General features: G+C 42.8%; 1 protein-coding gene and 2 long non-coding RNA genes across 8 annotated transcripts; all 3 read left to right on the forward strand.

The window, feature by feature from the left end:
* Positions 1 to 9,724: 9,724 nt before the first annotated feature.
* LOC126990052 (transcription factor p65-like) lies at positions 9,725 to 108,561 on the forward strand. Of its 6 annotated transcripts, none has more exons than XM_050848629.1 (13): positions 9,725 to 9,885; positions 19,123 to 19,200; positions 29,392 to 29,561; positions 34,640 to 34,765; positions 35,132 to 35,375; positions 37,696 to 37,839; positions 39,887 to 39,985; positions 40,240 to 40,373; positions 42,883 to 42,979; positions 54,622 to 54,720; positions 87,211 to 87,327; positions 102,247 to 102,564; positions 107,435 to 108,561. In XM_050848629.1, the coding sequence occupies exons 2-13, from the start codon at positions 19,134 to 19,136 to the stop codon at positions 107,839 to 107,841; spliced, it is 2,022 nt and encodes a 673-aa protein (XP_050704586.1). In that variant the 5' UTR covers positions 9,725 to 9,885; positions 19,123 to 19,133; the 3' UTR covers positions 107,842 to 108,561. The 6 variants fall into 6 exon arrangements, with proteins under 6 accessions (XP_050704586.1, XP_050704597.1, XP_050704590.1 ...); XM_050848640.1 differs by having other exon boundaries at positions 9,761 to 9,800; XM_050848633.1 differs by having other exon boundaries at positions 9,800 to 9,850.
* LOC126990146 (uncharacterized) lies at positions 52,640 to 54,285 on the forward strand. Its single transcript, XR_007744056.1, has 2 exons — positions 52,640 to 52,779; positions 52,822 to 54,285. It is a non-coding gene; the product is annotated as an uncharacterized LOC126990146 (long non-coding RNA).
* Positions 108,562 to 117,903: 9,342 nt separating the features above from the next.
* Positions 117,904 to 123,873, forward strand: LOC126990136 (uncharacterized). The gene is made up of 2 exons (XR_007744043.1): positions 117,904 to 122,392; positions 122,452 to 123,873. It is a non-coding gene; the product is annotated as an uncharacterized LOC126990136 (long non-coding RNA).
* The last annotated feature ends 20,306 nt before the right edge of the window (positions 123,874 to 144,179 follow it).

Raw genomic sequence — 144,179 nt, forward strand, 5'->3', positions numbered from 1 at the left:
TGCAGACCAAAGCATGCCTAGATACCTGGTTACAGCTGGTCCAGAGAAGCTGAGGGTGCCGGCAGTACTAATTTACCACCTAGAAACAATAGTGTTCCTGTACAGGGGGTTGATTCAGGTTCACCAGAGGGTTCTGGAGATAGTTATGACCGTGGATCAGGGGAAGTAATCGAGTTCCAGGACCACAATGTAACAGGGCAGACCGTGACAATTCCAGAAACCCATGACAAGGTACAGTACCCCAGACTCCTGTACCGAGACGATCCGGAAGTACTGAAACCTCCGGATCGACTCAATCTCTAAAGGTGTCTTACTGTAGTTCCTGTAATCTTAAGTTTATATCTGGATGTCATAGTTATGTTTTTTTATTATTTTCTCTGCTTTATGTAGAAAAAATAGGGGAAGGAATGTTGGGTATTCCCGTTGAAAGGATACAATACGCTTGCTGCGTCTCTTTTGTCTGATCTTGGTGCCTGTTGTCGTGTTTCGAGCCAGAATAAACAAGGACGCCGGCCTGCCTCCTGAGTATCTCTGACCTCCTTCCTGTTCGTATGCAACAGACCTCCTTTTGGAATAGGCAGCATTTCTTCGGGCTGAGTTTAAGGTGTGCAGCTCTAAACCGGGCGAAAACATCTGATAGCCTTTCCATCTCCTGCTCGAAGGTTTGGTCAAAGACAATCACGTCGTCGAGGTAGATGAGTGCCGTCTTCCAGTGAAGTCCCTCCAGCATCCTCTCCATCAGCCGCTCGAACGTGGCCGACGCGTTGCAGAGGCCAAATGGCATGACCTTAAACTGCCACAGGCCTTGACCGTAGGAGAAGGCTGTTTTCTCTTTGTCCTGCTCCGACATTTTGACTTGGTGATACCCAGACTTCATATCTAGTGTTGAAAACCACTTGGAACCCATCAAAGCGTCGAGCGTGTCGTCGATCCGTGGGAGTGGGTATGAATCCTTGATGGTGAGATCGTTTAGGGCTCGGTAGTCCACGCAGCACCTGAGGGAACCGTCCTTTTTCCTGACGAGTACTACAATACACGCCCACGGGGTGCTGGACCGCTCGATTAACCCTTGTTGCCGGAGATCATCCATCACCTCATCCATCTCCTTGCGACGGGCTGGTGCTTCACTGGGCGGTGGCTACCTGTGTCGATGTGGTGCTCTACCAGGTCCGTACACCCCAAGTCAAGGTCTCCTGTGGAAAACACATCTGCATTCCTCACGAGAAGCTCCCTGAGCTGTTCCACTTGGGGCTCCTCTAGACACTTGCAGCTCCTGTCAAACAGGTCGCGCAGGTAGTCGGGCAGCTCCTCCTGGGGCTTCGTCAGGGTTCTCCTGCAGATACAGGTTCTCGGTTTCTGGTCGATCTCTTGGCACAACCCCACCATGGTCCCTTGTTTTATTTTCTTTGGGCTGAAGGAGACATTGGCCACGACGACAGGCACTTCCGCTGCAGCAGGGTCTGCCAAAGTACTGCCTACAATCACCCCGTTTTCTACCGGGCATCGACTTCCACTCTCTACCACACACAGGCTAGCCGGGGGGACACCCGTAATTTGACAGGGTAACAGCATATCTGACCTCGGAGGAGTAATGGTGGTGCGCTTGACCGTCACTGGCAGGCCCTCCTTGTTCGCAGTCGTCAGTGGCACCCTCCTTCCTCCTACAGTCAGCTGCTTAGCGCGGAAGTCCAGCTCGCACCTGTGGGAGACAAGATAATCCATACCTAGGATGCAGGGGTCGTCCATGTCAGCCACGTAGACAGAGAGGAACTCTTCCTTTCCTCCGAGCTCAAACTTCACGTCCACTGGGCCTCTGAGCTCTGCGTAGTGTCCTGTGACTCCGCACAGTCGATGCGGCGTCTTAGGAAGCCGACAATGACTCACCACGTCAGGCCGCACCAGTGTGCGTTCCGAACCTGTGTCGACGACCACAGGCCACAACACTCCGTCAACCTTGCCCTCCACTTGGCAGCTCGTCATGGTGGTTCTCCTGCACATTGATATCTTCGGGCCAAGTACAGGACAGACTGGTCGTTGCCCCCGTGAACCAGTTCGCCTTCTTCCCTCGCCCGAGTGGTGTTCCCTCGCCGGGGGCACATTTTTCCGACACTCATTCTTCCAGTGCCCCTTTTCTCCACAGGTCCAGCACTTGGGTCCTTCCCTGGGCATCTTCTTAGCGCCTCCTTCATATTCCTTCTTCCTCTTATAGCATTCGTTCTCCTTGTGCCCAACCTTCTCGCAGTACCAGCACATTCCTTGGAACCTGTCTGTGTCGCTGACAGCGCCCTTTCGTGCCCTAAAGCCAGAAGTCGAGTCGTCCCTGAAGCTTGACAAGCTAGACCTAACAAGGGACTCAAACTCCATGGCACGTGCCAGAGCTTCCTGCATTGATGTTGGCTTAGCTTGGTTCACTTGTATCTTCAGCTGAGGGCTGTCCAGGGCATCGATGACTTGATCACGCAGCAAAACCGTCAGCAGGTCAGGGCTGGCACCTGGGTATGCCTTGTGCGCCATGCTCTCAAGGTCCTGAGCGAGTTCCTGAAGAGACTCGCCGCGCCTCCTGTTGCGGGTTCTGAACCTAACCCTGAAGAGCTCGTTCTAGTGCTTGGTCCTATACCGTTGCTCCAGCGCCTGTGCCAGCCCGCTGTAGCTGCCTTTTGTTGCAGTGTCGAGCTGAGCAAGGACCTCCAGCGCCGCCCCTTTCAGGCTAGTGGCCAGCTGAACCGCGCACTCTTGGTCATCCCATCCGTTCCGAGCTGCCAACAGCTCAAACTGAGCGCGGTAAGCCTCCCAGGAGACCTTGCCATCAAACTCCTGAGGCTTCTTTCTAACAGGCGACCCCAGCAGACTCATGGGGCTGGCGGAACTTCTTGTGGGGATAAACTCAGGCGAAACAGAGCTCAAACTACCCCGGACTTGCGTAGGAGAAGAATCTTGGGTACAAGTAGCCCTGCAGGCACTGGCTGTCCGTTTCCAGCCAAACAGTCTTCAAGGCCCTTCACTCTGTCACTTACGTCACAAACTGCCTGTTCAGTACGGTTCACCTTTCCATGCACTTCTAATATTTCTTTGTGTGTCGTCTCCCGTACCACCTCCATCTCTTGTTGAAGATTTGTATATTTTTTCTCCACTTCTATCAGGCGTTGTCCCAACTTCGTGGTCACATCAGTCATTTCTCTTCGCACTGACTCACTTCCATCTTGTACTGCTTGTAGCTGTTGCTGTAATCCCGTAAAGCGATCTTCTAGCTGTTCTTTGAGTTCTTGGAGTGTTCCTCCTTGTTGTTGCTGTGCTCTTTCTTGTTGTTGCTGTGCTCTTTCTTGTTGTTCTTTGAGTTCTTGGAGTGTTCCTTCTTGTTGTTGCTGTGCTCTTTCTTGTTGTTGCTGTGCTCTTTCTTGTTGTTCTTTGAGTTCTTGGAGTGTTCCTTCTTGTTGTTGCTGTGCTCTTTCTTGTTGTTGCTGTGCTCTTTCTTGTTGTTCTTTGAGTTCTTGGAGTGTTCCTTCTTGTTGTTGCTGTGCTCTTTCTTGTTGTTGCTGTGCTCTTTCTTGTTGTTCTTTGAGTTCTTGGAGTGTTCCTTCTTGTTGTTGCTGTGCTCTTTCTTGTTGTTCTTTGAGTTCTTGGAGTGTTCCTTCTTGTTGTTGCTGTGCTCTTTCTTGTTGTTGCTGTGCTCTTTCTTGTTGTTCTTTGAGTTCTTGGAGTGTTCCTTCTTGTTGTTGCTGTGCTCTTTCTTGTTGTTCTTTGAGTTCTTGGAGTGTTCCTTCTTGTTGTTGCTGTGCTCTTTCTTGTTGTTGCTGTGCTCTTTCTTGTTGTTGCTGTGCTCTTTCTTGTTGTTGCTGTGCTCTTTCTTGTTGTTCTTTGAGTTCTTGGAGTGTTCCTTCTTGTTGTTGCTGTGCTCTTTCTTGTTGTTGCTGTGCTCTTTCTTGTTGTTCTTTGAGTTCTTGGAGTGTTCCTTCTTGTTGTTGCTGTGCTTTTTCTTGTTGTTCTTTGAGTTCTTGGAGTCTTCCTTCTTGTTGTTGCTGTGCTCTTTCTTGTTGTTCTTTGAGTTCTTGGAGTGTTCCTTCTTGTTGTTGCTGTGGTCTTTCTTGTTGTTCTTTGAGTTCTTGGAGTGTTCCTTCTTGTTGTTGCTGTGCTCTTTCTTGTTGTTCTTTGAGTTCTTGGAGTGTTCCTTCTTGTTGTTGCTGTGCTTTTTCTTGTTGTTCTTTGAGTTCTTGGAGTCTTCCTTCTTGTTGTTGCTGTGCTCTTTCTTGTTGTTGCTGTGCTCTTTCTTGTTGTTGCTGTGCTCTTTCTTGTTGTTCTTTGAGTTCTTGGAGTGTTCCTTCTTGTTGTTGCTGTGCTCTTTCTTGTTGTTCTTTAAGTTCTTGGAGTGTTCCTTCTTGTTGTTGCTGTGCTTTTTCTTGTTGTTCTTTGAGTTCTTGATGTGCTGTTTCTTGTTGTTGCTGTGCTCTTTCTTGTTGTTCTTTGAGTTCTTGGAGTGTTCTTTCTTGTTGTTGCTGTGCTCTTTCTTGTTTCTCCCCCTGTAGTCTCAAAGCTTCCAAGAGTTCAGTCAACATGTCGTCCCTCTGGGCAGCTTGGGAACGAGTCTCCATGGCGAAAAAACAAATGCCTACACTCCTGACGCCAATGTTATGCCGGACGTGTTACTTGGATTCCGTGTCGCCGTCAGGTGGCTCCGTGGGAGGGAGATATGTAAACACCTTGCACAGCTTCTGTAGCTTAATATTCTTCCTTAAGTATAAGAACATAAGAACGCAGGAGTCTGCAAGAGTCCGGTAGGCCTGTACGAGGCAGCTCCTTTGACCCTAAGCTCCCGTGTATCTAACCCCACCTAATATCGTTGTCCATGAATTTATCTAGTCTATTTTTGAATTGTATTGGCACTCACCACGTGACTGCTAAGCCTATTCCACTCATCCACCACCCTGTTGGTAAACCAATTTTTGCCTGTGTCCCTGTTGAATCTGAATTTATCCAGTTTAAACCCATTACTTCGTGTCCTACCCGGTTCTCTTACCAACAAAACCTTATGAATATCTCCCTTATTAAGGCCCTTCATCCATTTATAAACCTCGATCATGTCTCCACGCACCCTTCGCCTTTCTAGAGAATGCAAGTTTAACTGTTTGAGTCTTTCCTCGTTTGGCAAGTTCTCAACCCCTGAATCATCTTAGTCGTCCTCCTCTGCACCGATTCTAACATTTTGATATCCATTCTATAGTAAGGTGACCAGGACTGAACCGCATAGTCAAGATGAGGTCTAACTAATGCTAAATATAGTTTGAGGAAGACTTCGGGGTTCTGTTGCTTACGCTCCTTGAAATAAATCCCAGTACTCTATTTGCTCGATTTCTAGCTTGAATGCATTGTGCCCTTGGAGGGAGATCAGAGTTCACTAAGACCCCTAAATCCCTCTCTCACCCAGACCTGCTTATGAGAGTGTCATTTAAGCAATAGTTATGTGAGGGGTTGTTCCTACCTACACTCAGAATACTGCACTTCCCTACATTGAACTCCATCTGCCATTTATCCGCCCAGTCATACAATCTGTTGAGTTCACCCTGGAGAATACTAGCGTCCTGATCCGACTCAATTATTCTACCGATCTTGGTATCATCTGCAAATTTACTAGCATCACTACTAATTCCTGTATCTAAATCATTGATATAAATAATAAACAAAGATATATATATATATATATATATATATATATATATATATATATATATATATATATATATATATATATATATATATATATATATATATATATATATATATATATATATATATATATATATATATATATATATATATATATATATATATATATATATATATATTCTTTCCCTTTTCTATTGTCTTTTCCCTCTGAATCCTGAAACATCTTTTCTTATTTGTAACCATTATCCCCAAATATTTCATATTTTCCTTCACCTTTATATTGCATCTACCTTATTTTTCTCATTAAAAATTAGAACACTACTCTTTTCTTTCTTTATTTTTAGACCTGTTATGTTACTTAAATTTATCAACATACCAATCATCCTTTCCATTTGCTCTTTTTGATCTCGAAAGTAGTATATCCCTTGTCTGCAAAGAAAAGTTAACTCAGAAGGAAGCTTTCATCTTGGAAACCACCTTCTTCTTCTAATTTGTATATTATTGTGTATGCAGTTAATTTGAATAGAGTGGTTGAAGCTGTAGCTACAAGCTTGCTCTATCCCACTATTCACATTCATCTTCACTACTCTTCTTCTGTCTTTTTCAATATCCGTCGAATCACCTGGATAAATGTCAGCTATTAAATCAATTAAGTTGGGGTGAACCTTAATCCATCAACATATTGCTAACATATTTTCTCTTCTTACAGAATCGTATGCCTTAGAAAAGTCCACAGTTGTTATATACAATGGTCTTTTCTCTCTGAATGTTTTATCTATACAATATTTAAGTGTCATAAGGATATTTTCAATTCTGCCACCTTTTTTAAAGCCACTAATCTGGTTTTCTTTTGTTACTTGGTTTTCTATAATGTATAGCCTATACGTATTTTCACATTATTGTTCTGCTCTTTATTCAATGTTGTCTTCAAGAAAAAGAATATTCATAATTTTAGTTAGTTATTGGTCATAAGGATTATTTGCTAAATGCAATTATAACATTACCTTCTTTTACTTAGGAAACGTCCTGATCGGCTTGGAGATATGTTATAGGTGTGCCTATCTTGGCGAAGTCAGCAGGCCGCGCGCGTCACGAATTTTTAAGTGCATGCGGTAAAAATTCGGGGCACCTCCCAACACGGCCAACCGCGTCAAGACTATAGTCCGGCAAATCTTAAGTGGCGGCTCTGACGTAGACAGCCCGCTAGACCCTGTTGCCACGTCTCCAACTGACCTCGCACACCGTGCCTCTCTACGCCCTTCTCTCTCTCTCTCTCTCTCTCTCTCTCTCTCTCTGTGTGTGTGTGTGTGTGTGTGTGTGTGTGTGTGTGTGTGTGTGTGTGTGTGCGAGAAAAGTGGGGGTGTACTCGATTCGGGGAGTATGGTGCACGACAATGCATAATAATAATAATAATAATATGAATAATAATAATAATAATAATAATAATAATAATAATGATAAACCTCTTTAAAAACAACGCACCAAGACTCTTTACCCCTTAGGTGGTGTGGAAATAAGGTCAAAGTGTAATATTTTACTGATCTTAGCGACCACTCCTTCCCCACTCCCTGGCCATCCCCAGCGGAACCTCACCATTCACCTGCATATGACTCACATCAGAATTTGCTTGACGGTCCTGGCATTCCATATATAGGTACAATCTCCATATTTTATCATAATTATGCCATATAACTGACATTGTATGGCAGATGGCAGACACACACCAAAAAATGGCAGAGATGCGATAATTAAAGCAGGCAGAGCAACTGGCAACTGCGGTGTGATGGGTTGAGTTGAACTGACACCGCCGCAGTGGCAACGCTGCCAAGTGTTGTACAAATTTCTTTGTATTCACTCACAGATAGAGAATCAATCATAAAAAACATATTTGTTTTCATACTAGAGTGAGAGAGAAAGAGAGAGACACGGGGAGAGAGAGAGAGAAGGATGTGAGAGGCACGGTGTGCGAGGTCAGTTGGAGACATAGCACCAGTGTCTAGCGGGCTGTCTACGTCAGAGCCGCCACTTAAGATTTGCCGGACTTATAGGCGGGGTGTCGGCGAATTTGTTCGCCGAGCGAGTTGAATGGCCGCCACGAATCAGGTCGTGGCGCGTTCGCCGACTTTATTCGGATAGGTGTGACATTAGTAACCTGGAGGAGGAAGATTTGGCAAGAGATGAGATTTGAAGTTTCCAGTTGAGATATTGAGGTAAATTAAGTAAGGGATATTTGACTGGGATCCCAGTCCAATATCCCTTACTTAATTTGAATATTTAGTGCAGAAGAAATTAAGGTGCAGCTGAGATATATGGTGCTTGGAAGTATTGTGTCGAGTTGACAGGTGGAGATACTGAGAAAAGATCAGAAATGACAGCAATAATTATTAAGGTCAGAAGTTTAGCGTTCTGTAGTCTCATGAGTCCTAAAATTCCTGTTGGGACGGTCTTTTGATGAGATGTTGAGTACTGCTGCAGAGTGTAGTCATCGGCGCAGGAGTGGATAGGATAAGGTGACCCAGATTTCTGAGACAAAATCCGGGAACATTTTCGGTTCAGAGGCGTAAAAACCTCCAAAACATGAAGTGTTTTTGTCATTGAAAAATTAAAACGGAGATACTGCCCTTACCATTCATAAAGCAGCATTCAAAAGTTTATCTCACCCTATTTATCCTAAATTGCAAAGGAATTTAATAAAAATTCAATTGATTAACAATTTGTATGTTCTTGGAAGGCAGTCTCGCAAATTATGCCGTACAAAGCTGTTTATCATTTCTTAAGTTATATACACTGTACACTGTACAGTGCGAGTAGTACGGTGCGCAACTATACGTATAGTTTGGTCAACATTTTCGTTTTTTTTATTTTTTATTTTTTTTTATTCGAATTTCGGATCTTTCAGTCACAGTGAAAACCGGGGACATTTCCGGGGACAGCAGTAGCCGGGGACAGGTCACTGAAAACGGGGACTGTCACCGGAAACCGGGGACGTCTGATCACCCTAGGATAGCACGGGTTGATCTGGAGAGATCATTACAAGTATTATATATACAAAAGGATTGTTGCATTTATTAGCCAAGGCAATGGAATGAATTTTGTTACCGCCAGACTGACAACAGTATGTTTGACTATACCTCCAAGCGGAATATTGGGAAAATATTTATCCTCCCGAATCTAATATGGCGTTAGGGTAAGTATATGTATGAGGTGAGGTGTATCTGGAACGAAAGGTAAGAACAAATATATATAGTGGCCTTATGATTACTGGTGCGTTTATTTTCATTGGTGTACCTTATAATATATATGCTTCAGGGACGTATTTCCTTCTTTTAAATAATACTGCCATGCTATACAAGGCTGTGATTTTTGCAGTATTCTACTTTAAGGACTATTTACTCTATAGCTCTGTATTCATTCCCATCTAGTGCTGGGGCAATGTATTTCTCCGTCCCTGCATTTTATTTTCTTCTTGTCTAGGTATATGGGGAGGCCGGCCGGTACCCCCCCCCTCCCTTGTTGTTCATTCATTCCTACCATTGTATCTTTTTAGTTTCATGGTGCGCCTACACATGTATTACTAGTTATAGAATCATATTCTGCCCTGCCTGGGGATTGGGATGGTATGTTCCTCCCTTCTCCCTAATTGTTGTTTACCTGCAACAATAAACTATCAATCAATCAATCAATCGTTCTTTTTAATTAACTACATAAAACGGATTGGAAATATAGTATTTTTGAGTCATGAAGTGATTCTCCTCAATCACCAGTCTATCTCTCTGTTATGCCTGTCAATAGCAGTTCCGTGATTAATATAATTGTAGCCTAGCTATTTCAAAGCTAGTCAAGTCTAGACCTTTGGTAGACATTGAGATTGATTGACTGATTGATAGTTTATTGTTGCAAGTAAACAGCAAAGGGAGCATGCCATCCCAACCCCCAGGAAGTACAGTGTGATTATACAACTAATTAAAATTAAGGATACATGTGGAAGTACATTAATGAGATAGAGTGGGATTTTATGTGGGGAATCCCCACGTACACGATCACCGTGTAGTGTGAGCTCCTACAGGATATACAAGGCCGCGAGGAGGAGGAGCAGCCCCGGTGACGGATGTAGTAGCTACCTGTCGGGCGTGCTTGAGCAGGTGTGCGCGACTTAGTGCTCCTTATGCCAACAGATCTCCTTCTACAGAGGGTATTGGCTGTTATTATATGTCCACAATGGTGTTCGTAAGTGTACTCATGTTCTTCATAAGTATGCTGTGATCACGAGTAGGATACACAAGACATAAGAAATATCTATATAATTGTGTACCGAGTTACCCTGTGACCTTGAAAAAGTTGTAACAGGTGCGTCTTAGAGCTCTATATATTCAAGGACTTCTCTTGGAAAGAATAATATGACACTATTAAAATAAGCCACGATAATGAAGTTTTTGTTGAAAATTATATATGTTGTTCGATTACTTTGGTGTTGAGAGCACTTCTTCTTCTTCTTCTCTTGACCTGTGACGCTTTGTATCGCTTCTTAGGTCCTCCTCCTTTCGTTCCTCTTTTCTTCTTTTTCACTTACTCACACTTTTCTTTTCAGTATCATTATTACTTTCCTAAGCACTTGATCCTGCCCGCAAACCCTGGGCTAGAACGCACCAGGCCACGTGACCCGCGGCAGCCACTCAGCGGCCTTGTTGTGATCTTGTTCCGGGAATAGCGTTTAGTCATCTGGACCAAAATACAGTGGAGTACACTTTTATTTCTCTATAATATCGCGTGGTATGGGACTTGACCGTTCAACATGAATTAACAAGTGTATATATCAAGGAAGCGGCCTCGCCCCAAGGAGGTAAGAAGGGACCGACGAGCGGGAGGATGGAAAATGTATGCCATTCAAATAAGCGAGGAGGAAGCAGGCGTGTTAGCCCTGTCTGCTAGGTGTGTAGCCACCACCAACATTACCACCTGACACTTTAAGCAGAACACATGCATAGTTTCCCCATAAACATCATTGGTTTCATGTCACTTCACACCCCATGACGCCCATCACAACCCAAGGAAATCAACGTTGCTCGATCAATGACACGACCAGTAAGTATCTTTTATTCGCCTGGTTGGCCACCTCTGGCTTCATCAGACACTCCCTTACTAATTTGGGATATATAAGTAACAACCCGTCTCCTAATGCCGTATCAGGCTGTTTGTTTCTGGCTGTTTTGGTGTCTTTTTAATGAATCTGATAACATCACTTTGGGAATCACTAGTTTCCTGAATTTTCCTACCTCTCTCCCCTGCCCCAAAACTAGTGGCAATTATTAATACTCTGTTTGGTACATATGGAGAATCACTACGCGCCTCCAATATTGCTCCCACGGCATTACTAGCCTTTCCAAGCTATCACATACTGTTGTGTTACTCTAGTTTTACTGGCGCATCAAACATATACTGTGTCTATAAGTGATGATAAGGAATAACAGATAATATTCCTCTCCCCTTCAACAAAATCAAAACACCTGGTAGTGGGGAGGGCTATGAAGACCAGGGAAACTGTGGGGTAAAAACAGCTATTGCAATGATGCTGTCTACCTGAAATGAAGCGTTTCTGTGCTGTACGTACGACAAAAATATATATTTTGTAATTAAAGCCACCAATGGCTGCGCCCTGTGGGCCATCGCTATTTTGAGGCGACACTGCGCATGATCAATAAATGCACGAAACTTCTCTCTTGCTGAGGGATCGAGTATTAAATGTAAGAGATTCCGGAGTTCAGTTCAAGTAGTTGGCTTGAGAGGCTTTTATGTTGGTTTCATATGTGCAACGAGTATAATAGGCGTCGTGGTCAGCTGTTTCTTGGCTTACCCCTGCACGGGTCGCCATTCGTCAGTATTTGAAGAGAAGAAATGGCGGATGGACGAGGTAGACATTCCGTCCAGTAAAGCTAACCAAGGGGGCACAGCCCCCCTTGGTTAGCAGGGGGGTTGAGGGGGGGTAAAGCCCCCGTTAGCAGGTTGTACAGTTCGGTTGGAATAGTTTAAATATACTCCCTCACTCAACCCCCCCGACTTCCCACGGGTCCCCCAAGATCGTTGGGGGAAGGGGATTAATTCATCCTTTTTCTTTACTTTTTAGAACTTCCGCCTTCATATTATGGTTAAGGGACATGTATTTAGCCCCTTAACCATAATATGGAGGCGTAATATTGTATTTAGGAGGCGCGGAGTGATTCTCCACAATTACCCTTTGTTTTTTGGATGACACTATTCTTTTTATAGATTTGTTCTGTTTAAATGAATCTCATTTCTTTCCCCCCAAAATCTTGGGTTTCAGCTAACACCACCTCCAACCCTGAGATGTTAATGACATCTAAAAAGAGCACACATCAAATTAATGTAGAATGCATCAAAAACTATTTGATAAAAATAGTTTTGTCCACTGTAATGGTAAGAATATTGATATTTACTTACCCATTTACCACCAGTGACAGCAACAGCGTAGTGCAATGCATCCGTGCGGGAAGCGTATTGTGCATATTTATTGTGAACATTTATATATGTCAAATCTAACTTACCTGATCTAACCTAATTTAACGCATCAACTGCCCAGTCAGGCAGATGCTTATTTAACCCTCTAAAGGACGAGTGACCAGCAGTCGGAAATACTGGTGGGCTGCATAAAAGGACGAGTGTCCTGTGTGCGGACGCCTCTGTTTTCTTTTCTATCCTTTGTCTCCTCGTGACCTTCACTATTGTTCTTAATCTGAAATACATGGACAACCTTAGGCCTAAAAACACGCATTCATAGGCATAGAGGCTTATTCACACGTATATTTGTGATGTATTAAAGACACTGTCATGGATAATCTAGTGAGTTTTTCGTGTCCAGTGACAGTGAATGGGATGCGGACGATCCACAGGTTTCATTGTCAGATTCTTTCTGACGATGGTATTTTGCCTCTAGGATTCACTTCATTCCCCATCAAGCCACCAGGCCCTTGTCCAGCTGCCCCGCCCACTCATAAATTCTCTGATTCAGATGATGACGACACCCCAGTACATAGGACTCATCGCACCACCTCAAAATCAGGTGCTAAAAGCTGTGGAAAGTTCCAAAGCCGCTGAAGTATGCTCTATGAAATTTTTTGTCCGATGAATATGAAAATTTGGCTTATTTTCAGTATCGTAATTTCTAGAGTAATTACAAAAATAATTTATAAAAGGTTCGTACCATTCTGGAAAAACTTTTTCAAATGAGTTTTTATGAGAAATGTACGTGAAAAACAGCTGTTTGTGTTCTCCGGAGGCACCCCTTAGATTTTTTTTTTGCGTCCTTTAGGGGTTAAAGCTCTGTGCACTGAGGCAAGTACACCGGGTATTCGATATATGCGAGTTCGAAATATGCGAATTCGCTCATATGCGACTAACCTAAATGTGCCAAGAATTCGTTAAATATGAGAAAAATTCGCTATTATGCGAGAAGTGGTGCTGGTGTGACTGGTTGGTAAGGTATGGTGGCCGACTCGCACTAGAGGGCGGCGGGTGCAAATGTTCTCCCACACTTTCTTCGCCTATAATTAACCTTTTCCTCCCTCTGATCCTAAAGTTAACCCTAAGGTAGCTAATTATCAGCTTAAATCATAGACTTTGTGTGTGTCTCCCCGGAAGCAATCAGCAGCTCTGGGCTTTATTATTGTGAAACAGTGCCGGAATAAATAGTTAGAGGGTTCGAAAACAGGTCGTGGAACATAACCCCCTATAATTAATGGGATGGTAGGTTCGATATATGCGAATTCACGTTATGCGAGCTTTTTGCAGAACATAACCCTCGCATATAACGAATACCTGGTGTAAATTAGGGGGTCTCGTTCTGACTCCATATCTCTGTAACTATGCCTTTCCTTGGAAAGAAAGCATATACCATATGACTAGCTTCTTATTCTTCTTTGTCTGGACATCTTTTGCCACTTCTGTGTGGGGTTTGTGTTTCTGACAGCTCTCCTCCACCAGGCCCAGTCATACACATTGTTCTCTGTTGTTTTCTCACAAGTCCTTTTTGAAGTCCATCCACCTTCACTTCGGTCTGCCACTCCTCTTGCCCTGTGCCTCTTATCTCCATCATTGTTCGGGCGGAGAGGAAAAATTTGGGCGGCTTTTCTGATACCCTACGCCCCTGTCCACCCAGCAGTGAGTGGGTACCAGGTATTAATTGGAGGTTGTGTCCCGCCTCCTGGGATCTGTTCCCTTCTCCAATAATTCCTTCCCCTTCTGTCTCTCTCTGGCATATAACCACAGAATTTGTGCCGACTAAACCAAACTGTCCAAACTATCCATTACTGTTCTCCCCACATATGTCTTTTCTCAACTCTTCACATGGTCACATCCCTGCAGTCTTTTTTCAGTAAATATTTCCTTTATTAATGCTTCCTATTTATGGTATTTTCTCCTCCACTTGACGGTATAATAAATTTGATAAGTTCATGATTTGAGGCATCATTTGTTTTGCGAGTGAATGGTAATCACAATATGACCATGACAAGTGGATAAAGGTTAGTATATTATTCATGTGCCAATTTCTCATTTCTTGCTTAACTCTGGAATAGTAGCGTTGTCAACCTCACATGCTTAGTAGCGATGTCCAAAATCCTGGACAAACTTTGGGGGTAGAAATATACATATAGGAATGGTACAAAGTTATTTTAAAAAATTTCACTTAAATTAGATGTAATTCTTAACCCAGTAGCAGCGAGGATCATGTTTCTTAATGGTCCCTCCAAGCGAGAAAAATGAGAAAAAAATCACCCCTCACACAAACCATTTCATAATATATATCAGAGCATTTGTGATCAGTTTACATATCATCTATTTTTTGGGGTTTATATCATGGCACAAATTTGGCCCGTCGCTGCTACACGGTAAAGCCACAGATTTGGCCCATCGCTGCTACACGGTAATGCCACAGATTTGTCCCGTCGCTGCTACACGGTAATGCCACAGATTTGTCCCGTCGCTGCTACACGGTAATGCCACAGATTTGTCCCGTCGCTGCTACACGGTAAAGCCACAGATTTGTCCCGTCGCTGCTACACGATAAAGCCACAGATTTGTCCCGTCGCTGCTACACGATAAAGCCACAGATTTGTCCCGTCGCTGCTACACGATAAAGCCACAGATTTGTCCCGTCGCTGCTACACGATAAAGCCACAAATTTGGCCCGTCGCTGCTACACGGTAAAGCCACAGATTTGGCCCGTCGCTGCTACGCGGTAAAGCCACAAATTTGGCCCGTCGCTGCTACACGGTAAAGCCACAGATTTGTCCCGTCACTGCTACACGGTAAAGCCACAAATTTGGCCCGTCACTCCTTCCGGGTTAACTCTATGAACTAGATGTATTTAACTAAAACAACATAACATTATAAAAAAATAAAACAAAAAATATGTAAAGATGACAAAAAATCCTACATCCTTGTAATCTTTTCACCACTGCCAGCCACAGTGTTGTCTGATGGTAATGACTTCTGCCACACATGAAGTCCAGATGTGCCCCGATATGCTCCAGCCTCCCTAAGCCTTATGCTGCACAGGTTCCTTTGTGCCATGCTGATGAAAAAAGGCTCTGTTTTAGAAGAAAAAAAAAATAATAATGTTCCCTTCCTTTTTTTTTTTTTTTTTTTTAAATTTTTTTTTACATCTTCGCCTGTGGTGCCGGTAGTCTTGTTTTTGGAGGGGCCTGATGGTATGGCCCAGCCCGTTGTGGCGCAGGTTAGTGTTTATAATGGCTCATGCTGCCCTTCTGGAGATCATCTTTAATCCTAGAATCTAGAGTCCGGGTTGATGGGTGGTCTTCTGGACAGCATGTGGGTAGTTTTAAGCCACTCAGCGGCGGCTGAAAAATCCCAACTTGGTGGCACCGGGCGGGGATTGAACTTGCGTTGTCCTGAACGCGGCGCCGTCACACTATCCACTCAGCCACCGCCTCCCCGTTCCCATTCCCATTCTCGTTGGTGATGCCTGTAGGACCTGTAATGTTGAGATAATTGATATCTAGGGCATCTTGGCAGCAGTGCAGTGGCAAGACAACCAACCAGGGCATCTGAGCAGCAATACCACACTTTTATCTGCCTTTTCTTTTACGTTCTCCGTTTTCCTTTGTGTGCTCTCTCTCTCTCTCTCTCTCTCTCTCTCTCTCTCTCTCTCTCTCTCAGCGATATCTTGGTGTGTTGGGGGGTGACAGGCGAGGGTAGCTGGCCGTCTGCGTAGGCAACACGAACGACGTGGGTCACTTGAACTACCCCCTCGCTGCTTCCTTTCTTTTCCCGTCTGATGCGTAGTAGAGGGTGCTGAGGTGGGCTGATGTTGGTGTGAGGGCCCAGATTGGGGTTCACTGGGGTCAGTAGTGTGGATGGGTGATACTGGGGCAGGTGGGTATATGCTGGGAGGTAGATATTTGTTAGGTGTGGCGGTGGCTGAATGGATAGTGTAACGGCCCCGCATTCAGGAGGACGCGAGTTCAATCCCCGCCCGGTGCCACCAAGCTGGGATTTTTCAGCCGCCGCCGAGTGGCTTAGAACTACCCACATGCTGTCCAGAAGACCACCTATCAACCCGGACTCTAGATTCTAGGATTAAAGATGAGCTCTGGGAGGGCAGCATTGGCCAATGCAAGATGGCGCCACTATAAACATTCGCCTGCGTCAGAACGGGCTGGGCCAACCATCAGGCCCCACCGGGAAGAAGCCTTTGACCGACCATCAGGAATTTAGGATCCACCGGGAAGAAGCCTACCTGTGCAATAGGCCACGACGTAAAAAAAAAAAAGTAGTTGGGGCCTGATGACCAGAACGGCAGTGACAAATTTACGACATTTGAAGGTCACTTTGATCTTCACCACCTCTCTCTTTTACACTGTCATCATTCACACTATTGTACGTTTCCTTTTCACTTTCCTGTTGCAGCTCATCCATATCACTGTCAAGCAGAAGCATCACTTCCTGTAAATCACAACTTTTGTCCGGATCGTATTTCCCCTTAACCCGTGGGCTTCGGCAATGGGAAAGCCGAGAAGTGGCCGAGAAATGTCAACATTACACTGCATTTTGAGACTAAGAAAAGAGCATGGAACATATATCAGAGTACTCCTCTCGTAACCATAAAGCTGTTAAAAATATTTACTTATACTCAAACTCCATTCTTTTTGTGTGGTGTTTGTTACAAAATAACAGTCTAGTGATGCATGGCATCTAGCCGAGTTGCTTGTTGTCTACTTTAGAGAATTTGACAAGTGATTACTGTATGGATAGCTAAATCAGTCTGCCATGACCTTACAGCACCACCTACGACAAATAAGCCCACCTCAAGATCAATCACCCACCACAATGACCCTGGGCATGCATGGTGGGTTGCTCTATGCCGCCACCGCCTGCAATTAGCTTGAATTAGGCGTTTTGAGCCGAGCCCCATACGGGGTCTGCCGTTTCAGCGGACCGACTTGTGGGAGGCCTAATATGGGTCCGCCGACGCTGCCGGGTTAACCGATGCCATTTTAAAGAAGGTTTTTTTTTTTAATCCTGAATTTTTTTTTTTCCTGGAAAAAAATTGACACATTACAGGATATGTTTCGTAGGTACACTCACAAGGCACAAATTTAGTAGCGTTGTACAGAATACCGGACAATTGACTACAGCAGATGAAAAAAAAATGGGAGCAACACGAACACACAAAGGACAGAGTACAAACTGAGATGTCATGTCAGCCGAGGGCCGTAGGCCTTGGAGCGTCTAATCCACAATGCAAAGTAGGCCCAAATTTGGAATCCCGGACAATACTACTATTCTAGGGTTGACCAGCTGTTCCTCTGTTATCAAATATATTTTTTACTTACCATATTTGACGGCTTATAAGACGCATGGGCTTATAAGACCCCCCCCGAATTTCAGCTGTCATTTGAAAAAAAAAATAAATGGGTTTGAAACACGAGTGTCAGGTGAAGATTTTTCGCCCAACATTGGTAGCCCTGCCCTCTGTCAGGTCATTATTAACCCGGTAGCAGCAGGGATCATGTTTCTTAATGGTCCCTCTGAGCAAGAAAAATGAGAAAAAATCATCACTCACACAAACCATTTCAAAATATATATCAAAGCATTTGTGATCAGTTTATGCATCATCTATTTTGGGGGGTTTATATCATGGCACAAATTTGGCCCGTCGCTGCTACATGGTAAAGCCACAAATTTGACCCATCGCTGCTACCGGGTTAAAGTTTCACATGTATTCAGATCCTTATCAAATCCCAACACTTTACATTTAAAACCCTTAACATTTGCTGGGACCTGCCAGAATTGGTCCTTTTTATTGACTCAAGGGTACTGCTTTGAGATGTAAACAAACATGGCGGAGGCAGCGACATTCAGAGGGGTAACGGGTATGAAGTTTGTGCATCATATTTCTTTACTATTATTATTATTCATAAGTCTAGCTGTTGTAATATTCTAGTACATTTTTAAAACATAAGGAAGTGTGACATTTCAAACTTGAATGTGCTTCAGTGTTTGTCAAACACGTATGTAAAGTAAGAATGTTAAAAGTAAAGCACTTGTAAATATCGAATGATAACCTATCTTATCAATATCTCATCAGTATTATCCATATATTGTTTGTGTTTATCAATCAAACAAAGTTAAGCAGTTTTATGGAGAAGGTCTTTCTTACCTCAATGATCCCTGTCTTTTTTTTTTTTTTTTTTTTTTTTTTTTTACGTCGCTACCTGTTGCGCCGGTAGGCATCTTCCTGGTGGGGCCTGATGGTCGGCCCAAGGCTTCTTCCAGGTGGGGCCTGATGGTCGGCCCAGCCCGTTCTGGCGCAGGCGAGTGTTTATAGTGGCGCCATCTTGCATTGGCTCATGCTGCCCCCCGGAACTCGTTCTTGATTCGCTTGGACGTCTTCCTCTAGAGTTCGGGTTGATGGGTGGTCTTCAGGACAGCATGTGGGTAGTTTTAAGCCACTCGGCGGTGACTGAAAAATCTGAGTGGTAGCGTGGGGATTCGAACCCGCGTCGTCCATCACGCGGTGAATGTGGGCCCAGTACTCTACCAATTCGGCCACCGCCTACCCAAGAACTACTAAGGAAACTTAGCGTGTCTTGCGTGTGTTGTCAGGTTTGGTGCACAACCATCCACTAGTTTGTTTAGGTACAAGCATTAAGTCACTTAATTTTCTTCCTGACTGGTGTCATTTTATATGAAATAGTGGTAAGTACTTCTTCTGTTATACACTGTTACTTTAGAAAAGAGTTGTATTATGAAATGGTTTGTGTGAGGGATGATTTTTTCTCATTTTTCTCGCTTAGAGGGACCATTAAGAAACATGATCCCCGCTGCTACTGGGTTAATTGATTGTGACCATTTATAAGTTAATGAGCCTGCAGCCAGTCATTGTCTCGAGTAACAGTTGCTATTACTGACATCCAGGTTCCTTTCCAGGTGTTGGAGTCATGGCCGACCCAATGTTTGTAGCACGGCGCAGCAACAATCAGGTGACTCTCAACATCAGTGACGTTAGTAAGTGTCTTCTACCCTCTCCATAGCAAGTATCATTGTAGACCACCACAAGTCCCTATAAGGGTTGATCACAACAGTTTCCTTGCATTGTTATCCATTACTATCTTTACTCAGGCTTCATTGTCCTTACACTTTCACCCATCATGTCTCAGGTATTATGACAGCTTCTCTCCCATATCATTGTGTAGGTAATTGCCACTTTGCAAATGTTTACGCAGCAAGAATCACATTGATGATGGTTGCATTGTACTATCCTTTGCTCACCTAACAAATTATGAAGTTCACTGGACCAAATTAATTTCTCAAGGCAATTTTAAATCGAATGTGTTCTTGGTCCTATTTTCACCTATTTCCACGCTGACTGCTCTTCTGAACTTGCTAACTGCATGCCTCCCCCCCTCCCGCGGCCCCGCTGCACATGACTTTCTACTCATTCTCATCCCTATACTGTCCAAACCCCTTATGCAAGAGTTAACCAGCATCTTCACTCTTTCATCCCTCACGCTGGTAAACTGGAATGATCTTCCTTCATCTATATTTCCTCCTGCCTACGACTTGAACTCTTTCAAGAGGAGGGTATCAGGACACCTCTCCTCCCGAAATTAACCTCTCTTTCGGCCACCTCTTTTGATTCTTTTTTGTAGGAGCAGCGAGTAGCGGGCTTTTTTTTATTATTGTTTCCTTTTTTTGTGCCCTTGAGCTGTCTCCTTTGTTGTAAAAAAAAAAAAAATCAGCTGACTCCTGCCAACCACCCTCCTCCCTTTCCTGCTGCCTTACTTATCATCTCCTTTACTACAGTGCCACTAATGGTATAGAAATTAGATATTATTAACCCCTTCCCTACGGCTGGGCCGAGAGCATGGCTGAAGGCATGTCCAGGAATGCCGCCCGTGCCAGTTTTGAAACGGCACCATTGAATATACCTAGATTTAAGCCATAAAACTAAACATATTCATCATGTATTATGTATTAGCATAAGGGGAAACATAAATTCACTAATAATTTTGAGATGGACACATAAACTTATAAGAAACATGTAGTACCATATTGATCATTTATTTATTCACATTTTAGTATAGGCTTGTGGGGAGAAATACAGGAGAGGAAAGGAATTAGAGTGTGGAGCATAAAATAATCACTTCACACAAGCTTGGACATACGGCTGAGTGATGGGACGGGAATGTATTATCTTTTCGCACCGGCTTCTCATGGAGAGCCTATGTATTTCTCCTACCAAAATTTTTGTCAGTTGTTTATTTGTTTGTGTGTGTGTGTGTGTGTGTGTGTGTATTTACCTAGTTGTGACATACGAGAAAAGAGCTACACTCGCGCTGTCCCGTCTCCATATCCGCTCTTATCCAACTTTTCCTTAAAATCATGAATGTTTCTTGCACAAACCACCTCCTCCTCCAGTCTATTCCACAGCTCAATGCTTCTGTTTGGGAAGCTAAACTTTTTCACATCTCGCCTACACGTGGTCGCCCTCATCTTCTTCCCATGTCCTCTTGTTTCTCTCTCGTTCCACACACACAGGTCCTCTCTGTCTAAAGGCTCCACCCTGCTCGCCACCCTGTACACCGCTATCAGGTCTCCTCTTTCTCTTCTCTCCAGGGTTGTGAGCCCCATGCTATTGAGTCTCTCCTCATAAGTCCGATCTCTAAGTTCCAGTACCATCTTAGTTGCCACTCTCTGCACTCTTTCCAGCTTCCTTATGTTCTTCTTTTTGTGAGGAGACCAGACCACTGCTGCATACTCCAACCTTGGCCTTATCATTGTAACTATTATTTTCTTCATCTCCTTGTCCAAATACACAAATGCCATCCTTTTGTTCCTCAGCAAATTCATAGTTTGTCCCGTTATCCTGTTGATGTGTTTGTCCGGTGACATGTTCTCTGAGACAGTCACTCCCAAATCTTTTTCCTCCATTCCTCTGCATATTATCTCACTTCCCATCTTATAATCATATTCACATCTACCACTCCTACCAAACTCCATTTTTTTACATTTCCCAAGGTTGAACTCCATCTGCCATGTACCACTCTACTCCCATATTCTATCCAGGTTCCTCTGCAATGCCTCACAGTCCTTCACATCATTGACTCGTCTCAATAGCTTTGCATCATCTGCAAACAAACTCACATAGCTGGTCACTCCGTCCACCATATCATTTATATAAACAGCAAACATTATTGACGCCAGCACTGAACCTTGTGGGACCCCACTCATCACAGGGCACCAGTTGGAAACCCTGTCCCTGATTATCATCCTCATTTCCCTGTTAGTTAAGAAGTCCTCGAGCCACTTAATCAGTCCATCATCCACTCCACCCGTTTTTAATTTTCCAAATTAGTCTTCTGTGCGGTACTTTGTTGAATGCCTTTTTCAAATCCAGGTACACTCCATCCCCCCAGCCTTCTCTCTCTTGTAATAAATCTGTCACCCTTGAGTGATAACACAACAAGTTGGTGACACAAGATCTCCCTCTCCTGAATCCAAACTGACAATCCGAGATAATTTTCTCACTTTCTAAGAAATCCGACCACCTGTTTTTAACCAGCCTCTCACATATCTTCGCAACCACACTGGTGAGTGATACCAGTCTGTAATTTCATGGGTCCTCTCTTAAAAATTGGTACTATGTTTGCCCTCTTCCAATCCTGTAGTACCCTTCCTTCACTCAGGGAGGCGCTCATCATGGAGTGCAGTTTCTCTGCAAGTTGCTCACTACATTCTTTCAGGATCCACCCTGATACTCCATCCGGCCCCGTCGCCTTTCTCACATCCAGCTTGTTCAAGCTTTCCTTGACCTCCTGCACCGTTGACTGTATCTCCTGCATAACCCTTCCTCTTTCCTGGCCCGGTGGTTGTACCAATTCGTCTTCCTGTGTGAAAACTCTATGAAAACTGTTGTTCATCACTTCTGCCATCTCTGCTGGGTCCTCATATGTAGTTCCATCCATTTTCAGTTTATCGATTGTTTCTCTATTCTTTAATTTGCCGTTCACATGTCTATAGAATAGTTTGGGTTGGTCTTTGCACTTGTCGATTATATCTTTTTCATATTTCCATTTTTCTTCTCTTTTAATCTTTGTATATTCATTCCTTGCTTGTTTGAAATGATTCCATACTTTCACACGACCATAGCGTGTAACGAAACACATGAGAAATTAATCCAGACAAGGAAAGGTTTTGCCGGCGCCGGGTATCAAACCTGCAACCAGTTAGATGGGAAAGCCTCTCCTTAACCCTTAGATTACAGCGATCGTATATATAAGTGTGTTACCACACGCCCCACCTGTTTGGGGATCATATATATAATCATCACACTCTACGCTCCCTACGTTTCAAATATACCGCCAGTTCTTGACTCAGAAGAATGGTGGAGGCATCTGGCACCCGTACACACTCTCATTTGTCTCAGTGCCACAGATCATTTTCCACTTTTGTTTGGAATACATCTGTCATGTCTCGTGACACGTCAGCAGTTCCTCTGCTCCGGGCAGAAGTAGAGCGCGGGCGAATCAAAGTGACAGTGACTCTGATGACTGCTATGGTAGTGACATTGACAGAGGAGGGAGGGGCAACTAGGTAGAGAGAGAGAGAGAGAGAGAGAGAGAGAGAGAGAGAGAGAGAGAGAGAGAGAGAGAGAGAGAGAAAGTGAGAGCGAGTGGGGTGCTTCCACGCGACACGTCACGGCCACGAGAAAATGCTCATTATTTTCGGTTGTCATAACTTTTATTATTATTAGGAGAGAAGTTTTATTACTCCATCATATATACTAGATAAATATACAATTATTGCAAAGAAGAAGGACACCATTTTCACCTCTTTTAAATGTCTAAATTTTCCCCGTGCACACCATCCAGAGAAATACATTGCCACCCGTACTCTAAGGGTTAAACAGTCGGCCAAAGAGGTACCCACCTCACTGAGCGAGTTACTGGAGGCTCGCCCACAGGCGGGTCAGCTGCACCACATAGTCTTTCAAACAAGTCTCCTTTCTCAATTTCTTGCTCTGGCTTCTTAGTTGCCTCCCCGCTTCGGTCTTGATCAATTATTTCTATCCAACACATCCATTCCACTTGTATTCCTGTACAGTGCTATCAGGTCTCCTCTTTCTCTTCTTTCTTTTTTTTTATTTATTTTTTATTTTTCCCAAGGCTTGGGGCCTGATGGTCGCCCAGCCCAGCCTCTGGGGCGAGGCGAGGTGTTTTATAGTGGCGCCATCTTGCATTGGTGGTGAATGTGAGTAGACGCTACCACCAGTTCCTCCAATCTAGTCTCGCATAGCAGGCTTGATAGTTCTGGTCAAGGGTGTGGAGTCAGAGTGAGCTACTTTTGGCTGGAGTCGGAGTTGGAGTTGGTAAAAATACCTCCACCTCTGACTCCTTTATGTTATCATTTACCGTGTAATGTAATTGTGAGGGTTTTTTTTTTTTTTCTTTTTTTTGTGTGTGTGTGTGTGTGTGTGTGTGTGTGTGTGTGTTGCCTATAGTGCCTGTAGGCTTTCTTCAGTGGTCTCTTTGGCAATCCTAGTCCCATTATTGCCATGGTATATGACTGCTAGGCCAGTTTTACTACTTCGTGGGGAATCCTCACAAATTTGTGGGAGAAATCAGCTTTTGTGGGGCTCTTGTGGGCCGACATTTTAGACAAGCATTATGGGTTAACTTATTATGTGCAAAAATGTTATATTTCATGATATTTTGCCTGAGTAAATAATTCTGTAGATCGTTGAGATATATTACTAGACGACGTTGGAGAAAACATACCCAACGGCACATGAAACATCCTGTACCGAACGTGTCTGATTCCTGTGGTACTCATACGCGTCTCCACTCTATAGTCTCAGCCTGATTGAAGCTGCAAGAAACGCTTTACTGAGATAGACCGTGTCACTGACTGCCACTATTTTATTAAATTACATAAGGAAGATCATTGAATATTCCGCGATTATAGCAGTTAGCTGATGACAATGACGCACACATTAAGTGAAGAAATAGTATCGGCGAAGAGTGTGCAAAGTTTCAAGGAAAAGTTGGATAATTATAGATACGGAGACGGGACCACACGAGCGTAAGCCCAGGCCCTGTAAAATTACAACTAGGTAAATACAACTTGGTAAATACACACACACACACACACACACACACAAATGGAAGAAGTAGACAACGAGGAGTTACTACTAAAAGAAGAAATTACCGCTAGGAACACAAGAGGACATCTTTGTTGTGTCAGCGACTCGCAAGTGCAGTGCAGCAGTTCTTTCTTTAGAAAACTCCAACTCAAAGGAGTCATACTTGTCACCAACAGCATGGGCAGTCAAAGGAAGAGGAGGGAGGCAGGCGAGGCGAGGTGGTGGAGGTGAGGGGAGCGGCTGGTGGCGGGAGCGCAGGGCGGGGAGGGATGGTGGCCGACGCGGCTGAAGAACAAATTTAAACAAAATGAGAGCGTGTGCCTTTGCTGTTTCCGTGACCCACTAATGTATTGATAATTTTTTTTTTAAGGTTAGAGTAACAAAATCCCCAAAAGAGGCAGACTTTACCATTATCCAGGAAGATACCCCCCCTATTACCATAGTTTCCTATGGGGAAATTATGTTTAAGTAACGCAATTTTAAATAACGCGACATCTCCAGGAACGTAACCCTTGCGTTAATCGAGAGGTGACTGTATAGAATGATAAGAAATATAGAAATAGCATTCCACTACATGGATAAGGATATGATGAAAAAGATGATTACCACTATGATTACACCAAAGTTGGAATATGCAGAAACTGTGTGGTCTCCCCATAAGAAGAAACACTTGAAAAAACTAGAAAGAATACAAAGGATGGCAACGAAGATGGTTCCAGAACTGGAGGGGTTGTCATATGAAGAACAAAGGAACAAAGAAGAGAAAGGGGAGACCTAATACAAATTTACAAATTGTGGAATAAAATGGAAGAAGTAGATATTGAGGAGTTACTACTAAGAGAAGGAAGAAACACCAGCAACACACGAGGACACAGTAAAAAATTGAGAAAAGGAAGATGCTTGAGAGACATAAAAATATATAGCTTCCCACAAAGAAACACAGAGGTTTGGAATAGACTAAGTGAGGATGTAGTATCGGCTAAGAGTGTGCACAACTTTAAGGAAAAAATAGACAAGTACAGATATGGAGATGGGACCACACGAGTGTAAGCCCAGGCCCTGTAAAATTACAACTAGGTAAATACATCATGGTAATAAACGTGGGTGTTAGGGAGGTTAAAAGCAGTTGTAAATGAGATGGGCGGGAATTAGTTGACTGAGAGTGTGCTCGGCTTGCCTGTTCAAGAAATGAGAGGGGGCTTCGTGGTGCAGTGGTTAGCACACTCGGCTCACAACCGAGAGAGCCCGGGTTCGATTCCCAGGAGGAGTGGAAAAATTTTGGCGGCTTTTCCGATACCCTATGCCCCTGTCCACCCAGCAGTGAATGGGTACCAGGTATTAATCAGGGGTTGTGTCTCGTCTCCTGGGATCTGTTCCCTTCTATAATTCCTTCCCCTTCTGTCTTTCTCCGGTATATGACCACAGATGTTGCGCTGACTAAACCAAACTTTCCAACTTTCGAGAAATGAGATTCTTCTGGGAAACTGGTCCATTTTTTTATTCGGAAAGTACGTTCAAGAACTGATTTGCTCAAGATGAGAACCGTTTGACAACCAAGGCTCCATTGTATAGTATGACATATAGATACTTCACTGGATTGAAGGAGGTTAATCAGTTACTGTTTATTTGTTTGTGAATCAGGTGGCCAGTATTTTGAATGAGGTTCATATTTCTTTGGACTGAAACACTTGTATAAAAATAAAAAATCTCATGTCATGTGTGTTTCTAACCACACAGAACTTTGCATAGTTTTGCGTTTCAAAGTTTCCAAAGAAGAAACTGGTGCCTTAAATTATTGTTTGGTCAAAGTTTATGTGATTGTTTAATTGCTTTCATGCTATAAACTTTGAAGCATTTGAATTATTGACATTAATTATAAAATATTTATATTAGCTTCTGCTCTTCTAAAGTAATTTTTCTGGTTTGTCATTATGCACTACTAAGTATAAATTGTATTATCCCAATATATATTTTTGCTATATATTATATATATATATATATATATATATATATATATATATATATATATATATATATACAGGGTGTTTCATAATGTTCACCAAATTTGAGGGGTCTTCTATAGTAAAACTAAACATTTTTATTCTGTAGAGTATTCTCAGATAATGTTTCCTTCTTATTATGGAATGTAGCGGCTGTATTAGCAACACTGTAAGAGGGAGGCCTCCCGGTGATGGCATCCTGGTATTTGGCTGTTGGGCTTTCATTATACACCTAGATGACTACATCGTGTTGTGAAACAACAAAAACTTTGACATGGAATAGGGTTTTCATACATAAGTCAAGATTAGTGACATGTAGGAATTACTGATGTATTTCATACATAGCAGTGACATATGGCCTTCGCTGTGCGGTGCCTTACATAAATCACTCACCATACGTAGCTCAGTGATACTACCAACCTCGTGTTATTAAACATAGATCATTAGATCGCCTCATGTAAGGAATAATAGGTATATTTGTGTTTAAGTTTATTTTCTCCGTTATGATTTATAAGGGACCCAGGAAATGTTTCCGGAAGTTCAAAATTTAATATTTATTTAGCGTCCAGTATCCACGTAAGTAACATGTGTGTGCTTTATGTAGATAATGTTTATCTAACTAATACATGGTAACCCACAACATACATTATACATATTATAAATAATAAATGAGAATAAAACTGTAGCTATGGCAGGAACTAAACCGATCATAACTCTCACAACAAATGCTTCTCCATACAGAGGTTACATGACCATGGATATACACCTGGCATATTGCGAATGTCATTACATGCATCCTGGATACGAGTAAATCCTCCTCTCTATCAATTGGTGTTGCATACACTTGGGATTTCAGGTGACCCCACGAAGAAATCTATTTAAATCTGGTGACCGCTGGCCACGCTTATGGTACCGCCATGTGCAATAACTTTACCATGAAATGCGAGCTAAAAACATTATGTGTATTATGTGGGGCTCCATCGCATAAACCACGCTCTTCTGGCTAATGATATATCTTCCAGGTAGCCAGGTAAAGTGTTTTGTAAAAACTCAAGATTTGGCGTTTGGCCATTCATGGGAAGTACATGAGGGCCCAACAGACTATCACCAAGTATGCCACACCATACATTGATTGAAAACCTCTGCTGATGTCGTCTGTTCCACGTGGTATGTGGATTCTCGTCATCCCAGTAGTGCATATTATGAGTATTGAACATGCCTGTTCTGGTAAATGAGGCTTCATCTGTGAACAATACAGAATTGCAAAAGTTGTAATTATGTGCTATTTTATTTAAGAACCACTGGCTAAATTCTAATCGCCTTGGATAGTCACCAGGACACAATGCCTGTACCCTCTGAATATGGTACAATAACTGCTCATGCAGCGTTCTCCACACCGATGATGAACTAACCCCGCTAGTTCTGTGATTGTCAGCAACAGCGTTCAACACTTCCTCTTCAGTGTCTGGTGTGCGAACCCTCCGAGGTCTACCTGCATCGGGTCTGGTTGTGCGTAGATTGCCAGTCTCTCTCAGTCGTCTGTCTGATGATACGGTTGACGTCGTAATGGATATTTTGCTCCATACAACCGCTCTGTTTCTCTGCCGCACCCACGTGCTTCACCATAACACATCAGCATATCAACTTGTTCTGCGAAGGTGTACGATGCCATCATTTAAACCTGTGTAGGAAAAGTATGTGAACATCATTAATAATGCATGAAGCACATACCATACTGTGGTCGTAACACTACCCCATAACAATGCCTATCGCTGGTACTTATCACATGATAAAAGGAAACTTCTTAAGCATATGTAATCTCTTTCAAAATCTGACTTGTATGGTATTACATGTTCCAGTAAACAACTATTATAGTTGGCATCGATGAACCAGCAGAATTTATCAAGTGCTATTCTTACAATATTTATGCCAGTAATAATGTGGAGAATAGTAACGATTTTCAATGGAGAAACAAACCCACAGTATGCGATGGATTCATTTGTCCGATGCAGTGTCGGTGCTGTCTTGGTACAATAAGAAAGGACTGCTAACGAAACGTTCTATCATAAAATAATTATCACTCGTCATTTACTGTGGAATTTTTTCTACACTGACACTGTAATGTTAATGTACATACCTGCTAGAGAGTGAGGACCTGTGAATGAGCACTCTGACCACCACAACAGCAACTACAGCTCGGATTCGAGTTGCGTTCTAAGTGTCGAACAACGAACAAACCTTGATACCTGAAACGAGCTGATGGGTTAAAATTCTGTCGCAGGCTACGTCTCGCAGTGTTACCAACTACATAAATATGATATCTGCTATTTAAGCTTAGCCGCTAGAGGCTGCTCATTTGAAGAAAAAATGAATACATTACCACTGACAAAGTATCTGTGTTATGTATCACATCAGTAATAAGTCTGGGTGTCCATGGAATCTGTCCACACGCAGCTAAACGTCTGATATCCTTAATAATGTCGATAAAGACAATGTGTAGCAACTTATTATCTCCTAAATAACGCAATTTTAGACAATATAGTATATGATAAAATAGCTTAGTTTTCACCATAGAAGTGACCCTGAAAGTTTGGTGAACAATTATGAAACACCTATATATATATATATATATATATATATATATATATATATATATATATATATATATATATATATATATATATATATATATATATATATATATATATATATATATATATATATATATATCTGCTTATTTTCTTTTCTTTAATTTAACACAGTTTATTACCCTGATAAATTTTATCAAAAACTTTACTGGTGCCTCCCCGAACACCACAATTTCTTGGTGAACTTTAAGTTAGCAGAACTAATTTTAGTGGATGCTAATTGTTCTTTTGACAGTTTCCAAAAGTAGTGAAAGCACTAATCTGGTAGTGAAAAAGTTAGCTTCACTAATTAGTGTAACCATACCCACCAGTGTATACATCCAAAGGGTGTTGAAGGGATCCTTTGGTATAAACATTTCCATGCTTAGTGCTGGAGAAATTTGTAATTGTAATTTTCTTTCCACAGTTGACATTATTGGTCAGGATGCCCCCGAGTGTGCTGCTTCAGACATGTCAGTGTATGGCGGCTTGCAGATCGGTGGTGATGGCGCAGGAGCCGCCAGTGAAGCCAATTTTTCTACCCTCACTAGCCTCTCCAGAACTGATCCAGACATGGAAAGTAAAAGGAAAGCATATGTAAGTTGTGGAACTTGAATCCTTGGAGGTGTTTTGAGTGGGAGACTTTTAGAAAGCCCTCCTTTTGTCAGGTTCCAAATTAGACCATGTATAAGGGTGCGGCCACACTGCATGCGGTTTGCTGGGAGGGTAGAGGGTAGCGGGACGCCTAGCGGGTCAGAGGCAAGAACAAACACATGTTATCTAATACGAGTGGCCATACAGGACGCGGGTAATGGGTTCCCTCCAAGCTTACCCGCTACCCGCGTCCTGTATGGCCACTCCTATTAGATAACGTGTTTGTTCTTGCCTCTGACCCGCTAGGCGTCCCGCTACCCTCTACCCTCCCAGCAAACCACGTGCAGTGTGGCCACACCATCAGGAAAACCATGTATAGCATTTCAAGTACAGTATATACAGGGTAATGGCAGAAAATTGAAGTTTACCCTCCTTTACTCAAACTACCTATTTATTTATTTATTTATTTATTTATTTATTTATTTATTTATTTATTTATTTATTTTTTTTTGCCATAAAATGTGCCTGTTTAATTCTGAATGAAAGTGAGAGTTATCCAAAGCACTCACTAAACCAGTGTTTAATAAATGCATTACATACCTTATTCAGACGAAACAAGTTTGGGCATACATCAGATTCCGTCCCCTGATCAATGTCCACAACACCTGCTAGCTGGCCACACCTGCCATATTTCCCGTCATATAAAAGACACACTTTTTTTCAAACAAGAAGATTTGAAAAATAACCCTGTGTCTTATACCCTGATGGTTAGGTTTTGGTAGGCCTAGGGGTTATTGTTACTGGCACGAAACCAACACCCAAAACACGTCCGTTTGACACAACAGTTCCCAGATGTCCCCAGAATGAAATATGGTAAATCCTCTCTATATAATGGACTAATTTTGGGGGAACTTAGTCCATTAATGCCAAAAGTCCGTTATAAGCGGCGAAAATAAAAAAAAACGTAAAATAAACTGACGAACCTAATAAAGGGGAGGCGGTGGCTGAATAGGGGAGGCAGTGGTTGAGTGGATAGTGTGACGGCGCCGCCTTAAGGGAGGCGATGCAAGTAATTTTGATGAAAAATATCACTTCTGTGATAGTTATTATTTTAGAGTTTTGACGTTTCTAAAGACAGTGTCACACCGGACACCGGACATTTGTCTGTTTAGATTTTGTGGTCCGTTAAATCTGAAATCCGTCAAATCAGGGTCCGTTAAATCGAGAGCAGAGTGTATGTGATTTTTCAGGTTTGTAACGTAAGCCTTAGGTTTGTGAATATATGGGGCTGCTCACCGATATATTATCATGGTGATTTTATTTTATTATTATTTTTTTTTTACAACAAAGGAGGCAGCTCAAGGGCACAAAAAAAACAATAATAAAAAAAAGCCCGCTAATCGCTGCTCCCATAAAAGAATCAGAAGAGGTGGCCAAAAGCAAGGTCAGATTCGTGAGGAGAGGTGTCCTGATATCCTCCTCTTGAAAGAGTTCAAGTCGTAGGCAGGAGGAAATACAGATGAAGGAAGATTGTTCCAGAGCTTACCAGCGTGAGGGACGAAAGAGTGAAGATGCTGGTTAACTCTTGCATAAGGGGTTTGGACAGTATAGGGATGAGCATGAGTAGAAAGTCGTGTGCAGTGGGGCTGCAGGAGGGGGGGAGGCATGCAGTTAGCAAATTCAGAAGAGCAATCAGCGTGGAAATATCGATAGAAGATAGAAAGAGAGGCAACATCGCAGCCGAATTTAAGAGGTAGAAGACTATCAGTATGAGGAGGAGAGCTGATGAGACGAAGAGCCTTAGCCTCCACTCTGTCCAGAAGAGCTGTGTGGGTGGAGCCCCCCCACACGTGAGATGCATACTCCATACAAGGGTGGACAAGGCCCCTGTATATGGATAGCAACTGCGCGGGGGAGAAGAACTGGCGGAGACGATACAGAACGCCCAACCTCGAGGAAGCTGATTTAGCGAGAGAGGAGATATGAAGTTTCCAGTTGAGATTTTGAGTCAAGGATAAACCGAGGATGTTTAGTGTTGAAGACGGTGACAGCTGAGTGTTGTCGAAGAATAGGGGATAGGTGTTTGGAAGATTGTGTCGAGTTGATAGGTGGAGAAATTGAGTTTTTGAGGCATTGAAGGACACAAGGTTCCTTCTGCCCCAATCGGAAATGATAGCAAGGTCTGAGGTTAAGCGTTCTGCAGCCTCCAGTCTGGAGTCGTGTACTTCCTGTTGTGATGGTCTTCTATTGAAAGAAGTTGAATAATGCAGAGTGGAGTCGTCGGCGTACGAGTGGACAGGACAGTTTGTTATGGAAAGAAGATCATTGATGAATAACAGGAAGAGAGTGGGTGATAGGACAGAGCCCTGTGGAACGCAACTGTTGATAGGTTTAGGGGAAGAGCAGTGACCGTCTACCACCGCAGAGATAGAACGGCCGGAAAGGAAACTGGAGATAAAGGAACAGAGAGAGGGATAGAATCCGAAAGAGGGCAGTTTAGAAAGCAAAGACTGGTGCCAGACTCTATCGAAGGCTTTCGATATGTCTAACGCAACAGAGAAAGTTTCACCGAAACTGCTAAGAGAGGATGACCAGGAGTCAGTTAAGAGAGCAAGAAGATCGCCAGTAGAACGCCCCTTGCGGAACCCATACTGGCGATCAGATAGAAGGTTAGAAGTGGAAAGGTGCTTTTGAATCTTCTGGTTAAGGATTGATTCAAAAGCTTTAGATAGACATGAAAGTAAAGCTATTGGGCGGTAGTTTGAGGGATTGGAGTGGTCACCCTTCTTAGGCACAGGCTGTACAAAGGCATACTTCCAGCAGGAAGGAAAGATAGATGTTGATAGGCAGAGACGAAATAGTTTGACCAGGCAGGGTGTCAGCACAGAAGCACAGTTAGTGGTAGTATTGACATCCCTAAGTTATGTGAGATGCTTGCACGTATCATCTGAGTGGCCATAACAAAACTAAAAACATTAGGGATGGTTCAGTCAACATCGAGGTGGGAGGTTTGTCAGTGGTCGAACTATGTGAGTAATCAGAAATCACAATTTCCTTTTTATCTTGAAATACAAATGAATCATGTTATGTTCTTTAAACACCAGTGAATTAAGGAGACAATTTACTTTACATTTTTAATGGTTGAAATCACGATTTATTAAGCGGTGTCTTTTTTTTAGAAAGGATGATAGGTATGGATGGTTTTCAATACAATAAAGTGTTTATTTTCTACACGCAGATGTTTCTTATGCCTATAGATAAATTCTGTTTAATATTAGCAGCCTTACTTTGGTGGTTGAATGATCCATCACCATGGCCGAACCAGCACCACAGTGTGGGATGGTTCGGCCACTTTAGAAACCCCTACTTAATCACTTATTTCATATCTCCACACAAATGAGCCAAAGGATGACGCTACATTTATGCATCAAGCAATTAAAGCTAACTTTAATGGTTGATTTTTCCACAAATTTTTTGTAAAAAGTGGCCGAACTATCACCGCTCTCCCCTATAAGTTGGTAAATAAGTTTGATGAGGTGGATAGAGATGATCTCTACTGCGAGAACACAGGGGCTGAGAAGACATGGAAAGAAACTTAATAAAGGAGCCTGTTTGAGTGACTTGAAAAAGTATAGTTTTCCACATAGAAGTGTTGACGCACGGAACAGCCTGCGGGAAGAGGTGGTGGAGGCGAGCAGTGTCCATCAAATGAAGGAAAGGCTGGATCAATGTAGACATGGAGACGGGACTATTAGAACTTAGCTCGGGCCCTATAGACTACAAATAGGTTAATAGGTAAATACACACACACACACACACATATGATAAAAAGCGATGAAGAAAGGCCAAGGGGTAGCAAGGAAGGAAAATGAAGACCTGAAAGAAATAGTGAGCAAAGAGGAGCAGAGGGTCAGAGAGGAAGTGCTGGGTGAAGTGAAGACCTGGAAAGTTGAACATGAAAAAGCTAATGTAAACCTCAAGGAAGTAATTGAAAAGCAACTGAAAGAAGAAAAGGAAAACATAGAGAAAGAGGCGGTCAAGGCTTTAAAGAAAAACAAAGAGTTAGTAAGAGATGTGGCAGATAAGAAAAAGAGTGTAATAATATTTGGAATGAAGGAGAAGAATATAACATACAAACCTAAAAGGAAGAACTAAAATCAGTGAAGGGCTTACTTAAGAACTTGAATGATGAAGAACGACAAAATCTTGAGGAGGCAGTAGAAGAGATTGTTAGGCTGGGTCCTTATATAGAAGGGAGAACAAGGCCGATGAAATTAAAACTAAAATCCCAGCAGGTAACAGAAGAAATACTGTATAGAACAAATAAACTGAGGGAAGTAGATGAATGTAAGGAAATAGAGAGAGAGAGAGAGAGAGAGAGAGAGAGAGAGAATTGCAAGCAGAGGTAAAGGAGAAGAATAGTGCAAGAACAGAAGAGAAAGATTTTAATTTTTTTATTTATTTATTTATTTTTATTTTTTTGGAGAGTTTTGGGAGACAGGGTAAAGAAATGGTACGTAAGGGAAAAGCCGAAAGTGAACAGAAACTAGACAAAATTGGAACAACTAAGGTTTTAAGTGTGATGTATACCAATGTAGATGGGATAATACCTAGAAAACTGGAACTACAAGACTACTTAACCCAGTAGCAGTGACGGGCCAAATTTGTGGCTTTACCGTGTAGCAGCGACGGGCCAAATTTGTGGCTTTACTGTGTAGCAGCGACAGGCCAAATTTGTGGCTTTACCGTGTAGCAGCGACGGGCCAAATTTGTGCCATGATTTAAACCCCCCAAAATAGATGATACATAATCTGATCGCAAATGCTTTGATATATATTATGAAATGGTTTGTGTGAGGGGTGATTTTTTCTCATTTTTCACGCTTGGAGGGACCATTAAGAAACATGATCCCCGCTGCTACCGGGTTAAGTAATACTCATCTTTGACCAACTTCAACATGTAAAATTCCAACACTGGCCTTGATCATTTTCATGTTTAGAATATTCAAAATAGGTATATAATTTAAGAGATTATAAGTTTTTTTCATAATATATGCAGCGTGGAAACTTTTCCCATTATAGGTGCGTATCCTAGAACAGCCTCAACCCAAGGCACTGCGGTTTAGATACATTTGTGAGGGCCGCTCTGCGGGATCCATTCCTGGCGTCAGCAGCACAGCAGAGAATAAAACCTACCCAGCAATTCAGGTATGACTTTAATACTATATTTTGGAACCATTATAGTATACTTTTTTTTTAACCCTTTCAGTACCATATGGAAAGGGTTAATCCTCTTCTAAACCTCTTAATCCTCTTCCATTTCCTCTTAATCCTCTTCTAAACTTCTGTAAAGGAAATGGAAGAGGATTAAGAGGTTTAGAAGAGGTTTGATCCTCTTCCATTTCCTCTTAACCCTTTCCATACTGTGACGCCGACGTCTGCATCACCGTATTGAAAGGGTTAACATTGGTCACCCTCTGAATTTAGTAAGCTTGACTTGAAAGTGTGTCTCACATGTTTAATTTTCCTTATCACAGTTTTATGACATGTTGGTATGGTACTACTGCTCCACAGGTGATGGGATACAAGGGGCCGGCAGTGGTGGTCGTGTCATGTGTTACAGTTGACCCCCCTTACCGCCCTCATCCACACAACCTGGTGGGAAAGGAGGGTTGCAAGAAGGGAGTTTGCACCATGACCATCAACAATGACTCGATGCAGTGTGTGTTCAGCAACCTGGGTATTCAGTGCGTTAAGAAAAGAGATGTGGATGATGCGCTGAAGTTGAGGGAGGAAATACGGGTTGATCCTTTCCAGAGTAAGTATGTGTTTACACAAATTAGCTTTTATGTGTGCTAAGAGATTCACATCTCTCATGGGGTGAGTTACGTATCCTCCTTAAGGGGAGTGGATGCTTGAGAAAAATTGTGTTTTGGGGTCCACTGGCTAAACTGAGAAAAAAATACTTGCAGATTTTCTTACTTAACCCGGTAGCAGCAACGGGCCAAATTTGTGGCTTTACCGTGTAGCAGCGACGGGCCAAATTTGTGCCATGATATAAACCCCCAAAAATAGATGATACATAATCTGATCACAAATGCTTTGATATATATAATGAAATGGTTTGTGTGAGGGGTGATTTTTTCTCATTTTTCTCGCTTAGAGGGACCATTAAGAAACATGATCCCCGCTGCTACCGGGTTAAGGGGAGTGGATGCTTGAGGAAAATTGTGTTTTGGGGTCCACTGGCTAAACTGAGAAAAAAATACTTGCAGATTTTCTTACTTGAATCAGTTGAATTCTAATGTAAATTTACCATCCAGCAACGGTGAAAAATATATTTCTGGCGTCCATTGTCCTTGATTACCTCATCACACAGTTTGCACATTACACTTATTAGGGAGACCAGGCTTTAGTTCAGGGGCTCTTGTTTGGTTCTGCTCTTATATTGTGAAACCACATGTGCCCTCTTCCATTGTACTGGGACTTCCTCAGTCTTAATCAAGCAACTTATAATGTCATGAATTGGTTCTATTAACTGTTCACTGCACTCTCTCACTACTTGGCCTGATATTTCATCTTATTCTAATAACAGAACCACTATACACAATTGTACTAGATGCGCTTTCCTTTACGGTATCCCACTTCACTGTCTACGTACGGTAGCGTAGATGATCACATAACATATATTGTGTCTAAAAATTGGACACATGAATGTCGGTCAGAATTATGTCTAGTTCTGCCTCGGGTGTTCTAAGGGAACCCCTTATATGGGCGGAGGGCCCGTACATTATCATGGTTGTCTACGTCACTATACATCACTACTGCATCATGAATGTTGTTACTACATGTAAGGTCTCTGCACTGAGGGTGCATTCCTAACCCTATGATTTGGTTACATCCTTTATGGTGATGGTACACAAGAGTGAATATGCATGAGTAGTCTTATTCTACAAGGCTTCAGTTTACATGATTCTCGTCCTTATAGCCTATGGCGTGGTGCTGTCGTTGGGTGAAGTGGGTGGTTTCGGAGAGCCAGCAGAGCACCGGCTGTATGGTGTCCTGAGACGCCCCTTTTTACTTCCTGTGTATTTCGATAATGATTTGTTTTTCACACTGTCGCCTCGCTGTTCTGTGTTCTTCAAATTGTTCTTATTTATAAATGAATTCTAACGTTCTACATCGCTTTCTTCTTCTTTATTTATTTGTGATGCTCGTACTGGGTCAGGTGATGTTACTGCGTCTGTGTTGGTAGATGCAGCGCCCTGCGGGGCACCACAAACAGACAATGAAAATGTGGAGTAAGCATAATAACATGTGTAAGGCCACAGTGGAAAGCACATAGCGCATCTTACACTTTCCTTAGTTTAGCAGATCTGCCGCTCAACGCCTCCGCAACCATCTCACCCTCAGCACCTCGTTGCCATAGTAATTTTAAAATTATTTACAGCATCATGTCCGGTTCATGTCAATATGTATAGGTGTATATATAAGTATGTCCGCCTTCATGATGTCCTGCGGCATGGCCGTGTGGCGCTTGGTGAGGGAGGCAACCATACAAAAAAGGTCAGTTAGTCAGTCCAGTGCCGCCCAATTACTATTTTTTCCATAAGTTGTGTGAGACATCTGGTGTCCACTCCATAAAATATCGCGTATAAGTGAAAAAAAATGTGTAAATTAAACATTTATTTGGATTTTGGACCCCTTGTTATTTTAAAAACGCGTAAACCAAACTTGCGTAAATTGAGAGTTACCTGTACCAACACACTTGTGAGTTGGTGCCTCTGAGGTCCATATTCTCAGACCTTTTCAACTCTCACAACATATATTTCCAAAGACTACAAAGGAGATTAGTCGGGTTCTCACGAGTGTTTTTCACGTGTGTGGTGCAGAAGCCTTGTCATACTATCACCAGGTTCATAAAACTACCCATGGAAATACTCACCACTTCTACGAAAGCATTGTCAAATGTGGATGTGTAAGCTCCAAAATGAAAGTATGGACCTCACGTTCACATTTATTACACATCATAAATGTTGTATCAGTGATCAATGCATTTAATATCTTAGAATGACATTGTATACCTTCTAGACCAATTTTTTCTTAATCATATATGGTTATTTTGCATCTAATTTCAGCTGGTTTCAGTCACAGAAGTCAAACACAGAGTATTGACCTCAATGCCCTGCGGCTGTGTTTCCAAGTTTTCCTGGAAGGTCCGGAGAAAGGAAAGTTTACTTTCCCCCTGAAAGCCGTCGTCTCCCATCCTATATATGATAAAAGTGAGTGGTAGTAGCAGTTATCTTTCTTCTACCTATATAGACAAGTGATGTAGTACATGGAATAGTTTGTTTTTAGTTTTGTTTTTTGATCTAGAATTGGTTCCATCATTTATTTTTTAGATCTACTTTCTTCTTACTTCATGCTTGAAGTAGGTTATTACACTGGAACCCTGGTTCTCAAACTTTATTCATTCATAAAGACTAGAAACTTATTTGTTCAAACACTGGAATAATTTTCCCATCAGAATAAATATGAAAATGATTAATCTCTCCCCACTATGCAGAGGTTAAGCAATTTTACAGTTGTCAGCACTGTTCAAATGCACAGACATCACCATGATGTAAATAATGTTGGTGTTAAAGATTTTGTCCCTCTATGGAGGGGCCATGGGCATCACCCGACCTGACCAAGTTGGTCTGTCAATGAGGGCTGGTGTGTTTGCCGATGTCAGTAAGATCAAAAACATTGTTTACATTTTCCGCAAACAAAAAGAACTAATACAAAAAAGGTGCACACACACACACACACACACACACACACACACACACCGTTGAGAAGGCGAAGAGAGAAGGTGTGGGTCAAGGAGCTGCGCTGCTGTCGTCTGCAAAGCGAGTTGCTGTGTTTACAGGGTCAAGGGTGTGCTCAGGCCCGTCTCCTGTCCATGCAAGAGTTTAAAAAGCTTGTGTAGAATGAGTGATGAGGATGAGGGGTGGCAGGCACAGAAAAGAAGAGAAAGAGGAACTGGAACAAGGCAGAAAATGCGGGAAGAAGTTATGGAAGGCCTAGACAGTGACGAATGTTCTGGAATCAGTGAGCCGAGTTTCAGTGGTTTTGGGGTTACATAATCATCTGCTGTATACAGAAAAGTGTTATTAGTGGAGGAAAAACTGAACATGTGGATTGAGAGAGTGAAGTCCATGGAAGAGGAGGAAGAACAAAGTAAGAAATCACATAGTGAATTAAGATCAAGAGTACGGAGTCTGGAAGACAGGGAGAAAAAGTTGGTGCAGGAAAATGAGAAGTTGAAAGAACAGTTGTCGAAATCTGAAATGATGGTAAAGGAAGGACTCAGAGTTGTAAGAAAAGAAAATGAAGACTTGAAAGTGATAATGGACAAGGAGGAAAAGAGAGTTGGGGAGGAAGTGCTGGGCGAAATAAAGACCTGGAAAGTAGAGCACGAAAAAGCTAATGTAGACTTCATGAAAATAATTGAGAAGCAACTAAAGGAGGAGAAGGAAAATGTGGAAAAAAAGAGATGGTCAAGGTCAATAAGAAGAAAAGATATTGTTATTTTTAGTAAAAGATTTGGCGGATAAGAAAAAAAGTGTTATAATATTCGAAATGAAAGAGAAGAACAACTTATAGGCCAAGAAGGGAGAAGGAAGAGCTAAAGTCAGTGTAAGATTTACTGAAGAACTTAAATGACGATGAAATACAAGACCTTGAGGCGGAGGTGGAAGAGACTGTAATGGTGGGCCTTACATAGTGGGTAAAACAAGACCAGTCAAACTAAGACAGAAATCACAGAAAGTAACGGAGGAAATATTATATAGAACAACTTAACTAAGGGAAATAGAAGAATGAAAGGAAATATAAAAATGAAGAAGAAAGGAAGATATGGAGTGACTTCTAGCAGAGGCAAAGGAAAGGAATAATGCAAGATCTGAAGAGGAAAAAAGAGGTATTTTTTTGGAAAATTCTGGGAGATCGCCTTGCCACTCTCGCTTGCTTTCTCGCTCCCTGTGTGGCTGCGGCCTTACACTTGTACATGTGTATTCCTGGACTTTGGTGGTTATGGTGGTGATTTACTTGTTAGCACATGTGATAATGATTATTGGCTCATGTCTAGTTAGGGTAATTTTTCTCTGCTGTCTGTTTCCTTGGTGTAATTGTGTGTAGCATCTGCATTTCCCCACTCTAGATATCCCATCAGGCTGTGGCTCTACTTCACACAGAGCTTGTTTTCCTCAGGAATGACTATATGCCATATTTCACATACTTCTAATGCAAAGTTCATTTCTTTAACTTCTTTTTGTACCCTTACAGAAGCCACCTCTGACCTAATCATCTGCAAACTGAGTGACTGCACCAGTAGTGTGGCTGGGGGAAAGGAGATTATTCTACTATGTGACAAGGTCACAAAAGGTACAACACTGGTGACATTCAAGAAGTTGTAAATGTTGAAAGTGGAGTTTGATTTCTCTGAAATCTTGATGATTCTCTTTGATTTTAAAAGACATTCTGCTTCAATTATCAGTTATGGTATGAGTTTCATTTGTTTGTAACACATCAAATTTATATTCAGTAGCAAATGTATGTAGAACCAAAGCATGTGAATAAACAGTTTTTAGAGACAGTTTGTGGTGTTAGGGCAGCAAATGATAGTGCTTCATCAACAGAGGACATCCAAGTGCGCTTCTATGAGGAGAAGGATGGGCTGTTGGAGTGGGAAGGCTATGGCGACTTCCAGGCCTCGGATGTTCACAAGCAAGTGGCCATTTCCTTCAAGACACCACGGTACAAATCTCTTGAGGTTCGTGAGTACCATCTACTCAGTGCTTCAGGTAATGATATATTACATAGATTTTTCATGGTTTAGAAACACGAGGAACTTCAATAGAACATCCCTTTCTGCTGCGGGACTTCTATAACTGATATGGATATAGAAATGCCAAGATGCACTTAGAGCAAAGAAAGCTTTTAATGCAAGTTTTAAGGTAAGTGATTGGGCACAAATTCAAATGATACATATCCCTTGTTATAAATACAGGTGGTCGTCGACTTACGACCTCGATTTATGACCTCGATTGGTTTCGACCGACTGGTGGTAAAATGATCTGGTCGTAAGTTGGCCTATGGTATAATTCATAATTTTCAGTCATTAAAATGAAGGTTTAATGAATGGCAGATAATCAAACAGCTCCCCAAAACAGATTAAAACACTTCACAAACATAACTTAAACCCATAAAATCACTAATAACATTTTTATCAATTGATTATTGGAGAAAGGTCACAAGAGGAATGCTGTAGGGATCAGTGTTAGTGCCAATAATGTTTTCTAATATACATAAATGATATGCCGCAAAAAGTAAAGAGATGTGTGAGTATATTTGCAGATGATGCCAAATTGCTTAGAAAATAAGAGATGATGATGATTGTAATAAGCTGCAGGAAGATTTAAATGAGATTCATGAATGGATTAAAGAATGGGAAATGGAGTTTAATGAAAAGAAGTGTCACAATGAAAATGGGAAAAAGTAAAAATAGACCATGTGGAGCGTATAGGATGGGAGGGACAATCATCAACACAGTGAATGAAGAAAAAGACTTAGGAATCATAATACAAGATACACTGATGCCTGAGAAACACATAAACAAGATATTCAGAGAAACATATAGTCTGCTGCAAAATATTAGAGTGGCATTTCAGTAATTGGCTGGGAACATGATGAAGAAGATAATAACAACACTGATTAGACCAAGGTTAGAATATGCAGCAGCTGTTTGGTCACCTCACTGGAAAAAGGATATAAGGAAACTCGAAAGGGTTCAAAGGATTGCAACTAAGATGGTACCAGAACTGTCAAGTCTGTCGTACTAGACTAGACTAGATTAGAGGAACTCAGCCTACCAGGACTCGAATAAAGAAGAGCACACAATACTTGTTTAAATTGAGAGGCACCTGTATCACCAAAATCAAGATCTACTGTATCTTGGAAAATTTGATATAGTCGGCTAGCACAATCCAAACAACAATTGATCTTGCCGAGAAGTCATACAGCAGATAAGCTTGGCTTGCAGTGTCATGGATTCACTCACCACAAGTGTATGGTGTTGTCTATACCTGCACAGAATGACAAAGATTCCTATTTTAAAGTCACTCGTGCTTCTTGTCTACTCTATGGCTTTGAGACGTGGACATAGTGACGAAGTGGGGAATGGGGCTATGGAGAATCATGGAATATCACTGAAATCATTCTGTCAAATTGAATTGTTCTGAGACAGATTTATTTATTTATTTATTTTTATTTTTTATTACAGCAGAGGAGTCAGTTCAAGGGCATAAAAAAAGGAAACAAATGTGAAAAAAAAGCATGCTAGTCACTGCTCCTAAAAAGAGTTAGAGGAGTGGCTGAAAGAGAGGTCAATTTCGGGAGGAGAGGTGTCCTGATACCCTCCTCTTGAAAGAGTTCAAGTCATAGGCAGGAGGAAATACAGAAGAAGGAAGATTGTTCCAGAGTTTACCAGCGTGAGGGATGAAAGAGTGAAGATGCTGGTTAACTCTTGGGTAAGGGATTTGGACAGGAAAGGGATGAGCTTGAGTAAAAAGTCTTGTGTGGCGAGGCCGTGGGAGGGGGGGAGGCATGCAGTTAGCAAGTTCAGAAGAGCAGTCAGCATGAAAATATCGATAGAAGATAGAAAGAGAGGCAACATGGTGGCAAAATTTAAGAGGTAGAAGACTATTAGTAAGAGGAGAAGAGCTGATGAGACGAAGAGCCTTAGCCTCCACTCTGTCCAGGAGAGCTGTGTGAGTGGAGCCCCCCCACACGTGAGATGCATACTCCATACGAGGGCGGGCACGGCCCCTGTAAATGGATAGCAACTGTGCGGGGGAGAAGAACTGGCAGAGGCGGTACAGAACGCCCAACCTTGAAGAAGCCGATTTAGTAAGAGAAGAGATACGAAGTTTCCAGTTGAGATTTTGAGTTAAGGATAGACCGAGGATGTTTAGTGTTGAAGAAGGTGATGGCTGACTGTTGTCAAAGAATAGGGGATAGTTGTTTGGAAGATTGTGTTGAGTGCATGGGTGGAGAAACTGTGTTTTTGAGGGGTTGAAGGACACCAGGTTCTTCTTGCCCCAATCGGAAATAATAGCAAGGTCTGAGGCTTAGCGTTCTGCTGCCTCCAGCCTGGAATCATGTAGTTCCTGTTGGGTTGGTCTTCTATTAAGATTGTGTATGCAGAACTTGTGTTTATTTAGGGTGTTTTGTTTTACATATTAGATGATTGTCCTGTGCTCTGACATCCCTCTACTCTTCAGGTGGAGAACCCTGTGAAGGTGTATGTGCAGCTGTTGCGACCCTCAGACAAGAGTATGAGTGAGCCTCGTCCCTTCCAGTACCTGCCCCTTGACTCAGGTAGGCCTTTTACATCCTTCAAGAGACTTAAGAACAATTATGGTTTGTTTCAACGAATTTTGGGGCTAGACTCCCCACTAGCAGCTACTGGAAGTGGAGAAGAAACCTTGCGGCACAAGACTCCAACCCCAGCTCCTCGCTCACCAAGTTCCCTGGAAGTGGCCAGTGTAGATATCAAGCCCAGACCATCAGCTAACATGAAGTTGGTTGACCCTGTTTCAGGGAAGCCTCAGTCCCACCCTCCTCCTAGTGGTTCACCTCCCTTAGCCTCCATCAATAATCCCATATCTGTGCCCCCTACCATGCCAGATGTATTGTCCAGCTCTTCATCCTTACTAACTTCCCCTGACCAGAGTGTGGATGATATTCGGCAGAGGCTGACAGCCACCTTAGAGCGCCGCAAGGTTGTGGGTACAGGTTCGCCTCGGGTGGCTGCCCCATCTCGTCCCTCACCTCAGTTTTGGTCTGATGATGCCAGTGTATATTCTGATACAGACATGCTGGATGAGGTACTTAGTCAGGGCAGTGTAAATGACCTTTTATCAGCAGTGGGGGAGGGTTTAGCAGTGTATGAGGACCTAACTAACCTTGGAGAATCCACTCCAAGTCAGCTGATAGATCCTGATGCTGTCTATGGTGATGCCTCCTATGCATCCTGCTACTCAAACCTGGAGTTTGTAATGGGTCAGGCTAGGGCCAAAGACTCCCCACCATTACTGCCACCAAAGAAGAATCCACGAGCACCCATCCCTGTCCTGGAAGATGACTACGGGGACTATGGCACTCCTTCAGGGCAACCGATACACCCCAACAAAGCATCCTTGCTGTTGGAGCGTGGCTTCAGGGTAGGGACAGAGGTTTCCAGCACCAACCATAGTATGGACACTGCCTTATATAATGATCGTAATGGGCGAGAGAGTGGCCACAGACTTGATCAGCTGGAGGACTTGTGGGATGATGTATCTGGACAGCCCCAGGAAGTAAGCTGTGATCAGTTACCTCGTACTGTCCTGGATCTTTTTGTTTGAGGCTCAGCTGGCTGAGGCAGCATGACAAGATAGGAATGGTTAGAATTGTTGTGTAATGTTAGAAGGAACCTATTTTGATCATGTGTTTTAGCATTAAGTATTATGGTGACTGGTGAAGAGTTTCTTTATTATCCCTGGAAACAAATATCCTTGTATTGTTTAAACATTGTAGTCCTCAGGCTTTTATGATAATGAAGTACTAATAATGTTGTATAATAAATCATTGGAAGGAGAAGCAATGGTGAGGAATAACTTGTATGTGAAGGGGACTTACAATAGAAATAACATGAGTAGGAAATGTAAATATAAACAAGTGTCCTATGTAGCTTTTCAGTGAAAGCTGCAGAGCAGGAAGCTTAATTCTCTTCAATGTACAGATAATTATTTGGCAGTTGAAAGTTTGTCATGCGTATCTTCAAATGTGGAATTCTCTTCAGTGCAGCATTTCTTAACATGGGGTCAAGCACCCTCAGGAGGGCTGAAACAGAACCTGAGGGCTGTGAGGAATGGTCTCAAGTTAAAATGCAATAGAAAGTACATATTTGGCTTTTTTCTGAAGGAAAAGTAACTTCCAGTAGCATGCAGTCAACACATTACCAGATTTTCAGATTGGTTTTGCATCCTAATGACATCTTTGACCCCTTACTTTTTTTAAGTGAACAAAAAGATATGAAAACATTTTGTTTTTCTTGTCTGGTGCTATAACAAATCTAGTGTTTTATGTGTTATCAATCAAGTTTTAGGGGGTGCTGAGGAACCTAAACCTGGTGGTTCTGGGTTATCTATACTTATGTACAGGGGTGCTAATGTCAGAAATGGTTAAGAAATGCTGGTCTGGTGAATATCTATCTATATCTCTGATGCCTTCTCCCATTACTGTAACTCTCCCCAAGGGGGTGGCCATGGCAGAAGCATCTCCAATATTCCTTGTTCTGGCACTCTCTCTTAGCACATTCACTTGCCAGCTCTCACTCCAAAACTGGTCCACTTTATTAATCCATTTCACTGGTGCTCTCCCACTAATACCCTCTCCCAAGATCCCACTGTCATAAACCATCTTTACAATGTCATCCTCATTCATTCTCATCACATAACTAAACCATCTCGGAGTAATCACATTTTACCCATTGAGCCATTCCCCGATCCACTCCCTTTTGTGTTATGTCCATGCCAAAACTCCTATACACATTTTATGTAGCTCATTTCCATTGTGCATGTTCACGATTGCTGTGCTGCGTCCCACGTCCATGTCATTAATGCAGATGAGGGAGGGAGAGGGTAATGATATTTCTGATACCTTTCTTTACCCCTATCCTCACACTTTCTCTCTCTCTCTCTCTCTCTCTCTCTCTCTCTCTCTCTCTCTCTCTCTCTCTCTCTCTCTCTCTCTCTCTCTCTCTCTCTCTCTCTCTCTCTCTCTCTCTCTCTCTCTCTCTCTCTCTCTCTCTCTCTCTCTCTCTCTCTCTCTCTCTCATAAAACAGTTGTTGACAAAAAAATCACTTGAGAGCTAGCAATTGACAATCGACCTTTTAGCCCTGGAATTAGAGTTGAGAATTAGGCTTTGTCCCTAATTTTAAGTATTTTTTTGGAATCTTGCTTCTCCAAGACTGAATTCTAAAATATTGGTTCAGTTGTCATTGCAAAAAAGTGTGGAACATTGATTATATTTATAGAATATATGTTATATCTTTTCAGGTTTTAAAGTTATGACCCTCTATATGCCAGTGACCCTGGTAAGCTTGGTCTCATCAACATAGTTTTGTGCTTGGAGACCTATAGCTTTGAAACTAAGACTGGTAGCAGAATTATTTTCTATTACAACACCTATATTTCACTCTTCTGAACACAGCCGAAACTAATGTTGTAAATCTAATAGTGTTTGAGGTGTTGTAGCTCTAAATTTGAAAAGTTACATTGAGAGAAAACATATTCTGAGTTTTAATAGTGATCTACAAAATGAATATGTGCAAAATAAGCTGATTTTTACCAACAGTGATTTGGGATGGGGAAATATTCTGTAATACTTTTGTCGCCCTGCTAAAACAATTACGGAAAATGCTAGGATGGTCAGATTTTCTACCATATGAACCAGTCACTTCCCTTAATATTGAACCACTTCCATCTTCTCTTCCCTAACCAGATACTATACTTGTGCTCTCTGCCATAACTCTGAGTGGCTTAGCAAAATCAGTAGTCTGTTCTCTTGCCCTATCAAATCCATTACCCTACTCCTGCCAACAGTTATTTTCAACTTTTTTCTCTCACACACCCTGTCAGATTCATGCACAACCCTCTGCTGCAACTTCTCAGCTTTATGACAACAATAGTTTATAATTGATTTACAAATAGGCCTGCCACCAAGTATATCATTTTCAAGCTTGTAAATCATTCTCTTCTCCGGCATGCATTTCTCTCATATAACCATCCATCATGTAAATATTGAACAGTGACATCACATGCCTTATCTCACACCCCACACCAACACCAAAACTCTCACTCAACTCCACGTTCACATGTACAGAGACACTCGCACAGCTGAATAAATGCCCTCCCACACCGTAATCCTCAGGTAAGCACATGCACCCTTCCTATTAACCCTGTGATAGACCTTCTCTGGGTTGATGAAAGCAGCAGTCAGCTTCCTCTGATTTCTAGGTACTTTTCAGTCATCAATTTCAGTGCTAAAATTTGATCCATGCATCCCCACCCTTTCCTACAACCTTTTTCTTCATCACCTACAGTTTTATCTTTCTTTTTTTTTTTTTCTTTTTTTTTTGTGCTGCGTATAGTGGCGGAACTTAATAATAATAATTTTATTTTTATTTTTTTTATTTTTTTTTTTAACGTTGTTGCCTATTGCGCCGGTAGGCATCTTCCCGGTTGGGCCTGATGGTATTATTAACTATTATTATTATTATTATTATTATTATTATTATTATTATTATTATTATTATTATTATTATTATTATTATTATTATTACACTAAATTGTTTATATAATTATAGCAACCATTAGGCAGGAACCTTACAAATACAGGGTAAGCAGATCAAGCAAATTAGGTAGATTGAGAGCTATTTTCCTTTAGCTGTCAATATTATCTCTACCTCTTTCAAAGTTACATTTCTTCAATATTTCAACATTTTTACCGTTATCCATCAGTACCAGGCTATTACCAGGGGCTTTCCTTAACTTTAATTTATTTATTGCCTCCTCTGTGTCACCCCTCTCCACCTCCCCTTTGGATATGTCCCCCTCCATCAGTCTTAACTCTTGTTCTGGTCCTACATTTTTCCTCCCACACTCATTCATCACAAATTCAAAATGTTCTTTCATACCTCTTTTCACAAACTTGATTTTTACTTTCCAGATATTTTGCTGCCATGCTCTTGCTAAACTCTACATCTACTGTATCTTTACTTTCCTTGGCCAATCTTTTCACTTATCCATTACTCTTCTTTTGCTTTCTCTCCTGTCTTCCCACCTTTTCTAGCATATTTCTCAGTATTTTCTTGTAAATTCATGTTTTGGCAACTGCCTCTTTAGCCTCATCAGTCCACCATGCCTTTCCTTTATTTTACTTTTTCACACACCTTTTATTACCGTTTACCGTTGATGAGGTTACAGGCCCTGCTCCGCCGCTTCTTCCTCAGTTGCCCTAACTCTTAAATCATGAACACCACTGCAGCATTGTTTTCTATTCCTACCAGTGCTTTTTCCTGTGGCTTCTTTTCCTTTCCTTTATAGATCTGCATATAACCACCTCCATGCAGTCTCACTTGCTAGTGGGGGCTTCGTGGTGCAGTGGTTAGCACACTCGGCTCACAACCGAGAGAGCCCGGGTTCAATTCCCAGGCGGAGTGGAAAAATTGGGGCGGCTTTTCCGATACCCTACGCCCCTGTCCACCCAGCAGTGAATGGGTACCAGGTATTCATTGGGGGTTGTGTCCCGTCTCCTGGGATCTGTTCCCTTCTAAAATTCCTTCCCCTCCTGTCTCTCTCTGGCATATGACAACAGATGTTGTGCCAACTAAACCAAAATTTCCAACTTTCTCACTTGCTAGTTTCTTCCCTTAATTTTCCTTCTTGGCAATCCCATTTTTCTTTTATCCTAAATTTGCTTTACTGCATAGTGGTCAGAATCATAAATCATTTCTCTCACAATCTTTGTCTCCAGAACTTTCTTTTTCACCCTATCATTGAGGGCTATATAATCTATTCAGCTCCTCTCAGACCCCTTTGCCCTTCTTATACCTGTAGATCAACTTGTGCTGGATGCAGGTGTTTACCAAAAACAAACTCCTGTCAGCACAGACATCCACAAGACATTGTCCATTCTCAATCACTCCATCAACACCCTGTCTCCCAACCACACTCCTTATCTTCAGCTTTCTAATTTTTAACCCCTACGACAAATATTCTTCTTTCATTCCCAAAACTTTTCAAACACTGCCTTAAATTCTCCTCAGATCCCTTCATCTCAGTCATGCCTTTCTTTCCTTTATTGTTCACTGGGCACACACCCATTTATACTTCACAAGGGCTTTCCAACCCATCATTTATATTCTTGATCCACACCATCTATGTTCATCCCCTCCTGCCCATATTTCTGGGAACCAATGCTGCACACCCCTCCTTCCCTACTCCATCCATGCTCTTACCACTCCTCTTTTCATATTGGATATACCACAGCAAAATAGATATTCAAAGTTATTTTCACCTTAGAAAATGTTTCTCATTTATTTGAAATACATATAGGCATATAGAGCTGTTCTGTTACACCTCTAGTCAAGAAAGCACTTATAAAGTGTATATGGTTGTGTTTACAGTTATATAGATATTCATATGTTGAGTTTATAAAAAAGATACATATAAAAGTACTATTTATAGAGGGCTCTTGTTACTACTAAGGGTTTGGTCTGTAAATCTAATGAAATATAATCTACTGCAATGTAGGGTCCATATAGACCTTAATGCAAGTTCTCTTTAATGAGATGAAATTTTAGTGGGAACCATGTCAGATTCTTTTTGTATGTTATGGTTACATTTCTCTTGATGCACTTTTCTTATTATCAGCAAATTTTGTCAATCAGTAACAAAACATTACAGTATACATGCAGTGTGATAATTTTGCATTGCTATGCTCACCAACATACATAGCATAGAGTTGTACATTCAGTACTGCCTCAGCATTGATGTCTAACTGGTGCCTGAAAAGGTTGCTGGTAGGTTGTAGCGGCAGTATTGTGATGTCACTATGGTGAATAAGACTTAACAGTTAATCACAGTCACTTACATTTAATGTGCCAGCCAATTACGAGGCAGCCGCTGCCCAGCTGGGCTGAATGATGGATAAGATGCAAGGGGGAGGCAAGTGAACACTGTTTCATGAGTCCCAAGGTTTTCTAAGGAGTTGAGATGCAGATTCAAACATGTTTGAATTTGTCAAAAGATAAGCAAAATTATTCTTTGTATAAATGTTCTCAAATTAATTAACCTTGACGTCACAATTCCCTTAAACATGATGATATAGCATAGTTGATTTAGTCTTGTTAGGTTATTTACTTTCGATTGTTCTTCAATGTCCTATTTATGGTGCTTGTGCTTATATATTATCATCTTTTAGTTTACGAAAGAAACAGTAGGAATAATTACACATTATAATAATTAAAACAATTAATTTCAATAGAAATGGAAAAGGTATGTATTACAGGTGTGAAGCAGCTGCAGCGATCTCTCAAAATGAGCTCTGTAACAACACTTTTCTGTTGTTGTCATCTAGCTCAGTGGATGGATTTGCTTTATTGAACATCCTTCCATATTCATGTCGAAACATTAATTATATCACATTTCATGCGAGTCTCAGACATTGTGTCGAACAACACTTCTTGTCACCAAGGTGGCAGCAAGCTTTGCAAAATGCACGCTGATGCTTCTTTCCAGCAAAATTTTTGTTATTTAAAAGAATCCAGGCAGTGCTGTAGAAACTTGGTATCTGTTGTAACTTGCTGTCATTGTGAAAAAAATATTTTGCAAGTCGTTATTGGCGAGATTTTACTGTAATTGCTTTTCAAGAGAAATGCTCTCTCTCTCCATGGCATTATTTTTTAAGCAATATGACTGTGTTTGTGATCAAATAGTGTTGACAGAAGAAGTTTTCTTGCTTGTTTTGTAATGAATTAAGACCAGAATAATATGAGTTGGTCATTTCTTATTAAATCTAAACCTAGGTATAAGGGAAGAACAATAGGATCTCAGTTTAGGTGATGAAAATGTTGCCAAAATCAAAATCATCAAAATGGTTACATTAATTTACATGTTAAATGTCTAATTGGTTCTGTGCCAAAATAAATTCTTGATAAGAGTGTTGATGGAGGCGGTTATGCCAGGCAAGAGAGGCTAGCGAAAAGGAAGATGATGTGAAGAGGAAGCGACAGGATCTTCCATGCACGTAACTCTTGGCTGGGGCAAGGTGATTGATCCTGTTGGAAAGGGCTTGGAATTGAAAGAGAAAATCCATGCAGGCTTGATTAGGGAGTCCATCGGGGTGGAGGCAGTGTGTGAATGAAGTGACATGCCTCCTGGTATATGCTCCCCATTGGTTATTAACCCGGTAGCAGCGACGGGCCAAATTTGTGGCTTTACCATGTACCAGCGACGGGCCAAATTTGTGCCATGATATAAACCCCCCAAAATAGATGATACATAATCTGATCACAAATGCTTTGATATATATTATGAAATGGTTTGTGCGAGTGATGATTTTTTCTCATTTTTCTTGCTTGGAGGGACCATTAAGAAACATGATCCCTGCTGCTACCAGGTTAAGGAAAGGGGTGACACTGTATTAAAAAAAATGGTATATCAAAGGGATCTGAGCTTTTTGTTATCGGCGACGCAGACGCCAATCAACAGATTGTCCATCTTGTTGTTCTCTTCAAGTTGTTTTCCTGGCTTACCCATGCATTGTAGACATGACATTGTATAATAACATTTGTTAGAACTGATGAACCCTACAACATGGCATTATAGTGTTTTTTTTTTTTTTTTTTTTTTTTCCCCCCCCCCCGTCTCTGCCTGTGGCGCCGGTAGGCCTTCATAGTAGGGCTTGATGGATGGCCCCAGCCCGTTGTGGCACAGGCAAGTGTTTATAGTGGCGCCATCTTTACTTTTCAGCATTTTCCATTTTAGACCCCTAGCTGCACAATATAAATTGTTGGGGGTGTGTTGGAGGGTCATGTGACGCCGATCTAGCACAGTGTTTGTGCTATTAACATTTGATGCATATAGAGAACTTTGTTTGTTATATGAGCTGAAAGTTCACATTTCCAACCATGCAATGAAGTTTGTTCATTATATTAGTTGGAAGGATGAGAGTGGAGGTGTTTACAGTCAGGTGGACCAAGCTAGGCTGACTAGACACACATTGCCCAGTTGGCTTTGTTTCCACTGCCACTGACCGATATGCATGTACATATTTGTCCAGCCCTCACCGAACTGAACTCCACACTTACCAAACTTGTTCGGTAAAGGCCTGCATATATCAGACTGACCCAAAAAGTATGTTAGAGCTGAATTTCATTATGTAGAGGTCTGTAAAACGAGGATTTACTGCATTTGCTGGCAACAAGCCATACTTTTTTTCTTTTTTCAAAAAAAGACTAAAAAGATTACCATGCATCTTGGCTGCCGAATGTTGCATCACCTGTAGGCAAAATGTAAGCCTTTAGGAAGTGTACAGAGCAAATACAATGTTATTGTTGTTGCTGAAGGGCTGTGATGGTCTAATAGACCCTACTCACCCCAATAGTCTTGTATGGAGTATGCATCTCATGTGTGGGGGGGCTCCACTCACACAGCTCTTCTGGACAGAGTGGAGTCTAAGGCTCTTCGTATCATCAGCTCTCCTCCTCTTACTGATAGTCTTCTACCTCTTAAATTCTGTCGCCATGTTGCCTCTCTTTCTATCTTCTATTTATATTTTCACGCTGACTGCTCTTCTGAAGTTGCTAACTGCATGCCTCCCCCCCTCCTGCAGCCTCACTTCACACGACTTTCTGATCAAGCTCATCCCTATACTGTCCAAACCCCTTATGCAAGAGTTAACCAGCATCTTCACTCTTTCATCCCTCACGCTGGTAAACTCTGGAACAATCTTCCTTCATCTGTATTTCCTCCTGCCTACGACTTGAACTCTTTCCAGAGGAGGGTATCAGGACACCTCTCCTCCCGAAACTGATTTCTCTTTTTGGCCACTCTACTTTATTTAGGACCAGTAAGTAGCGGGCTTTTTTTTCATTATTTTTTTCTTTTTTTACGCCCTTGCACTGTCTCCTTTGCTGTAAAAAAAAAAATTAAAAAAAAATGTCAAGGAAATTGATGGCAGGCATTGTTATTGCTTTGCTGTTTTCCTTGGTCTTGGCCCTGGTGTGGGAGTCCAGGGTATCATTTGTATGGTTTGCCATGTTTGTGTAATGTTGAAAAAATGTTGTAGTTAAACCAGTAATACATACAGTATATGCTAATGCTCATCTAATAAAATGAACAAACTTTGCTATATGCAGAAATGGTCAGAAATAGTGAACTTCCGGCTCACAGAACGAACAGTTTGTTATATACGAAAAGTTTGGACCCCTCAGATATAATGAACTTTTGAATATGACGTCACCCCTTCCCCCCAATTAGTTTGTTAAAGAGAGTGTTTACTGTATTGTATCGTATATATATTACAATATGGTGCTGGTCCAGTAGTATATGATAGACATGTACTACAGGTCATAAAACAACCAACAAAACATCTTAGACATGTACTACAGGTCATAAAACCACCAACAAAACATCTTATTAACCCGGTAGCAGCGACGGGCCAAATTTGTGGCTTTACCGTGTAGCTGCGACGGGCCAAATTTGTGGCTTTACCGTGTAGCTGCGACGGGCCAAATTTGTGGCTTTACCGTGTAGCTGCGACGGGCCAAATTTGTGGCTTTACCGTGTAGCAGCGACGGGCCAAATTTGTGCCATGATATAAACTCCCCAAAATAGATGATACATGATCTGATCACAAATGCTTTGATATATATTATGAAATGGTTTGTGTGAGGGGTGATTTTTTCTCATTTTTCTCGCTTGGAGGGACCATTAAGAAACATGATCCGCACTGCTACCGGGTTAAAATTGGTCAAAGTCAGGATAGTATTTATTTATTTATTTATTTATTTATCTATTTATTTGTTTTAAAATATAGCACTTGAAAATGGGGTGGGTCTTCAACACCGGCAAATATGGTACTCACGTAGGTTCAGTTTGGATTCATATTATTTCAGAAAAAAATATGATGGGAGGGTTTGAAATGGGGAAAATGGCTGAAAGTCCTCAGGTGACAGCACAAATTAACTTTTAGTATCTATATTTCAGTGTCACACAAATACGTTTCCACTAATAATGATGCTTTCAGGCACCAATTAGATGTTTCTGGTGAGATTCTACTATACATATATATCTGGTAAACTTGTCTTGGGGTGGTTATCAGGTATATCAATGGAAACGATGGAGGAAGGGAGGGAAGAGGGAATAATTAAAACTTAGGAAAAAAGGGGTAAAGCTTGTTGCTAGAAATTTAAAAGTTCCACACTGCAACATTCTTCATTCTACTCCAGGCTGGGTTATTCATCACTAAAACCTCTCATTAGTCCCATGCAGGAAACACACTTCCTTTCATGATGAACTCCATCAGACACTAGTGGTTAGCACACTCGGCTCACAACCGAGAGAGCCCGGGTTCGATTCCCGGGCGGAGTGGAAAAATTTGGGCGGCTTTTCCGATACCCTACGCCCCTGTCCACTTACCAGTGAATGGGTACCAGGTATTAATCGGGGGTTGTGTCCCGTCTCCTGGGATCTGTTCCTTCCCCTTCTGTCTCTCTCCGGCATATGACCACAGATGTTGCGCCGACTAAACCAAACTTTCCAACTTTTCCATCAGACACAAAACACCTGGCAACCACTTGACCGTGCAATAATATGAATCTTTTAATGTTTAATATTGTACATTATGGTGTAAAAAATTGAGTAATGTTATGAATTCATCATGTTTTTTTTTTGTAATTTGTAATTATTTAGATTATAAGAAGACCTAAAAGAAAAAAATGATATATGTTGATATTTGTAGTAGAAATGGTTTTGTCACCTTGTTCACCCCTTCAGAAAGAAAGAGTATCATAATGATGACTCCAGGAGATGATTATCTGTACAGTATAGTGAGAAATAAATTGTGATCCCTTTCTGGAAAATTTAATATCTTCTGAAAGATGAACTTGCATGCTTGTTTTGATATAATGAAACTTGTGTTTGAAAGGTTCCCTAATGTTGAATTTAATCTTTGTTTTCAGTGATTACATTTTACTAATTTTATTCTTTTTACCCATTGTGTTTATTTTAGCATGAGTTTTAAGTTTTGCACAAAATATATCAAAGCTAACACATTATATATTTAGTTGTGGTTTGACTTTAGTTCATTAATGTTGCTGAGTTACAGTTTTTATTAATATTACTGAGTTACAGTTTTTATTTCTTTTGCATGTTTTGTTGAAGCATGGATTTGTTTTACTTTTTTCTAGATCCTCAGTACCTCAAACGAAAAATGGCAAAGCTTGGAAATTCAACCAACACAGACAAGATCGGCAGGTTCATTGCAGAGAACATGGGAGGAGCAGGAGGTAAGTGTAACTAAGTGGATACCTTGTTGGTGCTTGTATTGTGCTGCCTTAGAGGTTCTGTGTCTATTAACCCCTTCACTTCGGCGACGCCGACGTCAGCGTCCAACAGGCGTCCGACGGCGTCACCGTTAGTCCTTTTCTAAACCTCTTAATCCTCTTCCATTTCCTCTTAATCCTCTTCTTAACCTCTTAAGAGGAAATGGAAGAGGATTAAGAGGAATTCAGAGGAGGATTGAGAGGTTTAGCTGAGGATTAATCCTCTTCCATTTCCTCTTGACCCTTTCCATACTGTGACGCCGACGTCTGTGTCATGGATGGAAAGGGTTAAACACAAGATAGGTACTAAAAAGATTCGCTAAATCAGTTTTGTGCTAAACTTGTGTTATTTCTAGAATTACATAACCATATACTGGTGATAAATGGCATGTTAAGTTACATGCATGTAATGATACACAAAAGTGTGGAGAGAGTTAATCAAGGGCCATCCAAGGACAATAAAAATGTGGCATTGATAAAGCAGGACTTCTTTTAGGTAAAGTTGTTGCTGTTAAATACTACATGATTGGTTGCCAAGTTATTGTTGGAGGAATTAATTACCAAAAATAGCCCCAAAATACCAGCATGAAAATTTTTTGTAATATAATATGACACATAATCTGTAAAACTAAGGACACCTGGGGGCCAGACCTCCTAGGGATCCAGTATCTCTGCCCATGAGTAGCAGTCAGTCCAATCGCTGATCTGGGTTGGTTGGAGCACAGCCTGTAACCCCTCTCCACAAAAAAGCAACCCACAAAAGTAGAGGTATGAGTCAAGGTTCACATCACAACGACCTTAGACTTGGCTTCCTAGCTTTGAAAAAGCTCCATTCCAGATCCACATCTCATGATGAGTACTATTTGAATGGCTGATGGGCAGATATTATCAGGTGTGGATGGGTACCAGGCTCCTTAGGCTGAGTACTTTGGGCAGCTGTACACGGCAGAGCTCTCAAGTGGACAAGGGGGCTTCGTGGTGCAGTGGTTAGCACACTCGGCTCACAACTAAGAGAGCCCAGGTTCGATTCCCGGGCAGAGTGGAAAAATTTGGGCGGCTTTTCCGATACCCTACGCCCCTGTCCACCTAGCAGTGAATGGGTACCAGGTATTAATCGGGGGTTGTATCCCGTCTCCTGGGATCTGTTCCCTTCTCCTATAATTCCTTCCCCTTCTGTCTCTCTCTGGCATATGACCACAGATGTTGCGCCGACTAAACAAAACTTTCCAACTTTCTCAAGTGGACATCTCCCTTTTGCTGGGTTGCAGATGGCAGTTGCTGATCCACCAGTAGATGAAACTCCACTCTGTCTTGAGGATGAAAGAGAGTCTGTGAGGAAGTTGAAGAGTGGAAAGGCAGCTGGGATCTGTAATGTCAGTGTGGAGATGTGAAAGCCAGGGGTGATCCATGGGTTGCATTCAGTGCTGCCTGCCATGTGCTCTCCAGTGTTGTTCCTCATGACTAGAAAATGGGGTTGGTTGTCTCCCTATCTGGTACTGACAGGAATGCAATAATTAATGTGGTATTACACCGCTCAGAGTGGTGGGCAAAATGCTTGCTCATCTGTTGCTGTTGCAAATTCAATCTCATCTGCTGAAGTTTCAGAGACCTGAGCAATCTGGGTTCATGCCCGGTGAGTCAACAATTCACCTGATCCCAGCGCTTCGTGTCCTTGTGAAACACCAACTTGAGCTTCGACAATCTCAAGAAGGCATCTGACTCAGTTCATCGTGAGGCATATTACCAGCTTGGTCTGTGCATGCCAACTCCCTCTATATGGGCACATGGCACTTACAAGTGAGGCAGAAGCACACCCTGGACTTCGTGTGTCTTGTTGCAGTGTACACTCCAATGAAGATGTGTGAAACTGAAGAGGAGGTGTTGTACTCCAAAGTCAAATCAATATTTGATCAGTGCCCCTCTCGAGACATGCCCATTGTTTCAGGCAACTTCATTAACATTAACACATCCTAGCAAATGGTTACTTAGCTGTAGGGGGAGAAGAGGGAAGCCACACCCTGATTTGCCACGTGTTTGGAGCCTTGGAGTCCTTCATCAATCCTCTCTCGTTCCTCACTGCAGCCGCCGTGCCCTCACTCCTTCCACGGGCTTCCCTGACCTCAGTACACAGTTACTCTGGACATGCGGATACTTCAAGGCTGAAAAAACCCGGGGGGCTGGAGAGGGACGTGTGCTCGCGGCGAAGTGTGGGCAAGAGATGACTGGGAAGATGGCGGCGGTCCCACAATGCTCAGGCCGGGCAAGATGCCAGCTCTCGCCATACGGCATCTTGTTTTCTGTGCAACACTTACACTAAAACGCCCTAATGGCTATGGATTGTTATTTATCAATAACTTAACACATGCAATTGGTCATAGTGGGTCATGCATCCCACACATAGCTCAGCGTTGGCAGTAATAACGAAATGATTTGAAAAGCTTCTGTTTCCCGCCTGATCTGTGACTCTTCCCGCTCTCTCAATCAAAATGGCGGGGACTCCCGCGGTATTTTTCCACAGGCCACTCCCTGAATAATGAAATCATGACAATGAGATAATGACAGTTCTTTTCTCATTTCCTGTAAAGTAGAAAATAATGACTTAGACGGCTTGTTTATGAAGGTGATGATATGGATGAGTTTTCCTGTCAGTTGACCTCAATCACTTGCCAGTTAACCTCAGTCACTTGTGTTCTGGCTTCTTTGGGGTTAACATACTTAGCTAGTTGATGGCTATAGCTAAGGGAGACTTGTACCTGGTGCTTCACAGCTTATGGGAGCAAGTTCGGGCCTCTCAGGGGATCACCTTGTCGAGGAAGGAGAGAGGGCTCCATAGCGCCTGTCCACCTTCATAGGTCTGGAAAGTGCCTCGGAAAGTCAAGAGCATGTGTAGTGCCGCGACTAGGCCTGATGAGGGAGCCTCCCATAACCCACTTGGCGAGTGGGGTACCTCTTTGGCCGACTCGGTAAGGAGTGGCTCTCCCGTCACGCTGGTCGCGGGTTCAATCCCAGGCAGCCAGTGAATACCCTGATCTTGATTAATTTCTCGTGTGTTTCGATACACGCAGAGGACGTGTTGGGAAATAGAGGAAAAAAGCAGCTCCTAGATTCCCTGTTGCAGCTTTGCTTCCTACGAGCAACACCTCAGCTCTGGAGGACAAGTGTGGTGAGGACTGCAGACCAGCACAAGGGTCTGCTTCTCTGGGGCAGGGGCGAAGGAGGTAGAAAAAGGCTAGTTTGAGTTATGTCAGGACAGAAAGCAATGGCAGTTGTGTGTCTTAGCATAGGAGGGAACAAGATAGGCAAGGTTAAGAGTGAAATTATGTAAGAGGTGCAGAGAGCTTAAGGAAACATACCTGATTTGAAGGAGTGCTGGTGGTTTGTGGTGTTCTGCCATGTAGAAATATGTCCAGCATGTCCTAGTGTTTATAGTGGCGCCATCTTGCATTGGCTCATGCTGCCCTCCTGGAGCTCATCTTTAATCCTAGAATCTAGAGTCTGGGTTGATAGGTGGTCTTCTGGACAGCATGTGGGTAGTTTTTAAGCCACTCGGCGGCGGCTGAAAAATCCCAGCTTGGTGGCACCGGGCGGGGATTGAACTCACGGCGCCGTCACGCTGTCCATTCAGCCACCACCTACGCTAGAATAATTGGGACAGTTTCTACAACAGAATTTCTATTATCACTAGGGATGGTGTTCACCTCTCATGTAGAGGCATAGTGACTTTTGGCACCAGCTTTGAGTGAAAGATTGGAACACTAGTTTCATTTCTCATAAAGTTATGACCCTTGGAGCAATGGGCTCCATAAGAGAAATAGCACAAAATTAAATAATCTTTGGTCAGACTGTGGAAGCAGAAACATAGTTAACGATTTTCAGTAAAAGTCGTGGGCTGATTTTCCTGAAGTTTATTACGTAAATCATACGAGTCTTAGACACAAGATGGATTTATTGCATGGTTTCTACATCTCTGCAGTGCAGTGGTTAGTGTCAGTGACTACGAATCTGCGGGCCTTTGTTAGAGTCCTGGCCTGGGCAGTCGCATGCCACCCACCCAGCTTTTCATCCTTCCTTTTGGGATGGTCAATAAAGGGTACCTAGGGAAACCAAGGGAAGGTAAACTGTGGTAACCCAAATATTACACTGGCCCTGTGTTGGGTTAAGGGTTCTCTCCCACCACAGGCTCTAAGGGCCAGCAGGACAGAGATGAGCACTGCCGCTAGGGATTGTCGTTTTGGACCTTTTTCGTTGTCCCGGGATTCTGGGATAAAATTACCCCTAATCCCAGGATCCCGGAAATGCCCGTGATTTTCAGTTGTCTAAAATTGCACATCATACTTAGTTTCCCTTTCAGGTTTTTGATGTGCTTAACATTAATAGATATGCAGAAATATTACTGTGTATTGACTGTCTTATTAATTCCAGCCTACTCTTTGTTTCTCAAGTTTTGAACTGGCTCTGTGGCTGACTCAGTGGACGGTCCGAGGCAGGGAGGGGAGGGGACAGAGGGGTGCCGTCCTGGCCGTAGCTATCTTAAAATATGTTATTTTTCATACTCTTTTCGGTATGTGATTACCCAAAGATGATAGTTAGACATTAGTCACATTACATGTCCAACATAAAAAAAAACGTTATGTATCATCGTAGCAATCAGTAGCTAAAACGTTGGGAACTATGGCAACAACAATCAGCTGTGCGGGCAGGCAGGCAGACAGACAGACAGCAACAACAATCAGCTGTGCGGGCAGGCAGGCAGACAGACAGACAGCAACAACAATCAGCTGTGCGGGCAGGCAGGCAGACAGACAGACAGCAACAACAATCAGCTGTGCGGGCAGGCAGGCAGACAGACAGACAGCAACAACAATCAGCTGTGCGGGCAGGCAGGCAGACAGACAGACAGCAACAACAATCAGCTGTGCGGGCAGGCAGGCAGACAGACAGACAGCAACAACAATCAGCTGTGCGGGCAGGCAGGCAGACAGACAGACAGCAACAACAATCAGCTGTGCGGGCAGGCAGACAGACAGACAGACAGCAACAACAATCAGCTGTGCGGTCAGGCAGACAGACAGACAGCAACAACAATCAGCTGCGGGCAGGCAGGCAGACAGACAGACAGAACCAACAGGATGGAGTGCGGGCAGGCAGCCAGACAGACAGACAGCAACAACAATCAGCTGTGCGGGCAGGCAGTCAGACAGACAGACAGCAACAATCAGCTGCGGGCAGGCAGACAGACAGACAGACAGCAACAATCAGCTGTGCGGGCAGGCAGGCAGACAGACAGACAGCAACAACAATCAGCTGTGCGGGCAGGCAGGCAGACAGACAGACAGCAACAACAATCAGCTGTGCGGGCAGGCAGGCAGACAGACAGACAGCAACAACAATCAGCTGTGCGGGCAGGCAGGCAGACAGACAGACAGCAACAACAATCAGCTGTGCGGGCAGGCAGACAGACAGACAGCAACAACAATCAGCTGTGCGGGCAGACAGACAGACAGACAGTTTACTATCAACCATCAGTGGTCGGTCACTCACGTGAGGAGGGAAAGTGTGCTGCTTTTTTAAAAATTTTGTTAAGTTGTCACGCTCGTCTCAAAGCCGTATACATCAGCAACGTGGAACATGCAGACATGGTGTTCATTATATGAGCTCTGTTACGGGTAACGGGAGTGCCATGGCTGCTTTATAATACTCAAGAGAATACCTAAACAGTAAGTCCTTCCTTCACACACACACAAAACATTCCTCACGGGACACCCTGTATATAAATATAAATAGAACCACAAGTCCACAACCATCCTGCAGTCAAATTTGCCCCAAATTTTTGTACTTAATTTCATCCTGGGATTTCCTGGGATGTGAAAAAATGTCCCGGGATTATTAAACCTTGAAAATTGTCCGGGATCCCGGGAAACAAACCCTAACCGCCGCCACGCATAGCTGTAGTGTATGCTCCTAACTTTACCTTGCCTTTAGCTTGTGCAGAAAAATCAGACACTATTGCAGTCACTGAGCCATGGTGTGCCTGAGGGTATGTGTTCAACTGAATATCATTTTAAAGGGAACAACTTATCAATGTAGACAGGCATGGAAGGTGAGGAGGTGGAGTAGCTTTTTATATAAAAGAGACTATTAACTGGTATATTAGTAAGTTAGACGGGAATATTGAATCAGTTTAGGTAGAAATTGTGAAATCAAAGGATAAACTTATTTCAGATCTCAGTTATCGTCCCCATAATGCTGGAGAAAATGTCACCTCCATATTATTTCAGGAGGTAAACAAGGCCTCTAGATATGGTAATGTATGTATTACTGGTGATTTCAAGTACAGGAATATTGACTTGGCTTGGCGTTGTAGGATGGGTGAGGCGACACCCCCCAGTGTATGCCCCCTTGGATCGACTGATTGAACATTGACTGGGATAACCTTGTGGGTGACTTACAATCAAAACATGTCATTGAAATAGTGCAAGATAACTTTCAACAACATCTGGTTGGGGAGCCAACAAGAGGCAATAATATTTTAGACTTAGTGTTATGTAATTATGATAACAATGTGTGGTCAAAACTGAACAGAAATTGGGTAACAGGGACCATAAGGAAATAAGGTTCAATTTAAAATGGAAAGCAAGCATTGATATGATAAAGTGCATGTGCTCCACTTTCTTTTAGGCAACTATGAGGGATTAAGAGAACGTATGTCAAGAATTAACTAGGTGGAGTTGGGTAGGTAAGATCAATTGGAGCTCTGAGGGGCTGGTGGCCCTAGCAGAAGGATTAGCATTGTGAAGGAAAAAACTGGGCTGGGAGGGCCAGATCACCAGCCAGGGCAGATCAGAGGACATAGTAGTGAGATATGCAAATGCAAATCCAATATGGATGACAAACTCAGTTGAATACAATATTGGATTATAACTGGGAACATATAAAAGAATGAAAAAATGAGAAACTAACCTTAGTAAGTGATGTATGCAACTAGCGCGGGAAATGAAAAGTGATATCGGAAATGCAAAAATAAATTGAGATTGGAATAGCAGGGCCAGGGATAATATTGGACCACGTAGATCTGAGACACTTACATACTCATAGATATGTTTTCATTACCTGAAGCCACTCAGATGTTCATTGGATGGGGAAAAGAAATGTTATATGATGTCAATATAACCAGGGAGAAACTCATAAAAGGGGTAGAGATGAACAAAAGAAAACCAAGTCACTTCAGGGGATATTTTTCTGCATATTCTAAAAAAATCTAGAGACAATATCAGAACCACTGGCCAGCATTTTTAGAAGTTTCTTGACACTGGAGTAATACCATCAACAAGGAGAAAGGCCGGTGTTGTACCAATATTTAAGAAAGGGATTTTTTTATTTTTTATTTTATTTTATTTATTTTTTAATGTCGTGACCTATTGTGCCGATAGGCTTCTTCCCAGTGGATCCTGATGGTCGGTCAAAGGCTTCTTCCCGGTAGGGCCTGATGGTTGGCCCAGCCCGTTCTGGTGCAGGCGAGTGTTTATAGTGGCGCCATCTTGCATTGGCTCATGCTGCCCTCCCGGAGCTCATCTTTAAACCTTGAATCCAGAGTCCAGGTTGATAGGTGGTCTTCTGGACAGCATGTGGGGAGTTTTAAGCCACTCGGCAGTGGCTGAAAAATCCCAGCTTGGTGGCACCAGGCGGGGATTGAACTTGCGTCGTCCTGAACGCGGCGCCGTCACGCTAACCATTCAGCCACCGCCTCCCCATTACTGCCTACAGGTAACTCTCGATTTACGTGAGTTTGGTTTACGCGTTTTTGAAATAACGCAGGGTCCAAAATCCAAATAAATGTTTAATTTACACGTTTTTTCACTTATACGCGATATTTTATGGAGTGGCCACCAGATGTCTCACGCAACTGGACTCACATGGCGCCGCGGCCACACAGCTGAGCTCAGTTCTTCCCGCGCACCACTTGAACAACAATACAGTACCCACGCTGCCACGCTACTCAACAATAGGGGTGGGCAGGTACCGGTACCAGTACCGGTACTAACGGTACCAGCTATATGGTACGGTACCAGTACCAGACTGCTCGGTACTGGTACCAATACTAGCCAGTCGCTCATGGTGTCCCTCATTTCTTCCTCACACGAGTGAGGCTGAGACTGAGTGCCTGAGTGGATATCTCGGTGATATGGATATTCTCTCTCTCTCTCTCTCTCCTGAATTAAGTGAATATTTATTTTTCGATAGAAACCTACCTCTTGTTTGATTTACATTGTTTTTGATTTACACGACCTCTTCAAGGACACAATACTCGCGTAAATCAAGAGTTACCTGTATTTAGTTTGACATTGGTTACTGGTAGTTGGAAAACTTTAAGTCCATTGTTGCAGAACATCTAGATAAAATAGCCTGATCAATAACCTCAGCATGGGTCATTAAGTGTAAGTCTTCTCTCAATAATTTTGTTGTTTTACAAAAAAGTAGGGGGCTTCGTGATGCAGTGGTTAGCACACTCGGCTCACAACTGAGAGAGCCCGAGTTCGATTTCCGGGCAGAGTAGAAAAATTTGGGCGGCTTTTCCGATACCCCACGCCCCTGTCCACCCAGCAGTGAATGGGTACCAGGTATTAATCGGGGGTTGTGTCCCGTCTCCTGGGATCTGTTCCCTTTTATAATTCCTTCCCCTTCTGTCTCTTTCCGGCATATGACCACAGATGTTGCGCCAACTAAACAAAACTCCAACTTTCTACAAAAAAGTATACAGTGTCAGAAAGGGATGAAAATTGTTATATATCTTTATCTTAGTAAAACATTGGACAAAGTGCCTCACCAATGACTTTCACCTAACCTAAAAGCCCATGGGGTAGAGGGTAAAGTATTAAGGTGGATCAATGTGTGGCTTAGTGACAAGATGCAGAAAGTTCAGTAAACAGGAATAAATCAGATTGGGCTTAAGTAAGTTACCAGTGGTACATAACTGGTATCAGTTCTGGGTCTATTACTGTTTATCATGTACATCAACAATCTTGACTGCATCATAGCCAGTGACATAAACAAGTTTACTTATGATTCAAATGGCGCCATGGTGCTTCAGGAGGGACTAAGTGGCCTGCATGAGTGGGCCAACAAAGGATGATACAGTTCATCATTGACAAATAAAATGTCATAAGTGTGGGAAAAAGTAACCTCCTAAGTAATTATACATCAGATAATACAGATCTTGATCACCTCAGCTGTGAAAGGGATTGTGTGAGCTTTAAATTTTGACCTTGAAATCATTTTATTACTGCCAGAAACTTCACAAGAGAGTCTTTAGTCTTGGGTTTAATTTCTAAAAATGTTAACATGCAAAGCAAAAGTTATCCTTTAATTATATTTGGCGGTGATTAACCCTTTCCTTGCTAAACACTCGCAGCAAGCACTAGCGGAACTTGCCGGTGGTGCTAAACGCTCGCTGCGAGCTCCAGTCACACTCAAATTTCCTGCGAATGAGAGTGTTCCAACACTATTTCTCACCCTACAGCATTGCCGATTCAGTGGGTTTTCCACAAAATTTGGTGGAAAATCATATCGGCCTAGCACGGAAAAGCGCAGAAAATCTATGGAGAAGCAACTGGTGGATGTTGTTGACTAATATAGCTACATTTCTGCATAGCTTCACTTATCACATGACTGATATTTTGACCAAATAGTTGTAAATTTTGCAGTTGGTAATACTGCCCTGCCAGCACCCCATCATCAAGAGAACTAGTCAGTAGTTGCCTTACGGCTGACCGTCGCACACGTATAAATGTACGTCTTCACAGGCAACACCCCCTGAATGTGCCTGTATGTTTGCAGGAGAGGCTTACCTGACCGAATCTTATAGATCTTGGCCTCCTCTTTCCAATGGTGTTTTTATTTTTTAGCTGTGATGAATAGTTTTTGAGATACAGAGGTTGAAAGAGATCCCCTTCCCCCGCTGGGGTGCCCGAGCACGCCTGGAGGGATAGTCTCGTTGCGAGCATTTAGCAAGGAAAGGGTTAAGCCCTACGTGGATTATGGTGTTCAATTTTTGGTGACCCTTTTACAGAAACGATGTAGATTCCTCCAAGACAATGCAGAGAATAATGACTAAATTGATCCAAGGATTAAGGAACGAGTAAGGCTGAAAAAAATTACATTCTTTGGAAAGATGCGGACTACAGTGAGATTTAATTGAGGTTTTTAAACGAGTCAAGGGGAATAATAAGGACCACTTAGGTGAACTTCTCATATTAAAAAAATAGTTAAGAATTCACAGCAACAGGTATATTAGATAAATTTAAGTTTATGAAAGAAACAAGCAAGAACTGGTTCATGCATAAACAGGGTGGTAGATAAACAGAACAAAATAAGCAGGTATCTGGGTCAGGCAAACAAAACTGAAAGCTTTAACCCGGTAGCAGCGGCGGGACAAATTTGTGGGTTTACCGTGAAGCAGCGACGGGACAAATTTGTGCCATGATTTAAAGCCCCCAAAATAGATGATGCATAAACTGATCACAAATGCTTAGATATATATTATGAAATGGTTTGTGTGAGGGGTGATTTTTTCTCATTTTTCTCGCTTAGAGGGACCATTAAGAAACATGATCCCCGCTGCTACCGGGTTAAATGAAGGTTATGTGTATGTATGTTTTGGAGGGAAATTTGTGAATACAGTCTCCCATACTTACGGAGAGGTTTGATTCCAAGCAGTTGTTTGTAAGTCCAACATATGTACATATACAGGATTGTACAGTAGAGTTTATATGTACAAGTGACCATCAAGTAACTTACAAATAATCCTCAAGTTACAACGCATGCAAATTACTCACTGCCGGGGGAACGGGATGACATGGGCCCTGGGGCCAGAGCAAGAACACCCCTTGACCAGGTGTGGAAATACGCTTGGACCATGATAGGAGCGAGAATTTCCCTTGCTTTGAGTGTGACTGTCTCCTTAGTGTGAAGAGGGCCTGAGGAAGCAATTCCCCTACTCTCAGCACGCTCCACCCACAATCACGTGATTCACTTACACACTGCCTCTCTCTCTCTCACACGAGAAAATAACCAACATGTTGGTGACTGAGTTTCTGACTAGAATTTCGATGAGTTTCCCTCTCTCTCTCTCTCTCTCTCACACAGAAAATAACCAACATGCTGGTGACTGAGTTTCTGAGTAGAATTTCATGAGATCTCTCTCTCTCTCTCTCTCACACGAGAAAATAACCAACATGCTGGTGACTGAGTTTCTGAGTAGAATTCGATGAGTTCTCTCTCTCTCTCTCACACGAAAATAACCAACATGCTGGTGACTGAGTTTGAGTAGAATTTGATGAGTTCCTCTCTCTCTCTCTCTCTCTCTCTCTCTCTCTCTCTCTCTCTCTCTCACACACGAGAAAATAACCAACATGCTGGTGACTGAGTTTCTGAGTAGAATTTCGATGAGTTTCCCTCTCTCTCTCTCTCTCTCTCTCTCTCTCTCTCTCACACGAGAAAATAACCAACATGCTGGTGACTGAGTTTCTGATTATAATATCTATGATTTTCACTCTCTCTCTCTCTCTCTCTCACACGAGAAAATAACCAACATGCTGGTGACTGAGTTTCTGAGTAGAATTTCGATGAGTTTCTCTCTCTCTCTCTCTCTCACACGAGAAAATAACCAACATGCTGGTGACTGAGTTTGAGTAGAATTTCGATGAGTTTCTCTCTCTCACACGAGAAAATAACCAACATGCTGGTGACTGAGTTTCTGAGTAGAATTTCGATGAGTTTCCCTCTCTCTCTCTCTCTCTCTCTCTCTCTCTCTCTCTCTCTCTCTCACACACGAGAAAATAACCAACATGCTGGTGACTGAGTTTCTGAGTAGAATTTCGATGAGTTTCCCTCTCTCTCTCTCTCTCTCTCTCACACGAGAAAATAACCAACATGCTGGTGACTGAGTTTCTGAGTAGAATTTCGATGAGTTTCCTCTCTCTCTCTCTCTCTCTCTCTCTCTCTCTCTCACACACGAAAATAACCAACATGCTGGTGACTGAGTTTCTGAGTAGAATTTCGATGAGTTTCTCTCTCTCTCTCTCTCTCTCACACGAGAAAATAACCAACATGCTGGTGACTGAGTTTGAGTAGAATTCGATGAGTTCTCTCTCTCTCTCTCTCTCTCTCTCGCTCTCTCTCACACGAGAAAATAACCAACATGTTGGTGACTGAGTTTCTGACTAGAATTTCGATGAGTTTCCCGTGAAATGCAGCCGACTTTGAATCTCTCTACAAAATTCTCAAGAAACTAGCGGTTGGGTGATCGTGTTCACACTTGCTGGGGCGAGATTCACAGAGATGCTGCCTCGTACAGGCTTGCTGGCCTCTTGCAGACTCCTATGTTCTTATGTTCTAATATCCAGCGCTAAAAGCTACTAACTAATGATTCAACAGTCAATGTTGACTTCAGATTCACAAAGTTTGGTCATTGTTAGAGGCCGCTGATTGGATGAGAGCCGTCGATGACATCATCAGACTCGGCCAATCACAAGTGTGTATTCAGAACTGTCAGCCAATCGTAAGGCAGCCAGCTGCCTTCAGCTGCGGCTTCAAAACGACCCGTTTTCTCTTCACATTTTCTTCCATTTACACGGTACATATTTTGAGATAACAAGGGAGTAAAGTGGTAAAAACAGTCAGCTTCTCCATGGGCCAGAACAAATAAGCTCTTTTTCAATGTTTTCAATACCTCGAGTTTTGCGATCTGCGAATTTAGCGCAATACCTGCAGAACGAAGCAAGCGCAAAACTCGGGAGGGTACTGTATGTATATATATATATATATATATATATATATATATATATATATATATATATATATATATATATATATATATATACAGTCGTCCCTCAAATAGTAGTAGTAGTAATAGTAGTATGGGGGTTAGGGACCCAGGACCCCCGTACTACTCGAAAATCCGTATAAAATTAGTGCTCCCCTAGAAACACTCCTGGGCTGCGTTTGAGAGAGGGAATCGGGACTCTCGGAACGTCACAATTTTTTTTTTTTTTTTTTTACAGCAAAGGAGACAGCTCAAGGGCACAAAAAAGTAAACATTAATAAAAAAAAAAGCCCGCTACTCGCTGCGCCGAAAAAGAATCCAAAGAGGTGGCGGACAGTTAGGTCAGTGTCGGGAGGAGATGGGTCCTGCTACGCTCCTCGTTAAAAAGTTTAAGTCGTAGGCAGGAGGAAAAACAGACGAAGGAAGAGTGTTTCAGAGTTTACCAGTGTAAAGGATGAAAGAATGAAGATTCTGGTTAACTCTTGCATAAGGGATTTAGACAGTATCGGAAAGAGCTAGAGCAGATAGCCGAGTGCAGTGAGGCTGGAGGGGGGAGGCATGCAGTTAGCAAGCTCAGAAGAGCTGTCAGCATGTAAATATCGATAGAAGATAGGGAGGCAAAATGGCGGAGGAATTTATGAGGTAGAAGACTGTCATCTTGAAGAGGGCAGTTGATGAGACGAAGAGCCTTAGCCTCCACTCTGTCCAGAAGAGCTGTGTGAGGGAGCCCCCACACATGAGATGCATACTCCATACGAAGGCGGACAAGGCCCCTGTATATGGACAGCAACTGTGCAGGGGAGAAGAACTGGCGGAGACGGTACAGAACGCCCAGCCTCGAGGAAGCTGATTTAGTAAGAGATGAGATATGAAGTTTCCAGTTGAGATTTTGAGTTAAGGATAGACCGAGGATGTTTAGTTTTGAGGAAGGTGATAGCTGGGTGTTGTTTAAAGAATAAGGGAAATTTGTTTGGAAGATTGTGTCGAGTGGATAGGTGGAGAAACTGTGTTTTTGAGGCGTTGAAGGACACCAGGTTCTTCTTGACCCAAACGGAAATAATAGTAAGGTCTGAGGCTGTTGCCTGCAGCCTCCAGCCTTGAGTCGTTAAGTTCCTGAAGGTGGGTCTTCTATTAAAAGAAGTTGAATAATGCAGAGTGGAATCATCGGCGAGGAATGGATAGGACAGTTCGTTTTGGAAAGAAGATCATCAATGAACAACAGAAAAGAGTGGAGATAGGACAGAACCCTGTGGGACACCACTGTTAATAGATTTAGGGGAAGAACAGTGACCGTCTACCATGGCAGAAATAGAACGGTCAGAAAGGAAACTGGAGATAAAGGTACAGAGAGAAGGATAGAAACCGTAGGAGGGTAGTTTAGAAAGCAAAGATTTGTGCCAGACCCTATCAAAAGCTTTTGATATGTCCAGCGCAATAGCAAAAGTTTCAACGAAACGGCTAAGAGAGGATGACCAAGAGTCAGTTAAGAAGGATAGGAGATCACCAGTAGAACGCCCATATCGGAACCCATACTGGCGATCAGATAGAAGGTCAGAAGTGGAAAGGTGCTTTTGAATCTTACGGTTAAGGATTGATTCAAAAGCTTTAGATAGACAAGAAAGTAAAGCAATAGGACGGTAGTTTGAGGGATTGGAGCGGTCACCCTTCTTAGGTACAGGCTGTGTGAAGGCATACTTCCAGCAAGAAGGAAAGGTAGATGTTGACAGGCAGAGGCGAAAGAGTTTGACCAGGCAGGGTGACAGCACGGAGGCACAGTTTTTAAGGACAATAGGAGGCACTCCATCAGGTCCATAAGCCTTCTGAGGATTGAGGCCAGAGAGGGCATAGAAAACATCATTTTGAAGAATCTTTATAACAGGCATAAAGGAGTCAGAGGGGGGATGAGTAGGAGGAATATGCCCAGAATCGTCCAGAGTGGAGTTTTTAGAAAAAGTTTGAGAGAAGAGTTCAGCCTTAGAGATAGATGAGACGGCAGTGTTGCCGTCAGGACCGAGGAGTGGAGGGAAAGATGAAGAAGTGAAGTTGGAGGAGATGTTTTTGGCTAGATGCCAGAAGTCACGGGAAGAGTTAGAGAAAGCAAGGTTTTGACATTTTCTATTAATGAAAGAATTTTTGGTTAGTCGGAGAATAGATTTGGCTCTCAGACGCGTGACGCGGCAGCACGAGTTGCCAATTCGGTACGTCTGCTGACTTCCGGCTTTGAGAGGTGGAGCGCCTTCATGCTGTGATGACGTCATCAGCAAACATGGCGGCCCAAACAAACACATATAAGTGTTTCCATTGCATTTCACCTCTCTGTGCCGCCATAACCACTGCAGCTTCCTTTTCATCTTCTGTTGTAAGGAGTTCGTCAGCCAGGACAGCTAGTAATGCATGTTAAACATCGCCAGGAAGATCAGCATACACCATTATGCTGCGAGGGAGATGCCGTTACCATAGCAACGACGAGGCTTAGTAAAAGGACGGCCTTTATCTCCACTCATATAGCACTCTTGGAGCACTGACAGTTACTGCGGGAAGAATTTCTTTTACACTATGATAGATACAGCGAACACTGCTCTCATTCTTGGTATGCTCTCCCTACCGCAACGTAACTCATCCCAAAACGTAACTTTTCCTGAATCTGAATTCTTCTGCAGGGTGAACACCTTTCCTGAACGGTTTGGTAGAACAGTGTTGCCACTCACGCCATGGCTACTTGGTGCGACGAGCAGGATATTTAAAAATCCTGAAAAAATTCTTCCATGACAACCCGTATAAAACCAAAACCGTACCATTGGAAACCGTACTATTTGAGGGACGACTGTGTATATATATATATATATATATATATATATATATATATATATATATATATATATATATATATATATATATATATATATATATATATATATATATATATACACAGTAGAATCTCGAATATCGATCATAATTGGGACTGAAAATACTGGTCGAGATTCGAAATATTGAGATGCGAAGTTAACTTGTTATGAGGAAAAGTATGTAAACAACCTTGACCACACACTGGGTTTGAACAGCTGACTGGTGGCTGCTGATGATGATGAGTGACGGTGGTATAGAATTTGTATTGGCGCCACCTAAACGGTATTGTTTTTTAGGGCTTGTATTTACCTATTTGTAAATACAAGCCCTAATAAATATAGCATTTAGGTGGTGCCGATACAAAGGCTGTGCCACTGACACTCATCATCATCATCAGCAGCAGCCACCCGTCAGCTGTGGATGTGTTTATTATGGGTTTAGGCTTTTCAATTTGCTATAATTTTTATTTTCCACATGTTGTATAAGACTTCTTTCTTTTCTTCCATCTCTTCTTTTTCAAAAGGTGGGAGAGCAATCGAAAAAATCAGCAATCAAGATTTGTGTAATTCAATCGAGATATGTGAATCGTGGGTTCTTGATGGTGCAATAGAGATGCAAAATATCAAGATGAGATTCATCGAGATTCGTGACTTTACTTTAAATATATATATATATATATATATATATATATATATATATATATATATATATATATATATATATATATATATATATATATATCTATATATATATACAGTAAAACCCGATTATCCTAAATGGAAGGGGAAGCCTCTTCGATAAGCGATTTTTCGGATAATCCGGATTTATGGCGCCATTTTGTGAGGTCGAAGCACAGGTAGAACGCGATCGAGTGCCCAGTGTGAAGTGTGTGACGCGACTGCCGCCGACTGACGATGTAAACAATGAAACCAAACAAACACACGCTACGCTAAACAAAGTAGTACGCTTAAAACATGTGATGTAAATGTTTTATTGTATGTTTGTCTGTGTGTCTCCTTGTCTGGACCAGTGTATGTTGATACTTGTGAGCGTTGCAGATCTGAATTGTGAATGTTGCAGAGTGCGATTGTGAATGGTTGTGCAAGCTTGCAAGTGTGACCTTGATGCATCGTGCAGGTGGAGACACAGTATGATGACTCATATTATCGCACAACTCGTATGTTGGAAGGGGAATGTGGCATGGAGTGGAGAGGGGAGTCGTGTTTGTGTCCTTGTCTTGAGAGTACGGTGTGAGAGTAGTCGTGCAGTAGTTTGTTCGTTCGCCGCACCTACGTCCTTGCTGGGGCGAAGGTGCAGACGTGGTGTTGTTGGGAGTTTGTTTAATGTTTTTTGTCTAATACATTGATCTATTCGTTACAAGCTATTTCGGCAATACGTATTAGAAAGCATATTCATTTTAACTGTTCTTATCAATTTTAAATGTGTTAATATAGTACATATGTAGTTACTTTTATTTATTTTTGATGTTTTATAACGTTTTAGTATAGAAAAAAAAAATTTTTTAATTGCATTATCCAGATCAGTTTCGGATAATCGGGGTTTTACTGTATATATATATATATATATATATATATATATATATATATATATATATATATATATATATATATATATATATATATATATATATATATATATATATATATATAGTACCCTCTCGAGTTTCGCACTTGCTTCGTTCTGAAGGTATAGCGGTAAACTCGAGGATCATGAAACTCGAGGTATTGAAAACACCGAAAAAGGGCGTATCTGTTCTGACCCGTGGAGTTTTTTTTTTATTTTTTATTTTTTTTTTTTATTTATTTATTTATTTATTTATTTATTTTTTTTTTTTATTTATTTATTTATTTATTTATTTATTTATTTTTTTTTATTTATTTATTTATTTATTTATTTATTTTTTTTTTATTATTACATGTGGGCTATGGCGCCGGTTGACTATCCATCTGGGCCTGATGGTCGGCCCCGAGCCCGTCATGGCGCAGGCAACTGTTTATAGTGGCGCCATTATAATTGGCTCATGCTGCCCCCCGGAGATCACTTTTTTTCCTCCTTTACTCCCTTGTTATCTCAAATATGTACCTTGGAAAAAAGAAGAAAACAGGAAGAGAGAACGGGTCATTTTAAAGCCACAGATGAAGCCTTACGATTGGCTGAGCTCTGAAAACACGCTTGTAATTCGCTGGGAGTCCAATGACATCATCGCTGGCGCTCACCCGGTCAGCGGCCTCGCTGCCTTGGGGCAGTGTCACACTGGACGTTTTCATCTAACCGTTGTGGCTACTGGCAACGCCCATGCGCCCATCCGGGAGAGAGTTATCGTTTGTCTATAACCTGGTGTCACACTGGGCCTTTTTCTTCCCACCGTGTTGGCGGCAGCTTGGGCAACCGGCAAATCCAACTTTTCCGGGTGTGCGTCACACACGGCCAAGGTCGGTTGCCCATATCCACATCCACAACGTAAACAAAGCACTTGCCCTGTATCAACATGGCGCCGTCTGCTAAAGTAAGGGCTGTCGCTGCTTGTGCTGCTATTACTCAAGTTATGGACTTGTTGCTGCAGTTAAATGGAAGGAAGAAACTGTTGTGGGTGTGGCATGTCTGTGTTTACTCCGTGCCAGTTCTCATTGTCACCATTGTGCATGAGTGGCCAACCCACCCATCTAGACTCCGACCACATAAACACGTGGATCGAGTAACAACAAAGACACACACACACACACACACACACACACACACACACACGCACACACCAGACTCATCATGAACCATGGCAGATGTTTCTCACAAACAAAAATGGCTTCCCCATTCCCTAGAGTGTGTTAGAACTTATTTGGCGAGTGGTTCATACAAACCAAACATACCCAATGGCAAGAAGAGAGCAGTGTTAAAGGTGACTGCTTTCTTCTTGCCAAGAGCTAGGTTTGGTTCATGTGAGCCACTCACCAAATATGTTCAACACACTCAAGAAATGGTGAAGTCATTTCTGTTTGTCAGAAACATCTGCAATGGTTCCTAATGAGTCCGGTGTGTGTGTGTGTGTGTGTGTGTGTGTTGTTACAGGTAACTCTCGATTTACGCGAGTATTGCGTTCTTGGAGAGGTCGCGTAAATCAAAAACAATGTAAATCAAACAAGAGGTAGGTTTCTGTCGAAAAATAAAAACCGTATTTTTCAGCGTATAGCGCACACCTTTTTCACATAAAAAAATGCCTGAAAGTTTAGCCCTGCGCCTTGTACGCCGAATGTACAAATTTTAAATGATTTTTTTCTTCTTTGGGGTGTTTTTAAGGGTCTTTTTTGTCTTATCCAATAACGGCAAACTTTCCTTTATCATTGTATATAATCCTTCATAGTCCGTAGCTGTCTCATAATACGTTACCATAGAATACAGTGCGATCTAATAACTACTTTACAAAATTGAAATCGATGGAGGATTGCCCATGCCTTGCTGTTATCCCGTTTTTCCGTCAGGCGCCATTTATATGATCTTGATCTTGATGTCACAGGTGGCTTGATTGTATGACTAAGGAGCAGTACAAGCTACATAAAAAATCATATTGGAAAAAAATATCCATGTGTTCATTATTAATTATTAATATTAGTGAGAATAATGGGGTAAATATGATATCAGAAACTGTACATCATGAGTCTTGTACGAGGAGTTATTTCGCGCAATACCAGCCTGGCCGCCATTTGCATTGTTTACAAACCACACAACCACACCCACACAACAAACAGCTGCATGGCGCGTGTCACCAGAAATGTGTGAATTGTGTCTTGCCTAGTTGTCTGTCATAACCTACGAGTGATGGTGGGAATAATATGCTTATTCACTTCATTCAGTGGAGAGAGAGAGAGAGAGAGAGAGAGAGAGAGAGAGAGAGAGAGTATCCATATCACCGAGATATCCACTCAGGCACTCAGTCTCAGCCTCACTTGTGTGAGGAAGAAATGAGGGACACCATGAGTCCGGTACCAGTACCGAGCAGTCTGGTACTGGTACTGTACCATATAGCTAGTACCGTTAGTACCGGTACCTGCCCACCCCTATTGTTGAGTAGCGTGGCAGCGTGGGTACTGTATTGTTGTTCAAGTGGCGTACGGGAAGAACTGAGCTCTGCTGTGTGGCCGCGGTGCTATGTGAGTCCAGTTGCGTGAGACATCTGGTGGCCACTCCATAAAATATTGCGTATAAGTGGAAAAAACGTGTAAATACAATTTTTTTTTGGATTTTGGACCCCGCGTTATTTCAAAAACGCGTAAACCAAACTTGCGTAAATCGAGAGTTACCTGTATTCGATCCATATGTTTATGTGGTTGAGTCAAGATGGGTGGGTTGGCCGTGCATGCGCAGTGGTGACAGAGAGAACTGCCATGGAGGAACCACAGGCATGCCACACCCACAACTGTTTCTTCCTTCCATTTAACTGCAACAACAAGTCCATAACTTGGGTAATGGCAGCACAAGCCGCGACAGCCCTTACTTTAGCAGACGGCGCCATGTTGATACGGGGCAAGTTCTTTGTTTACGTTGTGGATATGGATACGGGCAACCGACCTTGGCCGTGTGTGACGCACACCAGGAAAAGTTGGAGATGGTGGTTGCCCTAGGTGGCGCCAACATGGTGGGAAGAAAAAACCACTGTGTGACACCAGCTAATGGATAACCGTGAACTCGCTCCCGGTTGGGTGTACGGGCGTTGCCCCTAGCCCCAACGGTTGGACGAAAATGGCCATTGTGACGCTGCCTTAAGGCAGTGAAGCCGCTGATAGGGTGAGCGTCAGCGATGACATCATCGGACTCTTAGTGAATCACAAGCGTGTTTTCAGAACTGGCTACCAATCGTAAGGCAGCCGCCTTCAACTGTGGCTTCAAAACGACCCGTTCTCTCTTCCCGTTCTCTCTCTCTCTCTCTCTCTCTCTCTCTCTCTCTCTTTTGCCATAGCCTCAATGTTTGGAGGAAAACGTCCAGTGTGATACTACCTTTAAAGGTAGCGTGCGTGACGCCGATGGTAAGTAGATGTGACCCGTACGTGTCAAAGCAGCGCGAAACTTGGAGTGATAATGCGCAAAAGTTGGGATGGTAAGAATTTAGGACTAACCACGAAACTCGAGAGGGTACTGTGTGTGTGTGTGTGTGTGTGTGTGTATATATATATATATATATATATATATATATATATATATATATATATATATATATATATATATATATATATATACAGTGGTACCTTGAATACGAGTTTAATTGCTCTAAGACCGAGCTCGTAAACCAATTTACTCGTATTCTAAAACGACTTTTCCTATTGAAATTAATGGAGTTCCACTTAATTCGTTCCAGGCCAAAAAAATTATAGGTATATTTTTTTAGAATTACACAAACAATACAACTTCGTATACATTGGATGTAGAACGACCGTACTGCATAGCAAGCTGAGACACACGAACACCCCTTTCAGACTTTTCAATGATCTCTTTCTTATCTTCTATTGTTATTGATCCTTTTTTCCTTCTCTCACTGCCTTCAGTGGCACCTGTCTTCCTCTTGGGCGCCATTGTGTGTTATGTGGGTGAAAATACTCAAAGAAGTGATCAGAAAGCACGTCAGTTCACCCGCCCAACCTCAGACAAACACTGACTGTGTACATGTGCTCCGATTAATAACTTGGGCGGCTGCCACGAGATTGCAGTCGCCAGGATTTTCAAAACAGTCACAGGCGGATGCTTGCCATTTCCTCACATTTGCTCGTATTCTAGTTTATCGCTCGTACTCTAAATCGATTTTTTACGAGTTGAAATGCTCGTATTCTAATTTACTCGTACACTAAGTTATTCGTATTCTGAGGTTCCACCGTATATATATATATATATATACAGTACCCTCGCGAGTTTCGCGCTTACTTTGTTCCCGAGACATAGCGCGAAACTCGCGGATCGCGAAACTCGAACATTAAAAACAATGTAAAACAGCTTATACGTTCCGACCCGCGAGTGAAATCGACTTTTTTTTTCCATATTACTCCTTTATCTCGAAATACATACGTTAAAATTGATGTTTTTGTTGCAGTTAATGGGCAAAGTGTTCTTGCAAAGACAAAGAATAATGGGGAGAGATACACTTTATTGAAAAAATGAAAACGAGAAAAGAAATGACAATAAACATTCCCTGCCCTCTTGTCGCCAGTCACTCGATCACTCCTGGTCGGCTAGTACGAAGCCTTCAAAGTCGTCACCCAAATTCTCTGGGGCTACTTCATTGTCCACAAGCAGATCATTATCCTCTCCATCATCATGTTCAGCAACAACAGCAGGTGGCATATCTTCTCGCTTGTCACGGTTACGTAAGTAGCGTGTGATCAAGGCTTGTTGAAGGTTGTTGACTCGGGTTTCGTACATCAGTTTGTATTCATTTAATCCCTTTTGAATTGTGTGGATGCATGTCTCACGTCGGTCCGAATTTGAATCAAATTTGTAAATGGCCTCCTTCAATTTTTCTGTTATTGCAAATATTTCTGTTAACTGCTGAACTGTTGGCTCATCTTTCTTCTCTTTTTCTTCCTCCACCTCATCATCAGCCTACTCATCATCAATCATTTCTTCTGCACAAAGTTCAGCGACTCCTCCATCAATTAGAACTTCCATATCAGCACCACTGACATTCTCATACCCCGTGATGGGTAACGTTTAGCCACCTGAAGCAACGTGTCCATAGCGGCCGCCACGCTGCCTGTCACCGCCGCCATTTCTGTCTTCACCCACGGGAGAACCTTCCTCCATCCATGCTTCACCGCTGCAATATTGACAAAGTGCCAGCATTCTACCATTAAGTCCACTGCTTTCTTGATATTAAAATTACAAAGAAAGTCTGTGCAGTCATAATCTGCTTGGGTCTGGCGGCGCTGCTTGGAATGTTGTATCAGGTGTGTGCTGCACTGTCTGTGAGTGGTGTGGGGCCTCAACCTCTGCAGTGGTCAGTGGCATGGCTGACTGAAATACATGAAAAATAAACTCTGATGGGTCAACCTAAACAACAAGAAGTGTTAAAAAAAAAAAACGTACGATGTCATAGGTTGTAATGAAGGGGCATGAGTAGCTACAGACGACGCACAAACATACATACCTCTTCTTGTTGATTAACACCTGTCTGGTCAGATGGCTCATCACCACGTGCACATCATCCACCTGCAGCTGTCTCTGTAAAATTGTGATATCAATAATGTCAATGATAATGTTTATAATGATAATTATGATCATTGTGTTAGCCATCACAAGGAAACGCTTTCAAGGACGCTGCATGTGTAGCCTGCGTCTCTCTCTCTCTCTGTGTGTGTGTGTGTGTGTGTGTGTGTGTGTGTGTGTTCAGAGCAACGTTAAGTTGTAGGCTACATGTGCAATTCTCTCTCTCTCTCTCTCTCTCTCTCTCTCTGAGCAATTAAAGCACCCAAGAGTCCAAATCATATCATTCATTGTACAAACCTCTGCTGAAGGGTCGCCTGTCTGCTTGTCTGGCTCGTCAATCTCCTCCTCCACTTGCAGCTGTAGAGTAAAAACAATAATGATGTTGATAATATAATTTGTCAGGTTTGTAATAAACACGAATCCTCTCTCTCTCTCTCTCTCTCTCTCTCTCTCTCTCTCTCTCTCTCTCTCTCTCTCTCTCTCTCTGAGCAAATTAAAGCACCCAGGAGTCCAAATCATCATTCATCGTACAAACCTCTGCTGAAGGGTCGCCTGTCTGCTGGTCTGGCTCACAATCTCCTCCACTTGCAGAAGGATCTGTAGAGTAAAACAATAATGATGTTGATAATAATATTTGTCAGGTTTGTAATAAACACTTGAATCCTCTCTCTCTCTCTCTCTCTCTCTCTCTCTCTCTCTCTCTCTCTCTCTCTCTCTCTCTCTCTCTCTCTCTCTGTGTGTGTGTGTGTGTGTGTGTGTGTTCAGAGCAACGCTGTTGTAGCCCATGTGCAATTCTCTCTCTCTCTCTCTCTCTCTCTCTCTCTCTCTCTCTCTCTCTCTCTCTCTCTCTCTCTCTCTCTCTCTCTCTCTCTCTCTGTGTGTGGGTGTGTGTGTGTGTGTGTGTGTTCAGAGCACCGTCACGTTGTAGGCTCCAGGTGCCATTCTCTCTCTCTCTCTCTCTCTCTCTGTGTGTGTGTGTGTGTGTGTGTGTGTGTGTTCAGAGCAACGTCAAGTTGTAGGCTACATGTGCAATTCTCTCTCTCTCTCTCTCTCTCTCTCTCTCTCTCTCTCTCTCTCTCAAATGTGTGCAGGTTCTACTTACATCATCAGTGTCCAGTGCTTCTTCAAGCTTCTTCCAAGTTCTCCTGTAGAATTCTAGCTTGACATTGGCGATTATTTCTTGATCCAAGGGCTGTATTATGGAGGTTGTGTTAGGGGGAAGGAACACGACCTCGCAGTTAGGATGACGGCCTCTCAGAAACGTTGGATGCCCGGGTGCGTTGTCCAGCAGAAGCATGAGCTTGAAGGCTAGATTGTTCCTCTCGCAGTATTCCTTTCCTTCGGGTATGAAGTGGTTATCGAACCAATCTAAGAAGGTAACAGTTGTCATGTACCCTTTCTTGTTGGAGACCCAGTGCACATTTAGATTTTTCATGTCCTTGTGACGATAAGGTCGAGGGCGAGCAGCGGTGTAGAGAACAAGTGGCTTCAGTTTACAGTCACCAGTTGCATTGACCGTTTAGAGAACACTGAAACGATTTTTACTTTCCTTGTGCACTCTAGGCTTCTTTTGTTTGGCGATTATGGTTGATGTTGGCTTCTGATTACAGTGAAAACCAGATTCATCTGCATTGAATATTTGACGAAGATCGTAACCCGCCCTCGATCAGCTGTTTCAAGACATCAGTGAAGCTTTCCACCTCATGTGTAGGTGCGTCTGCTGCTTCACCCAGACATCGTGCCCTTTTGAGCGAGTGTCTTTTCTTAAACCTTGAGAACCAACCACTGCTAGCAGAGAAAGGTGGAGGATTATCAATGGTTAACTTACGTGCTACTGCCGCATATATTTCTCTTGCCTTCTCTCTTGCCTTAGCAGAAGATATGCAGACATTTCGATCATTTTTGTCTTCAATATATTTCTTCAGATAGTGTTCTGTTGTCACCATCAACTTGCTTGTAGGATGCGTGATGTGAGCAACTTCAATCACAGAGCTCCCCCGGGCATCTTTCAGGAAACGTTGTATTTCAATACGTTTTGCTCTTATTCCTCTTACAGTAGATTCACTAATGTTGAAAAAGTTCCCAACGGCAACAGGTCCCATTCCAGTATCAAGCTTTTTCAACACTTCCCCCTTTTCTTTCATGCTTAACAGTCTCTTCTTTTTACCTTGCCTCTCTGGCCTGCTTCCTTTTACCGAAATTGGTTTCTTTGAGCCACATGCTGCAGTGCCTCCTCTGTCCTCAGACATCACAGCAAACTCGCGGAGAAATATCAAGAGGCTAGTGGAAGAGGGCAAGGACACGTATGCACGTAGTCAACACCGCCAGCCAACTGAGGGAGTCGAGGCATCATGCGTGACGCCACACGAAACGCTGCTTGATACTTGTCAAACAGCGAAACTCGGGAAAATAATGCGCTAAACTCGAGATGGTAAGAATTTAGGACTGAGCGCGAAACTCATGGATCGCTAAATCGAACACCGCGAAACTCGCGAGGGTACTGTATATATATATATAATATATATATATATATATATATATATATATATATATATATATATATATATATATATATATATATATATATATATATATATATTGCTATCATTTCCGATTGGGGCAGAAGGAACCTTGTGTCCTTCAATGCCTCAAAAACTCAATTCCTCCACCTATCAACCCGACACAATCTTCCAAACACCTATCCCCTATTCTTCGACAACACTCAGCTGCCACCTTCCTCAACACTAAACATCCTCGGTCTATCCTTAACTCAAAATCTCAACTGGAAACTTCATATCTCCTCTCTCACTAAATCAGCTTCCTCGAGGTTGGGCGTTCTGTATCGTCTCCGCCAGTTCTTCTCCCCCGCACAGTTGCTATCCATATACGGGGGCCTTGTCTGCCCTCGTATGGAGTATGCATCTCACGTTTGGGGGGGCTCCACTCACACAGCTCTTCTGGACAGAGTGGAGGCTAAGGCTCTTCATCTCATCAGCTCTCCTCCTCCTACTGATAGTCTTCTACCTCTTAAATTCCGCTGCGATGTTGCCTCTCTTTCTATCTTCTATCGATATTTCCAAGCTACTACTCTTCTGAACTTGCTAACTGCATGCCTCCCCCCCTCCCGCGGCCCCACTGCACACGACTTTCTACTCATGCTCATCCTTATACTGTCCAAACCCCTTATGCAAGAGTTAACCAGCATCTTCTCTCTTTCATCCCTCACACTGGTAAACTCTGGAACAATCTTCCTTCATCTGTATTTCCTCCTGCCTACGACTTGAACTCTTTCAAGAGGAGGGTATCAGGACACCTCTCCTCCCGAATCTGACCTTGCTTTTGGCCACCTCTTCTGATTCTTTTATGGGAGCAGCGATTAGCGGGCTTTTTTTATTTTTATTTTTTTGTGCCCTTGAGCTGCCTCCTTTGTTGTAAAAAAAAAATATATATATATATATATATATATATATATATATATATATATATATGTACACAGTAAACCCTCGATATAACGGACCCGCTTATAACGGATTTTGAATATAACGGACAAGGTCAGACGGTCAGAAATCCACGGGTACCAACCGAGAATAATTTTTGAACCACCCGCTTCTGGTGACTACAATAGCGTCTGCTGGCCACCTCGCCCTCCTCTCTTTATCTGCTGCCCCACCTTTTGATTACCGTAGTCTTATTCTGCCCACCTGATGAAATATTTTCCTTCTCGTGGTTTCCATTCAGATGAAAAATGTATTTATACCACAAAAAAGTCGTATGCATCAATCCAGAAATGTATACAGAAAATACACTCGGCCCTCGATTTAACGGACCCCGATTTAAGGTGGAAATTCGGCCGCTTGTCACTGATATCGGTTTTTGGGTCCTCCTACCTTTATTTTCTCACCTAGGTGAATAATATTTTACACAATGTGTATTAATATGCAGTGCTTCTATACCAGTAATATGGTAAAGAAAACTGCCGTATTTTTTGTGCAGTGCGTTATGTTTGGCGATGACGAAAGACATTCAAAATTACGTAATAACTTCAAAACTATGAATATTATGGCAATTTCCTTTTGATCACAGATAATATACACAATAAAGTACCTATGGTACTATTTTCGTACACCTCGCTGAAGTTACAACAAATTTATTACACAGCAAAATGTTACCTTTTTATTTCGTCAAAAATTCAACTTATAAATTTGTCATAAATTTATTTGAGGAAATTAATGCGTGATAATAGTACGTTTACTAAACACGAGGGTGGTGATCATTTTGATACTTGAATTTCTAAAATTGGTCAATTACTGACAGAGTTATTAAACATTGTGTGCCAAAAACAAGTTTTGAGAAAAACGCTTTTTTGTGTGAACATCTTCAATACCCCATAACAATCACTCCAACATGCACCAAATCCAAATATTTACTTATATAGCTCTTCGGCCATTCCTGGTAGGTTGGTAGTGGTTGTTTAGGTAGTTCAGGCCATGTCTACATCACGTTTATGTCACCTGTATAGCCCCTACGGAAGGTGAGTTCTCCCTTGCCTGGTAGACCTCTAAAGAAACCAAGGCTCCTGGTCCCGTGTTATAATCATATTAGGTTATATAACATATTTTTGATATATTATATATATCTAAAATGAAAATAACATATTCACTGGGTCTCAGTGGAGCCCACCCCACCTCATTGTTGCCAGGACAGTTTGTTTAGAAATTACCAGGCTGGTAATCAGGGCCAGGTGTTGTCTTGCTTTTCTTCTTTGACTTCTTTACTGCTTTCCGTGGCGTATATGCTGTGAACTCTTTGACACCCTCCTGGGAGGGTGGCTGATGCGTATCATCACATTTCTTCCACCTTTTCAATATATTCTGGCGGCCTGCTTCACTTTTCGACTTTCTTTTTGCACTCGTACGTGGCATTGTCACTTACTATAGTCGGTACGACAAAACAAACGCACAAAAGTCATCACCATGGAAGATAGAGAATGACGTGAAGAGAGTACGTACACCCACTCCCGTCTTATTTCACGCACTGAGCCCAAGGCCATGCGGTATGCCACCCGCTCCCACTTCTCACCAGACAGACCCAAAGTATTGTACACCGCTATCAGTCAGAAAAATTCCGAAAAAAGCAGAAAAAACGAAAGAAATACAAGGAAAACAAAGCTTAGTGGATAAGAGGGTGTGTCCGCAGCAAAGGCATTTAAATGTCCAGCCATTTAAATCCGCTTTACGCGGCGTTATGTGCCTGGCAATCAGTCACCCTGGGTGGGTGAAGAGTGACGACGCCATACACGAAGTTTGAAAATTTCGACAATTTTCACCCAAATTGCCGAATTTCCCCCTTAACAGATTTTGGATTTAACGGACCACAAAATCTCAACGGTCTGGTGTGACATTGGCTTTAGAAATGTCAAAACCATAAAATGACAATAAACACACAAAATCCTATCAAAATAAATTTTAAAATAATATATTATGTATACTACTACGTATGTCATAAAATCATAAAAAAAGAAAAATTGTTCTGAGCTTGAAGGGAGGCAGGCATAGAGGCTGACGTAATATGTGTTAACATGGTGAGGAGCGGTAGATTGCACCATGTTAACACTGGTCCCGCCAGCCAGGGTTGCCAACCGCCATTTATCACTGCCACCTTTAGCCATTTTTGGCAGTAAAACGTGTGTTTGGCAGTGAAATATGATAATTTGGCATTTTGGCAGAAAAATTTAAAAATTTGGCAGTCAAGAAACCAAGTGATGCAATTTTGGTTAGTATTGTGTAATGAAATATTATTCTCGGCAAACAACCAAACCCATGCCTCAATACGTATACAATACGTGTACGGCTCTGGGGTGGATGTTCAAAGAATCGTAACTATCCGCCACTAAGATCTTAGTAGCCCTCGTAGCCGCCATTTTTTATCGTGGGCTATGATCACCACTAAGATGTATTTTCAAAAGACCGTCCGGATGCTCGTAGCTCACGATGATGTGATCGTAAAATCTCAGTCTGTTCCGTCCCACTGTCCAGGAATGGAACGCAGCTGACTGCCGTTTGGCCAATCAGAAGAAGTGTATCATCAGCCTTTGAGAGTGTTAGCCAGTAATATTGCACCGTGTAAATGTAAACAAATACATGACGTGCCTTCCCTTGTCGCCTGGTTCATTAATCATGGCATTGTAGCTGCCATTAATTAACCAGAGAACGTCGGCAGACACTTTTTAGCGCTTTCACTTGTCGTGGCTGTGGTACGGTGGACCCTAAAAAGGGCTCGCCATAAAACACCTAATTTGAGCTAATTGTAGGCGGTGGTGGCATAGCGCAACCCACCATGAATGCCCTGGGTCATTGTGGTGGGTGAGTGATCTTGAGGTGGGCTTTTTTTGTCATAGGTGGTGCTGTAAGGTCATGGCAGACTGAATTAGCTATCCATACAATAATCACTTGTCAAATTCTCTATAGCAGACAACAAGCGACTCGGCTAGATGCCACGCGTCACGAGACTGTTTATTTTGTAACAAACACCACCCAAAAAGAATGGAGTTTGAGTATGAGTAAATATTTTTAACGGCTTTATGGTTATGAGAGGAGTACTCTGATGTACGTTCCATGCTCTTTTCTTAGTCTCAAAATGCAGTGTAATTTTGTCGTTTCTCGGCCACTTCTCGGCTTTCCCACAGCCGAAGCCCACGGGTTAAAGAGTACCCAAAGTTTACTGCAAGGTGGTGATCTAGGTAACTGTGTGTGTACTCAGGAATGTTGTCAATATTTACATTCTACTTCCTTTCTGTTAACTTTACAAATGACTTTACAAACATGAGGATTGAGGACAACTTTTGGTGCTAATAGGTATTACTGTACATTATAATGTTGGCGGCCCTGTGGAGCGCTGCTACGGCGGCGGACCGGGGCCTGAAACCTCATCAGCGGTTTACGGTCAACTGAACTCAACTTGTGTTTGTATTTTTGTACGATGGAGATTTTTATTTTTTCGTAGCGAGCCTTTAGTCGGGTTTGTCTGCAAAGACCAGCCATCCCCCTTTTTTGTACTTTACAACAATAAATATTTCAATTCAATTCAACTCAAGGTCATACCTCCACTTATATCTATAATTAACACTGAACACTGGGTGGGATGCTTTGTCACACAATGTTCTTTGGTAGAATTCCTTATTAGAATTTTCGGGGTAGTGCATGAGTGCATCATAACTGCATTGGTATTTATTTCTCATCACATCGGCCGATAGTGAATTTTCAGCCCTGTAATTACTTTATAGCTAATTTGCAGTTAACTATATTACAGGGAAACCGTGAAATCAGTCATTTCATGAAATCCCTACTGAATTTGCAAAATGGATTTTTCATTTTCCTATGTTATGAAACCTAGCCTAACCTACCCTAACCTACCCTAAACTAACCTAACCTACCCTACAAGACATCATACAGGTTATCTACGGTTTATATAGTGAAGAAACGTCCACTACACAACCCTATGATCAATGTAAGGGTGCTCCTCGAAACCCTCAGCCCTACGAGCAAATATGGCAGTCCGAAAATCATAAAGACAGCTCCAAGATCTTTCGAACATACACCTTAGGCGAGTTACGAGAGGGTTACGATAATCTTAGCGCTACAATGGTCGTAGTGGCCGCTGTGAGTGTTTGAACATCTGCCCCTTGGTGTTCTCAGGCTCTCACAAGTCGCAAGCCCGTCAGTAGGCACTACTCAGTACACTCTGTTGGTCGCGTGCTTCTGAACTCGCCACGATGTCTAAGTGGGAAGGACAATACGATTCTAGGAGAAAGTACCAGGATACATGGGAGAAGGATAATGGCAATACATGGCAACGATAATGTCTTTGATGATTATACTTAATTAAGGTAAGTTTAACTATTGAAATTAGTTCAGTTTTTTCCACCCCACCCGGGAATCGAACCCGGGCTCTCTCGGTAAGAAAAGTTTGAATAAGCAGAAGAGAGGAGGAGGAAACGTGCAGCGATAAAACCATACAGGTCACAAGAAGAAGACGCGGCCACGTGGCACGGCGTGAACACCAAACACAACACACAAGACACACCGCCGCGGCGCACCAGTCACCAGTGTGCCGGGCACCTCGGCGGTGATGGTTAAAGCGGCTATTACTTGGGAACAATATTGGTGGAGCAGGGTGCTGCCTGACAGGGCTGTTTGGCGATCGTGGGCGGATTAGTCTGTTGTGCAGCGCCCCAGTCAGCCAATGCTTTCTGTGGTACATGTTGGAAAGAACAGATATCCGTGGATGACTAATTATATACCGGTATTTATCGTATGTAAGTATTTTCAAGACAGACTTTTTCAAGCAACGGACTTTTTCCAGCAACGGACCACCCTTCCCCCCTTTTAATCCGTTAAATCGAGGGCCGAGTGTAGCCAAGTGTTTGTGAGTATCGGTACTGATACAGCTTTAGGGGGTAGAGGGGAGCTAAGCCTCCAGTAAAGTAGGTTAGGGTAAGTTATGTTTGGTTAGTAAAATGGAAATACACAGTGCAGGACGGGACATTTGCTGCGGCATGCGTGGTGGGCCGGTGTCACGAGAAATATCTCCTAGCAGAAATAAGTCGCTCTGCTCTCCACCACACATGTGCATTGGGAAAGTACACGTCAGGAAAAACATTAATTTGCCTGGTTTTGTTCTAGTTTGTTCACTTGTGATCTTTGTGAACAGTGAATGAACCATAGGATCAGTAAGCAAGTTGAACATTTTACTCTGCGAGTTGTTTTGTGGCTGCAGCGACAGGTATACAACAAGCATTGAAAAGTCAATCATTTGTCATGATTTGTGCCAGAAACAGTTATCCGATAGTTCATAACACACCGAAAACTGCACAAAAAAGTTTCGTCTGCCAGTAAGAGATTGGCACACTTGTTAATTTTTGCCCATTTTTGTAACAATACAGCCCCCTTGCAGGGCCCCACCTACACCCTGGCAGCCTCAGTCCCTCGCAGTCTATCGCCAAGTTTGCTATGCAGCTATACAGACAACGTGCACACAACATACACAATAAAAAATATATATACCTACGTTTAATAGGTACGTTGGTATTATTTTTTTTTTGCCGCTTATAACGGACTTCTGGCATTAACGGACTACGTTCCCCTCCAATCAGTCCGTTATATCGAGGGTTTACTGTATGTGTATATATATATATACATATAAATGCCTTGGTGTACGAGCATCCTGTTTGTACAAGTCAAAGATGCGAGCGTGGTTTCCCTTTGTTCGGCACAAGATGAGAACGCTCAGAGTGGAAAACACTGGGAATGGGGTCTCAGTCTGTGTTGTACACTCGCAGAGGTAGCATCTGCTTACGTTTGTGCTCTAGTGTGCTGTCTTTGTGTTTTCAGCACTACAGTTTTGGTTTGCGAGCAAAATTCCGGAACGAATTAAGTTTGTAAACTGAGGTATGACTGCATATGTATTGATTTTGTATGTGTACTCATAAGGATTGCCCTTTTTTTTTTTTCTTTTAATTATGCAGAGAAAAGCATAAAAAAGGGAAATTTTTTAATAGGAATTGACTTGACATACTTGTCCTTCAGTGTATGTGGACAGGACTATGGCAACTGTCAACCAAGCAACAGGAGCCATTTCTCGACCCATAAGAGTGGCCTCCCGCGCATCAAGACTGTCAGACAAAATAAAAATGGAGCCTCCAGGTAAGATCTGTTGGGCAACACTCATTCTGCTTATGTCTGGCTCTGATTTTATGCATTATTAAGTGTTATCAATCTTGCTATTTTTTTCTTATGAATGATCCAGATTTCCAATTTCTGTTCAAAGAGAACATTTAGAAGTCATGGTTTATTTATGTATGTCCTTGTAGAAAGAAATCATGCTGTCAGTAAGAAGTTGAGGTTCCTTTTTGCCTCAGAATCCAGCATAAAAGAATTTATCTGGTTCAGTGGTGGTGTAGATACATTGTGTTGGAAAAGTTTACAAATGTGTGATCTTAATATAATCTCCTTAAAATTGGCCAAGACCATAGAGTGGCACATTATCATTTTTTGACCATCTTGCCAAAGTTGAACACATTGTTAAATCGGTGTTTTCGGTTAAAGTGCTGCCTTGTAAGTGTAGTCACTTGTGACATGACTTCTCTGGCTTTGCTACCCTGCCCTGTTTGCTTTTTTGTTTGTCTTGCTGCATTTGTTTTGCTTTGTATTGTGTGTCCACTTCTACCACTGACACCCAGTTCTGCCAGGGGCTTCGTGGTGCAGTGGTTAGTACACTCGGCTCACAACTGAGAGAGCCCGGGTTCGATTCCCGGACGGAGTGGAAAAATTTGGGTGGCTTTTCCGATACCTTACGCCCCTGTCCACCCAGCAGTGAATGGGTACCAGGTATTAATCGGGGGTTGTGTCCCGTCTCCTGGGGTCTGTTCCCTTCTCCTATAATTCCTTCCCCTCCTGTCTCTTTCCGGCATATGACCACAGATTGCCGACTGAACGAAACTTTAATACTTTCCCAGTTCTGCCAACTCCCTGTAGGGCTCTATAATGTTAACTTTACATAGCTGCTGCCTATTAACCCTTTCAGTCTGGGGTTATGTTTAGAGGTGAAGTACTACAGTCAGCGCCATTGAAATTGTTGCGAGCAGTTTTTTGCCACACGCTGCGGCATACACGTGAACAAAACAAGAAAAAAATTATATTTATGGGGTACTTACCCTACCTCTAGTACTTTGTCGCTTACTCCTTCTTCAGGCAGATCTGGAGACGTCGGGGAACGGAGAGGGCAAGGTTCTGGAGTAGGTTGGGTGACAGGTTTGCTCGGCGATAAGATTTGGTATGCTTGAAGTGTTGCGACCCCGTAAGCGGACTTTCATCAAAGCCCACAGGTTCTCGATGGGGTTAAGATCAGGGCTGTTACCTGGCCAGTCCTTCACATAGTCCACACCAACAAAGTCCAGCCAACCAAGCACTAACTTGGACCTGTGAGCCGGTGCACCATCGTGCTGGAATACCTCACTCTGACACTAGTCGAAATAGTCCTCAAGGTGGTCAGCAAGGAGTTCCAGGTATCTCTCCTGATTCACTGTGACATTTTTGGGTAACACCACTAACTTGCCTATGCCATGGTACCCAAAAGCACCCCAAACCATGACATAGTCGGGGTGCTTGACCGTCCCCTCTGTGTACTTGGGCAGGCAGGGGTCCGTGCTGCGGCGATACCTCACCTTACCTCTGCGGTTGCTAATGACAGTAAAAATAGCCTCATCCAACCACAACACTTTCTTCCACTTTTCAAGGTCCCAGGCCAGGTATTTCTTGCAAAAAATCTTCCGATTTTTCCTCTGGTGCTCAGTTATGACGGGCTTCCTTCATGGCGTGCAGTAGAGGAAAGAGAGGTCGTCGTGCAGCCGCCGCTGGATGGTTCTGACAGACACGTTCTGCAGCAGTGTCGGGTTCTTCTCCTTTAATTCCTTGGCAGTAATGCGAGGTTCAAAGTCCACTTGACGCTGTAGGAGCTTCAGGGTCCTACGTGAAGTCTTACAGACAACCCCCCAGGCCTCTTCTTAGGAGGCTGTGGATCGGTGTCTCCTGCCTCACGGCATCTCTTTGTCCACTGCTGGACGCTTCGTAGTGGAAGTCCGGTGATAGCTGAGATTTCCTTATTCTTCTTTCCTCCCTTCACCAGGGCACTGATGACTGCCAGTTGGTCCTTTGTCAGGTCCTTTCCTTTAGCCCATTGTCCCACAGAAACCACAATTCCCATGCGTGGTCAAGGGCAAAAACAGTGTGGCGAGAGAGCAGGAAAAAAAAACAGATCTGCTCACACTGAAAGCGTGCGGGTGACTAACACTCTCAAACCTCGTGACGTCATCAAGCACCTCTCCACCACCACCTCCCACCAGTATTTGCACCAATTCTCCTGACGAATTTGAAGCAAGGTATAGAGGGTTGGTTTGTTCCGCGCCATTGAAATTGGCGCGACCACTTTTGTGCCAATTTCAATGGCGCCGACTGTACATCCTCACTATGTCTGGATTTCTAGTAAAAATAGTGAATTTCTCTCTTTATTATCTTTATTGTCTTTATTAGGACTTTCCCAGGTTCATATCCTGCCTCTAAAATGTAATCCTACAAAAAGGCATGTAGCCCAAATGTGTGACCTCTAGAATTGCTGACTGTTGGCACACAGGTTAAAAAAAGGTAATTGCCCTTTCTTGCGTCCAAAGTAGTGTTGCCACCTTGAGCTCAGAAAAATACTCAACATCTCACTCCTTTTTTTTTTTTTTTTTTTTTTTTTTATAGCTAAGGAGACAGTTCAGAGGTGCAAAGAAAAATATATAAAAAAAAAGCCTGCTACTTACTGCTCCTGAAGAGGTCAAAGGAGTGTCCAAAAAGAGAGGTCAATTTCGGGAGGAGAGGTGTCCTGATACCCTCCTCTTGAAAGAGTTCAAGTCGTAGGCAGGAGGAAATACAGATGAGGGAAGATTGTTCCAGAGTTTACCAGCGTCAGGGATGAAAGAGTGAAGATGCTGGTTATCTCTTGCATAAGGGGTTTGGACAGCATAGGGATGAGCATGAGTAGAAAGTCGTGTGCAGCAGGGCTGCAGGAGGGGGGGAGGCATGCAGTTAGCAAGTTCAGAAGAGCAGTCAGCATGAAAATATCGATAGAAGATAGAAAGGGAGGCAACATGGTGGCAGAATTTGAGAGGTACAGGTAACTCGATTTATGCGAGTATTGTGTCCTTGAAGAGGTCGCGTAAACCAAAAACAATGTAAATCAAACATGAGGTAGGTTTGTACCTTTATTGCCTACTGTATCACTCTGACTCCTCTCCCTCTCGTGGTTACTCCTCTGGCTGCCCTTCCCCTTGTGGTAGCACAGCAGCGAGGGTGTTGTTGTTGTTGAGTAGCGTGGCAGCGTGGATACTGTATTATTGTTCAAGTGGCGCGCAGAAAGAACTGAGCTCAGCTGTGTGGCCGCGGCTCCGTGTGAGTCCAGTTGCGTGAGACATCTGGTGGCCACTTCATAAAATATCGCGTATAAGTGAAAAAAAACGTGTAAATTAAACATTTATTTGGATTTTGGACCCCGCTTTATTTAAAAAACGCGTAAAAACTCGCGTAAATTGAGAGTTACCTGTAGAAGACTATCAGTATGAGGAGGAGAGCTGATGAGATGAAGAGCCTTTGACTCCACTCTGTCAAGGAGAGCTGTGTGAGTGAGATGCATACTCCATACGAGGGCAGACAAGGCTCCTGCAAATGGATAGCAACTGTGCGGGGGAGAAGAACTGGCAGAGACGGTACAGAACACCCAGCCTAGAGGAAGCTGATTTAGTAAGAGAAGAGAGATGAAGTTTCCAGTTGTGATTTTGAGTTAAGGATAGTCCGAGGTTGTTTAGTGTTGAAGAAGGTGATAGCTGGGTGTTGTCAAAGAATAGGGGATAGTTGTTTGGAAGATTGTGTCGAGTGGATAGGTGGAGAAACTGTGTTTTTGAGGCGTTGAAGGACACCAGGTTCCTCTTGCCCCATTCGGAAATAATAGTAAAGTCTGAGGCTAAGAACATAAGAACATAAGAACGCAGGAGTCTGCAAGAGGCCGGTAGGCCTGTATGAGGCAGCTCCTTTGACCCTAAGCTCCCGTGTATCTAACCCCACCTAATATCGCTGTCCATGAATTTATCTAGTCTATTTTTGAATGTGACAATTGTATTGGCACTCACCACATGACTGCTAAGCCTATTCCACTCATCCACCACCCTGTTAGTAAACCAATTTTTGCCTATGTCCCTGTTGAATCTGAATTTATCCAGTTTAAACCCATTACTTCGTGTCCTACCCGGTTCTCTTACCAACGAAACCTTATGAATGTCTCCCTTATTAAAGCCCTTCATCCATTTATAAACCTCGATCATGTCTCCACGCACCCTTCGCCTTTCTAGAGAATGCAAGTTTAACTGTTTGAGTCTTTCCTCGTATGGCAAGTTTCTCAACCCCTGAATCATCTTAGTCATCCTCCTCTGCACCGATTCTAACATTTTGATATCCATTCTATAGTAGGGTGACCAGAACTGAACATAGTCAAGATGAGGTCTAACTAATGCTAAATATAGTTTGAGGAAGACTGGGCTTCTGTTGCTTACGCTCCTTGAAATAAATCCCAGTACCCTATTAGCTCGATTTCTAGCTTGAATGCATTGTGCCCTTGGACGGAGATCAGAGCTCACTAAGACCCTAAATCCTCTCGCACCCAGACCTACTTATGAGAGTGTCATTTAAGCAATAGTTATGTGAGGGTTGTTCCTACCTACACTCAGAATACTGCACTTCCCTACATTGAACTCCATCTGCCATTTATCCGCCCAGTCATATAATCTGTTGAGTTCACCTTGGAGAATACTAGCGTCCTGATCCGACTCAATTACTCTACCGATCTTGGTATCATCTGCAAATTTACTAACATCACTACTAATTCCTGTGTCTAAGTCATTGATATAAATAATAAACAAAAGTGGACCTAATACCGAACCTTGTGGGACCCCACCGTAACACATCCCCAGTCAGATCTTTTACCATTGATTTGCACTCTTTGCTTCCTATTGCTAAGCCACGCCTTGACCCAGTTCAAAACTTTACCCTCTACTCCGTGAGCCTGTAATTTAAGCAACAGTCGTTGGTGAGGAACTTTGTCAAACGCTTTACTAAAATCAAGATAGATTACATCATAATTTTCATCTCTGTCAACCGCCTCAAATACTTTATTGTAGAAGGACAAGAGATTGGTGAGGCATGACCTACCTTTTGTGAACCCATGCTGCGAGTCGTGAATTAAGCTATGTTTCTCTAAATGCTCCCGAATGTTCCTGGCTATTATGGACTCCAGCATCTTCCCTATAACCGATGTTAAGCTAATTGGGCGATAGTTTGAAGCAACTGACCTGTCCCCTTTTTAAAAATCGCCACATTAGCTACTTTCCATAGGCTCGGCACATAGCCAGTATTTACCGACATCTTAAAGATGTCGGTTAGTGGGTCACTGGTTATATCACCTAGCTCCTTTAATACCCTCGGAAATATCCCGTCAGGACCTGGCGACTTGTTTTTCTTAAGCTTATCTATCTCATCCTGAACTATTTGCCTGGTAATGATTATATCCCTCAATTTATCGCCATCCCCGTCCTCGTACACCTGAACTCTTTCCGGTATAGTCGCTCGATCCTCCTGTGTGAATACTGAAAGGAAGTAGTCGTTCAACAATGTGCTCATATTTTGTAATTTTCTACTAGCTCCCTGTGTTTGTTTTCAGCGGTCCAATTTTCTCCCGTGTTTTTGTTCTATACATCTGAAAGAAGCCCTTCGGATTACTTTTCGCCTCATTTGCTACTTTGATCTCATAGTTCCTTTTTGCTATCCTGGTGTTTTTCTTAACTAATCTAGATAGTTCGACGCACCGGCCCCTGAGATGTGTTTCCCATTCTTTATTTTCTGATAAATTCCTTCTTTAACCCAATCTCGTGTTTTAGTCCACGAGTCAACCACTTAGGAGCATTGTTAGCTGTTCTAAGTGTTCTCTGTGGTATATTCTGTTCTTCCCCCTCTACTATTACTCTAACTAATTGATTGTAAGACATTTCTACCTGGTTCTCCTGGCTCTCCAATCCGCAGTTCTGGCCCTCATGAATCCCTAAATTATCCCAGTTTACCCCTTCAAGATGTCTTCGAAGCCCCTCGTAGTTTGCTCTTCTAAAATTTGGCACTAACACTGGGTTTGGTTCCGGGTTACCGCCTCAGTCTAAGCTAAAACGAACTGTTCTGTGATCACTATTTCCTAACTCTCCGCCCGCCTCCAACTCACGTAGCAAGTTCCCATTATTGGTTAGGACTAAGTCTAATATGTTATCTCCTCTGGTAGGCTCAGTAACTACCTGCTTAAGGAAATTATCTTGTATAACTTCAAGAAAGTCCTCGGCTTCCAGGTCACCCACTAGATCTTCCCAGTCTATATTCCTATAATTAAAGTCCCCCATTACGCAGACATTTCTACTCATACTCGCCCTGCCAATCTCCTGTAGTAATAATACTCGTGTCCTGCCTGTTAAGGTTGAGTGGCCTGTATATAACTCCTAGAGTTAGTTTTCCTTTCCCTTTGTAAACGTCCACCCAAACTGATTCTGAATCCATGTTAGTTTTGACTGAGTTGTTAACTAAACATTTAAGTGAGTCTTTAACATATAGCGCAACTCCACCTCCCTTTCTGCCCCTTCTGTCTTTGTGAAACATCTGATAACCCGTTATTTCAAATTCTGATCTAAAATTTCTATTAGCAGTGTCTATCCATGTCTCAGTGATCGCTATTATGTCAAAATTTTCTGAACAAGCTTCACCCCTTAGTAAGTCTATCTTGTTTCTGAGGCTCCTGCTGTTAGTATAGAAGATTCTTAGCCCGTCCTCTGTTACTCCTCTAGAATTACTTCTAAGCTGCCTGGTTATATTATGAGCTAGATGTCCCTCCCATTACTCCTCCCATTGCTCCCATTACCCTCCCCTCGCCTATACTAAAAATCCCTCAGGGTACCAAGTGCTCGCTCAAGGAGTCTGAGAGAGCCTCAACACCCTTGAACGTCAAGTGTATCCTGTCACGGGCGTAGAGGGCGTCGTTGCCAAAGAAGAGGTCCCAATTGTCGACGAACAGCCACCCATTCGCCGCAGTGCTCAGCAAGTCTGCTGTTCACTGCTATTGCCCTGACAGCCATCCATCGCTAACGCCCTCCTTGGCAGGACGCCACACACTACTGGCGACCCACCAGCGTCACGTATCCTGCCTAACAATTCTCTAAAACGCCTGAGAAGGTCCTCGCAGGCACACGAAACGTCGTTTCCGCCACAGCTGAGAAAGACAATGGGGTTCGATCCTCGCCATACACGCCTCAATCCTGTCTGATATATGGCCCACCCTGCCCCTGGGAAACACACCTCGTCCTGTTCATATCCTTGGAGCAAAAATACCTGTCAACATAACGAACCTGACTATCACCAACAACAAGAACCCGACGGTCGGAAGGGGGGCCAGGAGGGGTGGGTGAAGGGGGGAGGGGAGAGCGGGAAGGGAGGGGAGGGACCTGCTGTGAAGAACGAGGAGAAATTGTGGAAGAGGTGGAAGGTGGCAAGGGGGAGGAGGCGGAGGACGCGGACGCCGGAGACAGGGCGGGGGAGGTGGTGGAGGGCGGAACGGACGAGGAGCGGGAGGAGGAAGAGGGGAAACGGGAAGGTACGGGACAGGTGTTGGAGGGAGGGACGAGCGAGGAGGCGGAGGACAAGGAGGAGAAAGAGGAGAGGAGGAGGCGGAGGAGGAGAGGGCGGGAAGAGGGGAGAGGGGGGACGGAAGAGGAAGGCGAGGAATTGGAGGCGGAGGAGGAGGAGGAGGAGGAGGAGGAGGAGGAGGAGGAGGAAGGAGGAGTAGGAGAAAGGGAGAGTGAGATGGGTGAGGGAGGAACGGACGAGGAGAGGGCGGAGGAAGAGGGGGAAAGGGAAGGTAAGGGACAGGTGTGGGAGGAAGGGACGAGCAAGGAGGCGGAGGACGAAGAGGAGAAAGAGGGAGAGGAGGAGGAGGAGGAGGGTGGGCGGGGAGAGGGGAGAGGGGGGACGGAAGAGGAAGGCGAGGAGGAGGAGGAGGAGGAGGAGGAGGAAGAGGAGGAAGAAGAGGAGAAGGAGGGGTGGGAAGCGGGGAGATCGGAGATGGTCGAGGAGGAGGAGGAGGAGGATGGGAGGGGCTGCTGTGTGGGTGAAGACAATACTAGAGGGGAGGAGGACGAGGAAGAAGAGGAAGAGGAAGGGGAGGAGGAGGAGGCGGGGCTTGTTGCTGCTGCACTAACCAGTAAGTGTACCTGGGCGGCGAGAGTCGTAACCCTATTCTCTAACTCTATGATCCTCTGATCATCCTTCTGAGTCTTAACGCAGAACCTACAAACGTCCTTGGAAAGAAAGTACTGCTTGGCCATGCGAAGGCCACACCCAGAACAACTAAGCGTTCTGTTGCCTCCAGCCTTGAGTCGTTAAGTTCCTGAAGGGTGGGTCTTCTGTTAAAAGAAGTTGAGTAATGCAGAGTGGAATCATCGGTGTAAGAATGGATAGGACAGTTCATTTTGGAAAGAAGATCATCAATGAACAACAGAAAGAGAGTGGGAGACAGGACAGAACCCTGTGGGACACCACTGTTAATAAGGTTAGGGGAAGAACAGTAACCGTCTACCACAGCAGAAATAGAACAGTCAGAAAGGAAACTGGAGATAAAGGTAAAGAGAGAAGGATAGAAACCGTAGGAGGGTAGTTTGGAAAGCAAAGATTTGTGCCAGACCCTATCAAAAGCTTTTGATATGTCCAGCACAATAGTAAAGGTTTCACCGAAACAGCTAAGAGAGGATGACCAAGAGTCAGTTAGGAAGGCAAGGAGATCACCAGTAGAACGCCCCTTGCGGAACCCATACTGGCGATCAGATAGAAGGTTAGAAGTGGAAAGGTGCTTTTGAATCTTCCGGTTAAGGATTGATTCAAAAGCTTTAGATAGACAAGAAAGTAAAGCTATAGGACGGTAGTTTGAGGGATTGGAACGGTCACCCTTCTTAGGCACAGGCTGTACAAAGGCATACTTCCAGCAGGAAGGAAGGATAGATGTTGATAGGCAGAGGCGAAAGAGTTTGACCTGGCAGGGTGTCAGCACGAATACAGAACGAATCTTTATTTTAAGGGACAGGTGGCAACCCTAAAATTTCTGTAGCCTGCCCAGACTTGACAGCCGCTGCCCACTGCTGGTGGAGTCAGGAGGAAGGGGGAAGGGACGTTACATCATGTAATGTACAGTCGCGAGCAGGAGTGATGTCGCACCTTACGTTGATTTTCGTTCACGAACTAGAATATGGCAAGCTTTCAAATTCGTTTCAAATCTTATGTTGAGGCACTTCCTATCACTGTTAATGCTCATTATTTTTCCAAATCAATTTATATACACTTTAAAAAGAGAAAGAACCATGAAATCACTTCGTTTTACAAGTAACAGACAAAACTTTTTGACAAGCAGAATATCGTTCACTTGGAAATTAGACAACAGAAGTTCTTAGTTATATAGAGATTAAAAGTAAATAATAAATATTTTCCATGGTTATACTCAAATCATGAGAACATTGTAATTGAAATGAAATCACTTATTTATGTGTCATTTTCTTAATCCTAAATAATGATATAATAACATGCCTTCACAAATGCTCGCTTGACCGTGACTGGCGGCTGAATGCACACGACGCCATTTTGCACACGGCACCGCGGCGCTTCCTCGCAGGAAGGAGACACCTGTCGATGAGTGACAAACCATTGTTGATTTGGACAATGCTGACATGTCAACAACGAAAATAGCCGGGATGATGAAGATCAGTAAAAGAACAGTCCAATGATGGAAAAGGAGACATGACGAGACTGAAAGTTTAGAAAATACAAAAAGATGTGGAGGCCCTCGTCACACCACCCGGCAAGAAGGCGACTCCATCGTTCGCTTTGCCAGCCAGAACCCTCTCACGGCGGCAGTCAAGATAAAAAGAAACACCCAAGTCAACGTTGGAGTGCACACGGTGAGGAGGCGGCTTCATGAAGCTGGCCTGCATCACCAGACGCCCGCCACCAAGCCTTTCCTCACCCAGAGAAACAGGGAGGATCAATAAATTACATGGTGCCGTAGTTATCCCTATTCTTATTACTTCTTTATCATAGTACTACAAAAAAAAGTCAGAACATTTATTTCTGATGGCGTGAAGTAAATACAGTAAGTCCCCCTCGCCCAACAACCAAGAGTAGGCTAGATTCCGTAATTATTGTCTTATAAATCGCCCGCGTTCATATCCTCTCTCTCTCTATTACACACACACACACACACATTGACACACAGGAAAGGAGGAAGGATGGAAAGTGTCATATACGAATGTCAATGGAATAGTGTCATCGTGGATAGAGTTTAATGACTATTTGAGAGACAGAGAACCTGATATTGTGGGGCTGACAGAAACCAAGTTGTGTGACCCAACTGAGGTGGTGGGGATTGGAGAAGGTGCAGACAATATATGGAGGAGAGACAGAAAGAGAAAAGAGGGAGGAGGTGTGATGTTGATGGTAAGGAAAGGCATTAAGGTGGAGGAGGTGATTGGCATTGGCAGAGGTACTGAAAGTGAAAACTGTGGGTGCTGAAGGAAGAAGGAGGCAGTATGTAGTAGGGTATGTGCCACCAAGAACCAATGCATGGAAGGCCCGAGAATATGAAGTAATGATACAAGACACAGTGAGTTGCCTGGATGGAATATTAAGAGAGGGTGAGAGAATAATTATAATGGATGATTTTAATTGCAAGGAGGTAGAATGGGAGGATTGGCAGACGCAGGGAACAGAAGAGTCGTGGGGAGGAAGACTCCTGCAACTGGCAATGGAACATGTGCTGACGCAATGGATTAAGGAACACCAGATTCGGGAAAGAAGGCGAGGCATCAAGACTAGACCTGGTTTTTAGCAAGGAACTGGAAATAATAGAAAATATTAAAATAGATTGCCCAATAGCAAAGAGTGACCATGCGGTTGTGGAATTTGAAGTAAAAGAAAAGAGAACGATTGACCGAAAATAGGATCACAAAATAGGGAGAAGTAACAACTCTAAGGCAGACTTTGTTAATATGAGAACTTTTTTTGAGAATGCAAATTGGAGTGGGCTGTACAAAGCCAAAAGTACACAAGACAAGTGGGAGGAGTTTTTAAAACTGTACAAAGAAGCCGAGAATAGCTATGTCCCTAAGGTAACCAAAAAGGATGTTGGTAAAAAGGAATGGTTTAAAAAAAGATGCGAGGCAGCTAGAAAAAGAAAGGATTAAACTTGGAAGGGATAGAGGAGACGAGGAAGAATCAACGCGTGGAACAATTTCAAACAAGCAAGGAGTGAATATACAAAGATTAGAAGAGAAGAAAAACGAAAATATGAAAAAGATATAATCGACAAATGCAAAGACCAACCTAAATTATTTTATAGACATGTGAACGGCAAATTAAAGAATAGAGAAACAATCGATAAACTGAAAATGGATGGAACTACATATGAGGACCCAGCAGAGATGGCAGAAGTGATGAACAACAGCTTTCATAGAGTTTTCACAAAGGAAGACGAATTGGTACAACCACCGGGCCAGGAAAGAGGAAGGGTTATGCAGGAGATACAGTTAACGGTGCAGGAGGTCAAGGAAAGTTTGAACAAGCTGGATGTAAGAAAGGCGACAGGGCCGGATGGAGTATCAGGGTGGATCCTGAAAGAATGTAGTGAGCAACTTGCAGAGAAACTGTACTCCATGATGAGTGCCTCCCTGAGTGAAGGAAGGGTACCACAGGATTGGAAGAGAGCAAACATAGTACCAATATATAAAGGAGGAAAGAGAGAGGACCCATTAAATTACAGACCGGTATCACTCACTAGTGTGGTTGCGAAGATATGTGAGAGGCTGGTTAAAAACAGGTGGTTGGATTTTTTTAGAAAGGGAGAGAATTATCTCGGATTGTCAGTTTGGATTCAGGAGAGGGAGATCTTGTGTCACCAACTTGTTGTGTTACTACTCAAGGGTGACAGATTTATTACAAGAGAGAGAAGGCTGGGGGGATGGAGTGTACCTGGATTTGAAAAAGGCATTCAACAAAGTACCGCACAGAAGATTAATTTGGAAAATTAAAAACGGGTGGAGTGGGTGATGGACTGATTAAGTGGCTGGAGGACTTCCTAACTAACAGGGAAATGAGGACGATAATCAGGGACAGGGTTTCCAACTGGTGCCCTGTGATGAGTGGGGTCCCACAAGGTTCAGTGCTGGCGTCAATAATGTTTGCTGTTTATATAAATGATATGGTGGACGGAGTGACCAGCTATGTGAGTTTGTTTGCAGATGATGCAAAGCTATTGAGACGAGTCAATGATGTGAAGGACTGTGAGGCATTGCAGAGGGACCTGGACAAAATATGGGAGTGGAGTGGTACATGGCAGATGGAATTCAACCTTGGGAAATGTAAAAAAATGGAGTTTGGTAGGAGTGGTAGAAGATGTGAATATAATTATAAGATGGGAAGTGAGATAATATGCAGAGGAATGGAAGAAAAAGATTTGGGAGTGACTGTCTCAGAGAACATGTCACCGGACAAACACATCAACAGGATAACGGGACAAACTATGAATTTGCTGAGGAACATAAGGACGGCATTTGTGTACTTGGACGAGGAGATGATGAAGAAAATAATAGTTACAATGATAAGGCCAAGGTTGGAGTATGCAGCAGTGGTCTGGTCTCCTCACGAAAAGAACATAAGAAAGCTGGAAAGAGTGCAGAGAGTGGCAGCTAAGATGGTGGTGGTGGTGGTGGTGGTGGTGGTGGTAGTGGTGGTGGTGGTGGTAGTGGTGGTGGTGGTGGTGATAGTGGTGGTGGTAGTGGTGGTGGTGATGGTGGTGGTGGTGGTGGTGGGTGGTGTGGTGGTGGTGGTGGGGGGGGGGGGGGGGGTGGTGGTGGTGGTGGGGGGGGTGGTGGTGGTGGTGGGGGTGGTGGTGGTGGTGGTGGTGGTGGTGGTGGTGGTGGCTGTGAGGGTGGGGGTGGTGGTGGTGGTGGTGGTGGTGGTGGTGAGGGTGGTGGTGGTGGTGGTGGTGGTGGTGGTGGTGGTGAGGGTGGTGGTGGTGGTGGTGGTGGTGGTGGTGGTGGTGGTGGTGGTGGTGGTGATGAGGGTGGTGGCTGTGAGGGTGGTGGTGGTGGTGGTGGTGATGAGGGTGGTGGTGGTGGTAGTGGTGGTGGTAGTGGTGGTGGTGGTGGTAGTGGTGGTGGTGGTGATGAGGGTGGTGGCTGTGAGGGTGGGGGTGGTGGTGGTGGTGTTGAAAAGGTTTGTGGAGTGAGTTGTGAGATTCAAGGTGGTGGCGTGGCAGCTTCAGTGGCGTCACCTCGGGATGAGGATAGGGCATCAGTGTGTATAGAGGCCAGTGGACGAAACATTTTGAGAGGTGCGACATCACTCCTGCTCGCGACTGTACATGTATTTCAGGATGACCCTTGACAAACATAATTTTACGGACTGGGTTTGAGATTGACCATAAAATGCCATCACAACAGTTTTAAAATGTTGAATTTTATCTGCTTGCCCATTCAGGCAACCAAATATGGAATAAATGGCATTCCGTGTTGGTTCAAAATGGAACACAACATCTCACTCTAAAATACGGAACGGTTCTGTATTTTAAGGAACAGGTGGTAACCCTATCTTTCACTACTCTACCTCTATCCCTGCCTGACTGACAGCCGCTGCCCGCTGCTGGTGGAGGAAGGGGAGCGATGTTACGTCGCTTACCCTTGACAAATACCGTATTTTGCGGCGTATAACACACACCTTTTTCACATAAAAAATGCCTGAAAGTTTACCCCTGCATGTTATATGGCGTAGGTACAAATTTTTATTGATTTTTTTTCTTCTTTGGGGTGTTTTAAGGGTCTTTTTCATCTTGTCCAATAACAACTGCTAACTTACCTTTATCATTTTTTTATGATCCTTCGTAGTCCATAGCTGTCTTATAATACTATGTTACCATAGGGCGATCAAATAACTACTATAAAAAAATGAAATGGGTGGAGCATCGCCCATGCCTTGTTGTTATCTCGCTTCTCTGTCGGGCGCCGACATGACCCAGCCACCATTTGCATTGTTTTGTATGATTAAGGTGCACTGTTTCCAATTCAAGGAGGTATTTCTTGCACGACCGCCATTTGCATTGTTTGAAGACCACACAAGCACACCCACACAACAAACAGCTGCATGCCGCGTGTCACCAGAATCATGTGAATTGTGTCTTGCCTAGTTGTCTGTCATAAACTACGAGTGATGGTGAGAATAATATGCTAATTATGATCTCAGAAGCTGTGCATCATCAGTGTGTACGAGGATGTATTTCTTACACCAGCCCGGCCACCATTTTCATTGCTTTACTCAAGGACACTTGTCAATTCAAGCAGTACAGGTTACACCAAAAATATGTAAATTTCAGGAAACTGTACATCGTTAATGTTCTTTAACCGTACATATTTCTGAGCATTTTAAGAACTTTTTTTTCCAAAATTGTAGTCTTAAAGTTTGGGGTGCACATTATACGCCGCGAAATACAGTACATAATTTTACGGAGTGTTTTTGTGATTGATTTTATAATTTTAAATTTCAAATTTAAAAATACTGAGTTTTATCTGCTTGACCATTCAGACAGCCAAATACAGAACAAATGGCATTCCATATTGGTTAAAAACGGAATGCATCATTTCATTCTCCAATACAGGACGATTCCGTATTTTGAGGGATGGGTCCTTAGTCTAATAATTTTGATTTGCTTTTGAAATTCAAATTTCTCAAATTTGGGGGTAGCATCTCATATGCTTTATACTGTGCTATTGACATTTTTTGTTCCATTTTATCGATAAGAGAACAACCAAATTCATTAAATTGCAATTCAGTAATCATATCTTGTTCAAGCACTATTCTAGTTTGTACTTTTTTCGATGTGTTTGATTTTGCTAAAAATACTCATTTGATTCCCAGACATGATTGGCTCCCCAGTCTCTCCAGGAAGTCAAGGCTCCCCAGCTCCACCTGGTGTTCATGGGGGCCACTTAGTGAAGCCTCCTGTCTCACCACAGCACTACACGGGAGGTACCATGCACACTATGCCTCCTCAGGGTCCCAGCCCTGTAGGTCAGTCAGTGTACTATCCTCAGTCAATGGCACATGGTGGTCCCATGGGAGTTACCATTGGCTCTGTTCAAGCCACATTACCACCCAGGATTTCCTCCCCCCACCAACATCAGTACTACATGAGCCCTGGTGCACCATCACCTTATTCACCGGAAGGCCCCTTAGGTGAGTGTTACTTGAAATTGAGCCTATAGTTAAGGCAGCCTCAAGTTTCTAATCTTCATAACTACATTTTGACTTACATGCAATGGGTTGCTGTTCACAGGTTATCATAACTGGAGCCACAGGCCCACTAGGGCCTCCTCCAGGGAATCTTCTTCCACCATGGCATCAATAACAAGATGTTAGTGTATGCAGATGATGCTTCCCATTATGCTGTTGTTTCATCTCCTTTAATGAGACAAGTTGTTGCTAATAGTCTGACTGATGATTTTAATAAAGTACAGTCTTGGTGCTCTCATTAATTCCTAGCAAAACCAAGGAATTAATTGTGAGCTGTTCTAGAATTACCTTCCCTCAACATCATAATTTACTTGTCAGTGGAGTCCACATTGATTCTGTTGATCATATCTAGCTTTTGGGAGTTATTCTGAACTCAAAACTTACTTTTGAAGCACAGCTGGGAAATACGTCCCACTTACTTTCATCAAAATTGGGTATTCTCCATCAATCCAAGAAGATTTATGAGGATGATAACTTTCTTCATAATTGTTTCTTCTCTTTTATTCTGCCCCATTTTGAGTACTGCTCTGCTGACTCGCATTTGAAACTGCTTGATCATGCTTTTAATTTTATTAAGTTCCTTATCTGATTTAATGTTCTGATGTTCTCCCGAAAATTTTCCTTTATCAATATCATGGCTCTGGCAAAGCCAGTAGCTTTAAATTTATAAACATTCGCTTAACCCAGGAGCAGCGACAGGCCAGATTTGTGGCTTTACCGCGTACCAACAACGGGCCAATTTTTTGGCGTGACATAAACCCCCCTAAATAGAGGATCAGTGAACCCTATACTATGGAACGGACACTTGCCCCAGCCTTGTCATTAAGCCACTAATTTTGGAAAATCAACCGCTTTGGTGCGAATCACCATAACTCCCTTATTTCTGGGAACTCCCTTATTTCTGGGGCTACAGTAAAGTATTTGGTATCATTCGACGGCAAAATAGAAAGGCGGTGTCACACTGGCTGTTTTCATCCAACCATTGGGGCTACGGGCAACCGTGGCTCCCCGTATACCAAGGGCCCATCCTATAGATTTCTTCTACCTCATCCTCCAGGTCTTGAATTTCATCATCATTTAAGTTTTTCAGTAGATCCTTCACTGACTTCAGCTCTTCCTTCTCTGTTAGGTTTGTAAGTACGGTAATGTTTTTCTCTTTCATTCCGAATATTATTACTTTTTTTTTTATCTGCTACATCTCTTACTAAATCTTCATTCTTTTTAATGATCTTGACCATCTCTTTTTCTACATTTTCCGTTTCCTCTTTTAGTTGCTTCTCAATTACTTGCTTAAAGTCTATATTAGCTTTTTCGTGCTCTACTTTCCAAGTCTTCATTTCACCCAGCACTTCCTCCTTAACTCGTTTTTCCTCCTTATCCATTATCACTTTCAGGTCTTCATTTTCTTTTCATAATACTCCTAGTCCTTCCTTACCATACTTTTGTATTTCGCTGGCTTCTCTTTCAACTCCTCATTTTCCTGAACCAGGTGTTTCTCTCCTTCTTCTAGATTCTTTACTCTAGATCTTAGTTCACTATGCAGTCTCTTACCTCGGACATCTTCTTCTTCCATGACCTTGACTCTGTCTATCCACGTATTTAACTTCTCCACCAGCAGTACTCTTCTGTATACGGATGATTCCATATCACCGAACCCCGAGAACGCAGGCTCAGTGTTTTCGTAACACTCGTCACTTCTCAAGCCCCTCACGGCTCCTTCTAGAACGTTCCGCCTTGTTCCCCTTCTTCCTCCTCCCTGCGGTGTCCACCACCCTTCGTCCTCCTCACTCATCCCACTCGAGCTATTTAAGTTCTTTAGACGGGAGACGGACCACTTCAGCGCATCACCCCGACCCTGTATCATAAGAACATAAGAACATAAGAACGCAGGAGTCTGCAAGAGGCCGGTAGGCCTGTACGAGGCAGCTCCTTTGACCCTAAGCTCCCGTGTATCTAACCCCACCTAATATCGCTGTCCATGAATTTATCTAGTCTATTTTTGAATGTGACAATTGTATTGGCACTCACCACATGACTGCTAAGCCTATTCCACTCATCCACCACTCTATTAGTAAACCAATTTTTGCCTATGTCCCTGTTGAATCTGAATTTATCCAGTTTAAACCCGTGTCCTACCCGGTTCTCTTACCAACAAAACCTTATGAATGTCTCCCTTATTAAAGCCCTTCATCCATTTATAAACCTCGATCATGTCGCCTTTCTAGAGAATGCAAGTTTAACTGTTTGAGTCTTTCCTCGTATGGCAAGTTTCTCAACCCCTGAATCATCTTAGTCATCCTCCTCTGCACCGATTCTAACATTTTGATATCCATTCTATAGTAGGGTGACCAGAACTGAACCGCATAGTCAAGATGAGGTCTAACTAATGCTAAATATAGTTTGAGGAAGACTTCGGGGCTTCTGTTGCTTACGCTCCTTGAAATAAATCCCAGTACCCTATTAGCTCGATTTCTAGCTTGAATGCATTGTGCCCTTGGACGGAGATCAGAGCTCACTAAGACCCCTAAATCCCTCTCGCACCCAGACCTACTTATGAGAGTGTCATTTAAGCAATAGTTATGTGAGGGGTTGTTCCTACCTACACTCAGAATACTGCACTTCCCTTCCATCTGCCATTTATCCGCCCAGTCATATAATCTGTTGAGTTCACCTTGGAGAATACTAGCGTCCTGATCCGACTCAATTACTCTACCGATCTTGGTATCATCTGCAAATTTACTAACATCACTACTAATTCCTGTGTCTAAGTCATTGATATAAATAATAAACAAAAGTGGACCTAATACCGAACCTTGTGGGACCCCACTCGTAACACATCCCCAGTCAGATCTTTTACCATTGATTTGCACTCTTTGCTTCCTATTGCTAAGCCACGCCTTGACCCAGTTCAAAACTTTACCCTCTACTCCGTGAGCCTGTAATTTAAGCAACAGTCGTTGGTGAGGAACTTTGTCAAACGCTTTACTAAAATCAAGATAGATTACATCATAATTTTCATCTCTGTCAACCGCCTCAAATACTTTACTGTAGAAGGACAAGAGATTAGTGAGGCACAACAGCCTGGCCAGCAACAGCTGACTCAGGACCCAGCGGCCGACGTTTTGTCGCTTCCGTGTCTCAGCTCCGTGTGTGTGTGTGTGTGTGTGTGTGTGTGTGTGTGTGTGTGTGTGTTTAATAATAATAATATACAGTTTATTCAAGTACAGCAGCCGTCAGGCTGAAAATTTACATTTTAGAAATACATTCAAGTAAATTTCACTAATGAGAACAAGTACAAAAAGAGAAGGGGGATGGGAAACGGGGGTTAGACTTGTCTCTGGGAAAGGTAGGGGTGATGGGAGGGGTTGGCTGGGATGGAGTGCAGTGTGCTCGTTCTGGGGGGTGCGAAGGGGCGGATACTTCCAGATGGTGGTGAGGTCAAGTGCTATGTTAATCCTCAGGTAGGATGCTGGGTTCAGGTGACAGGTCCCAGAGGGATGCAGGTGGGCAATATCAGGGAAGTCACTCAGGGATACCCAGGCTTAGTAAGGAAGTGCTAAGCCTGGGCCGGCGAGACACAGGTGGTGGTTGCTGGCCGGTTGGTTGTCATATCTGTTTCTCGGAACAAGTGCACAGCGTTAAATGAAGGTGCCATACATCTTGCTCCACACCCGAGTGACGAGGCTGCCTCACTGCTTGCCACCTGAACTGACCTTCCTCTGCTGCTGGGTGATTTCGTCCTCCGGAGCTTGAGTGTGTCCTCGGTGTTGTGTTGGCGACACAGCTCTCACTACCCTTCCAGCACCACTAACACACTGCACTCACTGTATGTCTGTATAATGTCAACATTTTACGAGTGGTCTTTGTAATAATGAGTACCTTGAAAACAATGGGAGGGGGCGGGGGAATGGGGAGTGAAGGAGAAGCAAAAGGAAAAGAAAAAGGGTCAACAAACTGACCCTGTTGCTGCTATGGGGAGCGCCAAGTGACACGTCTTGACCCCATGAGGGTCAAGAGAGGTGTCGTGTGTGTGTGTGTGTGTGTGTGTGTGTGTGTGTGTAATTCACCACGTCCTGATCATGAGTTGGACTTGCTTTCGCCAGCAGGTACCCTCCCGACACAAGCAAGTGCATGCTCATTATCGTCAATCTCTGGGTACTGCCAGGATCTCACATACCACACACCCCATCCCCCTTGGTCAAGGGGGGACAGTAATCATCCCTAGTCAACGGAAAGAATGTGTGTGTGTGTGTGTGTGTGTGTGTGTGTAGGCACATATGTCTGGTGGCAGATGAACCATCATGGTCTTGTACGCAGGGGTCATGACATCAATGTGCAGACCTTCATGAGTATTATATCATGCAGTGTGGGTGTAAGGGAGAGTCATTATTTTTGCTTTACAAGTGTATCAGGAAAATGCCCTATCTGCTAATCTTCTGCTTTTCATGAACAAATTCTGCTAGCCTACGACCACCACTGTATCATGTCTCAGAGTTACATAAAGTGTCTGTAAATTAGGGCATTGCTGCCCATATCCCATTTGACATACGAATATGTATTCCTATAAGTGAATTTTCTTGCATGTGAGTGATTATGCTGCCCATATTTTCACTTATTAGGAGTGCCCATTGTATTTGTCGCCATTTTCCAGGTTGATACTTAACATATTATGTGTCATTTCTTGCATAACAGCACCCATGTAACAGGGAATTTTGTACTTGTAAATTAAATGCATTGCTCAGTGTATATATATTTAAGAAATATTTTTTGATGTAAAATTTCCACTTTCATGCTAACTATCATGCTTCTTCAGGTGCTGTGGCTGTGACTAGTGGATACTCTCCAGTGGTGGCAGCACAATCTGGTCCAGCCATCTCTCAGCTCCTGGACTTGGATTCACGCAAATGTATTGAGCAGAACTCCATTGATTTGGATATGAATAACATCAACTCAGCAGAGCTGCGATCCCTCTTACCAGGTGAAGACTTCAGTGCATCTATGGTTGATGCTCATCTATCTGAGAATCTCTCATCCAACCTTAATATAATAGACCCCCCTCCTCACATTAACAAGCTCAGCAGCAAGACTAGCCTCAGCACAGCATCATCCTATATGCCAAACATACTTCAGAATAAAAATGAGTTTCAAGGTGGCTCAGACAGTTTGAACAATTTGAAGAGTGAGATTGAGCTCTTGAACCAGCTGTCATCAGCTCATTGATATTTGGAGAGACGGGATTGTTTTGACAGAAATGAAGGAATATGAGTTCTGAGTTACTTAACACACACACACACACACACACACACATTGCTCCAATAGCTCAGTAGATTAAGGCTCTGCCCTGACAGGCGGAGGTTCGAGCCCCAGTCAGGATGAGATTTTTCTGCTGACAAGCTGTTATTGACCCCCCTTGAGCAAGGGGTGAGGTGTGTCGTGTGTGATGGTCTCGGCAGTACCCAGAGATTGACTATAATGAGCTTGCTTTTGTCAAGAGAGTACTCGTTGGCAGTGGTCAGGTTGTGGTGAATTACACACACACACACACACACACACACACACACACACACACACACACACACACACACACACACATTTCCGTAGTGCAATGGTTAGCATGCTTGCCTCACAACCGAGTGGCCCTAGATTTGATTTCTGGGAGGAGTGGAAATGGATGGGCAGTTTCATCTAATCCATGCCCCTTGTCCACCCAACAGTGAATGGGTACTAGGTGTCAGTCGGGGGTTGTGTCCTGCCTCCCAGGTGTGTACAAGTGTGAGGTTTCAGCCATACCTAGAGATCCATCACTTCTGAGCTCTGATCTCAGTCAGGGAGGGTACTGGCTGGCGGTCACACGTATATTGTGGTCACACTGTGGTGAATTACACACACACACACACACACACACACACACACACACACACACACACACACACACACACACACACACAGTGTCAGCTCTCCACTAACATGGTTTTTGCTACTGCAAATGTGAAATTCTGCTGTACCCCCAAAATATCCAGATTAAAAACATACTGCAGAAATTTGTTTTTTGGACAGGTGGATGGCCCAGCATCTGAAATTACCAAGACTTCCTGTCCTTACAGGTAACAACAGACTCTGTGGGGTCTGGGTGGCTGTGTGTGCTCTCCATACAAATTCCCTCTTTAGTCAGGAATGCTAACTGCTTCACCCTTCACAAAATCAAACGAGCAGTATCATTGCAGTTCTTTAAGTGTAGTACAACTGTACACTGTGAAACAGACAATAAGTGATAATAACTCATAGTTGACTTTATATTACATGCTTATACAAATAATTAAAAAAAAAGTGTAGGAGAGAGATTACATGCTTATACAAATAATTAAAAAAAAAGTGTAGGAGAGAGAGATTTACATAAATAGACTTTACACTTTGGTGGAGGAAGTGGAAGGCGAGTTTGTTTTTAAATGAGTCAGTTTTGTTGCACTAAATCACTGAAGTGGGAGTTTATTCAATTGTTGTGCTACAACATTGTTGAAAAAAAAGTTTTATGAGATAAAAATTGTGCCATTATTTCTTGTTAGAGATGTATCATCAATTAGAATTCATCTGGCTTTTCCCACATTTGTAAAGCCATTTGTATTTTTAGACATTGATCAATTTTCCTCAGAGGCGACATCTAATAAAAAAAAAATATAAAAAAACGTCAATACATGTCAAGAAACGAGAGCCTTTCAATGCAAGATTGGTTGCACAAGAAAAAGATCATATTTGTTTCCCTACATTGAATGCCTTCACATGATGGTGATACCAAAACAGTAACTACTGCACATTCCAAGTAGGGTATGACTAAACTATTGCACAGTGGTAGTATTACATCTGTATTCTTGAATGAGGAGATACTTTCAATGAAGCCCAACATTGTTTGCTTCATTTGCTACATCAGTACAGTCACCCCCCGCCGTTCGCGGTCTCACCCATCGCGGTTTCGCGTATTCGCGGTCAACTAATTGTGACCCCCCCCCGCTTATACGCGGCCCCAGTTTCACGTATACGCGGATGCATTGACGCTAAATAGGAAGGCAGAGAGGAGGGAGGGAGGCAGAGTGGAGGGGGGAAGGAGAGGAGGGAGGCAGAGAGGAGGAGGAGGGAGGCAGAGAGGAGGGAGGAGGGAGGCAGAGAGGAGGGGGAAGGAGAGAGGAGGAGGCGGGGCAATGGACGTTAGGCGGTGTCACACTAGCACTTTTTCCGTCGATTAATGCCATTTCCGTCGATTTTTCATCGTTCATGAACTTATCGCATGAATTTGTCAGACGATCAGGATCGCTTCCGCCTGCAAATTTCCGCCTTTGTTTAAATTTCCAAGTCCAAGCCCGAGACTTTCCGCGTGGCTTCAACTTGTCTCAAACGCTCTCCTGCAGTGTCTGCCTTCCTCATCCTGGTGTCACTTCTGGCAATGAGAGGTGTCACTAACTCCAGAAGTCTGTGGTACTGGCTCTTGTCCAACCTGATCCAATTCTTCAGAGTCTCATGATCCTCTAAACTCAGCTCTTTAACAGCCTGTGGTACACACTTTCTTCTTTCCCGACGAGCCAACCATGAGCGCATCCATGCACGCTTTTGGCTTGTTTAGCTCGTCTAAGTCTCACAATACACAGTATTAGGTTAAGAGCAGCGTATCTTTGCCGCAGCGTGGACTCCATGTTTGTTTACATTAACAAGGTCTGTGCCGACGGAAAGTTTCAGACGAAACACCGGTGGTGTGTGACAGGCCGCAGCCAAGATATCGACTCTTTTCAGAAAACGATGGAAAAAGTTGACGGAAAAAGTGCTAGTGTGACACCGCCTTTAGGTTGCTCCTGAGTGACGTCACGGTTAGACTGTGACGTCATGCTTTCCTATTGGCCAGCAGCTCACTCAGGGACGACTGCTAGTGGTCGAGATTTTCTCATAGCAACATTATCCTGAAAAAAATTCACGCCACCCTGCAGTGTTGCCAGATTGGGCTACTTATCGCAAATTGGGCTACTTTTGGGAACGAAAAAAACATGTTTTATATGACGTGTCAGAGGTGACTTCCCCAAATGCATATTTTCCCATAGAGTTATAGTCCCGCAAAGGTTTCACAGATCGCGCCAAGTCCGAACGAAATACCCGCGAACGGCGGGGGATGACTGTACATTGCTAGGAGAACTTGAGGTTTTGATACAATTATGATACCAGGTCCTTAACACATTGCACACTTTTGGGTTTCACACCACACATTTCATAATCAAACCTCTTATTTTTTTTGTTTCAACTTGAAGAATCTGCCGCTTACATTAAATGGCATTACCCATTTATCAGAACAAGCTGAAATTTTATACAAATCATCTTGGGGGCTTTCCCTATCTTGGTCTAAGAGTTACCAGATTTCAAAATGATAATAATGAGTTCAACATCACTGATGTACATTACAGTCACCTCTTGATTAACACGAGTTTAAACAACACGTTTTTGATTTAACACGAGTTTATATTTAAGGAGATACGATTAACTAACGTGGTATTTTCGATTTAACGCGCGTTTAATCGATGATGTCACGCTCAATGACGTCACGCGCACCCACGCTACTTCTGGCGGGAACCGCGCTGAAAAACTTGACATTTTCCCTGAACTTAATGTGTATTCAGTATTACATGTGGCCACCTTACTTACAATAATTATGACTATGGGCTGCTTTCACAGTCACTTTTGTTTATGTTGATCGTTACCAATGGCAGCGATCGCCGCTAAAGTATTTCCACGTGAAACTGGCCGATGGGGTAGTGGCGGCTGCGGGGTTACCCTAGCCCCGCACCTTACCACACACTCTCAACACCTCTCGCTTCCCCTGCCGCCGCCACTACTCCATCGGCCAGTTTCACGTGAAATACTATAGCGGCAATCGCTGCCATTGGTAATGATCAAAACAAACAAAAGTGACTGTGAAAGTGGCCCTATGACACCGTATGTTGCTTTGTGTCCTTCTCTGTGTTCAAAGTGTTCCACTGTTGGTTGAAGAAGTACACTGCTCTTACTCCAAGCAGCTGTGACTTTGAAATGGTAAACAAAAGGGTTGGTTGGTAGACTCACTCACTGTGCAGTGTGCAAGTGGTAACTTTCGCAGAGCTACTGACGGAACTAATCACACAGAAATGCTATGTTCGATGGGCAATTTTGGTCTTGATCTTGGCTTCCAGGGACCGTATACCTACTTTCAAGTAGAAATAGATGTTTATTATTTTTAATCATATTATGTTGTAAGTTATTTTTATAATGAGAAAGACAAATACGTTTAGAGTAAACACTTTAGTCATCCACGGATATCCGCTCTTTTGAACATATGTCACAGAAAAAGTCAGCTGACTGGGCCGCTGCACAGCAGAAATACCTCCAGACTAATCTGCCTAAGTCCGCCCCACGATCGCCGAACAGTCATGTCAGGAAACACCCTGCTCCACCAATATTGTTCCTGAGTAATAGCCGCTTTAACCATCACCGCCAAGGTACCCGGCACACTGGTGACTGGTGCACCGTGGCGGTGTGTCTTGTGTGTTGTGTTTCATGTTCACGCCGCGCCACGTGGGCGCATCTTCTTCTTGTGACCTGTATGATTTTATCGCTGCACATTTCCTCTTCCTTTTTTCTGCTTATTCACCCTTTTCTTTTCTATTGCATTACACTATTCATTATTTAAATCAATCAAAATTTGTACCCTAGGCATATACTGTGCTTGGGTAACTTTTTTGCCATTTTCTGAGTGAAAAAAAGTGCACACAGATTTTCCCAGTGTCCAGGAACGTAACCCCTCCTATTACTATTGTTTCTTATGGGGAAATTATGTTTAAATAATGCGATTTTAAATAACACGACATCTCCAGGAACGTAACCCTCGTGTTAATCAAGAGGTGACTGTATGAACAGTACTGGGCCAAGAACTGAGCCCTGACAAACACAACTAGTGACAGGTGCCCATTCTGAGGCAGCTCCATTATATAATCAACACCCTTTGTTGTCTGCTTCTCAACCAGTTAGCAATCTATTGCCGTGCTTTACCTCTAACTAGTTGCTTGACTTTTTTAAGTAATTTAAGATGACTAAATTATCCTGGATCACTAAAAAGATCTAGTTCACCATTTTGTCAAGCTCGTTCTGTAATCATTTGACTCATGTAATAATCCTGCAATTGTAGTGCGGCGACTATGCCTGATGAACGAGCCTTCCATAACCCACTTAGCCAGTGGGGTACCTCTTTGGCCGACTCGGTAAGGTGTGGCTCTCCCGTCGCGCTGGTCGCGGGTTCAATCCCAGGCAGCCGGCGAATACTCTCACCTTGTCTTGATTAATTTCTCGTGTGTTTCGATACACGCAGAGGACGTGTTGGGAAATAGAGGAAGTAGAAAATAAGCTCCTGGGGCATGACACACTTATCCTTTAAAACTTTAAGCATTCTATGTAATTCTTCCTCTCGACCCAAAAGTGATGTCCAGTCTATGTGAGGGGGATTAAAAGGTAAAGGTAAAGTTGGGAGCATATGTGTGGCTGCGGTGTTCATCTCCGCATCAATGGCCCTTGCGCTTGTGGTGTATGTATGCCAAATGACTTTTTGCCATTACCAGATGGGGTTTTCATGACCAGATTTATGCCAATCTAGTCATGAAAATGCCAGTTGGCAACCCTGGTGGCCACAGTGGCAAGGAGCACTGTGATCACTTGGGTGATGGAATCAATGCCTATGAACCCCTGCATCTGAGAAGGGATAGATGTACACCGTGCCGCTGCCCCGAGTCTACCGACAGCAGCGAGAGACACCATTACCAAGGTATCTTGAGGTATACTCCTTGCAGCATAACCTTGTGATCACATACGTGGGCTGCTATAAATTAGGAATCGAGACTGGGAATGGGACAACTGTATATACTTGAGCCAATTTAACGGTCTTCAGGCATGCTCCTTAACCAAAGGCATTACCAACACCTCGATCTGATTTCACAGTCATTGTTTTCGTGGTTTTGGAGATCCATAACCTGGTAATGATCATAAGATGAAGAGCTCTGATTTGATGCTGTTGGTATGCCAAAGCAGCAGGAAACGTAAACATTGCATCAGCTGAGTGGAGGACTGTAAAGGATAACTGAGAAAATAAATGTGATACATGAATGTGAAGAATCAGTCTCACTGAAATACACCACTCTAATCTGCTAAATAATTGCCTAATTATTTCTTAGTTTTTGGACCCTTGCAAAATTGCTTAGTCTTAACCCGGTAGCAGTGGGGATCATGTTTCTTAACCCTTTCTTTGCGCATGGGACGGGACGTGACTATCCCCTAAGGAGCAGTCAGGCAGCCCAATGGGGGGTCTCTTTTAACCTCTATCTCAAAAACTATTCATCACAACTAATAACCAAAAACACCCTTGGAAAGAGGAGCTCCAGATCTATAGGAGTCGGTTATGTATGCCTCTCCTGCGAACGTACATGCACGTTCAGGGAGTGATGAATGTGAACACTTACGTCAGTGCGTGCAGGATGATCAGCCATATTGAGGGAACTGCGGACATCTTTCCTCGAGATTCTGGCGAGGTTGTATTGCCAAGTGCAATATTTACGACTGTTTGGTCAAAGAATCAGTCAGGTGATAGGTGAAGCTATGCAAAAATGCCGCTATATTGGGCAAGAACATCCACCAGTTACTCATCCGTAGATTTGCCGCGCTGGGCTGATATGATTTTCCACCAAATTTAGTGAAGAACCCACTCAATTGGCAATCCTGTGTTGTGAAAAATAATGTTGGAACACTCATACGTGGGAGATTCGAGTGAGGCTGGAGCTTGCAGCGAGCGTTTAGCACCACCAGCAAATACGCCTAACGCTCGCTTCAAGCATTTAGCAATGAAAGGGTTAATGGTCCCCTCAAGCGAGAAAAATGAGAAAAAATCACCCCTCACACAAACCATTTCATAATATATATCAAAGCATTTGTGATCAGATTATGTATCATCTATTTTGGGGGGTTTAAATCATGGCACAAATTTGGCCTGTCACTGCTACACGGTAAAGCCACATTTGGCCCGTCGCTGCTACCGGGTTAAAGTCATTTTTCCGGGGTCTAAAAAACAGGAAATACTTAGGCTGTTATTTAGCAGATCTGAGGAGTGTATTTCAGCAACACTTGAGTTTTCACATCTATTCATCACTTTTATTTAGCAAGCTCTTCACATTAATTTCATACTTCTCATTTATTCACATTCATTCTTTACTTATTCAGCAGACATCACATTTATTCTTCACATTTATTATTTACACTTATTTTTAACATTTATCCCTCACAAACGCTCCAGCATGCCACAAAATGATGGTATTTAGGCAAAAAGTCTGTCTCTTACAGGGGAGTAGTTTGTTTTGTTGGTCCCCCAGCCAGATCAGCCTGAGCTTGAACTAACGAGTTGTGCACAGCACCTATTATTACATACCCATTAGATGGGACCAACTACCAATGGGTGACTATATCCCTTGCTTACTAGGCAACTGGGCACCTACTATAGAGCTGGAGGAGTTATTTCTTATTTTTGTATTACTTTATGATTTATTCAGCTGTTCCCTGGGCATGCAATGAATTTTTTTTTACCACTAGCAGGCAGTGTAGCACACTTACTGCCATCAGAATATACTGCACGGATTACCTGTTTCAATACAACTTTTTTTATTACCTCCTGAAAAAACAACCACGAACCAAGACCAAGCCCAACACCAGAACAGTAACAATGGATGCCAACAAATACAATTGCTGTACACTTACCAAGCAACTGACTTTTTCCAGTAACAATCACTCTTCAAGCTCTAAGGTTTTGGCTAATTTAGAAATATTGTTACTGACTGTAGCATGAGCAATGCTTGCAACGTGAACTCCACAGGCAACCGAGGAGGTAGTGTGGGTGGGCTGGGTGATGCTATCTCACGAGAACATCAGCGGGGTAAGGAAGGGGGGGCAGGAGGCATGGGAATACTCTGTAAACAAACAGCTGCTCTGTCTGTGGTGGGATGTTTGAAATGTTGACTCATTACATTAATTACTTTTTTTTTTTTTTTTTTTTTTTTTACGTCTACGCCTATAGCGCCGGTAGGCTTGCTTGAGGGGCGTGGATGGTAGTCAGCCCCAGCCCGTATTGACGCAGGCAGATGTCCTTAGTGCAAGCAGTCGTAAGTCACATACATCGTAACTCAAGGACTTTGTGGGTCATATTCCTAAACATTTCGTTGCCCGAGCACACACATTTGACAAGGCTTTCATGGGTGTTATGGGCATTTTCAGAGGTAGTTTTGTGACCCTGGTGGGAGTCTGACCAAGCCTCTGCGCCATGAACCTACTAAAACACTCTAGAACGCAATTGATCTCCTTTTCGGTCTTTGGAAAGATTTGATGTGAGGGATGGAAGCGTCTGACAATACCAACCTATATACTTTCCTGGGTCAAGGAGGTTGTCAGGAATGTAAACCTCAAATTTACATGTATTCCTTGGGACAGATGGGTCCATTATTCAACATTTTGGTATTCAATCACTTTAATTTGAAACACAACCTTGTCAGATACCTTTATAAATATTGCTATTTGGGGAGGGGGGGGAGATTGCAAGATCTAGTAAATTCTGGATGTTCAGAACACAAAGTAACCAGCAATCTTGACTAATACAGTAGATAGGTCCCATAACACTTTTTTTCTGTAATTATTGCTGTTTTATATTTTTTGTAAATTTGAAGTGAAAAAAGATGGTGCACATACTTTTTTTTGTACATAGTGACTTACTTATGCCATGGCAAGATCACTATATAATTCTGGCAGGAATGGTGACCTTGTTCCTGGCAGTATTTGATATTAGAGGCACCGGCTGTGGCCTGGCCCCACACCATGATAAAGTTAGCTTTTTTTTCTGTTATTCAGTTGAATGTTATCACTGTAACCTGCATCAGGTGGTATTTCTTGTGCAGTCTTACAGAAGTTGTCATTTTCTATATTCAACTTTGCTTCATAGTTTTTATGCATCTATTTGTTATTTTTTTGAATAATTCACAGTTTACTTTTGTTGATCTTCTTTTGGAAATTAAAACTAGGTTTATTTTCCAAGCTTGTGGCGATGTTAAGTACAGGACTACAAAATGAATAGTCTTTTTAAGACCTGTATTTGTCTTAGCAAAAGTAACTTTTTTTTTTTACTTAATTCCTGTGATCAATACACACACACACACACACACACACACACACACACGGCCCGGTACCTCAGTGGATAGAGCGTCTGCCTCACAACCAGAAGGAACGGGGTTCGATTCCCCAGCCGGGTGAAGATAAGTTGGGTTTATCTTCTTTTACGTGCCCCTGTTCACCTAGCAGTGAGCAGGTACGTGACGTAAGGCAAGGAGTTGTGACCTCGTTGTCACGGTGTGTTGTGTCTGAGTGGTCTCAGTCCTACCCAAAGATCGGTACAATGAGCTCTGCTCTGTGCTCTTCCGTAGGGGAACGGCTGGCTGTCTCGAGAGAGACCCGCAGCAGACCAAGAGGTGAATTACACACACACACACACACACACACACACACACACACACAAACAATATCAACTGGTAAAGTACCAAAGGAGTGGCGGAGGGCTGAGGTGGTCCCTATATATAAAAGTGGGAAAAAGGAAGAACCTCTGAACTACAGACCAGTATCATTGACCAGTATAGTTTGTAAAATATGCGAGACAGTGATAAAGAAACAATGGACGAAATTTCTAGAACACAATATAATTACAGAAAAACGGTATGGCTTTAGAAAAGGGCATTCATGTGCAACAAACTTATTGAGCTTTTACTCAAGAGTGACAGACATAACACAGGAAAGGGATGGATGGGTAGATTGCATGTATTTGGACCTGAAGAAGGCTTTTGACAAAGTTCCACATACAAGACTACTATGGAAGCTGGAAAATAGAAGAGGACTGAAAGGAAAAATGAAGAACTGGATGGAAAGTTACTTAAGGGGGAGAGATGAGAACAGTGGTAAAGGACATGAAATCGGAATGGAGAGTTGTAGATAGTGGAGTGCCTCAAGGACCGGTATTGGCACCAATACTTTTCCTAGTATATATAAATGATATGCCGGAGAAAGTAAGCAGTTACATGAGCCTGTTTCCAGACAATGCGAAATTGCTGAGACATATAAAAAATAGTATAGGCTGTGAAATTCTGCAAGAGGACCTTAATAAGATTTGGGACTGGAGTATGAAATGGAAGATTGAGTTCAATGTGAAGAAAAAGAGTGAAGGGAGACCAAAATGGACATACAGAATGGGAGATGGAGAAATATTAAAAGTTCAAGAAAAGAGAGATCTGGGAGTGACAATACAAGATAATCAACAATCTGAGAGTCATGTAAATAGGATATTCGGTGATACGCATAGAATGGTAAGAAATGTAGGATTAGCATTCCACTACATGGATAAGGATATGATGGAAAAGATGATTACCACTATGATTAGACCAAAATTGGAATTGCAGAAACTGTGTGGTCTCCCCATAAAAAGAAACACGTGAAAAAACTAGAAATAATACAAAGGATGGCAATGAAAATGGTTCCAGAACTGGAGGGATTGTCATATGAAGAAAGATCAAGGGAAATGGACCTGCCAACATTGGAATAAAGAAGAGAAAGGGGAGACCTAATACAAATGATTAATTATGGAATAATATGGAAGAAGTAGATAATGAAGAGTTACTACTAAGAGAAGGAAGAAGCACCAGCAACACACAAGGACACAGTAAAAAAGAAAAGGAAGATGCTTGAGAGACTTAAAGAAATATAGCTTCCTGCAAAGAAATAGAGGTTTGGAACAGACTAAGTGAGGATGTAGTATCAGCGAAGAGTGTGCACAACTTTAAGGAAAAGTTGGACAAATACAGATATGGAGACGGGACCACACGAGCATAAGCCCAGGCCCTGTAAAACTACAACTAGGTAAACAAGGTAAATACACACACACACACACACACACACACACACACACACACACACACCATTTAATTATTTATACTCCATAGGAAATGTATATTATATTGTTAAAGTTTATTTAGATATATTTCAAAAGTAAGAGTTTATGCAACTTTGATGCCTATACAATTATTCTGTTTTAAATTGTTCTATGATGAAGGCTTGCTAGATTTCAGAAGGTAAAAAATATGAAGTAATTGACTTTGTTATACTCTCAATTAATACTTAACTTTTTTGATATTAATTATTCCAGTTACAGCTGAAGCACAAATTTATAAAGAAAAATATGAAATTTGTTACTCAAATCTTGTATATAAAGAACTTTGCTTTGGAAAGACTCCTTAGTCATTCCAAATGTATGTAAAAAAATAATTGATGTCCATCAGTTTAATGAAATTAATAGAAGTTATTTATCAGCCAAATGTAATGATACCTGAGAAATCTTTATCACAAATTTTCCATTTTGATCGTTGTTTCTTTTTTTGTTACCAGTTACAAGGATTGATTTGATAGGTAAATTATATATGATAATTAATTGTTGATATTGTTTTAACTAAGTAAAATCTCCACCCTCTGGAGCAAGAGATTATAATATGTAGATGATGATTCCCCGTTTTTTTGGTGTTCTAGACCACAGTCTCTTCAGCTTAAGAAGATATCTAACTTTTTATTTAATTATTTCAAAGCATCATACACAACCTAGAGGAGAGTCCTACTGAAATAATTACATGTTCTTCTACACAGATTATCATTGAAACAACTTAACCCGGTAGCAGCGGGGATCATGTTTCTTAATGGTCCCTCCATGGGAGAAAAATGAGAAAAAATCACCCCTCACACAAACCATTTCATAATATATATCCAAGCATTTGTGATCAGATTATGTATCATCTATTTTGAGGGGTTTATATCATGGCACAAATTTGGTCCGTCGCTGCTACACGGTAAAGCCACAAATTTGGCCCGTCACTGCTACCGGGTTAAATTTCCTAATGGTTATTGTGCCTTGAGAAGCCAAGCAGTGACTCTGAATGCCTTGCAGTTTAGAAATGTCAGACTTATCCTAAGCTGGTAGAGACAATTGGTTTAGAATTCTTTGACAGCATATTCTCTGTTCATCTTAACAAAAAGATGTATTTGAGATAAGCTTGGACCTTTCTTTGTAGTAATCGTGTCCTGATACTAAATTGATAAAATAATAAAACTGTTGTATGTAAGCACTATACACTGATGGAAAGAGTTTGAAACAATTTGGTTTGTTTTTTTATTTAGTATTTACAGGAATAAGATAAAAAAAAAATTGACTTAAATAATAAACTCATGAAGGCACTGCATATGAACAACTACAAGTAGAATATTGCCATCCACTCAAGGACATTGCAGATGATTGTTTTGACATCCAATGCATATCTGTGTTTCTCAAACCTATTTTTCTTTCCCAGTGATTTGAGGGACCGTTGGTTTATTTACTCATGGCGGTAACAAAAGAATTCATCCCATGATGTTGCCTAATTTATGCAAAAAAAAACATTGTGATGAAGTGTCATTTCTGCACTTCCTGAAAAAAATTATAAATCCCTTTAATAATGACACATGTATACATAAATCAAGAAATCATTTTACATGAGGATGCCATTGAGCCTACCTTTCAGAAAGGTTGGCTTTGTGTCTCATGTAGCAGTAACTATGGTAAAACATTGCTAACGGACTCAATATTTTGGTATCAGTCTGTGTCTTTCCGTATTAATATATTATTAATCAGTATGCTAAAAAAAAGTGAATGACTGAAAAAAATAATGAAATATGTATGAACCTAAATACAGGCAAAAATTGCCTTGCAAACGTTTACACAACAGGAATTCATGTTAACAAATGTTACATTTTACTACCCTTCCTCACTTAGTTGACAAAATTCACTTTAACAATTTTTTCCCCATGGACAATTTTAGCAGGTGCAGCCTCAATCAGCTGATTCCATCCAACAATCCTCCTCATACTCCTAGTAATACATTTTTTTTTTTTTTTGGGGGGGGGGGGGGGATTTCAATAATAATTGGAGTGTATGGAAAAGTCTACATTCATAGGTGCAGCATTTTATATTGGAAAAGGCTGCTACAGAGACAGCCTTCAAGCATTTTTTGTATCTGTTGTTCAGTAATGACATCAATGGTTTTGAAAAATTCCAGGGCATATTTAGAGGATTTTGAGGGGGATCTATCTGTAAGTCTTGCTGATTTCCCCCAAAATCACCATCATAATTCCCACTTCCCATTATATACTTCCCACAAAGACAGGTATGAATGAAAAATGAAATTTGATACTGCCATGTTCCAAGCAAATACAGCTTCAACCTCTTGTGGTGTATCTACTTCTTCAGAGGAGCTAACGCCAGTGGAATGTCATGAAATACATACATACTACATTTCATCTCTATTTTCATTGGACACCAAAAATGTAATCATCTACACTACTTTCTGTATACACAGGGTGGGGAGTCAGAATAAATTTAGCTTAAAACAAATTTAAAACAAAAGTATAAGAGAAAGAAAAAGAAGACACATTAGCCAGAAAAGGAAAGCTGGTCCTTTGTTATGGGTCCAATAGCTGGCTACATCCCTACTACATCTGTACTGACCCTGACCAATGTCTCTCAATCCACTAGAGAGTGAGTCAAACAAGGGTTTTCCTGCCAAACTGTCCTCCTCCATTCCTCCAAGGTATTAATTAATTGCTTTCTTCCCTAAACTCCATTCCATGCTAGCAGTCTCTTCACCATATGCTTAGTTCTCTTTTGCAAGATCATCCCTGCTGGCCACATCACCTCACCCACCCTACGGCGCCAAACTTGATATTGAAAGTCCCTCTGAGCAAGTGTCCAGGCTTCCTCTTTCCCATTTTAAGTACCTTATGGTAGGATCCATCGACTTGCTCAAGTCACGAATCTCGTGCCATAAATTCTTATCCCCACTTGTTCCCTCCATCCCCTCAATATGACCACACCTCACCATGCTTACATCTGTTTGCTTCTCAAATGATCACCAAATTCCACATCTCTTTCCACTTTTCCATTTCTTACCATGTCTGTTCTATAGAATGAGATCAAATATACAGTTCCTCTTTTCTATATTTTTTCAAATGTTTTCCCAGTACTGGTGACATATTACATATATTACTTTGAACCCTAAATATTTGAATAATGTAGCATGTTCTGTGTACTCTCGCACTTGTACTGAGGTTTGCCTTTTTGTCTTTATACCACTCTTAAGTCTGGCTTTAGAAGATGCAGTATTATGCATATGTATTTCAAAAGCACTATAGTGAAACCAAATTATCGAGTGTTTGGGCGTTGGCTCCCACAGGTCCTTTCCTCCCCTCTGCTCTGCCACACAGTCCCAACACCTATCTCTTCCTCTCATATGTAAGGTATAGGCAACATATGAGAGGAAAAAATAGGTGTTGGGACTGTGTGGCAGAGCAGAGGGTACAAATGGACTGTGTGGCAGAGCAGAGGGGACAAATGGACTGTGTGGCAGAGCAGAGGGTACAAATGGACTGTGTGGCAGAGCAGAGGGGACAAATGGACTGTGTGGCAGAGCAGAGGGGACAAATGGACTGTGTGGCAGAGCAGAGGGGACAAATGGACTGTGTGGCAGAGCAGAGGGGACAAATGGACTGTGTGGCAGAGCAGAGGGGACAAATGGACTGTGTGGCAGAGCAGAGGGGACAAATGGACTGTGTGGCAGAGCAGAGGGTACAAATGGACTGTGTGGCAGAGCAGAGGGTACAAATGGACTGTGTGGCAGAGCAGAGGTACAAATGGACTGTGTGGCAGAGCAGAGGGTACAAATGGACTGTGTGGCAGAGCAGAGGGGACAAATGGACTGTGTGGCAGAGCAGAGGGGACAAATGGACCCGCGGGACCCAATGCCCAAACGGACGCGACAATTTGGTTTCACTATAGAAAGGATATAAAATGTATCTGACCTCCATTTCTTGATGTAGTGTCTTTGTTCATTCCAACTTGTAAAGCTTTATTTGCACCCAATACCCTTATTACCTGTGTTTTCATCAATGCATTTATGTTTGGCATAATGTGCAAGAATTATATAAGCATATCTTTTTTTTTTTCATTGTGACGAGGATTATAAGTGACATGTTTTTTCCTCTGAAGCAGTGGTCTGACAAACTTAAGGAATTATATTTTACTGTTGGACTTTGCTTGAAACAAGTAACATGTGATATGTGAGAATTTTAAATACTTTGTTATACTCACAAGCAGTGGTGTGATGCCAATTGAGGGCTGATACCAAAGTAAATCCATCTTATTCAACTGAGCTTGACGGAGCAGTAATGGAAGTTAGTTACTCGTGTAGTGGTGGGTACTTGGGGTGACTGGCTAGTTTTTGGTACATTATAGTTTTTGTAATTGGAAAAAAACAGTGTGTTCAATGTATTTTGCTTACTTTTTTTCATCATTCACCTAACCATTTAACATGGAGCTTTGCTCCTAACTTTTATTGAATTATATAAAAGTAATGTCATTTAACTGAGCTGAAATTCTGCTTTTTAGAATTTGTATACATTTTTCAGGTAACTGGTAAATACATACAAGTAAACATTGACAGTTAATGACTTATTCTTGTGAAATTCAGTGGTGATAGGAAGTCACAAAGTTATACCTGATGAAAGGCATTATTTAAGGTGTTAAAGGAAGTATAAGACTTTTTGAATGAATGTAGTCATACAACAGAAGAGATACTTTACTTAGTAAACACAGCCAAAGAAAGTTTACTTAATGTATATAAACCATTTACATCAAATAACTACAGGTTGATGGAGATTCATGATCAAATATATTGAAAAATCATTAGCAATGAAGAATATGTTCATGGAACATACATGCTTGTTTTTATGTGTTGTGTCCCTGGTGCACAGCCATCTTCTTAAGGCTGGGTATGAGGGGTTGGGCTCTGGTGCAGCATTAGCACAAAAGATATGAATGAAGATTAATTTTATTTTGTGTTACTATTTTTGTATATCAATGTTTTCATATGGTAGACTGCAAAACATTAGTTTTGTACAAAAATAATTTTTAAGGCTCTTGGATAGTGTATGCCATTCATTTAGAAGCATTTGCAATTTATCAAGATTTATAATTTTGTACATGAGAAAGGTTATCTAAATTAAATGTATTGTCTCATCCTGGAAATATATGTGACAGCCAAGAAATCATGTCAGTGTTTCTGTCTTTCCCTTATTATCTCATTAGAATGGCTGTGCTTTGGATTTACTACACATCAAGATTAGGAAGCTGCAATGAATGTAGTTTCTGCTCCTTTAACCCTTTCCATCCGTGACGCAGACGTCGGCGTCACAGTATGGAAAGGGTCAAGAGGAAACGGAAGGGGATTAATCCTCTTCTAAACCTCCCAATCCTCCTCTAAATTCCTCTTAATCCTTTTCCATTTCCTCTTAAAGAGATTTAGAAGAGGATTAAGAGAGAATGGAAGAGGATTAACAGGTTTAGAAGAGGATTAACCCTCTCCATACGGTGACGCCGTTGGACGCCCGTCAGACGCCGACGTCGGCGTCACCGGAGTGAAGGGGTTAAAACTTTATCTTCATCATCTCCTAACCAGTTGCATAGCTATAGGGGGAGCGTGGGGGGGCATGTGGACCCCCATGAAAATTGGTGCCCCCCACTGGCCATGAAAATAAAGACAGGATATGTTGTTTTATTTAAAATGCCTAAGTACTGAACAACAGTTTTAGGAAGGTAAGTTCGTGTAAAAAGAGTAGATCAGTAGGCAATAAAGGCACAAAAAAGTAACACAGGTTCACAAAAACGACAAGCAAGAGGGAGCTGCCATTGGAAAGGTGAACTCCTCCAACAATCATGGAGTCAAGGTGAGGCTGCTTTAGAACTATAGTTTCCCTCTCTATTCACTTTTCACTCATTCTGAGTAATTTCATCTAATTACTGTATTAAACAAACTTATTTCAACGTACTGTATATGTTACTTGTCATTTTCACTTATTGTTCTCGAGCATCGGCTCAGGACTGTCATTTGTAGAAACCGTTGGAGTCGTCTTTCTGGTGATATAAGGCACTAGACAGTCTTAGAATCAAGCAAATATTCAACACCTAGGGCCGCTTTCACAGTCGTCTGGTATGCACCCTAACCAAAGGCCCTACCGTCCTGGTAGCAGCCGTTACCATCGCCTTGATCCGCTTTGCTTTCACAGTCGCTGTTTTCGTGGTATCGGTGACTACCAGCGTGGTGACGATCATGACAAGACGAAGGCGCGTGATTCGGCAGTGTTGGTATGCCGGAGCGGCGGGAAATGTCAACATTACATCAGCTGAGCGGAGGATTATGAAGGATAAATGTGAAAAATAGAGTATATATACAAAGAGTAAACGTGAAGAATAAATATAAAGAATAACTGAGAAGAATAGATGTGATGAAAAAATGTGGAGTGTCTCGCTGTAATACACCGCTCAAATCTGCTGATAGCCTAATATTTCCTGGGGATAATATTTCCTAGAGATAATAGGTGAAAATTTATTTCATAATGGTGACAAGTAATAAAGTTCTATTATTTAGTAGATGTCAGCAAGAGTCTCTCTTCACCTGTATATATTCATCACATTTGTTCATTATTCACACTTATTTAGCAGGCTTCACATTTGTTCATTACATAACATGGCTGATTTCGTTATATGTATGACCTATGCATATGCATACATAAGAGGCTATCTGGAATAATACGAGAGTTTGACCAAGAAGGCATAACAAGTGAATAATGGTGCATGACATGTATTAAAGTCCTCCCTCCTCCTTTATTGTGCATTTTGCAACAATAAACATTCAGTCAATCAAACAAATTCTCAGCAGGACGTTTACTGTCAGCAGGTGACGAGAGTTCATGTCATTCAAACTCTTCTAATTGTTTTCTCATATTACCAATGAAGCCGTGCAATGTGTTGCTGTATAGTAATATTTTTTTACATCCATTTAAAGAAATAATATAACCACTTGAGGGCAGGAATTTGTACTATTTACTTATTAATGTCATTGGTAAACTCCATTGGGGAGCCCTCGCGGCTACCAGAGCTCCGTTACCAGAGGTTCCAATCTCTGGTACTGATGCAAACAAACAGCGCCGCGAAAGGCGACTGTGAAAGCAGATTTCTCGTTGGTAGCGGCGATCACCACTCATTGGTAACGATCAACACAAACAAACGTGACTGTGAAAGCGAACCCTAGACTACATTTAAATCTGAGTCTCCAGTTTCTTGTGCCTGCTGCTTTCTGCCGCTGGGTGCATTTCGCACCTGATTTGATATAATTAAAAATAAATAAATAAATAAATAAAATAATTTTTGGCAGCTGCCTTAAAAAAAATTGAATTATTGGGATTTTCAGATTATTGAATTTTTACAGTAAGTGGCATCTAAATGCCCCTAATCTCCACTAGCCTAATGCCTCCCACTCAACTCAGCTGTGTTCCCTCATTAATAGATACCTAGCTATGCCACTTCTACTCCCCCCTCCCCCCCCTAACCCTTTCCTCGATACAATCACTTATTTAATCTGTGATAGAGAGCTTAAAAATCAGAGGAGGAATTCATTATATGAAGAACATAAGAACGTAGGAGTCTGCAAGAGGGCAGTAGGCCTGTACAAGGCAGCTGCTGTGAACCTAAGCTCCTGAGAACCTAACCCCACCTAATATCACTGTCCATGAATTTATCTAATCTATTTTTGAATGTGACTATTGTATTGGCACTCACCACATGACTGCTCAGCCTGTTCCACTCATCTACCACTCTGTTAGTAAACCAATTTTTGCCTCTATCCCTGTTAAATCTGAATTTAACCAGTTTAAACCCATTACTATGTGTCCTACCCAGTTCTCTTACCATCAGAACCTTATTAACCCTTTCATTGCTAAATGTTCGCAGCGAGCGTTAGGCGTATTTGCTGGTGGTGCTAAACGCTCGCTGCGAGCTCCAGCCGCACTCAAATCTCCCGCGTATGAGTGTGTTCCAACACTATTTCTCACAACACAGGATTACCAATTGAGTGGGTTCTTCACTAAATTTGGTGGAAAATCAAATCAGCCCAGCGCGGCAAATCTACGGACGAGTAACTGGTGGATGTTCTTGCCCAATATAGAGGCATTTTTGTATAGCTTCACCTATCACCTGACTGATTCTTTGACCAAATAGCTGTAAATATTGCAGTTGGCAATACTACCTTACCAGAATCTCAAGGAGAGATGTCCGCAGTTCCCTCAATATGGCTGATCATCGCGCACGCACTAAGGTAAGTGTTAACATGCAACACTCCCTGAATGTGCATGTACGTTCGCAAGAGAGGCATACATAACCATCTCCTATGGATCTGGACCTCCTCTTTCCAATGGTTTTTGGTTTTTAGCTGTGATGAATAGTTTTTGAGATACAGAGGTTAAAAGAGACCCCCCCATTGGGCTGCCTGACTGTGCCTGAGGGGAAAGTCGCGTCTTGCACCACGTGCAAAGAAAGGGTTAATATACCTTTTCATCCATTTATAAACCTCTGTCAAGTCACCTCGCAGCCTTCGCCTTTCTAGAGAATGCAAGTTTAATCGTTTTAGTCTTTCCTCGTATGGCAAGTTTCTTAACCCCTGAAACATCTTAATCATTCTTCTCTGTACTGATTCTAACAATTTGATATCCATTCTATAGTAAGGCGACCAGAACTGAACCGCATAATCAAGATGAGGTCTAACTAATGCTAAATATAGTTCGAGGAAGACTTCGGCGCTTCTGTTGCTTACGCTCCTTGGAAATGGATCCCAGCACCCTGTTTGCTCGCTTTCCAACTTGAATGCATTGTGCTCTTGGACGGAGATCAGAGCTCACTAACACCCTAAATCCCTTTCGCACCCAGACCTGCTTATGGGAATGTCATTTAAGCAATAGTTATGTGAGGGGTTATTCCTACCTACTTTCAGAATATTGCACTTCCCTACATTGAATTCCATCTGCCATTTCTCAGCCCACTCATACAATCTGTTTAGTTCATCCTGGAGATACTAGCATCCTTATCCAATTCAATTATTATACTGATCTTGGTATCAGCAGCAAACTTACTGACATCACTACTAGTACCTCTATAGAAGTCATTGATATATATGATCAACAACAATGGACCTGATACCAAATTTGTGAGACCCCACTCGTAACACAGCCCCAATCAGATCTTTTACCATTGATTTGCACCCTTTGCTTCTTATTGCTAAGCCACGCCCTGACCCAATTCAAAACTTTACCCTCTACTCCGTGAGCCTGTAATTTAACCCGAGAACGTCGGCAGACCCTTTTCAGGGCTTTCATGAGTTGTGGCTGTGGTACGGTGGACCCTAAAAAGGGCTCGCCATAAAACCCATAATTCGAGCTAATTGTAGGCGGTGGTGACATAGCACAACCCACCATGAATGCCTTGGGTCACTGTGGTGGGCGGGTGATATTGAGGTGGGCTTTTTTGTCATAGGTGGTGCTGTAAGGTCATGGCAGACTGAATTAACTATCCATACAGTAATCACTTGTCAAATTCTCTATAGTAGACAACAAGTGACTCTCATCTTGATTCCAAGCATCATGAGACTATTTGTTTTGTAACAAACACCACCCAAAAAGAATGAAGTTTGAATAAAAGTAAATATTTTTAACGGCTTTATGGTTATGAGAGGAGTACCCTGATGTATGTTCCATGCTGTTTTCTTAGTCTCAAAATGCAGTGTAATTTTGTCGTTTCTTGGCCACTTCTCAGCTTTCCCACAGCCGAAGCCCACGGGTTAAGCAACAGTTGGTGGCGAGGAACTTTGTCAAACGCTTTACTAAATCAAGATAAATTAAATCATAGTTTTCATCTCTCTGCTGCCTCAAATACTTTATTGTAGAAGGACGAGGCATGACCTACCTTTCGTGAACCCATGCTGCAAGTCGTGAATTGAGCTATGTTTCTCTAGATGCTCCCGAATGTTCCTGGTTATTATCGACTCCAGGATCTTGCCTATAACCAATGTTAAGCTAATTGGGCGATAGTTGGAAGCAGCTGATCTGTCCCCCTTTTTGAAAATTGGCATCACATTAGCTACTTTCCATAGGCTGGGCACATAACCAGTATTTACCGACATCTTAAAGACCTCAGTTAGTGGGTCATTGAGTACCTCCTTGCATTCCTTTAATACTCGCGGAAATATCTCGTCACGACCTGTCAACTGATTTTTCTTTAGCTTATCTATCACATCCTGGACTACCTGCATGGTGATGATTATATCCCTCAATTTATCGCCATCCCCACCCTCATGCACCTGAACCCATTCCGGAATAGTTGTTCGATCCTCTTGTGTGAATACTGAAAGGAAGTAGTCGTTCAACAATGTACTCATTGTTGTAATTTTCCACTAGCTTGCCTGTGTTTGCTTTCAGCGGTCCAATTTTCTCCCTTGTTTTTGTTCTATACATCTGAAAGAAGCCTTTAGGATTACCTTTTGCCTCTTCTGCTTCTCAAATCTCACAGTTCCTTTTTGCTACCCTGGTGTTTTTCTTCACTAATCTAGATAGTTTGACATACCGGCCCCAGAGATGTGTTTCACCATTTTTTATTTTCATACAATTCCCTTCTTTAAACATATCTCATGTTTTAGCCCACGAGTCATCCACTTAGGGTCATTGTTTTCTTTTCTAAGTGTTATATGTTGACCCTGCCCCTCTACTATTACCCTAACTGAATTATTGTAGGTTATTTCTACCTGGTTCTCCTGGCTCTCCAACCCACAGTTCTGGCCCTCATGAATCCACAAATCTCCCCAATTTACCTCTTCAAGGTGTCTTCTAAGCCCCTCTTCTAAAATCTGGCACCAACTCTGGGTTTGGTTCGCGGGTTACCGCCCAATCCAAGCTAAAACGAACTGCTCTGTGGTCACTATTTCCTAACTCCGCCCACCTCCAACTCACGTATCAAGTTCCCATTATTAGTTAGGCCTAAGTCTAAAATGTTATCTCCTCTGGTAAGCTCAGTAACTACCTGCTTAAGGAAATTATCTTGTATAACTATAAGAAAATCCTCGGCTTCCAGGTCACACACTAGATCTTCCTGGTCTATATTCCTATAATTAAAGTCCCCCATTACACAGACATTTTTACTCCTGCTCGCCCTGCCAATCTCTTGTAGTATTATACTCGTGTCCTGCCTGCTAAGGTTGGGTGGCCTGTACAGAATCCCTAGTTAGTTTTTCTTTTACATTGTGAGCATCCACCCAAACTGATTCTGAATTGCTATTAGTTTTGACTGAATTGTTATGAGAACATTAAAGTGAGTCTTTAACATATAGCACAACTCCACCCCCCCTTCCCTTTCTATCTTTGTGAAACATCTGATAACCCATGTGAGGGTGTCGGAGCCAAAAGCTAAGGCATTGGACCCTATGATTGAGAGGAGGACTTTTGAAGCTATAACCTCATTACCTTTGTCATAATTATGTGTGGGGATTTCAAGTGTACAAAATAAATTCAAGGGAACACACTGAACCACATGCTGATAAAATATATAAATCAAAGGCGAGTATTTTACCTTTTAGGATAAGCAACTGGTTCAAAAGACATTTTTGTTATCAATAGCATCAGTTCAACCAAAATTTAATACTTGACTGAGAGCTTGCAGTTGAACACCAATAAATTAGTACAGTCATACCTATGTTTACGAGTTTAATTCATTCCAGAATTTTACTCGGAAACCAAAACACTTGTAAACCAAAACGTATTTCCCCATTTAAATTAATGTTTCATTCATTCATCTTTGGTGCCTACTCCTAGGAGCTCCCACCAGGGGATGGCCACGGCAGAAGAGCTTCCATCTCTCTCTATCCAGACACTCCTCCTTACCTGCTCAAAGTTTCTGAAGGATCTTTCCCCCCTCTCCCCAACATACTCTTGCACCCTATCCCTCCATTTCACTGGAGGTCATCCTCTAACATTCCCTCCCTCCATCTCACTCACATACACCCTCCTGGTCATCTTACTCTCCTCCATTCGCTCCATGTGGCCAAACCACTTTAAAGTCTGTCGCTTCACTTCTTCCACCACTCCACACTTCTTCCCTTCACCCCTGTGACACATTCCAAAACACTCGTACACACTTTCATTACTCATTCCATCCATTCTACTCACACCACAAGCACTCTTCAAATAACTCATTTACACTGCCTGCACTCTAGACCTCTGACTTTCATTCCAGGCCCACGTTTCACTTGCATATGTGAGGGTTGGTACTATTATTGTATTTTTCAAATCCCTCTTTAATTCCATGCTCACACTTCTGCCATTCATGATTCGTCCCAAAGACCCTACCACCCTTCTTCCTTGCAATGCCCATTCTCTTATCTCACCCTCCATACCACCATGCTTACACATAACTGATCCAGGGTACTTAAACTCATTAACCTCCTCCATTTCTTCACTGTGGTCAAATAAACTGCAACAAAGAACAACACAACGCGTCACTCACCTCCGTCAGGGCGGTCACCTTTGATGACACAGAGCGAGTCAGCACGAATGGAAAACAACCAACCAGTAGTAACCGGCAACCCCACAGCGAACCGGTCAACCTCCAGACCAGACAGGGAACACAGCAGCGCATCCAACGGCCCAAGAAGCAAAACCATCACACCATCGCCGAGAGCCCATCAATCCACTGCCACGACCCCAAGTCACCACGCCATCAACGCCAGCACATGTCCTATTTCGTCCCACGCCAACAGCAGACTGCCCGAGCGTTGCCAAAATTGGCTCCCTAGTTATTTCAATTGCTTCGCCAAGTGCTCCGCTTTGCTGAACCAATCCGTCTCGAAACGACCAAGCAGTCGAGCCTAAACTACCAACTAGCCTACTTCAAGTATCTATTTACAACCACACGCCCCCATGATCTTAAAATCAATTCACGAACACTACAAAATAAAGAACCCATTTAACATATAAACAGTAAAAATACCAAAACAAAAGATAACACCACATTCATCCCAAAACGCGTTCAAGGTTCATTACTCCACATCACCTCCCGCCTCATAATCCCGCATCCATGTTGGTCGTCATCTCTCTGCGATCGCCTTGGTACACTTTCAACGTCTTCAACCTCTTGTTCATCTTCAGTACTTGCCTCTTGACTCTCATGTTTTTCACTACTCTCCGATGGAAGCATCCTACCATTGTATCTTTTTAGTTTCATGGTGCTGCCTACACATGTATTACTAGTTGTATAATCATATTCTTCCCTGCCTGGGGGTTGGGTTGGCATGTTCCTTCCTTCTCCCTAATTGTTGTTTACCCGCAACAATAAACTATCAATCAATCTTCTTACGTCTAAGCCATGGCGAGGAATCACATGAACGCTGAGGTTATGAGAGTGCACATCAGTCACCGTGCCTCGATCTTCTCCACTGTGATATACACTTTGCATCCGGGGGCTTAATTTCACCCAAACCTCTTCAATGTTGATGGTAGCAGCTCCTTTTGCCTCCCCTGACGGAATCTTGCAAGGATGTCCCACTCGTAGCGAAAAACAGCTCCTTGTGGCACTGTCGTTTCATCCACACCTGACCTGGGGGCCATGTTGTACCAGAACACAGCCTCCATCGGCGTAATCTGCCCTCTCTCTGCCAAGGCCTTGATCGTCCGGTGATGCCTCTCAACTATTCCATTCCCGCTTGGTCTATATGCAGCTCTGAAGTAACGTCTAACATTCCACTTATCCAACATTTCTTTCAGCACACGCGACCTAAAAGCAGTGCCATTATCCATTAGTACTTCCTCAACTGGACCCCTCTCAAGGAAAATCTCGTTCATTACTCTTGCAATTTCCTCTGCATTCTCTGCACGCAGCTCCCTCCAAATTAATGGCCACTCGTCCAGGTCCACAGTCCACCATAGACAAGTACAACTGATGCCGATAGTGTGTCACATCTACTGCTAACCTCTTCCAGTCACTCTCCACCCTTACCCTTCCCGGTTCGTGCACCACTGGCGCAGGATCTATTACCTGACACCTGACACACTGCCTCACCACCTGCTTCACTTTCTCCCTTGTGACCGCCGGGTCGACTCTCCTCGCCACAAATATAGCGTCCTGTCAACTCCCATGTGGTGCATCTGCTGATGAAGCTCTTTCACACTTGGCACCCCAACACAGCACAACTCCTTCTCGTCCCCCTCCTCCTTTGGCACCCCTATCCAAGCCTTCTTCACTCTTGTCAGAGCGTCTGCCTTGTTTTTCTCCGACGGGACAAACACTGCATCCAACTTCAGGCTGCACACCTCCACCAACTCCTGCAAGATCCCCAGCCGTCGCTTCACAATCATTTCAGAGGCCCCCTTCGTCCGAATTCGTTTCTCTGCCGTCACTATTGACCTCAACCATCCAACCACTGTCGATGAGTCAGTGCGAACTTCGACCTCCCTCAGGCCCCACTTCACTGCCAGGTTGACTCCCTTTAGCACTGCATACAATTCGGCAACATTGATGTGTCCAAAGTCTCCTTTTTTTCTCAACCAGGCTGCATCTTCAACTTTTATATGTCATCGATTTCCGACATCACTCCTGTCGCAATATACCACTAGCATCACACCACACACCCCCTTTCTCCGACTTCGGTGCACACCATCTCCCTCTCACTGAGTCTTCTCGCCACACTCTCTCCACAATATCTTTCATCATCTCTACCGTCTCTTGTCCAACTTTATCATCCCATCTCATCCCTTCCGCTCTCCTCTTGATGAAGCTACATGCAACACGAAGCCATCCTGCAATGGGGTAGTGGCCCACCAACCTCCCACAAGCCCAGAACAGCTCTCTCCTGCTCAGCTCTTCTCCCACCTCTGGAAGCTCATTCCCTCTCTGGAAGATTAACTCTCCTGCTGATCTATCCCTCCTCAGTCTCAAACCTAATGCCGCGATCCTTCCAGTGGCTCAGGTAATTTCGTGGCCAGACCAAACTTTGCCAGGTGCTCTGCCAAATTAGCCGCTGTCACCACAGTCTCATCCGTAACAAAAGATCCTGCCTATCAAACCTATTAACCTTTTATAACGACCTCTTCACGGTTTATGACGTAACCAAATCTCTGGACGTAGTCTATCTTTATTTCCAGAAAGCGTTTGATAAAGTCCCACATCATAAATTACTTTACAAATTAAAGCAAATAGGTATTGACGGTCAAGTAAACCAATGGATCGCGAATTGGTTGAGCAACAGACAACAAAAAGTACGTGGTGATTGACGGATTTAACTCAGAGTGGGCGCCGGTCACTAGTGGCGTCCCTCAGGGCTCGGTTCTTGGCCCAGTGCTCTTCATCATTTACATCAACGATGTGGATGTTGGACTCAATAATCGCATTAGTAAATTTGCAGACGATACAAAGATTGGTAACTCGGTTCTCACTGACGAAGACAGGCAAAGCCTCCAAGATTGATTGATTGATTGATAGTTTATTGTAGCTGGTAAACAACAAGGGAGAAGGGAGGAACATGCCATCCCAACCCCCAGGCAGGACAGTGTGTGATTATACAACTATTAGTACATGTACGTGTAGGCAGCACCATGAAACTAAAAAGATAATGGTAGGAATGAAAGCACAACAAGGGAGGGGGGATTTGCACAAAATTTCAGCTTGGTCGGATAGATGGGAGATGCCCTTTAACGTAGACAAGTGTTGCATACGAACAGGAAGGAGGTCAGAGATACTCAGGAGACAGGCCGGCGTCCTTGTTTATTCTGGCTCGAAACACGACAACAGGCGCCATAAAAAAGACAAGGGATGCAGCAAGCGTATTCTATCCTTTCAACAGGGGAATACCCAAGATTCCTTCCCCTATTTTTTCTACATAAAGCAGAGAAAATAATAAAAAACATAACTATGACATCCAGATATAAACTTAAGATTACAGGAACGACAGCAAGACACCTTTAGAGAATGAGTCGATCCGGATGTTTCAGCACTCTACGGATCGTCTCGGTACAGCAGGAGTCTGGGGTGCTGTACCTTGTCATGGGTTTCTGGAATTGTCACGGTCTGCCCTGTTGCATTGTGGTCCTGGAACTCGATTACTTCCCCTGATCCACGGTCATGACTATCTCCAGAACCCACTGGTGAACTTGAGTCAACCCCCTGTACAGGAACACTACTGTTTCTAGGTGGTAAATTAGTACTGCCGGCACCCTCAGACTTCTCTGGACCAGCTGTAACCAGGTATCTAGGCATGATTTGGTCTGCACGCCTCCTCCATAACATGTTACCAAAATCCTGAACCCGAACCTTGTAATTTCTTCATCCTAACAGTTAACACTTCCACAACTTCCCCTTTCACCCATGCATCTCCTTTACCATAGTTTCTTACAAAAACTGCATCACCTCTTTTAAAAAGTTTACTTTCATCATGAAAAACTTGACGGCTCAGTTGAACTAAAACCCTGTCTTTAGATGTATTAGTCTTGACTCAACTAATGGTTGTTGTTTCTGTGTTAATCACATCTGCTGGCGACCTGCTGCCAGTTGAGTGAACTGTCTTCCTCTGATTATATAAAAATCTACAGTCTAGTGCTTAGACTACCTTTCTGGAACTTCCTCAACCCTTCTTTCAAGGACCTTACTGATCTCCTAAAGAAACTGCTGCATTTCTTGTGATACAAAACAAGAAGCATTGTCTGAGACAACTATATCAGGCAAACCGTAGTTACAGAAGGACTTCCTGAGCAATTCAATGGTAGCAGCAGAGGTTATACTGTTTGTCACATGAACATCCAGAAATTTTGAAAAGACATCTACAATCACAAGGAAATACTTATTCTCAAGGGGACCTGCATAATCTATATGTAACCTTGACCATGGCATACCTGCACTGGGCCAGGCAAGGACTGGACTGGCTGATGTACTATAATTCTTGAAACAAATGTCACAACATTTGGTAACCTCTTCAATATCCTGATCTATCTTTGGCCACCATACCCAGTTCCTTGCCTCAGCTTTCATAGCATTTATGCCATTATGTCCAATGTGCAAATGTTCAAGTACCTTGCAACGCAGATCCACTGGCACCAGCACCCTATTCCGGTAAAGAATGACATCATTGTGCAGGCTCAGATCCGCTTTCACAGATGCATAATCTACTAACAGGTTCTTAACCTCATTAGTCCACCCAAATTTCAGACAGCTACTCAGCTGACTAAGTACTGGGTCCCTCTTGGTCAGTTTTCTACCAGTATGGTAAGAGATGTCTTCAAAATTCAGTGACTCTACTAATTTTACATATTCAGCAGGGTTGGCTGACTCAAAATCATTCCTAATGGGCAGCCTGCTCAGGGCATCTGCCACAACATTGTCCTTCCCTGCCTTGTGAACAAGATCATAATCATATTGGGTTAGCAACAAAGCCCACCTCTGTATTCTTGAATTTGCATTGTGGGGAACAGGCCTTCCCTTACCAAACAGTCCTATTAAGGGCTTATGGTCTGTCCTGGCTAGAAAAGGTCTCCCTAGCAAGAAATACCTAAACCTTTTAAGTGCAAACACTAGAGCTAACCCTTCTCTGTCAATCTGAGAATAATTCTTTTTGGCTGGTGACAATCTTTTGCTAGCAAAATACACTGGTCTTTCAATGCCCTGCTTGTCTTGCAGAAGAACACAGCCCACACCTGCAGGGGATGCATCCACTTCTACAATTAAGGGAGATTCTCCGTCAAAGCTTGTTGACAGTGTTGAGTTCCTCAAATCATCTTTTATGTCTTGAAAAACCCCCTCCTCTACTGCAGTCCATTTGAATTTTACTCCTTTCTTTAAGAGATCATATAGGGGTGCCAGATTAGAAGAAAAATTTCTAACAAATTTACAATAATAAGTAATTCCCAACCAGGACTCAGCCACAGAGGTAGGTGCAGGAGCATCCAAAATAGCCTTAATTTTCCTTGGGGAAGGAGAAATGCCTTCACCCAAAACATGGTAACCTAGGTACTCCATGGAGTTAACATGCAACATAGATTTTCCTTTGTTAATTCTGACATTATGGTCTCGCAGGACCTGGAATACCTTTGGGAGTCATTCATCATGCTCAGCCTTATTTTCACCACAAATAATTCTATCATCTAAGTAGGCTGCCACACCCTCTATTTGAGTTAGTAATTGTGATATGAATTTTTGAAAAATTCCTGGTGATGAGGAAAGCCCAAAAGGCAATCTGCAGTACTTGAAAAGTCCTATAGGTGTGTTAATCACAAAAAAGTCCTCTTTTCTCATCCACAGGCACTTGCAAGTAAGCATTTTGGAGATCAGTTTTAGAGAAAATCTTACTTTTACCAATGACTGACAGCAATTCTTCAATTTTGGGTAGTGGATACCTATCACACTGAATTTGCTTGTTAAGCTCTGTAAAATCTCCACAAATCCTCATAGACTTTTTGTCAGCCTTGAGTACTGGTACAATGGGGGCTGCCCACTCACTATAGGAAACTGGTTCCAGTACTTCTTTTTTGACTAGCTTATCTAAAGCTTCTTCAACCATCTCCTTGTAATAAAATGGCACTGAACGAGCTTTAACAAATTTTGGTGAAACATCCTGCTTGACATGAATTTTTGCCATTACCCCAAGGACTGGCTTATTATGATCAACAGAATACTTAGTCAAAATCCCCTCAGCGTCTACAACTTGGCTGACTCTGGAATCTTCATCTAGCCCAGCCAGGTAGATGCCAACTTTGCCCATAAGGTCCTTGCCACACAGATTGTTATTTAAGGAATCAACCACATAGAAGGACTGACTACTCTCAAAGCCATTATAACTGACTGGTGCATCTCTTTTACCCAGAACTTGAATGGTAGAGTTATCATAAGCATTTAATCTTTTACTGGAAGGCTCAACCTTAAGTTTCAACAACTTGGCCCAATGGCTGGATAAAGTAGAAACAGATGCACCAGAATCAGCCTTCACAACACGTATGTGCTCCCTTACTGATGCTAAATTACCATCTCCTTCCTCAGAGCTGGCCGACCCATCTGGGTCAACCAAACCTTTACACAACGTGGCTGTGGCCTCGATCTGTAGGATCCACTTCTACCTTTGCTGCTGTCACTCCCTGCTTGACCTTTACCTTTGTCCTCACCTGAACCTCCCTTCTTCACAGCAGTACAAACACATTTCAAATGTCCCTTCTTTTGGCAACGATCACAGGTGAGGTCCTTAAATCTGCACGGACTGCTGTCGTGCGGGAAACCACAATGCCTGCAGCAGTATTTCTGCGGCTTAACACTCATGGCCTTCCCCAGCGATGGCTCACTCCTCTCACTGACAATAGCTTTTTCTAAATTCAAAATCCTTTCAAAAATCTTTGAGGATGTCATCTTATGCAAATCTAGATTTTCAGCCACTAAATTAGGGAAGTATATCTCATGCTCCACTGCCATAAACAACTGATCTCTAACCCTAGGATCAAACTGTTCTCCAAAGTTACAATCTTTAGCTAATGCCTTCAGATCTGCATTCACCATGGCACCAACAAGGGATATTACCAGAGGGCACACAAAAAAATTTTTTTTTTTTTGCAGCACAGCAAAACAGACATAGATTTTCTCTCAGTTCATGTGGTGGTGGAACTCACTCCCTCCCCCCAGAGCAGAGTCAACCAACAACAACTTCAAGAAGAAAGGGTTCCTCTGAGACACTTTATTTTATTACTGAGCTCATCAATCTTATTATTACCATAACAAACAGGCTACACTTTTCTTTCCTTCTCTTTCTTCTTCTGTCTTCTGTTGTTGTTCTCTAATACACAAGACTGGCGTGCTAGCCACCGTGGGGTTCCCTCCAAGGGAGCCCAACCAGGTAAGAACCAGGTAAGAACATTTAAGGTTTCACCTGGTTTCTTTGTCCGCAGCTGGAAAGCAAGCAAACTGCGATGGTACGAAGGTTTTACAGCATGATGACCCTTAAGAGCTACTACTAGGGCATCATACGACCTTGTGTGTGGTAAATCAGGTGCACAAAGATTACCGAGCACGCTGTAGGTCTCTGTACCTACCGATACCAGCAATCCATTCTTTTTCTTGCTTTCCTCTGTAATCCCTAAATGAGCAAAATGCGCCTCCAACAAGCTCAGCCACAGCTCCAGAGAAATCTTGGATGGATCAAAAGCGTCTATTTTAACTGGTGCCGACGCCATGCTGAGGAATGCTGTAGAAACAATCACCAGGAAACAGCCTCACCCTAGGACTGCTGCTGTCCACGTAGCACTTCAGGCTGCAGGCAGTAGGTCGATCCCACCTCCAAGGATCCCACGTCCTCCAATCCGTGTGGCAGGAACAACAGGATCACCAGCACAGCAAGTGGCCCCCGGCAGGTAGCATCTACCGCCAAGGCTACCAGTCCACTAGTCGGGTGGCACTGGGCACCGCTAATGGCAGTAAGTGATGCTAAAGTTGGTGAAAAAATGAAAAAGTGGGACACAGACAAGTGGAAAAGCACCCTGCAAGAAAAGGAAAGTTTAAAGCTGTATAGAGAATGGAAAAAAGAAATTGGAGGGCAAGAGGAAATATATGACAACAGTGAAGAGTCGAACATTGTTTAAATGCCGTACAAATAATATGAACCTTGGTGATAGAAAAAGATTTAAGAATGAGCCAACAACCTGTGTAATGTGTGGAGCTGACTTGAACCACATTTTGCTGCAGTGTGATGCTTATAGAGAAGAATGGGGGAAAAATTTAATGTGCCCTTGTTGTTTACCTGCAACAATAAACTATCAATCAATGTTGCAACGACCCTATGACGAAGAAGAGGAAAATATAATAGGAAGACTCCTTTTTGAAGAACAAGGGATTGAACAAAGTAAAAGAACGATCTTTAAATTCTGGGAAATATGAGAGAAAAAGATAAAATCAATATAGTGAAGCCAAATCAGAAATAAGACCCAGACCACAAGACCACAGTACATCAGGAAGTGCCGATCCAAAGGCAAGACTTCCGCTGAACCTGAACCTGAACCGCATCGTCCGTCCACGTCCAGGCTACACTCCGTGGCTCTAACAGCTTAGCAGCAGGACGGTACCTCCATCTCTTCCTGTTCCTGACGATCCCATCCTCGTCGCCATTTGTTGCATACGAACAGGAAGGAGGTCAGAGATACTCAGGAGACAGGCCGGCGTCCTTGTTTATTCTGGCTCGAAACACGACAACAGGCGCCAAAAAAAAGACAAAAGAGACGCAGCAAGCGTATTCTATCCTTTCAACAGGGAAATACCCAACAATAAGTACCAGGTCCTTCAAGCTGGAACAAGGAATAAGAAGTTCGATTACGAAATGCGCGGCGTTAAACTCAAAAGCGTTCAATGCGTTAAGGACTTGGGGGTCAAAATCGTGTCAAACCTCAAATTCTCACAGCAATGCATCGATGCAGCAAATAAAGCGAACAGAATGTTGGGCTTCATTAAAAGAAACTTTTTATTCAAGAATAAAGATGTAATACTTCCACTCTACAATAGTTTAGTTAGTCAGACCCCACTTGGAATATGCGGTACAGTTTTGGTCTCCCCACCATGCAAAGGACATTGCTAAATTAGAAGGTGTTCAGCGTCGGGCAACAAAAATGATCCCTTCCTTGCGCAACAAATCTTACGAAGAAAGGCTTTCCACCCTTAACATGTTCTCTCTTGAGAAACGTCGCCTCCGAGGAAAACTGATCGAATGTTTTAAAATACTTAATGGTTTCACGGATGTAGACAGATCAACATTGTTTATGATCGATGACACTTTGCGTACGAGGAACAATGGCGTAAAACTCAAATGTAGACAAGTAAATTCAGACTGCACCAAATTTTTCTTCACCAACGTTGTAGTGCGAGAATGGAATAAGCTCCCACCGTCAGTGGTCCAGTGTAACACGATTGACTCCTTCAAAAACAGGCTTGACTGTCACTTCCTTCAACTTAATATCAACTAGAGTTGAAATGCATCGTTTTGGAGCCTTCTGATTAATGCAGAATCACTTAGGTGGACAGACCACCTAGTCTGGACCATGGGGTCTGTGTGGTCTGATTTTCTATGTAAATCTATGTAAACCAAAATGTCATCAATATATGAACTTGTGCCAGCTTCCACGTCATTTCTCTTTCCCAGCACTGTCTTGAGTATCTTTGTCATAATTCTTGGGGCGCAGCTCAACCCGAAACCCAATCTTGTTAAACAGTATGTTTTTCCATTGTACTTTACCAGCTAGGATGCCTCCAAATTTTTTCCGCCACATGTATTTGTAGATAAGCAGACTTCAAATCCACGATGGTCAAGGCCCCACTCATACCTGTCTCCACTTCCTGAGTGTCTCGATCTCCACACACGTCGGTGACATCATCGCTGGTATGGCATGTCAGTTATTAAGCTCTCTAAAGTCTAGCACTGGCCTAACTTTACTCTTCGTTGGTTGTATCACTGCCATCAACGGTAGTACCCCCTCCTCGACTCCTTCCCACGGTACCAGAATACCCTTGTCGATCCACCTTTCTGCTTCTCTGTCAAACTCTTCTTTCACACTTCCCTTCAATGAGCGCTCATAGCAGCCAACGCGATTTTTCAGAACAGGCGTTTCCCCTTTCCAAAACCACTCAACTTCCCACCTTTCACCATCAAACTTTGCTGCAAAATCCTTGTCATCAATCTTGCAGGGTTCCATCCTCAGCTCTTTGTCTACCACCCCTTTGTTGGGCTTGCCTCCCGCCCCATCAGTCTTCATTGTCTTCTGCTTCACTACCATCACCGCACATATCGTGCCCCCTCGATCACTCCTGACAGGCCAACAACACTTAATTACCTTTCCAAACGTTACTGGTTCTCCACCCCCTGCAATTACGCCACCAAGTCGCTTGACTGCATCCATTCCCAGTACTATATCAATACCGTCAATTAATTTTCCAAGAATAATGGCCCTGACGCTTATCTGAATCCCTTGCACTATGAGTTCCATGGTTCTCTTACCCTCACATACATGCAATCTCTCCTCCATCCACTGCCTAGTCTATTCTCCTTCCCCTCGCACTTTGGCACCAGACGAGCAGCCAACACTGTTGTTGAACAAGGGCTCTCACTTCCCTGCCCCCAGCAGGGAGCCTGGTAGCGCCTTTAGTTTTCCAAGGGGGTAGCTCCCGGCACAACAGCTCCCCCTCACCCATTTCCTTGTTCGCAGCGGCTTGCTATGTGGCCCTCCTTTCCACAGTGATAACATACCAAGCATGGCCTAGGCTCCCTCCACTCTCTGGCCATATGAGGACCACCACATCTGAAACAGCGAACCTTGAAATCCCACGCTCCTCTCCCGCTGCCACTCGCCTCACTCGGTGGATCCGATCTCTTCGTCACTGTATGCGTCCCTCTGGCTGCAACCACCGCCACTTCCTGGCTTCCCTCTGAGTGCCCTGACACCAGCACTCTGGCTCTAGTTATCAAGTTACTCACACTCACAATATCAATGTCCTTCACCTAATTGCTTCAATTCCACTGATACACGGTCAGGAAAGCCAGTAACAATTAAATGCTAACTTTACAGCCAACTCCAATCCTTCCCCATTCCATCCAGCCAGTCCTGTCAACCTCCTTATTTTATTGGCAAAGACATCCACTTGCTCTCCTTTCCACCTCAAACCTGTTAACTTCCCATATGCTTCAAACCTTCCTTGTGCAAATGCTTCCTTCAGCCTGTCCTCTATTTTCCCCACCTTTGTCTGGTCTTCCTCACTCATCTCCAAGTACAATGCCATTGCATCACTCTCCAAATATAATGGAATAAAGCTGGCCACATCCTTTATTTCCTTTAGTTTTGCAACCAACTTGGCCTTTTTCAGCCAAGCCACCACATCACCTGTACAATCGTAACACCTCATCATGTCACTGCTAACTTAACCTTCCCAGACATGGTGATCAAATGCCTAGATAGCTTGTGGTCAAATAAACTGCAACAAAGAACAACACAACGCCTCACTCACCTCCGTCAGGGCGGTCACCTTTGATGACACAGAGTGAGTCAGCACGAATGGAAAACCTAAGTCTATATATACCAAGTCAAGTCACTCTGCTTCAAAACTGCAACCGGTACGCGCAGGAGGCGATTTTGGGGCGGAGGAGCGGGATGATGTCACTTGAAGCTAAAAAAAAAAAAAAAATACCTGCCAGTTCAGGGGTCTGGATCTGGATAAATGATACACAGGGCACCTGTATAGGTGCATAACATGCATATCACTGGAGGTTTGGTGACTAAAGCTGGGGCCGTGTGTGCACTCTGTATGTGCATTCTCGCCTCCTTTCACAGAGCGTTCAGGCAAGCCACTGACAAAAAAGTCTTTTTATTGTGCTATTGCGTGACTGTAATTCCATTGCCTACAAACGGCGGTGTGGGGTGTGAGGGAGGGCATGATGGTGATTGATTTAAATTAGTCCGCCTTTCCTCGTTTTCTCTAAATCCCTGTTTCTACATTCTCTAGTTTGGCTCCAAGCAGTGTCACGCATAAACCACGCCTCTGCCGTGTCTCCTCCCACAAACCTGCGTATGACTTGACGTGGTGTATATAGACCTAGTGGAAAACAACCAACCAGTAGTAACCGGGCGCCCGGCAACCCCACAGTGAACCGGCCAACCTCCAGGCCCAGACAGGGAACACAACAATTAACGCAACAAACGGCCCAAGCAGCGAAACCATCACACCATCGCCGAGAGCCAACCTATCCACTGCCACGACCCTTAGTCACCACGTAGACTCCATCAACGCCAGCACACCTCCAATCTCGACCCACGCCAACAGCTGACCACCCGAGCGTTGCCGAAATTGGCTCCCTCGTTATTTCAATTGCTTCGCCAACTGCTCCGCTTTGCTGAATCAATCCATCTCGAAACTACCAACTAGCCTACTTGAAGTATCTATTTACAGCCACAGTATATTATCTCGGTTGCAAATAGCTTTTGACGTAAAGGCTACACCACCACCTCTGTGGATGATGTGATCTTTGTTGAAGGGTCTGTGGCCATCGGGTATTCTGAAATTAATCAATATTTGGTGTCAATGAGGCTTTACTGTTATGCACGTAGAGAGGATACAAATAGTAGATATTTTGGACTGGAAGATGTCTGTGGAAGAATTAATGATTTAATGTTTTGCCTACTCTTAATCACTTGGCCACAAACTGCTTTAGAGCATCAAATGTTTTTTTGGAGCATCATATAGTAACCATAGTTGATGCTGGGTTCTGACTGATGGGGTGTGGATGTGGTGTAATTCATTTCAATATGCAATCCTTTGTTCTCTACCTATCTATTTTATATACGTAATCTTCAGTGTTCTTGCAGTGTCCTGCATATACAGTGAAGACTTGTCAGTGATGGTCATAGAAAAATAAAATGATGAACATAAAACCAATTTTTTAAAGGGTTTAAACAACACAAATGTTTCAACATAGTTTATTTAGATT

The sequence above is a fragment of the Eriocheir sinensis genome, chromosome 6, assembly GCF_024679095.1.
Source record: "Eriocheir sinensis breed Jianghai 21 chromosome 6, ASM2467909v1, whole genome shotgun sequence".
In the NCBI taxonomy this organism is placed as follows: domain Eukaryota; kingdom Metazoa; phylum Arthropoda; class Malacostraca; order Decapoda; family Varunidae; genus Eriocheir; species Eriocheir sinensis.

Excerpts from the sequence above, each read along its gene's own strand:
- LOC126990052 (XM_050848619.1), top strand. The coding sequence starts at position 10,686 with ATGACGCCCATCACAACCCAAGGAAATCAACGTTGCTCGATCAATGAC. Across the intron at positions 19,201-29,391 it reads TCTCAACATCAGTGACGTTA|TTGACATTATTGGTCAGGAT; the intron begins GTAAGTGTCTTC and ends TTCTTTCCACAG. Across the intron at positions 39,986-40,239 it reads ATGTGACAAGGTCACAAAAG|AGGACATCCAAGTGCGCTTC; the intron begins GTACAACACTGG and ends CTTCATCAACAG.